Source organism: Manis javanica, chromosome 4, assembly GCF_040802235.1.
Source record: "Manis javanica isolate MJ-LG chromosome 4, MJ_LKY, whole genome shotgun sequence".
In the NCBI taxonomy this organism is placed as follows: Eukaryota; Metazoa; Chordata; class Mammalia; order Pholidota; family Manidae; genus Manis; species Manis javanica.
Genome location: NC_133159.1, coordinates 166,344,622 through 166,462,715, shown reverse-complemented (window position 1 = coordinate 166,462,715; position 118,094 = coordinate 166,344,622). Strand labels below are relative to the sequence as shown.

At 45.4% G+C, this 118,094-nt stretch overlaps 7 protein-coding genes across 16 annotated transcripts; 4 read left to right on the top strand and 3 right to left on the bottom strand.

Moving 5' to 3' along the window:
* The first annotated feature begins 3,400 nt into the window (after nucleotides 1-3,400).
* On the top strand, nucleotides 3,401-21,272 carry KIF18B (kinesin family member 18B). The gene is made up of 16 exons (XM_073235694.1): nucleotides 3,401-3,539; nucleotides 10,600-10,926; nucleotides 11,549-11,706; nucleotides 12,027-12,131; nucleotides 12,302-12,412; nucleotides 12,493-12,690; nucleotides 12,831-13,007; nucleotides 13,686-13,760; nucleotides 13,890-13,990; nucleotides 14,434-14,587; nucleotides 14,944-15,059; nucleotides 17,610-17,809; nucleotides 18,100-18,628; nucleotides 19,538-19,627; nucleotides 20,125-20,224; nucleotides 20,445-21,272. Exons 2-16 carry the CDS (start codon nucleotides 10,608-10,610, stop codon nucleotides 20,556-20,558), a joined length of 2,547 nt encoding a protein of 848 aa, XP_073091795.1. The 5' UTR covers nucleotides 3,401-3,539; nucleotides 10,600-10,607; the 3' UTR covers nucleotides 20,559-21,272.
* Nucleotides 21,273-28,134: 6,862 nt separating this feature from the next.
* On the top strand, nucleotides 28,135-37,282 carry GFAP (glial fibrillary acidic protein). Of its 3 annotated transcripts, XM_017670973.3 has the most exons (10): nucleotides 28,135-28,625; nucleotides 29,552-29,612; nucleotides 29,805-29,900; nucleotides 30,648-30,809; nucleotides 31,982-32,107; nucleotides 32,382-32,602; nucleotides 33,170-33,213; nucleotides 33,576-33,695; nucleotides 34,955-35,040; nucleotides 35,634-37,282. In XM_017670973.3, the coding sequence occupies exons 1-10, from the start codon at nucleotides 28,168-28,170 to the stop codon at nucleotides 35,673-35,675; spliced, it is 1,416 nt and encodes a 471-aa protein (XP_017526462.2). In that variant the 5' UTR covers nucleotides 28,135-28,167; the 3' UTR covers nucleotides 35,676-37,282. The 3 variants fall into 3 exon arrangements, with proteins under 3 accessions (XP_017526462.2, XP_073091793.1, XP_017526463.2); XM_017670974.3 differs by lacking the exon at nucleotides 33,576-33,695 and having other exon boundaries at nucleotides 28,136-28,625; XM_073235692.1 differs by lacking the exons at nucleotides 34,955-35,040; nucleotides 35,634-37,282 and having other exon boundaries at nucleotides 33,576-33,700.
* Nucleotides 37,283-37,435: 153 nt separating this feature from the next.
* On the bottom strand, nucleotides 37,436-40,443 carry FAM187A (family with sequence similarity 187 member A). Its single transcript, XM_017670975.3, has 2 exons — nucleotides 40,313-40,443; nucleotides 37,436-39,296 (listed from the first exon to the last, which is right to left on the bottom strand). Exon 2 carries the CDS (start codon nucleotides 39,292-39,294, stop codon nucleotides 38,050-38,052), a length of 1,245 nt encoding a protein of 414 aa, XP_017526464.1. The 5' UTR covers nucleotides 39,295-39,296; nucleotides 40,313-40,443; the 3' UTR covers nucleotides 37,436-38,049.
* On the bottom strand, nucleotides 39,163-43,265 carry DNAAF19 (dynein axonemal assembly factor 19). 5 transcript variants are annotated; one of them, XM_073235693.1, is made up of 5 exons: nucleotides 43,141-43,256; nucleotides 41,963-42,114; nucleotides 41,438-41,570; nucleotides 40,313-40,756; nucleotides 39,163-39,296 (listed from the first exon to the last, which is right to left on the bottom strand). In XM_073235693.1, exons 2-5 carry the CDS (start codon nucleotides 42,103-42,105, stop codon nucleotides 39,291-39,293), a joined length of 726 nt encoding a protein of 241 aa, XP_073091794.1. In that variant the 5' UTR covers nucleotides 42,106-42,114; nucleotides 43,141-43,256; the 3' UTR covers nucleotides 39,163-39,290. The 5 variants fall into 5 exon arrangements, with proteins under 5 accessions (XP_073091794.1, XP_017526470.1, XP_017526466.1 ...); XM_017670981.3 differs by having other exon boundaries at nucleotides 39,291-40,756; nucleotides 43,210-43,265; XM_017670977.3 differs by having other exon boundaries at nucleotides 39,291-40,756.
* Nucleotides 43,266-43,396: 131 nt separating this feature from the next.
* EFTUD2 (elongation factor Tu GTP binding domain containing 2) lies at nucleotides 43,397-77,670 on the top strand. Of its 2 annotated transcripts, none has more exons than XM_017670972.3 (28): nucleotides 43,397-43,573; nucleotides 46,547-46,652; nucleotides 53,568-53,733; nucleotides 54,334-54,412; nucleotides 55,619-55,694; nucleotides 56,187-56,252; nucleotides 57,011-57,046; nucleotides 58,140-58,230; nucleotides 59,145-59,227; nucleotides 61,330-61,496; nucleotides 63,268-63,392; nucleotides 65,806-65,869; nucleotides 66,249-66,339; nucleotides 67,710-67,845; nucleotides 69,068-69,195; nucleotides 70,103-70,296; nucleotides 71,235-71,346; nucleotides 71,752-71,892; nucleotides 72,532-72,633; nucleotides 73,614-73,696; nucleotides 74,227-74,313; nucleotides 74,553-74,679; nucleotides 74,880-74,967; nucleotides 75,543-75,661; nucleotides 75,797-75,891; nucleotides 76,356-76,509; nucleotides 76,690-76,797; nucleotides 77,213-77,670. In XM_017670972.3, exons 2-28 carry the CDS (start codon nucleotides 46,548-46,550, stop codon nucleotides 77,306-77,308), a joined length of 2,919 nt encoding a protein of 972 aa, XP_017526461.1. In that variant the 5' UTR covers nucleotides 43,397-43,573; nucleotide 46,547; the 3' UTR covers nucleotides 77,309-77,670. The 2 variants fall into 2 exon arrangements, with proteins under 2 accessions (XP_017526461.1, XP_017526460.1); XM_017670971.3 differs by having other exon boundaries at nucleotides 43,398-43,573; nucleotides 46,544-46,652.
* A 426-nt stretch (nucleotides 77,671-78,096) lies between these two features.
* Nucleotides 78,097-80,764, bottom strand: HIGD1B (HIG1 hypoxia inducible domain family member 1B). The gene is made up of 4 exons (XM_017670940.3): nucleotides 80,629-80,764; nucleotides 79,630-79,777; nucleotides 78,899-79,033; nucleotides 78,097-78,258 (listed from the first exon to the last, which is right to left on the bottom strand). The coding sequence occupies exons 2-4, from the start codon at nucleotides 79,727-79,729 to the stop codon at nucleotides 78,194-78,196; spliced, it is 300 nt and encodes a 99-aa protein (XP_017526429.1). The 5' UTR covers nucleotides 79,730-79,777; nucleotides 80,629-80,764; the 3' UTR covers nucleotides 78,097-78,193.
* Nucleotides 80,765-86,897: 6,133 nt separating this feature from the next.
* On the top strand, nucleotides 86,898-117,245 carry GJC1 (gap junction protein gamma 1). 3 transcript variants are annotated; one of them, XM_017670997.3, is made up of 3 exons: nucleotides 86,898-87,115; nucleotides 110,609-110,684; nucleotides 111,627-117,245. In XM_017670997.3, the coding sequence occupies exon 3, from the start codon at nucleotides 111,647-111,649 to the stop codon at nucleotides 112,832-112,834; it is 1,188 nt and encodes a 395-aa protein (XP_017526486.1). In that variant the 5' UTR covers nucleotides 86,898-87,115; nucleotides 110,609-110,684; nucleotides 111,627-111,646; the 3' UTR covers nucleotides 112,835-117,245. The 3 variants fall into 3 exon arrangements, with proteins under 3 accessions (XP_017526486.1, XP_017526487.1, XP_017526488.1); XM_017670998.3 differs by lacking the exon at nucleotides 86,898-87,115 and adding an exon at nucleotides 87,142-87,660; XM_017670999.3 differs by lacking the exon at nucleotides 86,898-87,115 and adding an exon at nucleotides 87,727-88,109.
* Nucleotides 117,246-118,094: the final 849 nt, after the last annotated feature.

Genomic DNA, 118,094 nt, shown 5'->3' with positions numbered 1-118,094 from the left:
ACATAGGAACCATTCTACCATAATAGCAGCTATTTCAAACATCTCTCACCCTCCTGAACTTCCACCTCCTGTGAGGGACACTAGGATGCCCTGCCCACATCTCCTCAAGGACTGAAGATCTATAACCCAGCTACTGGGCGTGCTGCCAGCAGATGCTCTGGGCTACCAGCTCTCTTCAGGGAATTGCCCCTGCTGATTTGCCCAATCCTGCCCCGCTTCTTGGGACAGCCTGTTTCCAATGTCTGATCAACATGGGGGGTTTAAAGGCCTGGTCTCTTTAAACTCAGGACAACTCTGAAGAACCCTGACAGTTTCACAGCTTCTTGTGCACCTTCTCCCTCCTCTTAATCCTGCCTCCTTCCCATCCCTTCCACAGGTGTTGATTCTAAGAGCACTGCCCAATAAACTTCCTGCACCCTCATCTCCTCAGAGCCTTCTCTCCAGAGTCTGCTCCACGGAGTGCCCCAACCCGGGGCCTCATTCATTCACTGATTTCTTCAATCAGTTTTATTGAACACCTATTATATGTCAGGCCTGGCAGCAAAAGCAGGACATGAAACATGAGGCTGACTATCCTTGGGTGAGCACATCTCCTACTTCTCAGAAAAGTCAGAAGTCACAAGAGGGAGACTCCATCAAATTCTGCCATAAAATCCACAAACTCCCCTGCAGCTGTGCCCCTCCTCTCCTACTTCTTTTTGCCTCCATGGAAGAGCTGTCTCCCATTTCAGGGTCCAGCCTGCCGCTGTACTTTGCATCCCATGCCCTCCCACCAGGGTGACCAGTCTGTCCTTGTTTGCCAAGGATTGTCCTGGCTTTAAAACTTAGCGTCCCACATTCTATTAAACCCCTCCATCTCAGCTGGGCAAACTGGGATGGATGATCACTGTACCTTCCACCTTCTTGGGGACTTCATTTAATTGATAATCACTGTACTCTATTAATCTTCAGTTACTCTATATTGGCTCTTTCCCATCATCATTTAAACCTCTCCTATCCTTAAAAATCCTCCCTTGACCCCACATCCGCTTTCAACTGCTCCTGCCAAGGCCACTGCTGACCTTCTTGTGGATAAACCAAGTGCACACTTTTCCATCTTCACTGTGCTAGGCCAGCCCTTGAAGTGTGGCTGGAGTTTAAGGAAGCAAGAATGATGCTTTAGACTTGGTTCAAGGATCTTTAAAAATTGATCTATATCTGAAGGAGCCAATGCCATGCCTCGGTGCAAAGGATGTGCTGTGACAAGGGTGCAGGGGAGAGGACATGGCTCCCCTCTGCCTTTGCGTAGGGTTGGTGCTCCTGGCAACTGCACAGTGAGATAGCCAAGCACCTCACAAAGCACATCCCAAACTTTACCATCCCAGAGACATCTTCTGCCACCACAAAAGGCAAAATTTCTACATCCAGCCCTCACATCTGGGATCTAGGCCTTGGAATTCTTGTGGGTTAGTACCAGGCAGATCCCCCTTATCAGCATCTGTGGTGTAGGGCCCCGGGGTTTTCCTTTTGTGTCCACTAAGGCTTGGCCAGGTCCTACCAAGGCTTCTCATCATCAGGAGCTTGGTTGACTCTCTAACCTTCAAAATTCTTTTCTCTTGGTTTCTGAGTTTCAAGGAACAGCTACCATTGCCAAACTGGCTCACTCCTCCCTAAGACCTCAGCATGTGTGTCACTTTCCCCTGAAGCCTCACATGTTCTCATAGCCTATACGTCACCTTATTTTTAGTACTTGTTTAATTGTCTAATTTCTCCCATAGATTGCAAGCTCCATGAGGGTAGGGGACAGGTGTTTATCATTCACCACCCTATCTTCTGAGCACACTTGCCTCATATCAATAAATATTTGTTGAATGAATGAATATGAGAACACCCACTATCATTTCATTGAATGTCTACAAGGTGCTTTACCTCAATATTTCTAACCTTTTTAACAATCCAAGTATTACTTTATCCTCTCTTTTATAACTGCAGAAACTGAGGCTCTAAGAGGCTAAGTGACTTGTCCAAAATTATCAAGCAAGTTAAGTGTCCTCTTCCTACTACCCCTTTGCCTCACCTTGGCTCACCTCACCTTCTCCAGCTAATTGCCTGAACCAGAATAGGACCAAGGCAAGAACTGGCTTCCAGGATATGAGAGGAACCTGTGAACAAGCCCTCCTCCACACCCCAAACCTCTGTTAAAAAGCACATCCCTGAAAGAGGACCCTGAAACTATAAGCCATTTTTTAACAGTTTTATTTTTCCTGGGTGGTGCAGATAGAAAGAATACCCTGGTTTTCTTGTAGCTTTACAAATGACAGCATCTTTGCATAATTTTCTCATTGTATTCTCACCAAGTCAGCAGTGCTCTCTCATTGAATAGAGAGCAGTGTAGGTCCTGGCAGGTGAATGAAGAGTTTGGACCCAATTAATCGGGTATTAATAGTGACTCTACTACCTTGATGGTATGTTCACTTAGGGAATTTTGCCTCTGGCTTTCCTGCATGCCTTAGGACCTACTTGTGGTTCCAGTGTGGGGACAGTTCAGGGTTAATGAAAGTGGTGAACAACTGGCTTCTGGCAGCCATCACCTGTTTGATTCTAATCAGGTTCATAGAAAGCTGTCCCTTTACATATGTCCAGGGTGTGGAGGGCTTTCACATGCTGTCCTAGGTGAGTAGGAAGGGCAGGAAACTAACACTCAGAGAACAGAAGTGACCTGCACAGTCTCAGCACTAATTAGTGATTCAGCCACTAGTGACTGGAATCAGGCCTCCCAATTACAGTGCAAGGCTCTCTCTTTGACTCCCACAACCTCCGCTGCTGGGGATCAGAATGAGGTTGGCCCCCCAGAATCCAAGCAGTGGGCAGCTGTGGAGGGTGGAGACAGTGCTGTCCAGATGCCCTGAAGAGACAACCCCCAAATCCAACAACCAGTCCATGACACCCCAGGCACTGCCAAAGCCAGGTGGGTGGAATTGCCATTTTCTGCTTCCGCTGGTTTTTCCACATCAAGGCTGCCCTCGAAGTTCATTCCTGGGATGGCGCAGAGCCAGAAGAGAGTCTGGGCGGTGGCTAAGAGTCCCTTCTTAGATAAGCTGATGCCAACTTAGCCCACAGAAAAAACAGGTTTGAAAGTGATGTCTGGTTGCTGCAATTGGTTATGAATCCAGTCGCAGGCACGGTAGAGAGGGGATCCTTACCCCCACCGCTGTACCCAACCCCACACTGGTTTCTGCGGGTCAGTATGGTGCGTCCAGCCTCTGGGACACTGACTCAAAACCTCCACCAGGCAGCAAGGGAAGTGCGCAAGCGCACTGTTGACCGCGGCTGGGCTTTGTTACTTAGGAAACAGCCAATCAGCGATCCTGGCGGGGACCAATGGGAAGCGCTGAAGAGCCGGCCCAGCTAGTTTGAACGCGCGACGCGGGGTGCAGGTTGGCGCGGTGGGGGAGGGTTAGGGTCAGGGTTAGGGCTCGCTCTCCGGTGGTCAGGGCTGCTGTCTGCGGTGGAGGGACCTGGGAGCAAGCTGCGACACCAGTGGCGGGAACCGACGAAGGGTAAGTTCTGTCCCACGGTGGAACCGGCCTCGCAGGCTTCTGCGCTTGTGTCTTACATGCGCTGACCCAGCTGCTCATGGAGGAAGCCCGAGCCCGGCTTCTTCCGTACCAGGCACCAACGTGCAGCGTGGAGACCGGGCATGTTGTGGGTGGTCCCCTCTAAACAGGGTTTGGGGCAGAGCAGGGCGGTTTCCTCTGTGTCTACACGGAGATCAGGACCTCTCTGCCCATTTGCTCAGGACCTAAACTGGGTCCACATATGTGCGCGGGGTTCCGGCCCTCTGTACACCCGCTCTCTGAAAGGTTCTCCTGCTCATCTGTAATGACGAATTGGGTCCTGCATGCTAGAACTGGAGCCCTGGGACCCCCTGAACATCTGTGTGGAGTAGCTAAGACCCTCTCCACACATCTATACAGAAGAACTAACCGCAGAGCTGTGCCAGCAGCTGTAACGTAATTATTGGGGCACTCAGTAACAATTTGATTGAACAGAGGAAGGAATGAAAGAAATATCTGTATGACAGAAAAACCATGTCTTCTGCTACTGCGTCTAGGATGCCTCTCCTCTTAGCTTTGACCTTTTAAGGTAGTGAAGTGACATGGAAAACATAAAGCTTGTTCTGTGCCACTGGAAATGTGGGGGATTTTACTAAAGACATTAGTTCTTCTGGCACTGTGGAAAAATGCTGTATGTCACATTAATTCTAGTAATAATGGATAACATTCACTGAGCACATACCAGGCACTTAATCCTCACAACCCTATGGTGTAGATACTAATATTATTTATATTTTACAGGTTGGAAAACACAGACAAGTTAAGCCTAGCTCAGAGGAGAACATCTACAAAATTTTTCTGAATCAGCTTTTCAATCTTATACTGATTTCTCCAATCTCCTCAATATTCTACTTTTTCTCCTATCACCACATCCCATTAAACTGCCAACGTATCCAGTTACTGAACTCCCCCACCCATAATTTGATAGTATAGTATCTCAATTTGTTGGCCTTTATATTACCCAACCCCAACTTCCTGTATATTTTTAAAAATATATTTTAGAGGTATTTATAAATATTTTCTATCTGGCTACAGAACAAATTGAAACAATTATCAGAGTACAGATCATATTCTCTTTCCACAAGGAAGTAGTTAAAAATACAAAAGAAAAAGAAATTAAACCTATGTTTGGATATTAAAAAAACAACCCACTTAACTCAGTCAAATATGATATCATAATTAAAAGATAACTTGCATGGAACAGTGATAATACTATGTATAAAACTTGTGGGATGCAGTTAAAGCAATAATTAGAGAATAATTTATAATCTTAATGCTTATGTTTGAGCTTTTTTAAAAAATCTGGACGTTATTGATGCAAATATCCAACTTTAATAAAATAGAGCAGTAGGATAAATGTGTAGAAAATAAAAAGAAGAGGTTAAGAGCAGAAATTAATGAAATAGAAATTTATTATATAATAGAGAAGGTTAATTTAGCCAAAAACTGTATCTTTGAAAAGACTAATAAAAAAACAAAATTCCTGGCAATATTGACTAAGAAATAAAGATAAGAAACACTGGAAAATGATCTTAGGAATAAAAATAGGGACATAACTTCAGTTACTGAGAGATTAAAAGAGAGAGACAAGAGACACTTAAATGGAACATCCTTTTTGTCAATGCTTTTGGACAAATTTGTAGGAAAAAACAACTTACCAAAGGTGACTCAAGGAGTTATGGAAATAGCAGACCCACAACCACTGAGGAAATTGAATTAGCTCAAAGTTTACCTTCATACCCATCAAAAATACCCTACCAGACTCCACCAGAAATTTACAAGCAATCTGAATAAGTCATTCTAATTTTATACAATCTCTCCCAAAAAAGATAACATTTCCAGTCTTTTGTGATACCAAAAATAAGACAAAGAAAATTACAAACCAATCTCTTTTATAAATGTAGTTGTAAAAATCTTAAATATTCAGAAACCAGCATTGTGTTAAAAAAATACATTATGATCAAGTGGGGTTTATCCCAGGAAGAGGAAAATTGTTTAACAACAGAAAATCTAATACAATTTATACATTTACAGATTAAAGGAAAAATAATGTCCCATTAAGCACAGAAGTAGAATTCAATAAAATTCAATACCCATTCATGGTTTTCTTAAATCTGATAAGATAGAAGTAAAGATAAGTTTTCTTAAACCAACAAAGAGTGAAATAATAGGAGCATTCCCCTCAAAATCAGGAAAGGTAAAATTTGGAACCAGGAAAGGACAAGGCACTTATTGTTGCCTCTATTCTATCCTAGCCAGAATTATGAGACAAGAGAAATAAAACTTAAAAAGGAATAAACAAAATTATCATCAGTTACAGCCTTGATTGTCTATCTAAAATACAAAAGTACACAGCTTCTTCCTCTGCACAACCACCTGTAGAAAGAAACAGGTCTTTGGATATTACTACGGTGAAGGGAGATAGGCGCTGCAGGAGCCCAGCGACAGGTCAGAATAGCCTAGGATGAAGAGTAATGCCTCTGGTGACAAAACAAGTTCAAGGTCTGGCCTTGCTACTTACCATCCAGTGACAAGCTCCTTCCTGAGCTTCAGTTTTCCTTTGTAGGGTAAGGATGTAGTAATTATATCAGTAACTACAGAATGAGATTATGGTAAAAGTTAAATGACACCATTTGTAAAGCACTTTACATAGTGCCAGATACATCATAAGTGCTCCATAAATGTTAGCTATAATAGTAATTATTTTCAGACTTAGATTCAGGCTCTGCTCTTCTCTGGCCTTTATTCATTCATAGGACAAATATTATGTAGCATCTACTGCATGCTAAATCTGGTGCCTCAGCATCTGGGGAGCACAGACTGTAACAAAGAGGGCCCTGCTCTCTTTGGAGCTTAAGGACAAGAAACGCAAGCGTGTGAGAGTTGTAAAGGAGCCACGAAGCAACTCCTGTAAAAAAAAAAAAAAAGAATGTCCTAGGGCCAAGCGCCTTTCCCACTCCCTGTGTCTGCAGGTGGATTCTCTCAAGTCCTTAGAAATTCTCCAGGAGCCTCTAAGGAGCTTGAGCTTCTTCGGCCTGTCCCTACAAGGATGGGAAGGGAAGACTACCCTGAAAACAGCTGAATCTTGGCTTTCCAGCCCAAGCTCAGCAGTGTTAGCCTCTGGGTTTTAATGAGCTGCCCTGGGTTAGAAACAGGACGTGACTGTGGCTGGCTCAGAACCCTGAAGATCTTATTAAAGAATCATCTCCCTTGTACTTTGGGCTGAAATGCTCTTTCCAACCAAAGATCAAAGCAAACTTGACAAACGTTCTCTCATTAATCTCCCATCCCCCAGGGGCGGGAGCATATTCGAGCTTTCTCTCTGGCTCTCAAAGGGGGAGCTGCTGCCACATGAACGTGATTTGCTGATGGCAAGATCTCCCCACCAGTTGGATACAGAGCAGACACCAGGACCCAGGCATCCTAGCTCCGGCTATGCCAAGTGTCACCCTATCCCACCACCCCATGCCCACAGCAGTGTCTCAGAAAGAAGGAAAACATCTCATTAGGCAAACAGTCTGCCTCACTGGCCCTCAGGAGGCGGAGACGCGAGAACTGTAAAGGTTAGGCGCACTTCGCTGCCAGTGCCCTTTTTAATTTCCTGCTTAGAATGTTAGGCTGCTCTGTGGCTCCTCCTAAGCTGAAATCCTCCCCATAGGGAGCTGGGACTGCCAATGAGGCAGCCCGTATAGACCCAGATGGTGGGGGCAGACACCCTCTGCCTTCACTTCCCTGGATACAAAAGTGGAGTTCCCTGGGGTGGGAATGAAAGGATGAGAGACTGAACTCTCCCTGAGTGTTGAAATTTAAGTACAGTTCATCTATCTGAAAGTGTTTTCAGATTACATAATGCAGCTACATAAAAGGGATTATAATTGTTACACAAACATAAGGGACTATTACAAAAAACATGATCGTGAGAGCATAATATATGATATCATTATAAGGCAGTATAACAGGCTCTGCAGACAGAGTAACTGGGTTGGAACCAGGCTCCATCACTTACTGGCATTGAGATCTTGGGCAAGTTGCTTAACCTTCTTGTCTCAATTTTCTCATTGAAAATGAGTGTGATAATAATATCCATCTCGTGCATTGGAGATGGAGATAAAAGATGATATGCATGAGGTGCTTAAATAGTCCCTGACATAGTGAGCACTTAGTAGTTATGCTTATTATTATGGCAGCCCGATTGCTGAGACAGGAAAAGAATGACAGATGTGTAAACATTTTGTTATTGGTTGGTATTTTCCCTTGCTTTGTGTGGGAAAGAAATTAAGAAGCTTGTGGGTGGGGACAGGAATCTCGTATTAACTCAATTCTGCCTCATTCCCAAGGAAAATGAGTTGTTTGCTGGAGTATTAGGTAGAAATCCTACTTTTCTTTGCAGAATGACCTTGCTCCCATCAGCTGAATCTACTCTTTCCTGAGAGCATTCATCCATTCATATCCTCCAGGAACAGCCCCTGTTAATATATCCCTAGAGTTGGGTTGAATTTTTCCAGGATAGCTGTAACTCCTGCATTCCAAAAATTTTGTCTCTACCCTTGGTAGGTTGGCATGAAGGAGAAATTTAAAAACCAAGGCAAGAGGTCAGAGGGGAATGCAAGAGGGAATAGGCAAGCAAGTGTCTGGAATTATTACAAGGTCAACATTAGGAAATCTGTCCCTGTCACCCTCTCCATTAACAGATTAAAGGAGAGACACTGTGTGATCATCTCAGCCAGTACCAAAAAAGCACTTGACAAAATTTAGTATCCATTCCCAGTGGGTAGTGGAGGGTGGAGAACTAAATATAGAAGAGCTAAAAATAGAAAGCAACTGTCATTATTTGCAAACTGTATCATCATTTAATTGTAAAACCTAAGAGAATCAATGACTATTGGAACTAATAAGGAAATTCATTAATGCCTCCAGTTGCAAGATCTGCATACAGAAATCAGTTGCTTTCCTATATTCTAGCAAACATGAATTAGAAAATGCAATTTTAAAAGGAGCTTATTCACAATATAATAAAGACTATACAATAACCAGTCATAACCCTATTAAAAAATATACAATACTCATGTGAGGAAAATTATGAAATTTTACTGAGGATTAGAAATTTATGAATAATTAAAAGAGATACTATGTTCCTACATGGGAAGACTTGATATTGTAAAGATGCCAATTCTCATATTAATCTACAAATTCAAAATAATCCCAGTTAAAATCTTGGCAGTATTTTTCATAGAACTCTGTAAGCAGATTCTAAGATCATATGCAAGTTGGATGCCCAAGAATAACCAAGAAAAAGAACAAGATAATGTACTATAGAACCACAGTAATTATGACAGCAAGTTATTGGAAAAGAAATTGGATATCAGTAGAGCAGAATGGGAAGTCCAGAGAAAAATTCATATTTATATGAGAATATAGTTATGTTAAATGTGGCATTTCAAATTAGTGGAGAAAGAATGTACTATTTAATAAATGATCTTGTGATAATTGCTTACATTGGAAAGAAACGATAGAAACCTCCTCGTAGCATTCACAAAACAAAATTCAATCTGGCTAAAGACCTAAATGTAAAAAAGAAAAAGTATTAGATGGAAATATAATAAAAGTGTTCATTACCTTGGGGATGGAATGTCTTCTTAAATGTGACATAACCATAAAAGAAAGCTTGACACATTTGACTATTTAAAAACTGTAAACTTCAGTATGCCAGGGTAGGATTTTTTTCAAGAATGCATGGTTGGTTTGATACCAGGACTATCAAATAATTTACCACATTAACAAAATAAAGAAGAAAAAATAAATATTAGGAGATGCTGAAAGAGCATTAGATGATTCTAGACATTCCTAATAACAACTCTAAGTAAAATAGGAGTAGAAGACATTACTAATAGAATCCTAGCTATTTGTCCAAAACCAATTTATGAATAGCAAAGCTCTAAAGCCATTTCCTTTAAGATCAAGAATAAGACAGGGTTACCCATTATCATGATTGTTATTTAACATTGTTTTGGAAGTTCTAGAGAATGCAGAGGACAATAAATGAAATTTGGTGTAAGTATGGAAAAAAAAAATTTTCCTGATATGTAATTAATCCAAAAACCCAATAAGCTCTAATAAAAAACAACTGAAATTGAATTTTATTGTTGTTAACAACCATTTGATCAATAAATATGAGAGATGCCCTCTCAAAAAACAAACAAAAAAAACAACAACTGAAATTAGAGAGTTTGAGGTTGGTAGATACAAGGTAAATATGTAAAAATCAATTGTGTTTCTACATACTAGCAATCACTACGTGGAAATGGAGATGGGGAAGGTGTTCCATTCAGAAGAGCAATTAAATCCATAAAATATTTTGGAATTCTATTAAAAGGATACTTGCAGAGCCTATGTGAAGAGAGAGAAAATTATAAAATCTTACTGAGGGACATAAAAAATATCTGAACAAATAGGCAATAGCTGTGTTCTTGCATGAAAAGGCTTACTAGAAAATAAATGTGTAAACTTAATACAATTCCAGTTATAATACCAATAGGGTTTTTTTGGAGGGGAATCAGGGGTCCTGGGTTCTGGGGATGGAATTGATAAAATTTCTTTCAAGTCAAATAGAACAATCAGTGCATGAAAATAGCCTAGAAAATCGTGAAAAGGAAGACTAGTTGGGAAGGGGGTGGGCTTGCCTAGCTAGATAAAAAGCATACTGTAAAGGAACGGAGCGGAAACCAGTGTTGGTACAGGAGTAGGCGGATTAGTAGAATGTAAAAGAAAACCCCATAATAAGCTTCTGACAAAAAAATAGTCATTTGAATATGACAAAGGTGGTGTTTCACGTGAGAAAGAAATATTAATAGTTGGAGCTGGCACCAATCTTAGTCCCTTGAGGTTCTATATGGAGCTCAGCTATTAGGGACGGGGTGGAAGAAGGCCCTTGAATGCTAGGCTGAGGGGCACTAGGTTGGGCCTGGAGTGACTTGGTCCTCATCTCCTGTGTGTCCCTGCCCAGGTGTTGCCATGGTGATGGCGGTGGAAGACAGCGTGGTGCAGGTGATGGTGCGGCTCCGGCCCCCAACCCCTCGGGAGTTGGAGAGTCAGCAGCGGCCTGTGGTTCAGGTGGTGGGTGAGCAGGTGCTGGTGTTCGACCCTGAGGAGCCCGATGGGTGCCTCCCGGGCCTGAAATGGGGTGGCACCCATGATGGCCCCAAGAAGAAGGGCAAGGACCTGACATTTGTCTTTGATCGAGTATTTGGTGAGGCGGCTACCCAACAGGACGTGTTCCAACACACCACCCACAGTGTCCTAGACAGCTTCCTCCAGGGCTACAACTGCTCAGGTGAGCCTGGGCAGCAAGGAAGAAGAGCCCTGGTTGGTGGCAGTCGTACCTACCCACTTCCTTCCAAGGGTGTGCATGTTGCATCTTCTGACATGTGCCCTCCTCCCCCTGGGCTGGGCCCTCGTGGAGAAGGGCTCTGGTGCTTTCATGCTTTGTGGGTTCCCAGAGTTGGGGGGGCACTCTGCTGAGCTCTAGGATACGTTAGCAGATCAAGTGGACATGGTTCCTGCCCTTATGCTTACAGTTTAGTGAGGGAAGACGCTAATCACAAGGTCACACCCACACGTGTGTGATTACAAACCTAGGCAAGCGTTACAGGGAAAAGAACTGTGGGCCTCCAGCAGAGGAAGCCACCTGGACTGGTAGAAGTCTCCCCAGAGGAAGAGATAAGTCCCCACCCATAGTGGAGACCCCTGTGTCCTCAAATCCACGGGCCTATAGGGGAGCCAGGCCATAGACATAGAACTCAAAGGCTGCAGTGCACATGTGGGACAGCGCTGGTGGGTGGGAGTGCATGGGAGGCTAAGGAAGGCCTTGAGGGAGGGGCTGAGCTGGGTGGAAATGCACAGGGGAGCCTCTGGAGAAGGCAGATCTGGCCCTGCTACCACCCTGTCCTCCATAGTGTTTGCCTATGGGGCCACCGGGGCTGGAAAGACACACACCATGCTGGGGAGAGAGGGGGAGCCGGGCATCATGTACCTGACCACCATGGAGCTGTACCGGCGGCTCGAGGCCCGCCAGGAGGAGAAGCGATTTGAGGTGCTCATCAGCTACCAGGAGGTACGGCTCTTTCTTCCCGGAACTGGGTGGCCCCATCCCTCATGCTTACAAGCCCTGAAGAATGAATGAACAGGTTGGGGAAAGGGTGGTAGGAAGTGGGCAGATGGAGGCCCAAAGAGCATAGACACACCTTGACCATGAACTTGGCCTGCTGGTCTTGTCCTTGCCATTTAATACCACCCACAAAATGCCACTCTTGGGGGTGGGAGTCCCATCATGCTTTCCCTGCCCAGTAACTCAGCCCTCGCCCAGCCTCCAGGGGAGAGGGTTCCTGCCAGGAACTGTCCCTCAGGTCTCTCCCTTGCTTCCCTTCTCCCCAGGTGTACAATGAGCAGATCCACGACCTTCTGGAGCCCAAGGGGCCCCTTGCCATCCGTGAGGACCCTGACAAGGGGGTGGTGGTACAAGGACTTTCCTTCCACCAGGTGTGGGATTGGGCTCAGGTGGCAAGAGCAGCCCCATTGGTCCTCCGGGGTTCTATCGGGGATGCCCCAGATCCTGTGGTGGTGACAGTAGCAAGGGGTTGGCATTGGTCCTGAGGGGAAGGTCCTGGTCAGGGAGACCACAGCCACCTGCCTGGGCATCTCCTCTGTAGCCAACCTCAGCTGAGCAGCTGCTGGAAATGCTGACCAGGGGGAACCGTAACCGCACACAGCACCCCACTGATGCCAATGCTACTTCCTCCCGCTCCCATGCCATCTTCCAGGTGAGAGGGGTCATGGGTCAGAGCCTGAAACCAGAGCCCCTGATGCCCAGCACCCCGTCACCCCTGCCATCTGTGCCCAGGTCTTTGTGAAGCAGCAGGACCGGGTCCCAGGTCTGACCCAGGCTCTTCAGGTGGCCAAAATGAGCCTGATTGACCTGGCTGGTTCAGAGCGGGCGTCCAGCACCCACGCGAAGGGAGAGCGGCTACGGGAGGGTGCCAACATCAACCGCTCGCTGCTGGCCCTCATCAATGTCCTTAATGCCCTGGCTGACGCAAAGGTAAAGCTGCACTGACCCAGGGTCCCTTCCAGAACAGCATCAAGTTCCCGAAGCCAAGGGTCCTTCCTTCTAGCCCTGGGCCCTAGCCTGGGTCTGTCTAGTCCAGCCACCTCCCTCCATACCCTCTCACTACCCTCCAGGGCCGCAAGTCCCATGTGCCCTACCGGGATAGCAAACTGACGCGTCTGCTCAAGGACTCCATCGGGGGCAACTGCCGCACTGTGATGATCGCTGCCATCAGCCCTTCCAGCCTGGCCTATGAGGACACGTACAACACCCTCAAGTATGCCGACCGGGCCAAGGAGATCAAACTCTCGGTGTGTGCCAGACAGGAATGGCCAGTCTGCCATGGGCAGAGCCCCCAGGATGGGAGGAGGAAGGGACAGGACCCACCCAGCTTCCTCCAGGACCTGGAGCAAGTATTCCCCCGAGGCAGAGGGAGCAGGTTCCCGAGCCTCTCTCTCCAGGGAAATTCTTTGTGGTGGAAGCGACACAATCCCCATCCTTGGCAAGACTGGCTGGGAGAGAGGCAGGACTGTCTCCAAGACTTGACGAGTAAAATATAAGACCTCTGGGACGACTGAGGCAGAGTCATCCAAGAGGGAGGCAACAGGAGGGGATGGTCAGGTGTCAGCCAGTAATCTTTTGCAGACTTGGTTCAGTAGCAGAGCCATATTTTCAGCAAAGCAGCATCAACACCAATAACACATAAAAGCAGAGTTGCTCTGGTTTCCTGCCTCCTCCAGGAAGCCCCAGAGCTCCTGGAGCTGCTGCTGAAAAGCCCCTGGCCTGGTGAGAGGAAGTGTGAGGGCTTAGGTTCAAAAGTACCCTCTACCCCTTGCCACGGTCTCAGGCAAGCCACCGACCTTCCCCACTGGTGAGGGTGGATCTCAGGTGTGAGTGAGGCACCAGGCGCAGTGCCTGGCCATCAGAAGTGGTTGCTAAAAGCTGCTTTGAATGAACAAACTAATCTCTCCTCTGTGCCCCCATCTCAGCTGAAGAGCAACGTGATTAGCCTGGACTGTCACATCAGCCAGTATGCCACCATCTGCCAGCAGCTCCAGGCTGAGGTGAGGAGCTTGGCTAGAAGGCTGGGCACCAGCTCAGGGTTGGGGAAGCAAGAGACCCGAGCACTGGGTGCCATCCTGGTCTCCTGCGCTCTCCTGGGGCTCTGAGGGACTGGATTGCTTTGGTTTTAGGTGGCCACCCTGAGAGAGAAGCTCCGAGTGTATGAGGTGGGAGCCCGGGCCCCACAACAGGACCTGCCCCAATCTCCCACACTGGGTCCTCCACAACTCCCGTGAGTTCTGCTGCCCGGACTTGCCCCCAGCCTTCCACTCAGTGGAAAAGCCCCCGCATCTCCTTGCTTCTGTTCTGACACCCAGCGTTAGGGTTCCCAGCCATGCCCAGCATGCTGGTTGTCACCTAGAACATTCTCTCTTACTTTACACAGATCATTCTAGACATTTCTGATAACAATGCTAAGTAAAATAAAAATAGAAGAAATGCTCTGTGTCAAATGAATAAGTGATGCTCCCAACCCATATAAGTAACATCTACTATTCAGAAAAAGATGAAGTTAAGGAGTGGATGAGGCTCCTTCTCCCACCCTCTGGTACTGCCCTCTTGCCACTGAAGCTCCATCCCTTAAGGGTTCTGTACCCCCCACCCCCCCGCCAGGGCTACAGAACTCCTGCCTGTTCTCTGCTTCCCACCTCTCAAACCCTCTCATTTCCCCTTTAGTCTTCCTAGCCAACCCTGCACCCTGGAGCTCCACCCAGGGTCTGCAGCCCTTCAAGAGGAGAGCCTGGGGTCAGAGGCTGAGGAAGGGAGAGTCATAGAAGGGAACTCTTCAGACCAGCCACAGTCCCCAGAGGACAAGGACCCGGCAGAGGAGGTAGGACTTAGAGCTGGTGGAAAGGTGGAAGCAATGCCACTCCCCCCCCACCCCCCCAGAGGGCCCCTTCAGTCCCAGGTTCCCCTACCTGGACATCCTACATCTCAGTCACTAGAGGCTTTCAGGTCCTGTGCGGGAAGGAGAACTCTCAGATTCTGTGTGTCTGGGAGTGAGAGCCTGTATTCCCAAAGGGGGAACAGGGAGGGAGGAGGGGGACTGGGAGGGAGAAAGCAGCTAGGACCCGGTTGTTCCAGAAACCATCGTTTCCACTCAGAGGATGGGAAGATTTTAGGAGCTGCTTATGGGAGTGAGGGAGGCCAGCCTGGTCCTCTAGCTGTGACTCCCCTCCTCCTTAGGTGCCAAACCAGGCCTTCAGACGCCCACTGCTAGCGGCCCCTGGCCTGACCCTGCAGCCCAAGCCAGACGTGGGAAGACCCTCACCACAGGCCCTGGGCAGGGACTGTTCCAAGCAGTAGGTGTCTTCTTGCTCTTCTCTGGGGCTGAAGGTGGGAAATGATAGTTTCAGCCTCTAGGGGTGGGAGTTGGTGTGAAGCAGTCCACAAAAGCCCTGGCTCTGCTCCAGTTAAAGCCGTATCTTCCTCAGCATTGTCCCTTATCTGCTTTCAACAATTTGAGATCATCTACTCTGTCTGCTCATCATGATCCCTATTTATTCCTCCACATAGCTGGCAGCCTGCCTGGAGAGGGAAGTGAAACACCACATACCATGCAGACAGCTGGCAAGCTCTGAGTTAGGCTGCCTGGGCTAGTGCTTTGCTTTCCAGTCTGAGGGCCCAGCTGCCCCTTTCTCAGCAAGGAGAGAACTGGGCAGCCAAGAGAAGCTGAGCAGCAGGCTAAGGAAGGGATGGCCTTCCTGAGTCAGGTGCTTGCTATTTGTCTTTACCAATAGACTGATATTGGCTATTTCTTCTCAGAAGTAAATACCCACCACTGCCCAGAGCCAGAGAGGAGTGGCTTTTGGACCATTCCTTCTGTGCTGAATAGAGAGGTACTGCTAGTATTTGTTTTCTTGGTCCCCAGAACATAAATCCCCTGCCACTTTTGCTGCTGCCAACCCCACACCTCCCTCCCCAGCATGCTTCATGCTAGGCAGTGTATTTAAAGCTTCTGGACAGAAGGGCCTGTTTAATTTTATTTCTTGTTGGGGAGTGTCTGTTCCCAACTCAGCAAAAATGCTGCAGCTTGAATAATCAGAGGCTCATTATCCATCTCCTGCTGCTGACTCCCCAGGGCCCTGGAGTGGCGGCTGCACTGGCAGGATGTCCCCTTTGCTCCCAGGGCTCCCAGTGATGACTCAGGGTCTCTCTGCTTTGTGTCCCCCATTGTGAGATGAGAGGACACTAGGGTTCTCATTTCTGTTTTGCCTCTGGTTTTGTGGTCTTTGACAAGTTGCTTCAACCTTAGCTGTGATTTGGGGATCATAGTCCTTATTTTCCATACTTCATAGAGCAATAATAAAATGTGACAGAAGACCCCACATATCAGGGACTGCAAAACATTCTAGATCATCTTCACACCTAGCAACACCCTAACAGCTGGATAATCGGAAATAATTTCACTTTGGCTTTAGACTCCTATACCATCAGGGCATTGAGTAGATCTGAGATTTTCCAGTTCAATGGTTTTTCAGAATTTTTTTAGCTGCAAAATCCTTTCTTCAAATGAAATCTTACACTGAAGTCCAGTATGTAAAATAGGTAAAGCATAGCTGCTCCATTTAAGATGTCCTCTGATGGGTTTTTTGAAACCTAATTTGAAAACCCCTGATATAGACCAACTCCCCATTTGTCCATGGGTTATCGAGGCATTTGCCTAGGGCCAGACCTGGGTCATCTGGCAGCCAGGCCAGTACACTTCTCCCCAGGCACCCTGTTTTCTCAATAGTCTAATTTTCTTATAACATGCAGCTCAGGTGGATACAGAATGAGTTTCTGCTATGTCTTTTTAATTTGTATCCTGCCTTCTTTCAAAAACACCTGGAGGCTGCTTTATAAAATGAGTTTGGGTTTCCTGAGCACACACTGAGGGCAGAGGAGGGGGCTCAGAGATGTCCAGGCAGGTTGTCTACCTGAGGATAAATTATTGGCTGTGAATAATCCCCACTGAGATAATTGTGTTCATTCTATTATCATAGGTGTGCCTTACAGAAAGGAAATTTGCTTTATTAGAATCTAAATTTACAACATCAATAATCTCATTACCCTCGTAATTCCTTTTAAATAGCCCCTCAGAGCATGGGAAGTATGCATTGATTCACAGAATTCAGGATCTTAGCCATTAGAAAGTGCCAACAGAATGAATTTTTGAGGGTCATCTCAGAACCAAGACCAACACAGCCTATCTTATTTAATCTCCTCTTGGCCTCACAAGACAGATGTTTTCCATTTTACAGAAAACAACAGTTAGCTAACCTTCTAGTGCTTAGTGTGTGCTAGGTACTCTTTAAACACTTTATATATAAAATAACTCACTTCATCTTCTCAACAACCTATGAGGTGGGTTCATTTGTTATTCCCATTTTAAGGATTTGGAGACTGAGGTTCAGCAGTACCTCTCAGAGCACACAGCCGGGAAGTGTTGGAGCTGGGATGTTAGCTGGCAGGCTGTCTTGAGCTTGACTCTTCCCTGCCCCCTTACCTTGCTCATCAGGGCAATGAACTTACTCAAGATCACAGCACTGGTAGGTGGCTGAGCTAAGAACCTCAAACCTTCTGAGTCCAAGGCCACATAACACTCCTTCCCTACTTAAAAGGTCACTGACTTTTTCTGGGGGCATGTTTGGCAGGTGAAGCCTCCCACCATTACCCGTGGCCATCTCTGCCAATCCGTGTTCATTGGCAAGGTGTGGCAGAGCAGGAGCCCCAGCTGGCAGTCTAGGGCAAGGCAGGAGGAACCAGAGGACCAGGACACATGGGTGCCTCACCACACCTGCAGCAATGGGGCTAGGTGCGCAGCCAGGCCAGGTCTGAGCAGGAGGGCGATGCCCTTCCCTCTGTTCCAGGTTGGCCCTGAAGGTGCTATGCATGGCCCAGCGGCAGTACTCCCTGCTCCGCGCAGCCAACCTCCTGACCCCCGACATGATCACAGAGTTTGAGACTCTGGAGCAGCTGGTGCAAGAAGAGAAAGCTGAGCCTGGAGCAAAGGCCCCAGGCCCTCATGGACCAGCCGGTGGGGCATCTCTGGAGCTGTGTTCAGAGTCAAGTGAGTCTCACCCCTGCTCTGGCTTGGCCTCGGCCTCTAGGTGCCACCTCCAAGGCCCAGCTGCTGCCAAGAGGTGGCCAGGACCTCAAATGATGGGTTCTACTGTGTTTGGCAGCTGGGCCCCTGGGATCATGGACTTCTGCATACAGAGAGGCCCTAGGAGTCACTGCAGACCTGAGGAGTTAGGGGCTCCTGCATGTCTCTAGTGTCTTTCTCCCCAAATTCTACAAATTCTTTTCCTTCTGGCCAGTCCCTGATCTCCCCTTGACACTCTACTTCTCTGTGCCCAGAGTCTCCAGGGTACTCTGGCCCTGTGACCCGGACCATGGCAAGGCAACTGAGTGGCCTCACGCACCCTCTGGGGGTACCACCTGGGCCTGACTGCACCCCTGCCCAGTCTTCCCGGCAGCCAGCAGAGAAGAGGAGGAGGAGGAGACTGAGCCCCTGGGAACCAGGCAGCCCTCCACCCCCAAAACCAGGGACCAAGCGCCAGCGCCAGTCCTTCTTGCCCTGCCTGAGGAGGGGGTCCCTGCCTGAGGCTCAGCCTTCCTTCCGGCCTACCACCCCCAAAGGGGGAAGGGCCTCCTCCCCCTGCCACTCCCCTCGCTTCTGCCCAGCCACAGTTATCAAAAGCCGGGTGCCCCTGGGCCCGTCTGCTGTGCAGAACTGCTCTACCCCACTAGCCCTGCCAACTCGGGGCCTCAACACCACCTTCGATCTCTCTGAGGGGCCCCCCTCAAAGATGGGTCTCCATGAGTGCCTCGGCTGGGACAATGTCCCCCAGGAGCTGACCAGACTGGATCAGCCCTTCATCCCCAGGTAAGCCTCCCTTCCAGCTGCCCTCCCAGCAGGGGTCAGGGGTCAGCAGGACAGAGATGCTGCCCCACGGAGGAGTGGGGGCTCCTTCCCTTCGGGCAGAGCAGTGTGACTCCCTGGGCCAGGACGGAGAGCATGCACTTCCCTCTCGGCCCTGCCTTGTCTGTCTGTACTTACGAGCTGCCAGCTCTGTTGGTTTGGGGTGTGCCCACGAGTTGCTAAGGGGACACCACCTGGGGAGGGTTGGCAGGGAGCAGGAACCAACGAGGGCAGCCAACCCTCTCTGCCCCTCTGCATCTCTGGGACCCTTCGGCCCGGTCTGAGTTCTGAGCCCCACTGGGAAATACCTGTTTCTATCACTTCCACACCAGATTTTGCCCTCCAGCCCAGCATCTGGGAACTGGGAAGGGCGTCCTCAGAAAACTTTATTCAGCATATTTTGGTGGGGAGATGAAGCTCTCACGGGCACCTTCTGCCCACAAGGCAGGGTAGGGGAACAGCAGCCAGCCCAGGACCGTCCGAGGCTAGGGACCGGTGGCAGACTGCCCTGGACTTGTGAGGCCCAGGGCGGCAAGCTGCCCACCACACGCCTGCCCCTCCTGCCGCCGGAGCCACCTCTCAGTAACAAGTTCAGAGCTGGGCAGGTGGAAGGGTGAAACTGTTTGAACTCCAGTTCCCCAGACGTGCGAGAAACTGACATCTGGATGTTCTCCCAGAACAGGCCTGTCACTCAGCTGTCAGCCCAGGCCGAGTGAGGCAGGGAGAGGAATCCACCTCTTAGTGGGAAGAAACCTTAGGGGTCATCTTGTCCAACCTCCCCGTCCCCCGCCAAGCTCGGGCCGGAGGGGGAAGCTCTGCGACCCTTCCCTGCTCCTCCCCTGATCTTCCTCCCCTCTCTCCCCCCTTCCCCAGAGGACCCGGGCCCCTGTTCACCATGAAGGGCCCCAAGCCAACATCTGCTTTCCCTGGGACCTCAGCCCGAAAGAAGAGGCGCATCGTGAGGTGAGGGTGGGAAGGGTTTGGGGAGAGAAAGAGCTTTTTCCAGGACAGGGATGCTGGGCCAACTACAGGCCCCGGCTAAGCCTCTGAACCCTTTGGCACCGATAGTGGGGGGTCTTGTGAGCAGGGCCAGCATCTGGTTCTCTGGCAGGTTCCCTCAGCCCTTGCTGTCACGGGATTATACTAGAGGTGAAGGGTACCTCCCTTCTTCAGTTGAAGGATGCAGGCGCCTCTCCACAAGGGAGACGTTCAGTGTTCACTGGTCTATCCGTGGAATGGACCACCCCCTCACCTCCATTTCCCTCCTGCATGCCACGAGTCTCCCCTTTTCCCCACTGCCTCCCAACCCCCCAGGTCTGGCCTGGCAGTTCTTGGTGCTCAGCCTCCCCCTGCTTTCAAAGCTTAGTATCAGCTTTACCCCTGACCCAACTTGTAGTGCCCTGTAGTCCAGAGAGAGGCACCGCTGGTACCTTCCCACCTTCCTTCCCTCCCTCCCTCAGTTCCTCAGTCTGCTCATTGGGAGTCGCCCGGGGCCGCAGCCGCATTGCCCGCCTCCCCAGCAGCACCTTGAAGAAGCCAGCTGGGCCCCTTGCAACCCAGGTGACTGGCACTGGGGACAGAGATGGTCTGGGCCACAGTGGCAGATGAAGACAGGAAGTAGGAGGGCACAGAGTGGGCCAAGACCCAGGGGAAAGGAGGGTCTAGGGTACTCCCAAGCATCTTGGGGTCCTTGATAAGAGGTGGGAGGTGGGCAGGGGAGGGTAGCAGGGAGACAGAGCCTCACTTTCCTCCCTCCTCCCTGTCTGTCCCCATCCAACAGCCCACAGAGCCCCCTTCCAGTCCCCACTGTCCTGGCAACCAGATGCACCAGAAGGAGCTGATGGGGGTCGGGGGAGCACTGTCAGCTGGGAGCTGCACCGCCAAGGTGTCTTGACCGCTGCCCCTCTTGGGCCCCGGAGCCACCTGCACCAGGAGCCCTGACCCGACTTCCTCAGCTCAGAGCAATTAATGGCAACACCCTCCCTTGTTAACACTCCTCCCCAGCCGTTCATTCTGCTACTCGCTCTCTTTATCAATCTCTTGATATGCCCAGCTTCTCAGCATGTATATATTCATCTGTGAGTGCTAACATGTTGCTATTTTAAAGGATGCCGCTATCATTCTCCCCTGGTTTATAATGCCCTCTGTGCGGGCAGGTGGCTGTTTGGGACCTTCTTACCCACCCCATGTCCGACACAAGGCGCCGCACAATTACGGCTGCTGCACAGTGGAAGAGGAATGAGGGTGGGATGGGGACGTGATGCGGGTCGCAGCTCTTCCTGACTGAGGCATCTTCAGCTTCATCCCGCAGGCCCGAGCAGGATCCATGGTCCTAGTGCTGATACAGATGATGGTGCCTGGATTCCCAAAGGAGCCTATTGTTTTTAACCTGTTGTAAACACAATACACACTCTGTGTAGAAGGAAGTGTAAAGAAGACAGGAAAATTCAGCCTTAATGCTACCACCTAGACCTGTTAATACTAGGGTTCATATCTTCTGAGCCTTGATTTCTGCATATACACACACACACACACACACACACACATATATGTGTGCATGCAGATACAGATATATTTTTATTATAATGATTAATAAACTATCTCCATACTTGGTGTGTGTTTCTCTCTGTACACCTAGGTAGCAGTTGCCTTCTCTTTCTCACCTTTCCTCTTCTCAAGACCTCAAGAAACTTCCTGAGTGTAGAAAACATTCTCCCCTGCCTCCTCCAGCAGGCAGGAGCCTGGGCCCAGGGGTGAACCCTGCTCCTTACTCGGTCTGCAGCCCCATCTTCCACCAGGAGCCTCTGATCCTGAGCCGGCAAAACAGCAATTATACCCAGAGGCCTGTCCTATCCTCCAACACCCTGCGTGAGGAGCGCATTTCAGAGGTCCCCAGGTCTTAGGGGAGGCTGCAGGCCACCCCAGTGGGTTAAACCTAGTGCAGGCTCCCTCCTGCCAGCTCCAGAAGCCCCACTCCCCACCCTGTGGTTTTCCTCTCCACTCATTTGGATTGTGACAGTTCAACACAAGTTTACCCGTCTCCGGGAAGACAAAGCTGGCTGAATGAATAAATAGTGTAAACAAAATCACGGGAGTCTGTGTTTAATTCGACTCTGAAAACAAACATGTTAAAGGTATTTAACACATTGTGAGTGGTGTGTAAACAATGCTGCTAATTTCAAATAAGCCCTCTACCCGGTGAGTCGCTCCCTGCTCAGTTTTGACTCCCTTTAGGAATGGAGAGGAGAGCATAAAGAGGGGCACTGAGTTCCTACCGGCTTCAAGCATCTCACAAAACTTGACGACTTATGAGGTATAATGAGGAAATCAACTCAAAATGCGTCCAGAGTTAGATGGAAAGTGGCAGCGCCAGGATTCAGACCAGGGTCCAGTTCTTTGCATGACACCAAGCTGCTTTCCTTTAAAACTGAACCGACATCATTTCTTACCGCGTGCCTGGGGTTCCCTCCTCTCCAATTAGTCTTAATGAGTTTCCCCCCTGTGGACCATGATTCCCACAGAAGCAGTCACAGCTTCACATCTGAGCCCCCAGCAGCCTGGCATGGTGCCTTGACCTCAGGAGGCCTTGCTGACTACTGGTTGGGTTCAAATTGAATAACTTTCCCCTTTCCTGGGGCCCTCACATGTATTATTTCATTTGATCGTCACCATCACCCCTGCAAGTGCAGAGGCAGCAGGCACAGGGCAAGGCAGCTGGTAACTAGGGCCAGGAGGGCAAGCTATGCACAACAGGGTCCATTGCATGAGGCAAAATTTGCTTGGGCTGGGGGCAGCTCAAAAGTGGAAGAGGTCGCTCTTGACAAGGATGTTCTGCAGCTGGCCTGTCGCTCAGCAAACATTTGTGGCTCCATGGTGCAAAATGTGCCCTCGGGTGACCCATTAAATGTACAAAGGCTCTGCCGGTGGAGTTAAGCACGTGTGGTTCCTGCCCTCAATCACAGGAGGTCGGGCTGAGAGTGCTTGCTGCATGGGGTCCCTGCTTGCCGGGAGGCAGCTTGGCTGGTCCCAGCTTAGCAGGGAGGTGGCAGGGGCTGAGGCAGCAGCGAGCTGACAGTCTGCTCCCAGCTGACCTCCGTGGGTGGCAATGAGGCTCTGAGATTGGCTTGTTCTTACATAAAGAGACTCATCCTCGAGACATGGCTATCCATGGCTCCCCCATCCACTTGGGCCAGCCTGATCTAAGGCCCCTCATCCTGTTCTCCCTGCCTCGTCCACCTCAGTAGCTTGCATGGAGCCCCTCACATGTAAGAGTTTAGAAGTGTTTTCTTCTCAGATGCTTTACACCCATCTTCTTACCCCAGGGCCTGCAGCTCATGTCTGGACCCTACCCTAGGGTACAAATTCCTGACTAGGTCAGAGTCCCAGGCTCAGTGTCAGGAGCTGCAGACACAGAGAACAAGACATAGTCCCTTTGCACAGGAAGTCAAGATGGAACCCGTCCCTCTCACCTGAGTGTAAATCAAAACCTCCAACAGTGTTTGGGACCTGTCAAGGGCAGGGGACAGGGCTTTCTCCTATGGGTCTCTCTCCCCCAGCCATCAGCTTGGCCGCACATTGTCAGTATGCAGAGAGCCTCTTTGGTGGCTGCTGACTCAGGAATCCTCCTCCCAGACCCCTGTTTTTCTGTCCCCTGAATATCCCTTTGTCTCTTGGCTACATTTGGGGAATCCTGGTTCCCAGACAGAATCTATCTTTTCCTCCTCCATGGTTCTTCCCTGAAGAGGGACCCAGGAGAGCTCGGGATGGAGGTTGGGGGTGGGGAGGAAGGGACCAGTTACACCCAGGAGCCCAGGGGCATGAAGACGGTGGCTGTGTTTTCCAGCTGAGCCCCTAGGGCTCCCTGCAGCTCACCCTCAGCCCTCCCACCCCTGTTCCCTGGCTCATCCTGTCCATTTGGAGGACCACTGGGTTGGAAATAACAGGCTGCCTGCCAGCCCTCTCCTCCTCTCAGGGACACTTCTGGTCCCCACCTCTCGCCCTCCCAGAGGAACTCAGGCAGGAGAGGAGGGGAGAGTAAGCAGAACACAGACTCGGGGAAGCAATTAAAAAGCCAGTCTCAGGGTTAGAGGCTGGGAGGTGGGGGGCAAGCTGCAGCGGGCCCTGGATGGGGCAGAGGTGGGGAGGAAAGAAAGGGCCTGAGCTTATTAACTCCAAAGCTACAGCCTGGCCTCTGGGTCTGTGAAGGTGAGTGAGCTGACACTCCAGTGATGTGCTGAGATGGGGCCAGGGAAGAGGAAGCGGAAAAAGCCTGGCATTTCAGCCAGGGACCCTCCTGCAGCCTCTGGAGTTGGGCACTTGTCACAAGCAGAGCCTGGCTTGGCACAGGCTGAAGATGGGGGAAGGAACTAATACTGGCCTTGGCTACCCTCCTACAGCTGAAGGGGAGACAGCCCCTGCCCTCAGGGAGCTCCCATGTGACAGTGAACCATGGGCTCTTGCATCAGGAAGCTCCCATGCAAGGGGAGGACAGCCCTGTCTGAAGGGGAGACAGCCCCTGCCCTCTGGGAGATCCCATTCTGAGCATCCCAGCATCAGGAAGTCCCATCTGTGGGGGTTCCTCTCCCTGAGAAGCCTCAGGCTGAGGTGCAGAAGAGACCCACAATCACAGGAGAGGCTGACACACCTGTGAGAGCTTCTCCAACCAGTGGAGTTGTGGGCCTCAAGTCTGGGGTTGGGGAAGAGCATGGATGGAGGGGCAGAACCCACAGGGGGAGTCAGGGAGGCTGGAAAGCAGACTGAGAATCAGCTTCTACTCCAAGTCTCATCTGAGGCAGTCAGAGATGACTCACACATGTCCCTGGGAGACCCAAAGCCCCAGCCAGTGGTCTGGGGGCAAATGGGGTTGACTCCAACCTCTCTTCACTGGCTGCTGCCCCCTGCATCCTGTCCATGCTACCAGCTAACTGTGCTAACATGTAAATAGGTAAAGCACCTACCTCATAGGTGTTATTAAATGGAAACTACAACTTGTTGAGCAACTGTTGTGTCTGACTTACGCTGATTTTATCCTCACAGCTACATTGGAAGTAAGTATGGTGAATTCCCATGTTACAGATATGGAACTGGAGTCCCACAGAAAGTTCCTAAAGTTGTCCAAGCTCAAAGAGCTATTGAATAGCCACAGCCTCGTGCTCCCCCAGAGGGCACTGCCAAAGCAGTCGGAAGCAACTCCAGAAAATAAAGGGAGTGACCCTGCTGGGTGCTACAAATTCGGTTTTAAAAAGCCTGCCTGTAGCTGTGAGACCAACCAGCTTTCTCTCTGCCTCGAAACTGGGTGGCCCTGCAGCCATTCGGCCCTGGGCAGCTGAGTACTGCCATCTAGTGGCCACCAGAGCCTAGCTGCCTTCCTCGGGATGGGTCACAGGCATGAATAGACTGGTCACCAAGCGGACCACCAGAGATCCACATTCTCTTCATCCCACCCATGCTTGCCAACCACTATGCTGTGCCAGGACTGGGAGAGGGGCAGGGCCACAAACGGAGCCAGTGGACAGCAGGCAAGTGGCTTGAATTAGAGGCTGGCAAATTTGGAAAACACTGGGCACCTGGTGTGTGGGTGGAGGCCAGGTGTGGTATTGGTCCGCCCCAGGAGGCATTTGGGCTCTGTAGGGAGGAGGGTATCCTGGCACATTCTGACTCAGGGGTGAGGCACAGTGGGTGGGAGGTCATCTTGTCCCCACCTTGCTTTAAAGCAGGGTATGGCTTGGCTGGAAGGCCTGTGGAGGGGTGCCCAGGCATCCTCTCCTTGTGGCCTACAGCCTTCAGCTGTCTAGTCCAGAAGTCAGTCTAGATATTGGCCTCAAGCTTTGGATGTTGAGGCCCTCAGACTGGGGAAGCAGAAGAGGAGGTGCCACATTGATGGGGCCTGAGCCAGGCCAGGAGCCTGGGGGTAATAGTGGAGGCCTAGAGCTGTGTCAGCCTGGGGCAACTGTATGACAGACAGAGGAAATAGAATGGTCCAAACAATGGGGCTTGGTTAAGTTATTACATACAGTGGAAAACCATGCAGCTGTTAAGATGATGTAGATATATATTTATTGATATGGGAAGATGTTCACAACATATTGTTGAGTAAAAAAAGAACAAATTACAAAATAATTTGTACAGCATGAGCCTACTTGTCAAAAAATGAATTTATATGTATGTGGGAAAAAATCTGGTAGTGTTTATCTCCAGGTGGCAAAATTATGGCTAATTAAGTTTTTTTGTTTTGTTTATTTGTATTTTCTGATTATTCTACAATGAATGTGTAATAAAAAATAATGAAAGTTTGGCAAACAGTCATGACCAAGTCTGCCTACCTTTTCAGTTGTTCTCGGTGTGGACATCTTTAGATAGGTAAGGGCTGAGGGTAGGGGTGAGTCTGAGAGGTGGATGGGTGTTGAAGATGGAGCAAGAATGCTGGGCCTGTGACAGGGGCTAAAGGGCGTGAAGGTGGGACCTCCACCTGCTGCTGGTGGAGCAGGCTTGTGTCTCCCATCCACAGGTACAATTCACTGAGCTGTACTGGCAAGCCCTTCCTGCTTTCCTTACATCTTATCCCTCCAGGACTGCTCTGTGCTCATTTCAACCAGATTTCACTTGAACTAAGAGAGGAGACTGCACACTGCGACTTGCCCAGCAAGCTGGAAGGACAGCCACTCCGACCCACAGAGAGGAGTCAGGGCAAGAGTTTGTGCTCAGTCTTGCTCTTCCTTTAGCATCTCCCCTTCCTCAGCTCCCCAATCCACAGCAGGATCATAAGTCACTGGGAACCCCCACCTCAAGATTCCCCTCCCCGTATTACTGCTCAGGCCCAGGGTTAAGCATGGCTAAAGACTTTGGGACTCTCGCCTCCCGCCTCCACTGGCAGTCACAGAGGGAACCTTGGCAAGCAGCCCATAACATGCCCAAATAAAGAGTATCTCCCCTGGTACAGGGCAGGGGGCATTGACTGGACAGGAGCTCAGGGGCCTGGCTCTGGAAGGTGGGGAGGGGGCGAGCAGCCAGGCCTTGTCTGCAGAGCTGGAGACCTGGCAGGGCTGGGCTGGCAACCCCCCCAGGGCCTTCCCTTCATGCCCACTGAATGACTCACCTTGGCACAGACACAATAGTCAGGGGTGGGCACAGAGTCTGCTTTGCGCTGTACCCCAGCCCCCTTCAGATGCTTTCCGAGAAGTTCTTTGAGCCAGGGGACTTGGGCTGCCCCCCACCTAATAGCCTGGCATTCTGAGATAAAACCAGCACAGCCCCCTGGAGGCTGCTCTGGCCTTGCGGAGCCCTCACCAGCAGTGGAAAACAAGGCTCCATTCAGCAAGTGCCCAGGAAAAGGGATCAGAGGCCCGGGCATGGGCATGGGCAGCAGAGGGGTGGGGAGAGGAAGGCTGCTGCTTCCCAGAAGCCTGAGGATGCACATAGGTGAGGGGCCTGGGCAGGGCTCTGACCCTGTTCGACCAGAGGAGAAGGGGTGGATGGATCTGAAGTCTCAGGCAATAGAGCCCAGGTGTGGGGCCCCTGGCTCAGACCCTGTGACTCCTGGTTCCCAAACCAACCCATCCCAAGAGGCCTTTCCCATCCTGTCCGCCTGATGTGTGGGAACTCAGAGGAGATAAATCTCCAGTGTGAGAGTGAGGTGAGGGGTGGCCAGGGCTGGAACAAAGATGGGAGCTGGGACAGCCAACTCATTCATAACCGCTTTGTGGAGCTGTCAAGGCCCAGGCTCTGGGAAGGGGTGCTGGGCAAGGGAGGGGTGAACTCAGTGGGACTGAGTCAGGGGCTTACAAGTGGCTGGGGAGAAGACCAGAGAGAGTAATGATGCCCCTTCTTGACCTATCAGGGCCCCCACGTTCCTTCTATCATTCCGCCATAGCCAGATAGAGGCCTCAATTGACCATCCAGACAAAGAGCTGGTGTCCAATTCCAGCCCACAATCCCAGAACTGCAGGGAATGGGAGAAAGCAGGAATGCGGGGTGCCTGTTTTCAGAGGGAAGGCCATCAGCAATCTGTTGGGAACAGGGCTGGGAGGAAACTAACATAGGTGTTCCTTGAGGGTGTGGAACAGGTTTGCCCTTCGTCCAGTTCCCAGCATCTATCAGGCACTGGACAGAGGAGGGCTGAGTGAGAGAAGGCCTGGATTATGGGATCTAACTGTTGGAAGGCAGGTCAGAAGTCATCTGGTCCAGTCCTTTACTGACTCGCCTTCCTAGAGAAAGGGTCTCCTTGTCTGGTGGTGAGGGCCCCACACCTGGCATCCAGCCCCACGCATTGCCCACTAGCACCTCTGTCCATAGCTGAGTGGGGGCTGGTGTGCCCAGGAGGCCCTGCCTCTGGGCACAGTGACCTCTGTGGGGTGAGAGGAGCTGTCCCCATGGCTGGGCTTTGGCCCAGCCCCACCCCCTCAGACTATGCCAGGGGCGTTGCCAGGGGCAGCCTGCACCATGCCAGGCCAGCCCACTCCTCCATAAAGCCCTCGAAGCCCAGGAGTGAGCAGAGCCAGGCCAGCATGGAGAGGAGACGCGTCACTTCAGCTGCTCGCCGCTCCTACGTCTCCTCTTTGGAGATGGTGGGGGGCTTGGGTCCTGGCCGCCGCCTGGGTCCTGGCACACGTCTCTCCCTGGCTCGAATGCCTCCTTCATTTCCAGCCCGGGTGGACTTCTCCCTGGCTGGGGCACTCAACACTGGCTTCAAGGAGACACGAGCCAGTGAGCGGGCTGAGATGATGGAGCTCAATGACCGCTTTGCCAGCTACATTGAGAAGGTGCGCTTTCTGGAACAGCAGAACAAGGCGCTGGCTGCTGAGCTGAACCAGCTGCGGTCCAAGGAGCCCACCAAACTGGCTGACGTCTACCAGGCTGAGCTACGTGAGCTACGACTGCAGCTCGATCAACTCACAGCCAACAGTTCCCGGCTTGAGGTCGAGAGGGACAATCTGGCACAGGACCTGGGCACCCTGAGGCAGAAGTGAGGAGGGGACCAGGGAGGGGGGCCTCATGAACAGGGAGGGCTCAGACGGAGTGCCTGCAGGCCTGCAGCATCTCGCGCAGGGGGCTCTGCCTCACTGCTCCCGTTTCCCCACCTCTGGGAGGGGAGGGCACTATTACTTCCAATAAGTACTTATTATTATTATTGCTACTATTACTATTATTACTCCCAATAAGATGATGAGAAGGACGGGGAGGAGGCCCTGGATCTCAGAGATCTGCTTCCCAAAGGCCTTCATCCAGGGAGCAGTAGTTCTCTTGGCACCTCTTGCCCCTGCTGCCACGGGAAAGCTATGCGGGAGCAATCAGGGACCCCAGCTGGCAGAGCCTTGAGACCTATTCTGAGCCCCGCCCTGTGTGAAGGAGGAATCGAAACGGGAAGCTCAGTGTGCAGTAGGAGGGCTGGCTCCAGGGTAAAGGAAGTGGGGGAAGAGCCAGGAGGCCTGGCTTCAGAACACAGGTGACTGCCATCACCAGCTTATGACCCTAGTCAAGGCACGTCAGCTTGCACAGCTGTGAAGTGGGAATCTTTATAAAACCCATTTCAAAAGGTCAGAGGAAATTCCAAGGGCACGGGGCTTTGCTGAGCTGGGAGGGCATGTGTGTGAGCCCTGAGTACTGGAGAGGCGTTTGTGCATGCAGCGGTGAGAGCATGTTGGTGGAAGCACCAGTGTGAGTAGGAGCAGGGTACTAACCCTGATAAGGCACCTCAGTACTGAGTTCCAGCAAGGGCCCTCGTCTGCTCACCCGCCCGGCCACATTCTGTGTAGGACCCCTCCATCCCTCACTGCTCCTGCCGCTCCACTGGTCCTAGGGGGTCTCTCTGGCAGCCGCCTCCAGGGAGACTGGGGCAGGGCTCCAAGAATCAGAAGAGCCTGGACCCAGGAATGTGTCCCCCTACCCCAGGCTCCAGGATGAAACCAACCTGAGGCTGGAGGCTGAGAACAACCTGGCAGCCTATCGACAGGTCAGGAGGGTGGCAGGGTAGGGCAAGGGAGGGGGGAAGTGTTGATGGCAGCTCACCCAAACACAGCCTCCAAGCCCAGTCCTCCAGAGCAATGTGCTGCTCCCCCGAGTCACAGAAGGAGGGGTCAGACAAGGCTAGGGAGCTGCGCCTGAGTTTGGGGTCAGAGTGGCCCTTTGCCCCTCTCTACTCCAGGAGGCAGATGAAGCCACCCTGGCCCGTCTGGATCTAGAACGGAAGACTGAGTCTCTGGAAGAAGAAATCCGGTTCTTGAGGAAGGTCCATGAGGAGGTAAAGCCAGGGCAGAGGGAGGAGAGACCAACACAGAGATACAGCTGACAGAAAGAGAGACAGATACAGGAAGGCTGAGACTGAGATACTCAGAGACAGAGAAAGAAACAGAGATTGACAGAGAGAGAAAGAAAATAAGAGAAAGAGAGAGAGATACAGAGAGACCCTGAGGGAGGTAAGCATAGACAGGAGAGCCCCAAGCCCTGGTAAAATGCACACAGACACACCACCCACTTACTGAGAATTATAACAGGCCTTGTTGCCTGGTTTTTTCCTTCACGACAGACCTGTACAATAGGAACCCTTCCAGTATTATCTCCTTTTCACAGAGGAGGATACTGAAGCCCACAGAGGTTAAAACTTGCCAAGGTCACACAGTGGCCTCTCTGATTCCACCCCCTCTGCCATGTGTCTCCATTTAAATGAAAGCCATTCATCAAAAAATTACCCCACTGAGCTCTGACCTCAGATTATGGATTCAGAACTCAGTCATGCTTCTATGAGGCCACAGGCACTCTTTCAGTGTTTCTGCCTGTCCAAGTTTGGGAGGAGGATATCATGAGTCCCCCAAGCTACCCCCTGCCTCTCCTAGCCTGGGCCGTGCCACTTCCTCCAACTAGGACTGCCCCATTTCCCTTAGCCAATATCTGTGTCTGAGGGCAGGCAGAAGACAGCATGACGCTGTGAGGAAATTCCAGTGGCAGCCTGGGCCCCAAGCCCTAGCATCCCTTCTCTCACCCCCACCAGGAGGTGCGGGAGCTCCAGGAGCAGCTGGCCCGGCAGCAGGTCCATGTGGAGCTGGATGTAGCCAAGCCAGACCTCACAGCAGCCCTGAGAGAGATCCGCACACAGTACGAGGCAGTGGCATCCAGCAACATGCAGGAGGCGGAGGAGTGGTACCGGTCTAAGGTAGCCTTCACTGTGGGCCAACCTGCCTCCTATAGGCAGCCCTCCTGGCTCCATACAAGAGAATTGGGGAAAGAGGGTGGAGGAGGCTGGAAGATGATCTTCTCTGAGTGACTGACCTTCACCAGAGAAGTGAGGTATTTTACTCAGGTTCACACAGGCAGTATTACCTCCAATAAGTATTTACTATTATTATTATTGTTGTTGTTGCTACTGGTGCTATTATTATTAGCCAACATTGTTGTGTGTCAGACCCTGCGCTTTGCATGGATTATTTACTATGAAGTAGGTACTGTTCTTTGATAGATGAGAGAACTGAAGTCCAGAGAAATTAACTAATTTGCCCAAGTCACACAGCAACACAGCAGTAGAGCTGGATTTCCAACCCTAGCCATCTCACCCAGGAGCCTGCATTCTTGATGTCTCTGCTGTCTGTGTCCTGGGTTACTGAGCATCCACTGCATGCCAGGCACTGCCCGGGATACAGAGACATGCTGACCAGGGAGATGTGATCTGCACCCAAATATGGCATCTGAAGAAAACACTGCAGGCAGAATTTATATGCAATGTGGGGGGAGGAGATTATAGTGAGGAAGCTATGAACGTGAAGAGAAGAGGGAAGGTACATTTCTTGTGCAGAACAGAACCTGTGTAGAGGCTTGGAGTCAGAAAAACACAGAGAGACCAGGGCTTGGAGATGGTGGCCCAGGGAGCTGTGATGAGGAGTGTGAGTAGCAGAAGCCAGAATGGCTCTGGGCAAGCCAAGGCCTGATGGAGTCGTGAGAGCTTCACGGCAAGCTGCGGGAGAGAGGGCCATCAGAACCTAGGGCTCTGTTCACCAGAACCCACTGTCTAGGGTGGTTAAGGACAGGGTTCAGGCCCATGGATGGGGCTGCAGCACAGGAGATTCTGGATTCTGTGACAAACCATTCATTCATTCCCTGACCGGGCACTGTTTTAGGTGCTAGGGACATAGGAGAGTCTGTCCATGGGTCACAGTTGCTGGAAATAATCCCGCCCAGGGCCAGTGTCACAGGATGACCTGGACGACAACCCTGGGGTCCTGCCCAGCTCTCTGATTTTCCAGAGACCTGCCAACCCACCGGCGCGCACAGCTCCAGCCATATGCGGCCCCAGCCCGCGCGCGGCTCACCGTCGGGCCCTCTCCCTTCTAGTTTGCGGACCTGACAGACGCCGCTGCCCGCAACGCGGAGATGCTCCGCCAGGCCAAGCACGAGGCCAACGACTACCGGCGCCAGCTGCAGTCCCTGACCTGTGACCTGGAGTCCTTGCGCGGCACGGTGAGCGCCGGCAGGGCCGGAGGCGGGGAGGGGTCGGCGAGCTGAGGCTGGCGAAGCGGAGGAGGGACCTGCCATCCTAGCAGATGATGGAGAGCGGCCAGGGGCGGGGAGCAGGCCTGAGGACGGGGCTCGGAAAAATAACTCCGGGGCCCAGAGGCGAGTCGGCCGGGCTCAGGGCGGGCGGGGCCTCGGAGTCTCTCGGAGTCGAGTTGTTCGGTCCGAGGGAAGCGCGCCGAGAAGGTACCTCGAGAGACCGGCTGGCTCCTCCGCACAGAACGAGTCCCTGGAGAGGCAGATGCGGGAGCAGGAGGAGCGCCACGCGCGCGAGGCGGCCAGTTACCAGGAGGCGCTGGCCCGACTGGAGGAGGAGGGGCAGAGCCTCAAGGACGAGATGGCCCGCCACCTGCAGGAGTACCAAGACCTGCTCAACGTCAAGCTGGCCCTGGACATCGAGATCGCCACCTACCGAAAGCTGCTGGAGGGCGAGGAGAACCGGTGAGCCCTGGGAATCCTGCCTGCCGCTCCTCCCTAGAGTTGCCTTGCTCCCTTCAGGGGACGCTTATTCAGCCCCCTCCTATCCCAGTGCCCAGCACAGGGCTTACCTAACACACAGTAGGTACTCAATAAATGTTTGATGAATAAATGAATGAATGGACTCAATTCAACCAATGTTGATTAGGTCACAGGATGAGGACTTGGGTCATCCCCCCAAACTAAGAGGCTCACTCCCTACCCTCCCAACAAAGATTGGACTTCTCTTCTGACCCATCTCTTCTGCCTCCCTAGAAATTTCTTTATCGCTTTCCCCTCCCCTCTGCCATCCTTCAAGCCTCCACTCTCCTTGGAATAGAGATATTCCCCTCACAGATAATACTCAAGGCCCTTGCAGACTCTTGGAGCTCCAGGGAGCATGTGGACTGCTGGGGAGAGCTAGGAGATGGGGTCAACCTTTCCTGGAAAGGAGAAGGGCCTCAAGGCTGTCACAATAACCCTAGACCAGGACCAACCGGCCTGAGGATGTCCTTGGCAGCATGGTCAGCCCCTCCCTCTGGTGTCTTTCAGCATCACCATTCCTGTGCAGACCTTCTCCAACCTGCAGATCCGAGGTCAGTAGAGCTGGGCCTTGTGGCCATGGTGTTGGATTCCTGCCCCCTCCTCCAGGCCTGTGGGCTGCTACTCTGGCCTAGGTTGGAAGACTAGGGCAAAGGGCCTGGGGCTCTCCTTGGGGGCCTTCCCAATTCACTGAAGAACTTCTGGCCAGAACACACCATCCCAGAGCATTCCAGGTGGAGCTTGCAGCCGCCCCTGTCCTGCTCTGTCCTGTGTCCCACCCTCCTACCCCTGCACCCCATTCTACTGCAGAACTGGCTGAGGGTCTTAACCTCTGTCCTGTCCAAAGATCCCTAAGCAAGCTCTGCCCATCTCAGTGTTTTATGTGTTTTATTTTTTTAACTGCTTGTCACTACAGGGGGCAAAAGCACCAAAGAAGGGGAAAGTCACAAGGTCACAAGACATCTCAAAAGCCTCACAATACAAGTTATACCAATACAGACTCACCAGATTGTAAATGGAGCCCCGCCGGCTCTCGGTTAGCTGCCTGCCTCTCAGACACCTTATTTTTCTCAGCGTGACTAGGGAGTAAGGCCCACCAATCCCATTTTCCCCATCCTCTTAAGGCTCCTTCCTCCCAGGCTTCCCTTTAGGAGTTCCCTTTGTTTTCCTAGCAACAGTGCCCAGCCCAGGACTGGGCACAGGGTAAATGTAGGTTTAACTAGCAGAGCTGGCTGATGTTCAGGGTGATATGTCCTTGGGTGCTCAGATGAGATGCTCTGGGGCCCCCGGGCCAATGCCAGCCTCTGCCTCACCTCTTCCCCGTGAATGGGAGGGCCCCTAGGGTTTCACTGCCCAGTGGCCAGGCCCTCTGTTTAATTTGTCTGTCCCCAAGGCTCTGTGGCTCAGCTCAGTGCTGATTCAGCCCAGAGGATTATTTCCCCCTGGACTGCTGCTCTTGTAGTGAATAAAGTTTTATGCTCTCTGCTCTTAATTTTAAATATTAGTAAATGTGACATGTTATGATTTTCTTTCTGATGGGGAGAAAACTAAATTACTTCTTACATGTACGTGGCCCTTAACTGATTCTTAGCTAAGGGGAAAAAAGTCTTCTTGTTCAGGGCTAGAAATTTAGGAACACTAGATTTGTATGTCCAAGGGCTTAGTTCAGCAGCCCAAAGGTTAACCAGGCAGACCAGGTAGAGGTAATACTCCAAGTGCCAGTCAGTAAGGGGTTACTAGGGCCCATAGAAGTGGCAGAAAAAAGTAGGAAAGGGGATGGGGGACAGGAAAGGGACCTACATGTATTGAGCAATAGTATGTGCTAGTTGTTTAACATACATTTCAGTTAACTGACTCCTCACTCCCACCTAGAGAAATAGACACCATCATCCCCATTTTGCAGATGAGGAAACTGAGGCTTAAGGAGGTAAATTTACTTGCCCATAGTCATGTGGCTGAACTGGAACTCCAGCTCTCCCTGATTGCAAAGCCCAAGTGCTCCTTCCTCAGCACAGTGCTCGGTCGTCAGAAAGCCAGGTGCCAGGTGAAGGCTTGCAGAGGGGCTGAAATACAGCCTGGCCAGGACAGCAAGCAGGGCACTGGAGTGGCCAGCACTTCCCTGCACTGTGGGGACTCAGGGCCACCAGCTCCTTTGGAAGAGCCTAGACCCCCCCACCACCTGGTTAAATAGGCTTTCACATGCATGACCAGGGGGTTCATGGAAAAGCCGGGGGTGGGAGAGGAGGTCCAGTATCCCACCAGCCCACATGAGGCCTCCTCTCCTCACGCCTGCAGAAACCAGCCTGGACACCAAGTCTGTGTCAGAAGGCCACCTCAAGAGGAACATTGTGGTGAAGACTGTGGAGATGAGGGATGGAGAGGTGAGGAGGTGGACCTGAGATACAGGCCCTATCAAGGCTGTGGCTGCTCTCAGGAATTCCTGAGGCCAGGCACTGGAGAAAGCCTGGACTGGCACACTGAAGGTTCTCCATCACTCACGAGAGCTCCCTGAGGGGCTCTGGGAGAGGGGTAGGAACAGTAGAAGGGCCCCTGGCCCAGGCTTTCTCCTTGCTCACCCTTAGACTCAGGTGTTCCCAGCACAGTGATAAGGGACAGAGAAAGAAAATTAGAGCTAATAGCCTTCACTCCCCAACTTTCAATTTCCAGCTTGGTAAAAGGAACCTGTCAGAGGAATAGGAAAAGGGGATCTGGCATAATCCCTTCCCCATCACACCAGCAACCGTACTAGCTCATCTTACAGGGTCAGTTCATCCTGTGCCAGGCATGGTGCCAAATCTGACAAGTGTTACCCCATTTCTCCAATTGCTGCCAGGGGAGTTCCAGCTACTATCAGAAAAAGAAAGAGCCCGGAAGGCTGGGGACTTGCCCAGGGTCACATTGCCTAGCAGAGGTGGACCTGGGATCTGTGTGACCTCCTAACTGTTGAACTTTGTACCTCCTCTGTCCCCTGCAGGTCATTAAGGAATCCAAGCAGGAGCATAAGGATGTGATGTGAGGTGGGACCCACCTGGTGGTCCCAACCCCACAGCATGAAGGGCCTGCAGCAAGAGAAGAGATAGTTGCCACTCCTCTAATAGCTAATTTCCCCAGACCTGAGTTCTCACTCATTCCGGCTGCTCCTCCTTCCATTTCTGTGCCAGCTTGCTGCCCTGGGCTCTGTCCGCATTAGGCCTGTCAGACAGCAACCCGCCCCCACTCCGCCCCAGCAACTCCAACTAACAGAACACTCACCCCAAGGGGCAGCCTGGAGGGGTGTGGCCAGCAGCTTGGGTTAGAATTGGGAGGGAAGAGAAGTCGGGGAGGGAAGGGGGACCTAATAAATCACCCTCCGTATCCCTAATCCCTGTTGTCATGGCAACTGTTGCAGAGCTGGAGGTCTCCAGGGGGGTATCTGGGAGCTGGGCCTCTGAGTTTCCTCAGGCCGCTGGAGGAAAACTGAGGCTCTGAGACAGGAAGGGGAAATCCCCACGGGCCAGGCAGGCCTGGCCAGGAGCTTATTCTTCTAGACTTACCCTGACCAGTCTGAGAGTGGGTGGGGACATCCTGCCACCTGGAATGTTCATCAGACAGAATTCCTGGTCTGTCCAGATCCCAGAGGGGCCTCCTGAATGACGTATCAAGTCTCAGCCCCACTAAGCTGCCATGTGGGCACCCTGTTGCCATGTGGGCACGCTGTTGGCATGTGGGAGCTTAATTCTCAGCACTTGGGGGATCTATAGTGTAAGTGGAGAGGGAAGGGGTGCTGGGAGGGAGTAGAGGGGTCTGCCTGGCCCCTGGGTGTGGGTACAGAGAGGCCAAGCCCAGGAGTGCTCCCCGCATACAGGCTGGAGGGAGGCAGGTAGAGTTGGTGGAGGAAGCAGTTGGGATGATGCCAGACATCAGGGTTGGGGGGTGGGGGTGACCAAGTACACTTGGCCTCTGGGTCATGCAAATCAAGGAAGTGACCCTTCCTCTTGAAGGTGCTGAAACAGGAGGGGGGCTGCGGTCCACAGGGGCAGAGAACACTTTGTCCCAGTCCTGAAGGCCCCTCCTTGCTGTGTAATCCCTGCTCACCCAGGCCTCCTAGCCACAGCAGCTGCTGCCTCCCGACCCCAGCAAATGCTGCTGGGTGGCGCCACCCCCGTACATCTAACCCTCTCCAACCCACAGTGACCTGCTTTTCCCTAAGCCAAGGGCCCCTCTGGGCCCCTCTTACTGAAGTATAAAATGTACTCTCATATTTTAGGTAGCACCGTATTTTAAGATTCAGGAAATCGAGGCACAAGCACAGTGAAGACACTGGTTTGTGTTCCTAGAGCCTGGAGTCAGGGCAGTTCAGGGCAGACGACTTTCACCCAGAGCAGCTGCTCTGCTTTCCACAGGAAGGCTAGGGGGCGGCACAGGGTCACCTGTGCCCAGAGGTAGGGCTGAAAGGGCCCACCCCATGGTGCCCCTCTCCCCTCTAAGGCCAGAGGGAGAGAGAAGTGGAAGTCCCTCCCCCTTTCTAAGACTTGGTGCCCCCCCCCCCCCACTCCCTCTTGCTACCCGCTGCTGCTAACCTCCAGGGCACTGCTGCTGGCTTCGTCCCTGAGGTAAATAAAGACAACTGCTGTGGTCTTCCCAGAGTGGACTGATCTGTTCAGGAGCGGCTGGGGCTGCGGGAGGGGGCAGCAGGTAGCCTGGGAAAAGACGCAACTTGCTTCCTGTCACCAATCATCTCAGGACCCCAAGCCCAGCCTGCAGCAGGCACGTGACAAATCCCACCTCCAACCCTGCTCTGCCTTGGCTTCCCTGGGTCCCCAGCCTCTGCTTTTGGCTCCCAGCCCCTCTTCTCACCTCCAGGCAGTTTTGTAGGAAAGCCCTGAATTTGACCTCCACTCTCCTCAATTCCCCTTTACTTTTATTCCCAAACCCACCATTTCAACCTTCTAGTCCCAGGATGAGGCTGGGGAGGAAACAAAGAGGACATACACTAGGCCCCCCCTCTCTTTTCTTCCTCTCCCTGCTACCCCAATTCAACCAGTGCCCACTCAGCAATCTTTGCAGATGAGAAAATTAAGCACCTCAAATACTGTTCAATGCCAAATAGGCCATTTGATAAATATCAGGCTCACTTCTTCCTTCTCTGAGTGTGAAGTCAGAGGGTATGTATGCCCTGGCTCTTCCATCTTGGCCTCAGTCCCCAGCTTCCGCCTGCCTCAGGCTTCCTTCCTTCCCAGATCAGGTCCCAGGTGTGTGCCCACGAAAATGCAGAGCAGGTTGTAACTAAGAGATGGGTCCACACCCCCTTGCCACACATCCCAGCCCAGGATGCCCACCCAGAGGCATCTGGTATCATTTCACAAACACATTTAAACACACCTGGTTTTCAGAGCTGGGGAAGGGAGAGCCTAGGGGGAGAAGTTGGGACCACAGTGAAATAAGTGACAGCAGCAGCGACAGAGATGAATGGTGACGAACACTGCTGTGATGAGCAGGTAGCCTATCAGAGTGAGCTCCACAGCAGAGCGAGTCTCAGGATCTGAGAAGGAGACTGGGTAGAAGCCTCGAGATATGACGCCCAGTCGGAATCCAGCGATCTGCACCCCCTGCCGCCAGCAATAGTAAATTCCCCGGTCACCTAGCTGGGTGAAGCGGATGTGGAGATGGTTGCCATGGTCAATGAACACCCTCATGGACCTGTTGACGCCTCTCAGGTACTGTGTGCGGTAGAGGTACTGGTGGTCCTTGTCCCAGGCCACAGCATGCTCTGGCCGGGCCCCAGGGCAGGAGATGATGAGTCCATGGCCTAGCCTCTGCTGGTGGAACTGAATGGGCACCTGAGGCATCCAGGGCCGGCTGCCCACTTTGGACACATAGTTGAAGATGGCCATCACACCCTCCTGGATCTTCTTGCTCTTCTCACAGGGCACCATGCAGCTCCGAACCAGGAGCTCAGGTGTACGATCCCTGACCTTGGCCCGGAGCTTCCTGGGCACAGCCTGAGAACCGCAGGACACCACGTCAGGCTGTGCCCTGCGGTAACGTGGGGAGAGATCTGGGCTCTGCAGATAGCAGAGGCCGATGCGCCACTGCTCCCCACGCACCCCACAGCGGTCACAGGGAGTCCACTCCCAGAAGGTGGTGAAGACACGGAGGCTCCCATGGTGCTCATCTGCAATAGGCTCCTGGCCCTGGTCCTTGAAGGTGGCCACCATCCCCTCACTGCTCTGAATGTCCACATCATAGGCATAAAAGTAGTCCCCCTTGCGGGTGCCACAGAAATACAAGCCTGAGTCCTCAGGCTGGGCCTGGAAAACCAACAGGCTGAACATGCGGATGCTGAAGCGGACCAGCATGTCGCTGCCCACACGCAGGTGGGCCGCCTCAGTCAGCACTCGCCCATCGAAGTCTGTCAGCACCTTGGTGTGGCTGCTACCTAGTTGCTTTTGATAGTACCAGACGACAGCAGACACCTCCTCGGGCTTGCAGTGGCAGGGAAGCTCAAAGCTCATGTCGGCCAGGTAGGCTGCGTTGTCAAACATCAGGAAAGCTGGGCAGGGGGTCCTCTGAAAAATATTCTCTTTCTCCACAATTTCAAAGGCCTGGAGACTCCCCCAAGTGCACAGGAGCAGAGTGGTGTGGGCCAGGTTCATGCCTGCAGCAGGGAAGGGTTGGGGTCGGGGGAAACGGCAAAACCAGGGCAAAAAAGGCCTGTGTGGCTGATAGAAATCTCTGCCGGGAGGAGAGAAAGGTCAAGCAGCCAGGAGGAGGAGCCACAGTCTGAGAGTGGCCCAAGGCAAGGCCGTTTATTCCCAGCTGAAGTATACTGAAGGGCCCCTCCTAATGTTCCAGACAGATCTTGAGGGAAAACCATTCTAGAACCTGGCTCTCTCTCCCCCTTCTAGAACACTGGCACCCACCCAAGAATAGGTCAGGGGAAACCAGAATGAGAAGCAAGGACCCAGCTGTCAGGACAGGGAAATCTCTGCCTCCCTGCTCCAAGCCCTCACCCGCCTGCTGGGTGGAAAGATGTTCCCTTTGGTTAGTCTGGGAATTGAAGGAACCATGTCAGCTTGCATATCTAGCTATCTGAAGAAGCCCGGGGGGCTGGCCATACCTGAGCTGATGGGTTGGGGCTTTCCCAGGTCCAACTGGCACAAGAATTCAGCCCCTGGGGAAAAATGCTGCACCTCAAATGAGGTAGCATTTGCCCACTCATTGATTAAATGTCCATTCGCTGGTTTAGTGTATAAATATTCCCATTAAGAGCTATGGAGATCAGTATTTTTTCACCATGAAAGATGAACGATTTTGCTTTTTCCATTTCTTTTGAGTGGAGGCTCTAAGTGGTGTAGCCAGCGCTTGGCTGGGTGCACACTTACCTCTTAGGGCCATGGGCTAGAGGCTTGGTGGACTACAGGTGGGAAGCAAAATTCTTTCAACTTCTTGGGCCCTTGACTATCCTATGGATCTATAGTTCAAAATACTACGCCACTAAGGGGCTAGAGAATTGAGATTCAATTCCTACTTTTACTCTGAAAATTCCAAATTGAGAAGAGAATTAGATGTGGGCTTCTCATCACAGTCCTGCAGAGCCCCCAGGACAACAACAACAAAATGTCTCCAATGACCACTGGGAGCCTCTGAGGGTAACTAGTCCTATCAGTTCACCTGGTATAGACCTAGCAGCTCCTGCAGGAGCCCTTCCTCCTCCTGAAGCCCACCAGGCTGTTCCTCCAGACCTTGATCCTCCTGCCTCAGCCCCTCTTTTGTGGATCTGGGAGTGCCCATGGCCTTCAGCTTCTGAAACAAGTCTCTGCAGCTCTCTTTTTCTGCATGGCTCAGCAGACTGAGGTTCAGGGTGAAGCGCCCAGTGCTGGCCAGGCTGTGCAGGATCTCCAGCACCACCAACTGGTCGGCTGGCTTCACGTGATTGGCTAGTGCCACCAGCAGCTCCCCTAGAAGTCCAAACCCCACGTCCGTCTGGAAGAGGTGGCCCAGCCTTGGACCCCCGAGCTGCAGCAGGGCCTGGTAGCGCTCTGGCCCACTCCGCAAGTATCGCCGCCAGTCACGGTAGAACTCAGCTGAGGTCTCAGGCTGGAGGAGTACTTTCTCCTGGATTGCAAAGGAAGGAAGGGAGGCCAGAGCTCTTCCAGCTGTGACAGGGAGGGGAGCCTGTGGGTTTTTACCTTAGTTCTGTTACTGCTCTCTGAGCACTGAAAAGGCTGTGGTCCCTGGGGACCTCATTTTCAGATGCGGGAACTGGGAATGGGACAGGGAGGGAGGATCCCAAGGAACCCAGACCAAGATCTGATATTCTCAGTTGTACTAGGATTAGTACAACTAATGTACTGATGAATGAGGACATAGCTCTGCTCTATGAGAGCTAGTCAGGATTTACTCCGAGCAGGGCAAGGGGATGACTGGAAACCTCGGGAACAGAGAAAGAAATTCAAGGTGAGTGTGAAGATTCTGACAGGTGGGGCCTCCCTCCCAATGCTGCCACAGGATCTTTATACAATATACCATATAACCCAGAGGCAGAGCAAATCTGATCTGGGAGTGCAACTCAGAGGACTGCCTGCAGGGGATCTGCCTAGCCCCCCTTTCTGACTTGTTCTGCCCAGTTTAACTCACCCTAACCATCTGCTGGTTGCTTTTCCTTCTGGACTTAGAGGCAGAAAACTGCCTCTGTTAATAATGAGAAATAAGAAAGAGGTATGTGTTGTAAGAAGACAGGATTGGTGATTTAGGGCAGAGTATCCTGGTGGGATGAAGAGGCTGGGCTTCACCTACCTGGAAGATTTCAGTGGTCTCATCCTGGGAGGTCCTTCCCTGAGTAGTGTGACAATTCCAGGACACAGTCCTCTTTCCTCCTATCTTGTCCTTATGCTCCAGTGGCTTCAGATGCGACGCAAGGACAATACTCCTGTGGGCAAAGGACAGAGATTGGAGGCTGGACTTAATGCTGTCTCTGGGTGTGAGGTGGCTGGGCTTTGCATGACTTGAACCTGTTGGTAGGCTAGTATCACAATAATAATAACAGCAGCGACCGTAGCTGACAGCTTTTGAGCTCTTCCTGTGCACCTGACGTGCTCAGAATCGTACATGTAATAGATCGTTTAATTATAACAATGTTTACTCTCTTGTACAGATAAGGAAGAGAGGCTCAGAGAGGTTAAATAGCTTGCACAAGATCACACAGGGAGCACAGGGTAGGACCAGGACTGAGCTCAGAATTGTCTGACTCCAAAGCACATGCTTTTACTCACTATAATCCACCGTAACTGGAGGGTTTGAGAAAAACGGCAGTAAGCCAACCTGAACTCCTCATAGGAAGCCACCCTCTGTTCCACTGCCCGTAACTTGGCAGCATTCTCCCGTTTGTACTTCTCATCAGCACTGAGTGCAGCCTGTAGCTCTTTCTCCAAAGCCTTGAAGTCAATGATGTCATTCCTTTCCATGGTCAGTGCCTGGGAAGGCAAAGGGAACAGAAGTCAGCAGCGTCCATATCAAGGAAGAGGGTGTGTCTGGATTCTTTGCCAGCCCACAAAATGACCCCAAAGCTCTCTGGATATCCTGTCACTTATCTCGGGGAGTGTTACAAAAATCTAGTTCTCTTCTTTACAGAGGGGGGTTGAGTTGCACACTGAGGACTTGCTTAAGAATTGTTGCCAATGAAAATTGAATAGAGTATTCTGACTTTCAGTTTGGAGTCCCGTCTTAATTTTGTTCTCTGCCTCTAAAAACTTTTTATTTTGTTGCTTTGGCTGAAGAGGCATTTGGAGCGCTGAAGAGGCATTTGGAGCTCATAATTCAGTCCTTTCTTCCACATGGGCTCACTCTATAGCCGGCTGTTATAGAGGAACTCCCACAAAAGCAGAATTGTTGTTATCTACTCTTGAGTCCAGGGACAATATTTCACTCATCATTAAATGTTCTTAATGGGAAACCATATTATTCACCCAAACCAAATGCAATGCTGAGCAGGAAATTCAGGAGAAGTGGTAGAGGAAGGGGCTCACTGATCCCCACACCCGAATTCCTCTGTCCATCGCAGGGCTGGAGCACAGGTCGCTAGGTACTTAAACAACCTATTTAGTTCTGCCGCTGTACTTCGGCAGCCTGCGCACATCTGCGGCTGATTGACCCGTTGTACAGGGAGATCATCTATATGGGTTCTAGTCTTGACTTTGGCATTTACTTGCCATGAAACCACTTTGAACCTCAGACTCCTGGTACGCTGAGCTAGATTTTGTGGCGGAGTCATCATCAAAAGCCCTAGGGCAGGGAAGCAGGAGGTCTGCAACCAACTCCATAGCCCTCCCTTCCCCTCAACGCAGGTAAGCTGAACACCAAGAAGGGGCAGGGCTAGCCAGGAACTCAGGTGTCCTTGCTCTTACCCACTTTGAGCCCTCCCAGTCCTTGAATAAAAAAGAACTAATTCTTCTGCCCCCCACTACCCACCCAACCCGGACCTTCACCCCAGGAGCCCTGGCCTTGTGTCCCTTGCTTTCTTTGGGAATCCCCAGATAAACGCCAGAAATGGAGGATAATTCAGCGCAGACCAAGCACAGCAGCTTTGGTTGCCCAGCAACTGCTCCAACAGCCTGCCCACGTGATCTTCCCCAAGGTCCCCTTCAGGGTGGTTCCGAGGCGCCTGATCAGATTCTTGCCTCCTCAGGCCTCACTCTCTTTGGAGCAGCGTACACCTCTGTTTTGGGGCCCACGACTCCACCTCGCCGGTTTGTGTGTCCGCGGCCGGTATTCCTCCGAGCTGGTTCTCAGGCAGGGGGCTGTCTTCCGCGGCAGAAACGCGTCCGCGGCGTCTGCGGGGTCCTTCCTGACGGTGGGCGCAGGCGGTGCAGTGGCGTGGAGCGGAAGCGCGGTCTCCAGCGGCGGACTTGGAGCTTTTGGCTGAGCAGGTGGCAGGTGAGCGGGCGTGGGTCAATGGCATGGGAGGGTTGCTTCGGGTGGGATGGGATATTAAATAATGTCAGGTCTGGAAGAGATGTTAGAGGTTTTCTGCCCCTTTCACTTTATAGATGGGTAAATTAAGGCGTGCAGCGGGAAAGGGAATGAAAGACCCCCCCCACACACCTCTGTCTGATTCCGGGGTTCCCTCAATATTGACCATCTGTAATATCTCTGGGCAGGGGTCCTACTCTCACTGTCTGGTCCCCTCTCACTCCTTCCATCTTTTCTGTCTTCACGCTTTCTCCACTAGGCTCGCTCCTTCCTTATTCTGTATGTGAGAACTGCATTGTAGCGGGAAGCTGCTAGGAGGTTTGGTAGAGCAAGGCACGAATTTTATGCAACAGTGGGCAAGTCAGCGATCTTATTTGTGTCTTGCTGGAGTCATTCATCCATTCAGCAAATACTTACTGATGTCCTGTTTTGTGCCAGGCACAATTCTAAGTGAAAAAAAAAAAAAAAAGTCCGTGCTTAAATTGTAGTTGAAGAGATTACAGCAAACACATGAATAGATATGTCAGCTCTCAATAAATGTTAACTAATAAAACAGTGGAAGTGGAGGTTGGAGAGTGCGTGTAGGAGAGGCTTTTTTAGAGTGACAAAGGAAGGTTTCTCAGAGAAAGTAACAGTAAGTAGAGATCTGAGTGAAATGAAGGAATAGGGCATAAATACGCAAGGGAAGAGCATTTCAAAGAGTGCGGTGGCTATGAAGCAGACATGAGCTTGATGTGTTCCATAAACAGCTTTCAGTAAAAATTTCTGCAGTCACTTCATGGATCTTAGGAGAATGAAATGAGCACAGATATGATAGCTCTTTAAAAGTCAAAAGAATCTCTGTGCATATGAAAATTTCTGTAATAATTTACATTGAATTACTAGTCCTTGGAGCTCTTAATTCTGTATCTACAATCAGCACTTAACAGGTGGCATTGGAGGGATTAGCTTAGTGCAAGAAACATCAGTATCTTAAAATTAAAACATTCCATTCAGTTCCTACTTATGCAAGATGCTGTCCTGGGCATTGGCAGGTGAGTATAAGGGATGCAGGGTTACTATATTTAAAAATGGCCAAAAAGTAATGCTAGCTATCATTTATTAAGTGTGGGACTGTGATAAGTTGTTTACACAGACTATTTTGTTTAATTCTCATAACCTTAGGCAATGGGGATTGCTCATCATTTTTCAGTTGAATAAATAGATTTGGGGAGGTGAAGTAATTTACGTAAAGTTACATAATTACTAAGTGACAAAGTTAAGATTCAAATCTAGGTCTTCTGACTTCAGAGCCCTTAATCCATGCTCTGGTCTGTTGTTTATTGTAAGTTACAGAGTTATTGGTGAGGGTAATTAGTACAGGGAACTGCCCTTCAAGACAGAATTAATATATACCTTTTGTATATATTAATTATGTATATATAATTTATGTGTATATATATATATACACACACACATACACACACACACACAGACACTCCAAAAGGTATATATCAGAATAGAGGAATGAGAAATTGAGGATTTAGGAAACTTGTAAGAGGTGACATTTGAACTCTTACTTGGAATAGAGTTTCAATAATTGAGGTGGAGAAAACTCAAGAAATACTTACTAATTATAAAGAGAAAACAAGTAACTTTACAAAGGAAAAGCCTGGTAGACATCACCATAATCAAGTGATTAACTTAACATCACCACTAACGGGGCAAATTAAAATCATTTACCACCTGATAGGAGATACACTGAGAAACAAGAGCATCACTTGTGTTATACTCTTGCCAAAAATTTAGATTTCCTCTAAATTTAATCATGAGGAAACATGAAGACAAACCCAAATTAAGGGACATTCTACAAAACTCAATAACCTGTAATCTCCAAAAGTGTCAAGTCATTAATGTCAAGACTGAGGACCTGTTCCAGACCGAAGGAGACTAAAGACATGACAGTTAAATGCAGACATGATCCTGGATCTGATCCTTTGCTGTACAAGGCATTGTTGAAACAGTTTGCAAAAGAGGAATGGAGGTCTATGAATTAGGTGGGAGTAATGTGTCAATATTAATTTTCTGATTTTAAAAACAAAGAAATAGACCCATAAATACAGCATAGAATGTACACTATGTTGTACATTTGACACCAGTACAATACTGTATGTCAACTATATTCCAATAAAAAATTTTTAAATTTTTTCTGATTTTGATGGTTATAGTGTGGTTATGTAGGAGAATATCCTTGTTTGTAGGACTCAAACACACTATAGCAGGAGTCAGCAAACCTTTTCTGTTAAGGGCCAGATAGTGAATATTTTAGGCTTTGTGGGCCATATGGTGTCAGTTGCAACTACGCAACTCTGCTGTTACAGTGTGAAAGCCACAGACAATATAAATGAATGAGCATGGCTGTGTTCCAATAAAGCTGTTTTTGTAGACACTGAAATTTGAATTTCATATAACTGATTTTCATGTTTCATGAAATATTATTATTTTTACTTTTTTTTTACTATTTAAAAGTGTAAAAGGCATTCTCAGCTTAGGATCTATATGAAAACAGGCGGCAGGCCAGAGCGGGCCACAGGTCATAGTTTGCCAACTCCTGCACTAAAGTAGTAGGGGGTGATGAGGAACTGTGTCAGCACTTACAAATAACTTAGGGAAGAAACAGGTGTACTATTTTTGCAACTTTCTGGTATTAGGTTATTTTAAATTTTCTTTAGTATTAAAAAGAAGTGAAAAGATAATGTAAACAGAGACAACAAGTAAGAACAGGAAAGAGGGGAGAGTAAGAGAGATTTGGGGGCAGCAGTCAGTCCACTGGTACAACCAGAAAGGAGATGTGTGAAGGGATATAGTCAACCACAAGGCCAGAAGGATAGGGCCCTGCCTTGGAGGCCTTGGTTGCCTTGCCGGAATCTAACTCCTCTTCTCCTTAAATCTTAGCAGCATGGATACTGACTTGTATGATGAGTTTGGGAATTATATTGGACCAGAACTTGATTCTGATGAAGATGATGATGAATTGGGCAGAGAGACCAAAGATCTTGATGAGGTAAAACAAATATATTGCTTTTTTCATCTCTCTTTTTAGAAAGCAATAAAGTACTGAATTCTCTGTGTTCCCATAATGGTCTGTGCACATCTTTAACATTGCTTTTTTTTTTTTAAATATGATTTATTGGGGTCTTACGCTGCCCCTCAAAACTTAGCTTCTGATGTTCCAAGGGGGTGTATAAAGTAATTTGATGGGTGGGGATGGTTTTATTATAATTTGAACTCTAGGTCATCTAAGTAGCTCTTCTTGCATTTGCTTGAGGTGCCTTTTGACAATCTTGGCAGTAAACTTTTCCAAGGGCAGCTGTACTGGGAACTCCCTTATAAGCTCAGATTTTGTAAGAGGAATAAAAGCAGTAGAAAAGGAAGGTACAGATTCCTGTGACTCCCCTTCAGGAAAGCTATGGAGGAGAAGTCTGGTGTGATCTGAGGCTTGCAGAAAACACCAAAGGTGGCTTTTATATTTTAGCAATGTCCAGAATAAGGTGAACAAGTAGATAGGTCCACTGCTTATCAATGAAGGTGTGTTATGACGGGACAGTGGGAAAGCAGAACAAAAGTCCTGGCTGCTCTCTGTCTTCTCCATCAGGGAAAATGCCCTTCAAACTGGAAAAGTAAAATAAACACTGGAAAAAGAAAACTGAAGCCATCTAGGTGAGGTGAAAAAAGAGCATCTTGCAGCTTTAGGAGCATTCAAGTCTCTAGGCCGAGATGAATTATTTCCTGGGTTGAGGTAGTGGGGAGACCTTTAAGAGGTAAGCTGAGAGCCACTGTGGTCATCTTTAAGAAACTGGAGAGAGGCTGTGGTGTTAGAAAGTGATTCAGGCAACTTGTCCTACTTTTCAAAGATAGATAAGCTGCTGCATTTCAGAAACTACTGACCAGTATGTGTGATGTGCATCCATGCTAAAAAATGATGGAGGGAATCTTAAAACAGATGACTGTTGAACTCTTAGGAAGCTTGTATGAGTTTTATAAAAATAATTTTCCCTTGATATGACTGCTAGATTGAGGTACAGGTCAGGGGTACTCTGTGGATAGTATGCATCTTAATTTGGGCAAGGCATTTGAAGTCTTACTTTTTTATAAACCAGTTTTTTTCTTTTTAAAAATATTATTTTAAAGAGATATTTTTCATTATACAAGTAATTCATGGATACATTCTGATTCAAACCAAATAGATTGGAGTCTTCTTGGTCCATGTCACTCCCCTTCCCGAGGTAATCACTGTAACTCATGAGGTCCTTGTGGAAAGAATATAGGCTGGGTCATGATACAGTTGGGAGACGTCACAGCTGATGGAACAGTGGGGTTGAAGAGTGTTAATTAATGGGTCACCCCCAACGATGACATGCCTTAGGCATCTGTGCTCAGTCCCATCCTTTTCACCATCTCTGCTCTCCAGGAGCCTACTGCTTTCAAAGGGAGATGAGGCACAAAAATATTTATGATATGAAGCAGGGAGGGACAAGTGCCATGTAAATAATTTTTACTTAGTACCATAGTAATAGTGTATGAGGAGGTGTGTTATGGGCTGGGATGACCAAGAAAGTTATCTGAGGAAGTGATCAGAATGGGGCCAAAGACTGTGTAGGGTCTCTGTAGAGTTAGAAAGTAGAGTGAGTAGTGGTTGCCTTAGGTTGGGAGGGTGATGGCTAAAGGTACTAGGTTTCTTTTGGGGGTAATAAAAATGATCTAAAATTGTGGGCATGGTTGCACAACTCTGAATATACTAAAAACCATCGGATTGTGCATTTAAAATGGATGAATTCTGTGGAATGTTGATTATCTCTTGATAAAGTTGTTAACCAAAAAACAAAACAAAACAAAAAGACTGTTTAGGCGAAGTGTGACTGTTTTTGCCTCCATGCAGAGGGTTAAGCTAATCATACAGTAATTCATGCTCCTCAGTATTATTGCTTGTGCAAGGTTCCGCTCTTATTTTATTAAGTTTATTAATTCCTTCTTATCTCATTCTCAGGCCTGTTACACTAGTGACCATTCTAACGTGTGTATGTTTTGTTTGAGTTGCAAAATGTGGAGATTTGCATTATATGCCTGTATTTTTAATTTAATTGAATGATTTTGTGTTACCTGCATGTTTCTGTTTCTTTTTGCCACTCAGTGTTGTGATGAGTGATGTATTTTAGGATCTATCTCTGGTGCTGTGTATACATTCAGTCTGGTGTCTGACTGCTGCTGAGTAATCCCTGGTGTGCATCACTGAGTGATGGGCACTCAGGTTACCAACCACCAGTCTTCCCTCACTACAAATAATAACTGCAGTAGATTTTCTCAGCCATGTCCCTTTATGCACCATGTAAAAATTTCCTTGGGGTATGTTCCCAAAAGCCAGATCATCTATATACTTAAAGTGTTTATAGTAAGTACAGTTAGATTGCTCTTTAGCATGCCTGCATTAATCCATACTCCATACAAAGATCCTGTAGCCACTTAGGCTGCATGTGATGCATAGATTTTTTAAAAACACTTTTTATTGAGGTATATAACAGTAAAGAGATGCATTTTGATAATGGAAAGAGGAAAGTAGGAAGGACATTCTAGAGAGTAGTGCAGTGAGCAGGGGCCCAGAGGTTGTATGTTAAGAGGACATGATTTCGCCTTGCAGTTGCCAAAGCACAGTCCCAGAAGGGTGGCTATGGAGGTGAAGCGGAGGAGGGACCAGACTCTAAAAGGCCTTGAATGGAGAATTGGGAGCAAAGGGTGACGTGATCAAAGTAAGATGCTGGGACCCTTCTTTTAGTGAAGGAAGGGTCAGGAGGCTTGGAGACAAGCGAGGAGTTCATCACAGTGGAAGTATGCAGAGCAGAGTCGGGCCACCATGTGAATGTCAGGAAAAAGAGAATGAGGGGGAGTTGGAATGCCTAGAGGAGCACTGGTTGTTAACAGACAAAAGGAAACGCTAAAAAGATGCTTGTTTAGCTCTATTTTAGACTTGTCGACTTTGAGCTACTGTCAGGATACTCAGGTAGTAATAATTACAGGGAGTTGGAAATTATTATATAAAATCCTACAGTTAGATTCAAAATGCAGCAGTATGGGGCAGGAGGAAACTGGTTTGATAGCTGTTTGAGAGCCACCAACAGTAGGATATATATGGCTACCAAAAGAGCTAATGTAATCTCAGGCCACATTCATAGTAGCAGAGTGTAAAGATGTAGGAGGTAGCCAGTCGGCTCACCCCTGGAGGGTTTTGTGTTCTTTTTGAGAAGGATGTTGATATGCTGGAATTTGTGTAAAGGAAAACAAGCTCCCACCACTGCCTCTTCCCACCTCCCTGCATCTGAGCCATATGCCTCCCCTCCTGTTCTTCTGGATGATGTGTTCATGTTTTTATCTGCTAGACACTAGATCCCATCCGTTCTCACCTTCTCCAGACATTCCCCAGCCATTCGGCCCTCTCTCCAGCTTTACCAGTTTCCTCTCCTCTCTATGGGATCCTCTCCATCAGCATACAGGCAGGCTGATGTTTCATCTTAAGATCCTCTCCCCTCCATCTCCTCCTTCGGTTACCTCCCATTTCCCTGCTTCCCAGTGCAGCGCATCTCAGAAAAGTTGTTGATACTTGTGTCTCCAAATCCTCTCTTCACATTTTCACCCACTTCTATCCTCTTGCCCGTCCCATTCCAATGAGACCGCTCTTGTCAAAATCACCAGTGACCTCTGCCCCAGACCCAGTCCTCCTCATCTTACTGACCTGTCTTCAGATCTGACCCAGTGGATTACTCCTTCCTTAAAACACCTTCTTCCCTTGGCTTCCAGGGAACCCCCTGGGTTTCCTTTCCGGTGGCCATTTCTTCTCAGTCTTTGCTACTTGTTCCTCCTCATCTCCTTGACCTCTAAACATCAACAGACTCAAGGCTCCATTCCTTACGCCTCCTCTCTGTCTGCACTTACTCCCTGATACTGTTCATCCCGTCCATCAAATACCTTCTGTTCACTGAGGACACAAATTTTTTCTCTCCAGCTTGGACCTCTCTCAAACTTCAGATTTGTATGTCCAGCTTCCTACTTGGCATTTCTACTCGATGTCTATCTAATAGTTCATTTCAGTTTCAGCATATCTAAGACCTAAAGCCTGAGCTTCTCTCTGCCCCCTGCTTCCACCCGCAACCTGCTCGTACAGTCTATTTCATCTCAGTAAAGACAGTGCCATTCCCCAGTAGCTTAGGTCAAAACTTTGCCTCTTTTCTTTTCTTTTCACACCTACTTTCAGTTCATTAGAATACATGTTTTAGTCCACCCTCAGAATATGTCCAGAATCAAACCTCTCCTTTCCACCTTCACAGCTGCCACTCTGGTCCAAGCCACCACCACTGTCATCTCTTTCCTGAATGACTTCAGTAGCTTCCTAACTAATCTCCCTCCTTCCAGTATATTCTCAGCATGGGACCCAGAGTGATTCTTTTAAAACAGAAGGCTGATCATATCACTCCTCTGCTCAGAACCACTGGAGCAGGATTTCTCAACCTCAGCACCATTGACATTTGGGGCCAGATAATTCTTTGTTGTGGGGCCTATCCTCTGCTTTAGCAGCATCCCTGGCTTCTACTCACTAGATCCCACATGCTCATACCCAGTTGCCGCAATCAAAAATGTCATCAGCTGTTGCAAATAATCCCTGGGAGGCAAAATTGCCCCTGGTTGAGAACCACTGCCCTAGAGTAAAAGTGAAGTCAGATTACTCAGAATGATCCAGAATATCCTACATGATCCCCTCCTGTGTAATCTCAGCTTCTACTGTTCTCTCCATTGTTTACGTACTCTCACTGTACTGGCATCCTTGCTCATCCCCTTGGCTCAGGGCCTTTGCATTTGCTGTTGCAGCAACTAGAATGCCCTCTCCCAGCTACTTGTAGAGCTTTCTCCCTTCCTTCAGAGTTTTGCTCAAATGTCATCACCTCTTTTTTTCATTACTATATTATCAATACTTAGAACAGTGCCTGGCATATAGTAAGTGCTTAAAAAGTATTTATTGAGCGAATGAATAAACCAGGATGTTTTTTTAAATAAAGGGTAGTAGCCACTTTTAATTATTTGAAGGACTTTTTGCAAAAAGGGGCATAGCTTTGTTCAGTGTTTAGGACCATGGGTTCATTTACAGGAGGTGGATCTAAAGTCATTCACCAAGACCAGCTTTCTAGCTGTGTTTTCCCTTCAGGGAAATGGGCCCTCTTGTGAGTGAGTGCCGTGTCTTGGATGTATTGGCAGGACATGCCGAAAGAATTCATCCATTTGACAGGGTCTGCTGTATGACAGGCACCATGCTGGGCACCGAGGACACAAAGATGGATAGCACTTAAAGAACTCCCATCTGGTGGGATTCCTAGTGTGTGAGACGTTGTAGGAGAGAGAGTGTCCAGAAAAGTGTTTGGCACGTGGTAGGTGCTCATTAACTATCTGTTGACTTGACAGTAAGGTCACATGACCTTTGTGCAACTCCAGAATGTGTTGTGCTCTCATGTGCTACCCATGTGAGTGGGTAGCAGTAATACGTACCAAAACCTTGAAGTATGCATACTTTTTTGGCTCAGCAATTTGGATTCTGGAATCTATCCTAAAGCAATAGTGATATTCACAAGGATGGGTATGCAATAAGGTTTACTGCGGTGATGTTTATAGTGCCAGAAATTAGAAACCATCTGTATGTTAGAAAATAGGGATTGGTCAAATAAGTTGTGGTATGTGGTAGACCAGAAAGTCATCAAAATTATAGGATATAAATATATGCATTGTTGATTTTTTTTTGTTTTATGTTTTCTAATCTGTGTATTCAAGAAAAGCAGGTTACAAAGTTATTTTTACCAGTTTTGAGATATAATTCACATGCCATACAATCCACCCATTTAACATGTACATTTCACAGGGATATTCACAGAGTTGTGCAACTGTCAGCACAATCAATTTTAGAATATTTTCATCATTCCAGAAAGAAGCCCCATACCCCTTAACCATCACCTCCCAATTCTCCCATCCACCCCTAGCCCTAAGCAACCACTAGTCTACTTTCTGCCTGTATACATTTGTCTATTCTGGACATTTCATATAAATGGAATTGTACAATATGTGACCTTTTGCATCTGGTTTCTTTCACTCAGCATGTCTTCAAGGTTTATCTATTTTGGCGCATGTAAAAGTATTTCATTTCTTTTTATTGCCAAATAATATTCCATTGTGTGGATGTACTATATTTTATTTATCCAGTCATCAGCTGATTGACATTGGGGTTGTTTCCACTTTTTAACCATTATGAATAATGTTGCTATGAATATTTATTTTACAGTTTTTTTGTGTGAACCTAAGTTTTCATTTGCCTTGGGTTATACGTTGCAGTGGACTTGCTGAGTTATATGGTAACTCTGTATTTAGCATTTTGAGGAATTACCAAACTGTTTTGCAAAGCGGTCACACCATTTTACATTCCCACCACCAGAAACCGAGGGAGCCAGTTTCCCCCACATCCTCACCAACACCTGTTATGTATCAGTCACAAAGGTATTTTTCAAAAACAATTTTGTGACTTTAAGTAAAAATTTTAAAGGTATGGACTTGCTCCCAGTTTCTACCTCTGCTTCCTGGTTTGTGCCCTTGGAGGAGGTTATTTTTTCTCTTAAAAGAGTGTATTGTGTGAAGCCATTTGTTTTCTCCAGTCTCAATCCACTTGTGACCTCTGGCCCACATTTAGAAAGGGGTTAGTTTGAATCAGGAGAGCTGTTCATAGCCATGGCTTATAGTCTTCTCTTTGTGAAGGATCACACGAGAGTAGAAACTGCCCTGCTGACTCTTCAGCCCAGAGCTCAAGAAGCTGTTGAGCATATGAAGTCATTGCTCTTAGCTTGTGTAAGTAGTCTTGTGCGCGTGCCTCTCATGACCTTCCCTCTCTTGCTTTTAGATGGATGACGATGATGATGACGAAGATGTAGGAGATCATGATGAAGATCACCCTGGGATGGAGGTGGTGCTGCATGAGGACAAGAAGTATTACCCCACAGCTGAGGAGGTGTATGGTCCTGAGGTGGAGACCATAGTTCAGGAGGAAGATACCCAGCCTCTCACAGGTAAGATAGGAGAGGTGAAATTGACACTGGAAAACTTCATCTCGTAGCCGTCAGCAAATCTTGAAAGTTCAGTGAATGAATAGATTAGTTTTCTTTACTACTTTCAGGTACTATACTGTTTCTAAATTGAGATTCAGTTAGCCTTGTTTCAGTACTCAGTAAAACTTGTAGCTTGTTACTAAGCAAATGAATTACTTCTTTATCTAATATCTGTTTAGGTGCTTGAATACTTTTTAAGTTCTGCTGGTCTGTTATGTTTTTCCACCCAAATAATTCCAATTCCTTTAACCAGTCCTCACAATGCTTACTTTTCACTAGTCTTCCAAAAAGAGATTTTGGGTTGACATTGACCTCAACTTAAATTAGTCCCTGTCCCTTCCCCCCACAAAATCAAATCCAAACTCCTCAGTCCACAATTCAAGATCCTTCACTGTCTCGTGCCAACAGCATTTCCAGATCTTTCTCAACATGAGTGATCCTTGAGAATAACAAAAATTGATGTCATCTATCATACATTCTGAGAGCTCAGTCTAATGGAATAGGGCTCTGTATTTTTATGTTTTATGCCTACTTGCACATCACTACATTTTTTCTTCCTAGAACCCATTATTAAGCCAGTGAAAACCAAGAAATTCACTTTGATGGAGCAGACATTACCTGTCACGGTGTATGAAATGGAGTAAGTTATAAGGTCTCTCAGCCTCTGCATGAATAGTGTGGGTTCATTTTTGTCATGAAGCTTGTGATTGAAATAGGCAGTGAATTGTGAAAGCAAAAATTGCTGGGATATTTAGGCTCAATCTTAACTTTTCTCTTGGTTCTCATCCAGATCTTAGCTGTTTTCTATTCCAGACCTTCAGTCTGGAATTGAAAGCTAGCCGTTGAGACAGAATTGGATATTGTAATCGTCAGCGTAGGGGCTACCAGAGCCTATAATTTTTGACTTGGGTAAGGTTGCTAAGTGTTCTGGGATAAAAAAACCCTTTACTTTGAAAAGGAAGGCACAAATAGGTAGATATATGTGGAGAATACTTTAGACTCCTCATACTGAGAATTGTTTTTTAAAATATTTTAATTGATTAAATGCACTTGTAAGGCCCTCATATACTGAAGTGCTTATGATTCATTATTAGATAATGAAACTGTTTTGTTTTGTTTTAAATACTATTTAAACATAATCTTGTATGCCCAAAAGAGTACAGCCCCTTCTGAAATGGTCAGGTCATCTGCTAGCCATTCAGGGATTTTTTAAACAACTTTTCAGTTGTCTTCAGAACTTGCTTCATATTCCTTTGTGTTTTCAGTGGTGATTTTTTTAAATCTCCAGTCTTTGAAAGTGGACTTGATTTTTTGAAGCCAGAATCATCTGTAGGCTCCTTGTTACAAGTAATATGGGTAATAAGCAAGCAGTGCTGATTTCAAGATGGACCTTCTCTGCTCAATGACACTAATGGGTAGAGTTTTCTTAGAAGCTTTGTTAACAAGCTCTGACAGCAATTTTAAAAGAGAAGCTCCCAAAGTCACTTTAAGTCCCCTTGGCATCAGTGGAATAAATGTATAGCTTCTAGCGTGAAGATTTTGAAATGGACAGTACTCATGGTGTGTGTTAGTTCCAGTGTTTGGTTCTGTTTTTCTCCTCGATTTTGAAATCTCACTATTTTACTGTGGAAAATGACATTTCACGGGTTGTGTCACCTCATGGATAAGTCTGCTCCATTCCCAAAGCCAGATCTGTGTAGACGTAGAAATTCACGTCTGCCTCTGAACATTCTCCAGTTGGTCTGAAAGTTGTTCCTGACCAAAAAATACCTAACCTTCCTTTGTGCCACTCCCCATTTGAAAGCTTCTGCCAAAGTCTCTTCTCTCCTTTCCTTTCTCCTTTCAGTTTCTTGGCAGATCTGATGGATAACTCAGAGCTCATCAGAAATGTGACCCTTTGTGGTCATCTCCACCATGGCAAGGTGAGAGTGAGAGAACTTTCAGCGACTTGGAACAGGATTTCTCTTAGTTCCTGCTCATTTTTCAGTTCTCAGAGTCACAGGTTGGGGTTTTGAAGCTGTAAGGCTGCACCTCCTGACTCTGGGGGGCCTCTGTGCCTATTATGAAACCAGGTCGTGAAATTCTAGCTCTGCCTGAGTAACGGATGGAGCCTGTTCCTAAGCTACTTGCATGTCTGAGCCTTGTGTCTACATCTGGAAGAAGAGGGGAAATTGAGCCTTACTCTGATTTTATAAGTTTTTATTTCCTGGGGGATGATTGTCCAAGAAAAATATCATCTTTCATTTGAAAATAATCCTGTGGCTTCAGTGTTAATCCTTTACTGTCCCATAATCCTCCTTGCTTTCCCCTTCCTCTCCTTATTCCTAAATTACATGGTTTATTGGGAGCAGGGGGGAGGGTAGAGTAGATTTTCCTCTGTGGTTGGCATATCTTAACCTTCTTTTCCCCTTCAGACATGTTTTGTAGATTGCTTAATAGAGCAGACTCATCCAGAAATCAGAAAGCGCTATGATCAAGATGTAAGTGGAAATTCTGTAGAGGGTTTAGAATGAACCATTCAGAATATACAAGGGTGTCTCTCTCCTTCCCCTTCCTTTAACCTTCCCATTCTTACTATAAATAATGATGCCTACAAAGTGCTGCTTTATAATTATATCTATTCATAGCCTTTAAGAAAACAATTTCAACTTTCTCAGGAGCATAGAGGATATTAACCTGCAGTATTTTTGGATGATCCGTTCTGCACTTGGGATCCCTGTCTGTTCTGATATATCCCAACATTTACAGCCTGTTCTTTTCTGTTATAGTATTAATAGCCGACTCTATAAATATAATACAATTGGATTTTGTTTTCATGATGAATTTAAATGCCTGTGAATGAGGATAAGTGTAGTTGCAAGTCTCAGTGCAATAAATATTCAATTCAGCCAGATTGACTGTTTTGATGTACAGGGGATCCATGAAGGCTAGTTGTGTCTTCCTTTACCACGCTAAGAATTAAGTGCTTTTGATAGAATTTAGCTCTCCAGCTGTGCCTGGTCTCAAGCGACCGTTCCCACTCCCTACCTCCCACCCTAGAGAACACACTTCCAGGAACATTTTCTATCTGGGAGGGCACTGGTCTCATTGTCTGGAATTTCTGTAGGGACATCCTGCTGTGTTCCATCTATTCTCCTGAGGCAGAAACCCTTGAGTTGGGAGGTGGTGAGGGGAAGTGATTGATGGTTTGTGTGGGTGAGGAGCCTGAATTCAGGTGGTAATAGTTTGTTTCTTTCAGCTGTGCTATACTGACATCCTCTTCACAGAGCAGGAGGTAAGTCGACCTTGAGAAATCCGATTATTGCTCACACCAGCCCCAACAGTAGTTTTGTAGGGAATGTAAGGGAGTCTTCAGGGTAACGCTTTGGCCTGTACCACACCCCCACCTTCCTCCCACCGCACACCTCTGTATCTGCCTGCTTCTTCAGTCATCCAGTGATCTGTTATTTGAAAGAGAGCTGGGTAGGCAAGCTGTCAGGTAGGAGGGGGTCCCTCCTATCCTTGACTGAATTAATTTGACCTAATAGGGCAAATACTAAGAGGTGGTGTCTACATTTATACTGTATGCTATGCAGAAGCCAACATGATTTTTAAAATGACCTCCTCCTTAAAATCTATTAGATGATTCTGTCTATATGATAAACTCTTTCTAGGAATAGCTTCTCTTTGAGAATGTGTTCATCTATCTGTCTTTGTGCTATTTTTTGTGTATACAGGAGTGAGCATACGTCTCTGTCTTTCCTCTTCCAAATGGTGGTTCTTTTTTCTTGCCACCTGGATCTTTATCCCTCTAACCCCTGCTCTTTCCCCCTCTCCTTTATTTCTGTCTCTTTTTCTTGCATGACCACATGGAAAGCTCCAGTATTAAAGGATGGTTAACTAAAGGAACTTTGAACAGTGTTGGCATATGATAGGCAATCAACAAATGTTAGCTGCTGTTGTTTTTTAATATATTTGACTAGAATTTTTAAAATATATTTTTCTGTTATTGCCTTTTTAATGTTTTTCTTTTTAAACTCCTAAAATGTCCCAGGTTGTTTCTTTTTTATTTATATAATGCTTAGTTATTTTTTTGTTTCCAGTGTATGATTTCAGGACCCTTGATTGTCTGATAAGGTTTAATACTGCTTTGCTTGCTTGTTCCTTTTTATTTTTACTTTTTTATATTTGAACCAAACCCTCCCCAAAATGCTGTTTAACACCAAGATATTTAATCTACAAGGTCATTCTGGTTATTGGCCTATATAAAAACCACACCCAGTGAGAGGCGTCAGTGTAATTTCCTAGCAGCTGGCAAGCCCCAAGAGCAGCATGAGCCCCTCTTGCATAGGAAGAAGCATTGATCACTCTCTCTTTGTGACTTTCAGAGAGGTGTTGGCATCAAAAGCACTCCTGTGACAGTGGTCTTGCCAGACACCAAAGGAAAATCTTACCTCTTCAATATCATGGACACTCCAGGTAGGACGTTCCCTGCCCTTTTTCTAGCAGAACCTTGTACGGTTTGTTTTTGTGCTCCCACTCTTCCCAGAACAGAACAGAGCATTGCATTTTTTTCACATTCCCTTCACTTCTCCCTTCATTGATAGCATTTTCATTTTTAACTATCTCCTTTGCTTCTGACTAGTAATTGGCAGGCATGCTTCTCCAGGCCTTCTCTTTTGCACCTCTCTTTACTCCACTCTGGAGAATTTAAACTACGGAATCTTACTCATGTATTCATTCCAGCCCGTGTCACCCCCTATGCTAGGCATTGGGGTCACTGAGGTGAGTCAGACACGGTCCCTGGCCTAAGGCACTCTCAGTCTTTAAAAGAAGAGTCTGGGGGTTGACACTCTAGCTGCTGGTGGACACAGGTTACAGGGGAGCAGCAGACCTTGCCCTGTGTCTGCGTGTCTTACAGAAGGGACCAATTCAGGGCAGAGTTTTCAGTAGGAAAATCTGGGCTTTGACAGATGGGCCTTGTTTGCTGTCGGCTGCCCAGTGCCCTCACACCTCTAAGCTCCTGCCTCCCCCCAGCAGCACTTTTCCCATGCTCCGGGCCCTCCTCTGCCCTTTCTCCTGCCTCCAGATTGTTCTGTGTCATACAGACCTCTGCTTACTGCTGATTAGACTAAGCTGATGTGTGACTGTGAATATATTTGCCCTCCTCAGTAGAGCATTTCCTTCTTTTGGTTGAGGGCCTCCTGTATGAAAATTTTAACCAAGAATCTGACTCTAAATGGTGGGATTTTACACGCTACAGGGAGCTGTGGGGAGAAGGGAAAGGGGATGTTTAGTTCACATACTTTGCAGTGCCCCTCAGACCACCTACAAATCAGTTGTGCTTTATCCTGCCACCACCCAATGGTGATTTGCTGGTATTTACTTTACAGGACATGTGAATTTTTCTGATGAAGTCACGGCTGGCTTGCGCATCTCAGATGGAGTGGTCCTTTTCATCGATGCTGCTGAGGGCGTGAGTCTGATTTGAATCCCTTAGGACTTCCCCTCCCTGTTAGCTTTGCCCCACAGCGCACTGAGCGAGCTGGGAGCCAGAGAACATGAAAGTCTCTAGGATTAAGGTTTACATTTGCTCTTAAATTAGGCCAGCAAATGAAGCTCAAAATTAGTTCTCAGTATGACTCCCTGCCCAGTGAAGCTCAAAATGAAAGGACCCATTGTCATTCAGGAGACACAAGGATAAAATGGAAGATGTACAGAAAAGGGAGGGAGGAGAGTATACTCATATAAATGGATTTTAAATGTTAATGAGTTTTCCTAAACTGGAGAGAGATTGGAGTTAAAAGACCCAGGGTGTGTGTCTTTTATATTCTAAATGGAAAGAGCAGGTAGGTAATTTGGCAACCTCCTTCATGTTGCAACTGGCAAGATAGCCAGCAGAGGGACCCAGAGTTGCGGGACCCCCCACTTTTTTTTTTAAGTTAACTTCATTTTGGAATAATTTCAAACTTACCAGAAATTTCCAAGAATAGCACAAAGAACTTACTCTCATTTGCTTTGTAATTCTCTCTGTACATCTACACATGCACTCACATGTGTGCCTGTATTTTGTTCTCGAACTGCCTGAAAGTAAAATACTTCAGAATGTATTTCCTAATGACAAAGATATTTCTAGTTGTCACACAGTTAACCAAATCAGTGAATTCAGTATCAATACAATATTGTTGTGCAGATCTCTTTCTACAGACCTTATTCAGTTTCACTAGTTACCTCATGATGTCCTTTGTAGACCTTTTCCCTCTAATCGAGAATGCCACTTGGCATTTAGTCTTCACGTCTCTTTGGGCTCTCTTAATTGGAGCTGTTCTTTAGCTTTTCTTGGTCTTTTATGACACTGGCATTTTTGAAGAGTATAAGCCACTTATTTTGTAGATTGTGTCTCAGTCTGGGTTTGTCTAATGTTTCTGTGTGGTTACCCTCAGGTTGTCTTTGGCAGGAATACTCCACAAGTATAGTTGCGTTCTTTTTAGCCCATCAGTCACATCAGGAGGTCCATGATGTCCCCTTATCCCATCACTGGTGATCTTAACTTTGATCATTCAGCTAAGGTGGGCTTGCCAGGTTTATCCAGTGTGAAGTGACTATTTTCCCCTTTGTAATAAATAATCTGGGGGGAGATAACCTTGAGTCTATAATACATTCCATTCCTTGACAAACTTTAGTTTAATCATCCATTGATCATTCCTAGCTTATTTCTGTTGCAAACAGTGATTTTCCAATTCTTATTCCTCTGTATTCATTCTTTGGAATTCTATTGTGAGGAAAAGCTTCCCCTTCTCCCCACTTGCTTTATTTTCAGTATAGATATATGGATTTTTACTTAACTGGCAGGTTTTTGTTTTACTCAGTGGTTTATAATCCACTACTCTCCTTAGTATTGTGGTACTCTAGTTTTCCCAGTTTTGGGTAGGGAAAGCTCCTTCAGGCTGGGTCCATTATCTTTTTGACATGTCCCAGGGTTTTTTTGAGTAATTCCTTACTTTTAGGTACAGAAAGATGACGTAGACTCCTTGTACTTTCCCTGTCCCAATCCTGGAACCAGCCATTTCTCTGAGGAACTCTGGCTCCTTTTAGTGGGCGCTGGTATTCAGAAACAAGGAACAGAATGTGTTCGTTGCTACTGAGGTGTGTTGCTTGTAGGTCCTTTCTCTGAACACAGATAATATACACCCACACATATCTCTGTTTCTATACATGTATATTAAAGTGGTTAACATAATAAAAAAGGAAGAAAATCTTTAGTTCATGCTAATATTCACAATTCCAATTCAGCACCGAGATTCTTCCTAAGCCTTCCTCTGTTCCTTCTCTAGCCCAGAGAAACCTGGCTCCCAAAACCATCAGTGTATTTATTCATTTCTCAGTCCTGCAAGACACCCTCTTAAAGTTCCTGAATCTGCCCTTGGGCAAGATATCCTCTGCTTCCACCCAACAATGTATTTCCCAGGTCCTCTTTTCCTCATATTTCATGTTTTAAAATAGTGCCCTTTTTGGCTTTGCTCGGTCTTTTCTGCCCTCCGGCTCTTTTCACTACCTTCTGAGTCTTGTGTCTCTCAGGTGATGCTGAACACAGAGCGACTGATCAAGCATGCAGTGCAAGAAAGGCTGGCCGTCACCGTGTGCATCAACAAGATTGACCGGCTGATCCTGGAGCTGAAGCTGCCCCCGACAGATGCTTATTACAAGCTGCGCCACATTGTAGATGAGGTCAATGGATTGATAAGGTATAGGACCGGACCCCACAGGTGGATTTCCTGTCCTGAGGGGGTCTGGTTTTTATAAATCTTCACCTTGAACACCCTTCAGGGGCAAGTCTCATTTTTTTTTAGCCTGTGTTGTTGAGCTGTTTAGACAAAGCTGGAGGCACATCTACAGGGATTGACTCCATAGCTTTGGACTCATTAACTCTGTGCCTTAATCAGTGCTGCAGCCTAATACACCTCATCAGTTTAGTGTCATGGTGGGTGCCTGAGATCTGGAGTCAGTCTTGTCTCATCTTCACCCCATGCCAACCATGTAAAGCTGGGCAAATTAAGTTTGTAGAGTCTCAGCTTTGTTTCTGTGAAAAGGGAAGAATACTAATATTTACGTTATGGGATATCACAAAAAAATAGTTATTTGTTGTAATACACTTAGCACAGTGCTTAGGATACAGTAACTGATTGGAGAATAATGTTTGCTGTTATTTTCTTAGCACAGATTCAGTAAATGAAAGAACTGTTGGCTCTTGTTTTGTGGAAATAGCTGCTTTTCAACAAGATGGATTTCGGGCTCACATTAATAAGTATGAATGATGGTCGGGAGACCTTAGAGTACAATATCAAGGTGACTTTGAAAAACAGGTTAAATATATCTTCAAGACAGTCTTATCTGCAGGCTGATTCATTGTACGGGATGACTTCCTGAGGCCCCTCAAAGGGCCAGAATGAGGCTGTCCTGCTGAGAGAACACCTCTCCAGTTAAGGATTGGCGGCAGTGCCTCCATGGCCAGAGACAGATTCACCTTCCAGAGACTCCCAGTTTGTAGCGCTGATCCTCAACAGAGATATATCTTCTCCCTGCCTATGAGAATGACCAGAGCCCAACATAACATCAGGAGTCCAAAAGACAAAATAATAAACTTCTTTAAAGGGAGGTCATGGAGATAGGATAGGGTTAAGTCCTGATCTACCAAAACAGGAAGTCCAGAAGTCCTAGCCCAGCCTCTAAACAAGAAATAGCACCATTAACATATTATTTAGAAATATAGGGGTACATGCTCTAAAAGCAGCTTTAAAAGATTTGAAAGCAGTTGCCCCTGGGGAGCATAACTTGGGAGTGGGGTTGAGTTGAGTGAGGTAGGGGACTGCTGTATATAAGCCAATACTTTCATTTCTAAATTTATAAATTCCATAAACCTGTGTCAATAAGGCTAGGGTTGTAGACTTGATCCCTGAGCACAACTGGTTTTCTTTTAAATGTTAACTTGGGATGCTGTGGTTTCTCCATGGCTTTTAAGACTCAAAAGTTTTGTCACAAATTTTAAAAGAAGGCCAAACAAAACAGAATAGAGTAGGCCAGTGACAGAATAGAGTAGGCCAGTGAGCGTGGGGAGCAGAGTTGCCTTTTTTCTTCCATTTACTCATTTATACTGATGTTTATGTCTATTGCATTTGTGAAATTGAGATTTCTCTGAAAGGTAGACTTGTCTTACACATTCATTTCCTGTGTTCCAAGATCTTTGTCTCTGTCCTTCAAGTTTTTCCTTGCCCATCCAGTACAGTTAACTTCTCCAAGATCATGCAGAATCTTCCCAGCTTTGGGAAGTCAGCTTGTTACTGGAAGTTAGGGAACAACAGCTTCGGGTCCCTTTTTTGGACTAGGCTGCGGCAAGGCTGAGTGTATTATGCAAGCCCCTTCTGAGGGTCAGGGCTGGAGCGAGAGACTTCATATGCAGTCCCTGCCCTTCACCCAGGCATTGTTGCTGCTCTGTGCTCATGACGGCCTCTGTTTCAGCATGTATTCTACTGATGAGAACCTGATCCTTTCCCCACTCCTGGGCAACGTCTGCTTCTCCAGCTCCCAGTACAGCATCTGCTTCACGCTGGGCTCCTTTGCCAAGATCTATGCTGACACCTTTGGTAAGCTCCGGCTGGCAGTCTGTCTCGCCAGCTTTCCCAGAGTCATGTTGCCTTTCCTATGGAATGGTTTAGAAATTGGCTTGCCAGAGTGCCCCAGGTGGGGGCACATTTTATCAACTGTTATTGTCACATTGGGGGTCTTTGTGGCCCCTACACCCTTTCTTTAGGCTAAGTGGTTTCTAAACAATAGAAAAATAAAGATGATTAGGAAGAAATGGGTGAAGAAGGAGCTCATTTTAAGACTAGGAATCTCTCCTAGGGACAGATTTTGTCAGAAAGCAAGTATCTGTACCCACAGAGGCCTCTCAGGTGGGACTCTCTCTTGGTAGTAGTGCTTCTAGCTGCCTTTCCAGCCATATCTATACACATAGATATTTTGTAGGCCTACTTGAGAGCTCATTTTGGATCAGACAGGGATGCCCAGTTGAATGATTTTATTGGTCCCTGGAACCTCCATACCAGAGCCCTGGAACCAGCATCTCACTCAAGAAGCTCTTGCGCTTTCCACCTCTTTGCCTCCCCAGTTCTCTCAGATTCCAGTAGGAACCATGTCCTGTCATGTGTGTCAAATACTGTACTTCTTTAGAGGGGTCATTATCACCCATATTTAGACCTGAGGAGACAACAGACTGGGAGAGGTCTCGCAGCTGACAGGCGCTGCAGCATTGTGTTTCTCTTCTCACCAGCTAGTTGTCCTATTGCACTTAGTGTGGATACATTTGCTTTTGTGAAAAAAGGGGCAAATAAAACTTGGTTTTAGTTTGTACGCATTTACTGCATTCTCACTGTAGAAAATTGGAAAGTACAGTAAAACCTAGTCAAGAAATCAGAATTCACCCCCTAACCTCATTACCATAACCATTGCCTTTTGTTATAGTTCCTCTTTTCTCTGTTTAGTGTTTTACATAAGTGAGTAAAATACATAAAAACACAGGATATTCACTTAGCATTAGATCACAAGAATTTACCTATTTCAGTAAAGTTTATGGGGCTGAGACAAGTGGAGGGTAGTGAGCCAGGAATTCCAGAATCATAGTGCTGAGAGAGGAGGCAGGAGGCAGGCAGTCCGATCAGTAACCACGGACTGTTTCACCAAGCAAAAGAGTTCAGGTCAAACTTCTGGCAGGGTGGGTTGGGACCACATTGAGGAGGGTTCGGAATGCCAGGTTAAGGAATTTAGACTTTCTCCTTTAGTCAGTTTGGAGCTCTTAAGTATTGGGGTGGGGTGGAGTGATGTGTGCAAAACTGATGGAAACAGACCAGAGGAGAGGATGTAGAACGAATACCTGTTCAGACATTTTGCCAATATTCAGATACAGGGTGGCAAATACTGGATTAATGTTATCTGTGAGATTGAAAAGGAGGGAATGGATTAGAGAGATGTTCGATCATTCTTTCAGTAAGTGTTTATTAAACTTCTGTTGTGCACTAGGCCTAGTTCTTGTGCGTAATCAAGCAGCTCAGTCCACTGATTATAGCACAACATATATTTAGTGCAGTGGTAGAGATATGTAAAAGTCAGAATGATTCACAGAGGAGAGAGAATTTCAGAACTAGTAACATGGGAAAGCAGGGAAGAATTTGGTGATGAACAAAGTGGGGAAGGAAAAGATTCTAGGCTTAGATGAAATGCCACTGGTAGCCCCACTGAAAGAAAAGTCTGAAGGGGAATGTGGCTTTAGGAAAAAGGTGATGAATTCACTTTATACCATCTTGAGAGAGAGAACAGTCTGACATCTGGGTAGAAATATCCACGAGAGTCGGTGATACCAGTGACTTAACTGAATGTTACAGGAGCTCTTAACTCAGAAGATCTTGAATTTTAAAAGCCACAATTGCTTGGTTCAGTCTAACCCAGATTAGCAGCTGCGGTCAAACTAAAATATTAATAGGTAAAAGAGGAGACAAAGGTTGGCTTTGGTGTTTTCTCTCCCGAGGGCTAGGTGCTGCCTTCTAGAGGTTAGGGCTAGCGTGACTCTGCAGCGGAGAGGCTGACCATGCTGGTTGCACAGCAGAGCTTCTGTGGATTGAGATAGAGTGAGGGAACCATTAAGCACCACTTCCAGAAGGGACAGGGCTTAGGTGCAGACAGGACAGCAAATAGACAGTTGAGCTGGTTCTGTCAAAGGAAAAAGTACATATCGTACCCTTGTCCATAGCTTAGTCCTATGCTTGCTGGAGATGTAGCTACCTGAGTGCTCATCTGGGCTCCAGCATAGCCTTGTCAGCTTTGGACCAGTCCTTTCCTTTGTGCCTCAGTGTCCTTGTGTGCCTGTCTTGGTGGAAGGAATTTTCTGGACCTTGGAAAGGAGTGTGTTAGAACTCCTCAGCTACAGACTACTTGGGGCACATGAAACAGAATTCCAAACAGTACTTGGCTAGATAGATTATAATTGTATGGCTTCTCTTATAGGTGACATTAACTACCAGGAATTTGCTAAAAGACTATGGGGTGACATCTACTTCAACCCCAAGACGTAAGTAGAGTTTGGGAAGTGACTCTAGAGGGGTGGTCCATTTTCCCAGTGAGGACAAGGAGAGAAAGAGTTCCTAAGATGAAAACCTACTTTTTTATTATACATGAACTACTATCTTTCCTCCTGTAAGTGACTTGTCCTCATGAGCTCTAATAGGGTGCAAGGCTATTTCTCCTGAGGTCTTCATAGCTGAGCTCAGACCTGCATAAGAGTCCTAACCATATGCCCTCTCAGGAACTTCTCTTTGGAAATGTTAAGATCACATACACATTCCTTCCCTTTGGCCCTGCTCAGGTTCAGAATTTAGGATATTATACCCTTGGAGTTAGTGACACTGCCTTCTCCTTCCTGGATCACCCATGACTTTTTACCTCTTTAGGCGAAAGTTCACAAAAAAGGCCCCTACCAGCAGCTCCCAGAGGAGCTTCGTGGAGTTCATTTTGGAGCCCCTTTATAAGATCCTCGCTCAGGTGGGTGTGTTGGGCTACCTGGCTCAGATCTGTGCATTTAGGCACAAGGTGGAAAGACTGGTGAACTCCGACTTCCCCCTGCCCCTAAAGTTGCTCAGTTTTGCCTTACTAAGTAGCAGGATGGTTATCACCAGTGTCCAGGATCCCAAATACTACAGTCTTCTCAGTTCTGTTGCATATCAGAGTAAAAGCGGAAGGTATAACAGGAGGAAAAGGCACAACCTAGAGAAACTGTGGGCAAAGGTTTGAACTATTCAAAAGAATGTGACACTTGAGAATGAATAATTTCAGGTATAGGAATTTAATTTACAGATTAAATTGAGAGTCCTCCAGATTGCTCCATCTGTAGATACACATATATGTATGTATATTTGTGTGTGCGTGTGTGTGTGTGTGTGTGTGTATGCCATTTGTTACAGCATTATTTACAACACCAGAGGGAAAAAAAAACTGGAGACAAGTTGAATATTCATCAAAGACAATCTGATTAATTAAATCATGGTATATCCCATAAAATGGAGTATTTTGCAGCCATTAAAAGAATGGCTGTATGAACTTGGTTTTAATGACTATCTGGGCATATATGTATATGATGTTTGTCAGATTGTAAAGGATGCATCAGACAGTGGTGACGATGTAATTTAACATGTGGGATGCTCCAAAGAAAATAGCATCTTTGTTCATATGAATTTGTGCTACCTAAAAGGCAGACCCAAAAGGGTAACAATGTTGTACAGGGATTTACGTGCAGTCTCAAGACAGTCATAAAGTATGCAAGTGTTCATAAGCACTGTGCACAGTGAACACAGGCATATACACAATGTGTGTGGCCTTCCAACCAACAAAAACAGTAAAACATAGCAACAAGACAAAAATAACAGGATTCAAATTTATTAGTACTGAAGAATACTTAGTATCTTGTGTCAGACTGGAATGGTTTATAGACTCTGTCTCTTGAGAGACCTTGAGTGGGTCGAGGATGACTTAGCTGGGCCCTGAGGGTGGGCTGTGCGGTGACCTTTTTTGGGTCTTTCCAGTGCAGTGATCCTCTGAATCTCAGAAGTGAGAGATAGGGAAAGTAAGTGATTTCCTGAGTGGGCTGAGATGCTGCTTCTCAGACACCAGGGGGCAGCACTGACAGTCCATCTGAGAGCACCAGGTTTATGGGTGTGGGGGTTTAACCAAGTCGGCTTTGCCCAGTGTTGGTTTGAAGGCTAGGTACCAAAGATTTCCCTGAAACGAAATTGCTGTCCTTGCCTAAAGCTCTGCTGTTTCAGTGACTCAAACTGTTCTTTGGCCTTCCCTGTCCACCTCTGTATTTCCCCACATCCCCTGTCACTTTGCTGATATGGTGTCTGGTACCATCACAGGTTGTGGGTGACGTGGACACCAGCCTCCCAAGGACCTTGGACGAGCTCGGCATCCACCTGACCAAGGAGGAGCTGAAGCTCAACATCCGCCCCCTGCTCAGGCTGGTCTGCAAAAAATTCTTTGGCGAGTTTACAGGTAATAAAGAGCTCATGGACCCCTTAATATCACTATCACCATGTCCTGCCACAGGCATTGTGGGGAACTTTCCCTCACCTCACGTGGTGTTCGGAGATCTGAGGCTCTTGTAAATAAATTGCAGGTCAGGTTACAGAACATGTGGGTTTTCTTCCTTGCTGCGTTCTTTAATGGGTGGTCCCAAGAACTCTTTATCTTGGCAAACAGAAGTAACTACATTTCCTTACCAGGAGCAGCATGCAAGTAAAGGAGATGAAGTAGCAGATTCTGGGGTTCTGGGGTTTTTGTTAGGGGGCAGTCATGAAGGTGGACTCATGGGTCATGTGAAATAGTGGGAAAGGCACCAGGCTAGAACTGGGAGGCAAGTTGTAGACTCAAATCTCTCTTTCCCTTGAACTCCTCTCCTATATGTTAGTTACGCAGAAGGCAGGTGATGGAGTAGAATGAACCCCAGTCTGGATGAGAAAAGACTAGAGTTTTGATCCTTTTCTAGCCCTTGCCCTTTCATGGGGTGACCCTGAGCCAGCCATTCAGTTCTTCTGTGACTCTAATTCCTCATCTATAAAATAAGGGAGGTGGAAAGGTGATGGCTAAGAGCCCTCTCAACAATCTCTTGATTCTGAGTCTGGTGGGAATTAGGTGGCTGAATCCCCAAAGTGCATAATTTCATAATATTGTTTGGGCTGGCCCTCAGTCAGACCAGCAGGTACCAGCTGAAGGCAGACATGCCGACCCCAGGGTGCCGATGGAAGTTCTCTCTTGTGTGGCTTATTGGCTGCTAAAGAAAAACAGGATAACTTACTAAGCAGAAACTTATACAGTGGTTTCCAAAAGGGAAGAGCCAATTTGGGGGTTGTTCTAAGCAGATCTAAGAAAGAAGAGATGGGGTGTTTATTTGGTGTAAGTGCTCAGTAAGTGCTTAGATTCAATAAAAGGTCATGGCCTGATAGAGATCCTTTAAATTTTTTTGTCAGCTGAGTTCCACGGAACCACTGAGACCTGCTTCTTGCTCTTCTGTGGTATCAGTGTGACTCCAGATTTCTTAGCAGCACACTCCCAGGAATCAGGGTGTTGCTTCCCCTAGAATCATAGCACCATAGCTTTTAGAACAGAATCCAGCTCCCTCACTTGTAGCTTTCTGGCCATCGTGAATGTATCAGTAACTCACTGCTCATTTCCCCCTGTAAGAGTATAGTAATAACCTCCTCTTCTCCCTCCACAGGCTTCGTGGACATGTGTGTGCAGCATATCCCCTCTCCAAAGGTGGGCGCCAAGCCCAAGATCGAGCACACCTACACTGGCGGTGTGGACTCTGACCTCGGCGAGGCTATGAGTGACTGTGACCCTGATGTAAGAAAACGTGGCCCTCGGTTCTCTGACTTTTACCCCTCCTGTATGGGGATACTGTGTTTTGGTCATGGAAGTAATGCCTTCTCACCCATCCTTGTCCCTTCCCATGTGCATAGTCAGACCTGAACTCAAAGTCATATGTTACCATGACTTTCACTAGTCGTAAGATCTTGGGAACGTTATTCTGTCTTCCTAAGGGTCTTTTCTATAAGAGAAGGATAATAGTATGTGGTTGTTATGAGCATTAAATTGATTCAGAAGTGTTTTGGCTGTGTTAGACCTATGCCTGATAGTAAAGAAATAATGAATGGTAGCTAATCTTACCAGTCTTGGCCTTTAAAAAAAATTTTTTCCCAGCCCTTCTTTAGGCATTCTTCTTTTTTTTTTTCATTAAGGTATTTTTGATATACACTCTTATGAAGGTTTCATATGAAAAAACAATGTGGTTACTACATACTACATTTACCCATATTATCAAGTCCCCACCCATACCCTAATGCAGTCACTGTCCATCAGTGTAGTAAGATGCTTAGATATTCTTCTTTCTTGGCATAAACATACAGCCAATTAAGACTTTGAGTTACATCTTCAGAGGAAATTTTGGGCAAGTTAGTCTTGTAATCTTGCAAATTAACACTTCCAGTGTGCCCCCTAAACCTATTTCTCTTTCTCATTGCCCTCACCCCCTAGAAAAAAGGAAAAGAGTTTTAGTGCTATGCCTATGACATCTGTTAACTAAACAGGGCGTAGGGCAGGGTTTGGAATTTCTCAGGAAACCACCACATCTTCCTCTGGGTCTGGGCTGCTTCCTCATAGAGTTCAAGTCATTGCTGTCAAGGGAAGCGGAAACAGTGGTACTTCCCCAGAGAGAATGTGTGGTTGAGGCTGTACCTGTCCCCACCTCCAGGGTCCCCTGATGTGCCACACTACCAAGATGTACAGCACAGATGATGGAGTTCAGTTTCATGCCTTTGGCCGGGTGCTCAGCGGCACCATCCATGCTGGGCAGCCCGTGAAGGTGCTGGGGGAGAACTACACCCTGGAGGATGAGGAGGACTCCCAGATCTGCACTGTGGGCCGCCTGTGGATCTCTGTGGCCAGGTACTGCAACCAGAGCCTAAAGGCCTGTGCATCGGCCACACACGGGGACTGCCCCAAGCTGCTGGATGGGGTGGTGGTCCTTGGAAAGAAAGTAGCTGCCTGGCTCCCTACAGTAGGGGGTAAGATGACCCTCCCTCAGCAGATCTATTGACTTCTAATTCTTACTACTTAGGGTTGCTAGAGGTAAAAGGCAGTTACTATTGGGATAATGCCAAGAGCCTTGCCTTTGCGTTTTGGATAGCTTGTATAAACTTTTGTAGCAGGGTTTCTATTTTTACTCATCTTAATCCTCTCTTCCTCTTCTGTGTTCCTTCAGTCATAACCTTTATGTTTCTTTCCAAAAGAAATTATTTCCCACCCTCACTGAGTATTCTTTGACCAAGGTAACAGACTTTGCTGCATCCCTTGTAGCATGCCCATCTGTAGAATCAGGCCTAGCTGGGGACTCTGGGCTACTTGGCAGTTCCTAAGCCTGGCATCCCAGCCAGGAAGTAGAACCAGGGCAGCCCTGTTCCTATCACGCCTGCTGCGCCTTGCCAACAGTCCCTTTTCCCCCCTCCAAACCCACCCATTCTCTAGGAGGCAGAAGAAAATTGAGCTAGGAGAATTGCATTATCTTCTGGGGTGCTTTTGGCATCTCCTTTCATACTACCTCTGGGACATTGGCTTGCTTACCACCAACATCCAAGTGGAATTAAGTTTTCCTGTTTTGTCCTCTTAAAATACTTTGCATTTTTCTTTCACAGCACCCATGAGTTTAGAACTACATGTGTGTGTGGCCCTATGACTGTTGATTGCATCCCTGCCCTGATGGAATATATCTGTTTGACTCCCCCCTGTCCTGGCTCAGAGCCTGCTACATAGCAGGTGCTGAGTAACTTTTGCAGGATGAATGCTCTGTCCAAACTCCATTGCTGCTTTCTCGGGTGTTGCTCTAGGTACCACATCGAAGTGAACCGCGTTCCTGCTGGCAATTGGGTTCTGATTGAAGGTGTTGATCAACCAATTGTGAAGACAGCAACTATAACTGAACCCCGAGGCAATGAGGAGGTAGAGTTTCTGAAGAGGCAGCTGGATTGGCTTAAGCTAGAGGGTCGCAAGGAACCATGACATACATGCTTAACAAGCAGCCAGCTCACGGGGGTGGGGGCTGACCCGGAGTTACTGCCACTGCCTTGTTCAGGCCCCAGCACAAGCTCAGCCTGCTAAGTCTGCCCCTGCTGGATTCTTCTGTAGTTAGCTCAGGTGCTGGGAATTAGAGGGGAGTTCCTTTTAGTCTTTCCTTTCTCTTTGTTCTGCCAAAATACACGGGAATATTGGCCCTTGAGGTCGCCTCCCACAGCATCATGGGTTCTGGCAGGAAATAGTCTGTTCCTCAGAAGCTCCTCAGCACCTCTCTGGCCTCCGCACCTATTCAGGCCAGGTGCCCTCACTCCTCTGCATTTTGGATCTCAGGCTCAGATTTTCCGGCCCTTGAAGTTCAACACCACATCCGTCATCAAGATTGCTGTGGAACCGGTCAACCCCTCAGAGCTGCCCAAGATGCTGGATGGTCTACGCAAGGTCAACAAGAGCTATCCGTCCCTCACCACCAAGGTATGCCCAAAGCCTGCAGCATCTGCCAAGCCCTCCTTGCCCCAGCTCACTGGCCTCTGCCACATCCATCAGGCATCTCTGACCTGCTTCTTCCAGCAGCCTGCATCAGGACAGTCCCTGTCACTAGAAGGCAGGATGATACCCATGTTTGTATGTGGCTGTGGCATGCACACACAGGCATGTCAATCTTCCAAAACTCTTCAGATAGGAAAGAGATGGTCCTTGGAGAGTACGGTTTCAGCTGATTTTCCAGAAAGTATAGAGGGAAAAATTAGTTACTCCAATCCTTCTATACTCTTGAGCTTGCCAACATACCTTACTGTGTAGCTGGCCAGGGCTAAAGGGTCAGCTTATATCCACGACATAGGGCAGGGTTTTCCCTAACTGGCTAAGATGGAAATTAGATCACTGACCTTACAACCTGTAGCACTGTACTGAGTGGTCCAGATGTGAGGACTGATTCATAGGTCGCTGTTGCCACTGATCCTTCTTAAAGAGACTGGAACTAATGCCTAACACAGGCTGTTTCTGATAATGGGTTCAGGCCCATCCTCCTGGGTTCTAGCCTTGATTCTGTTTCTATCTACTGTTGCTGACATCAGGGTCCAGTCTCTGACCACCAGGACTGTTGTGTTTCAGGTAGAAGAATCTGGTGAGCATGTGATTCTGGGTACTGGGGAGCTCTACCTAGACTGCGTGATGCACGATTTGCGGAAGATGTACTCGGAGATAGACATCAAGGTGAAGCAGCAGCCCTTTTCTTCAGTGGCTGCCTGGCCAAGAGCTTGGCTTACAGCTCCAAACTGATTGTATAAGCAACCAGACCCCGGATTCCCCCTGGGAAGTCCAAGGGAAGAGAGGTGCACAGCGGGGAGAGATCTGTTTGGGAAAAGAATGATCTGTTGCTCCCCTTACGGGAATATCTTTGAGATATGGTTTGCCCCCTTCTGTGGAGTTATTCTCAATAGTCTCAAAGTCTTATGTTTAAAGTCAAGGCTCCCAAGCCAAAGTTATTCTTGGTCTTTTGCTAAGAAAATAGTTGCACAATTAACTCATCTGTGGTAATTAGGGCTCAGAAGTAGATGGTTTCAAGGAGAGACTGGAGACTGGCTCTCCTCGATCCATTTTCTCCTGGGTCCATTGTAACCCCTTAGTTAAACTGCCCAGTGCATGGCCCCAGTCTCCCAGTTGACACACTCATTTTCTTCAAGGCCTGCGGTGGGAATGAGTACCCTCAAGTATCCCTGTTAAGCTTTTCCACCAATGGCCAGGACTAGTGCTGTAGAGGGCACTGGATTTCCTAGTAGTAGGCCACATGGGAGCCTCTGGGAGGAGCTGTGCTCTCCAGATGCCAGGGGTTGAGAGTGGAATGGGTGCCTTCTACTCAGTCTCTGGTGGCAGCTCTGGCAGGCCCACAGGAGTTGTTCAGTGGTGGTGGCGAAATAGCTGAACACGTGTTGAAAGATACTTTGGAGGTCTATAATTTAGGCCCAAAGTCGATCCCTTTACACTTGCCTCCGGAACACAAATTCTACCCTGCACTAAATTGTCTCAGGCTTCTTAGTGATAGTACGGACTTTGAGTCTGCTACTGTACGTGTCACTGATGCTAAGATGGGGGTTCTCACAGAGGTATTGTTAAGGGACCCTCAGAATTCCCTTTGGCAGAAGGTTGTCCTTCCAACAATTATACCTTGCCTAACAATTAATTTTGTCTCCCAGGTGGCAGACCCTGTTGTCACATTTTGTGAGACAGTGGTGGAAACATCCTCCCTCAAGTGCTTTGCTGAAACACCCAATAAGAAGTAAGCTGGTGGTCATAGTGACCCTGGGACTGACAGGGGGCACTCTCCCCTCTCCAAGGTCCCCTCCAGTCACAAACATTGTGGAACAAGCAACCCCCTAAGCTTGGGATGGGGTGCTTAGGGTGCTCGAGTTTTATCCCAGCCCCTTCATCCCTTCTGCCTTTGGTCACAACACTGTGGAGTTCTTCACCTTAGGTCCTTCTAGGATGTTTCATAATTGCCACTTCTCTCTATAACATGTGACCATCTTAAAGTTCTGCCCCAGCAACAACTCTGCTGTTTTACTGCCTAATATACTAATACTATTTAAGGCTTAGAAAAACAATTTTTTTTGCCCTAAAGCTTACTTTTTAAGAGATTGGTAGATTCAAATGAAAGAAGACGGAAGAGGAGCCCTGTTTGCTCTGCTCTGCCCCTGTGACTTTCATGATGTCACTGCCTTAGCTGATCTCTTTGTCACCGTTTTCTTAGGAATGCCCCTTCTGCTAGCCCTGCTGACCCTTTTCATGACACATTTCCTTTCTAACTAGGAACAAGATCACCATGATCGCTGAGCCTCTTGAGAAGGGCCTTGCTGAGGACATAGAGAACGAGGTGGTCCAGATCACCTGGAATAGGTGAGATCATGGCTCTGACTCCAAGCTCGGGGGAGACAGGGCACCACCACTTACCTATTGGGTCTCTACTACGACACGACACGTCCTTCTAAGAGGCAGTTTTGTCTCCCTGCCTTTGCTAAGGTGTTGGGCACATTGTGAACAGGCCAAGGTGACTGTCCTCCAGAGACGGGACCCGTGGCCCCAGGAGCCAACAATCACAGAGTTGTCTGCACCTCTGTTTTTCCTCCTTCCCCCAGGAAGAAGTTGGGAGAGTTCTTCCAGACCAAGTATGATTGGGATCTGCTGGCTGCCCGCTCCATCTGGGCTTTTGGCCCTGACGCCACTGGCCCCAACATCCTGGTGGATGATACCTTGCCATCTGAGGTACAGCAAAGCTGACAGGAGCTATGCGGCGGTCTTTTAGCTCTTCAGTGGAAGAAATTGCAAAATGTTCTTTTCCTGAAAGTATTTTGTGCCTTCTGGTAAAGGCGAATATTCTCTTATCTCTTAAATCTACCTTCTCCTCCTTCTAAACTCTGACTGTTTCCAGGATCACTGCTAAGGGGCCCTCATGTTTTGTGCAGGTAGACAAGGCTCTTCTTGGCTCAGTGAAGGACAGCATTGTTCAAGGTTTCCAGTGGGGAACAAGGGAGGGGCCCCTCTGTGATGAATGTAAGTCTGCCAGCGCCTCTGCCTCCCCTACCCCAGTCCTCTAGGGTCCTTTCCTCCAGTGAATGAGGAAGCAGCTTGGGGCACAGGGTCATCCATGTCCTGGACCAGCTTCATCTCTTCTCCTCCCTCTGTCCTGTTGCTACTGCTTAGTACATCCTGGAAATGAAGTCATTTCTAGACTGACATTTTCTCCTCATTCCTGAGAAGGCACATGTTTGAGGAGCGGTATCAAGAGGAGGTTGGGCTGGGGCGGTTCATAGATCAAGATCGGTCTTAGTAGGAACAAATGTGCAATTCCAAGAACTTATTCAACATCCAAAAATAATTAAATACCTGAAAAAGAGGCACATAAACTCCTGAGGAAGTTTTATGATGTCTGAGCATGGCCTGAAATATAAAAATAAGATTGTATGCTTAACTTCTGCCCCTTGCTGTGCTACAGGGTGATTTCATATGATAGCTTTTGTGGCCACAAGACAGTTACAGTGCTGTGAGAGGCTCTCAGCTGCTCTACCCACAGGCCGTTGACTAGCACCATCTCCACTCCTTGGTCAGCTCCCCCATCTCCTTTTCAGTGATTCGAAATGTCAAGTTTAAGATCCTGGATGCAGTGGTTGCTCAGGAGCCCCTGCACCGGGGCGGGGGCCAAATCATCCCCACAGCCAGGAGAGTCGTCTATTCTGCCTTCCTCATGGTAAGTGAGGGGGCTGTCCAGCTCCAGAGCATTAGGTGGAGGTCCACGTTTTAGGCCCCAACGCCTTTCCTTTATCCAGGTTCCCAGGCCTCAGCCCTCCCCGAGCTGAGGAACCCTTTCTTCCTGCTGTTGCAGGCCACTCCTCGTCTGATGGAGCCCTACTACTTCGTGGAGGTCCAGGCCCCTGCAGATTGTGTCTCTGCCGTTTATACTGTCCTGGCCAGACGCAGGTGAGCCACCCTGGATGTTAGGGAGAGTGTGAAGAGCAAAAGCAAAGCAAGAAGTAACGGCTGCTGTTGGGGAAGGAGAGATTCGCCACCCCCACCCTCTCCACTCCTGAAACCTGAGCTGATTTTTTGAAAGGAATGAGGCAATCCCCAGCTTTACTGCAGATTAAAATTTGGATTCCTTCTTGGGCCCCCTCCTCAGAGAACTCTTGGAGAAGGTACTGAAGCATGTCAGTGGTGGGAATGTCCACAGGACCTGTCCCATCACTGTTCCCACTCTTTCCCAGAGGCCACTGCCCCTCTGAATTCCATAGGGAATTATGGTGAGAGCCCTAAGCCTTTTCTGCCCTCTGTAGCATGTTTGTGGTTATTTGATGGTAACTCTGGGATAGGGTACATTTGGGGACAGTTCCTTTGCTTTTGGCCTCAGTAGAACTAGGGACTCAGCCTTTGTTTTTCTGTCTTAGGGGGCATGTGACTCAGGATGCACCCATCCCAGGCTCTCCTCTCTATACCATCAAAGCTTTCATCCCAGCCATCGACTCTTTTGGCTTTGAGACTGATCTGCGGACTCACACCCAAGGGCAGGCCTTTTCCTTGTCTGTCTTCCACCATTGGCAGGTGAGAAACTGGTACAGGCTGGCCAGTGTGGCCTCCACCTCTACAAGGCCAATCCCTTCTGACCTGTTCCCCTTCCAGGCCCAGAGTGGGAGTTCCAGCAGCCTAGAGATGAGTTCTGCTCCTCAGCCTGAATGCCCTGGGAGGTCTGCCTGAGCCATCTGAAACCGTGTTGCCTTTCAGATTGTACCCGGTGATCCTTTGGACAAGAGCATTGTCATCCGCCCCTTGGAGCCACAGCCAGCTCCCCACCTGGCTCGAGAATTCATGATCAAAACCCGCCGTAGGAAGGTACGTGTCCCTCAGGCCCATTGCCATCCATCAACTCCCAGGGGTCTCAGCAGGAGTTGAAGGTACGTGTCCCTCAGGCCCATTGCCATCCATCAACTCCCAGGGGTCTCAGCAGGAGTTGATCCAGGAGTTGGATCTCTCTTCTTCATTTTGGACCCTTCTCCCAAAGACTAAGAGCAGTTTACTGCACACAGCAGAGATACGATCTGTACAGGCTGCGCCAGACCTGGGCGCAGTCTGGCTGGGAAAGGAGAGCCCTCTCCTCCCCTGTGATGATTCCCTAAGGTAGGGCTCTTGAAACAGCTCAGCCGCCACTCCACCCCCACCAGCTCCCACGCAGAACCAGCTGTCTGCGGCTTCCAGCTCAGTCAGCCGCCGCACAGGGCTCCTTCCTGCATTTGCCCCCACTCCACAGGGCCTGAGCGAAGACGTCAGCATCAGCAAGTTCTTCGATGACCCTATGCTGCTGGAGCTCGCCAAGCAGGATGTCGTGCTCAATTACCCCATGTGAGGGCCGGGATTCCTGGCAGCTCCTGCTCCCTGCACTGGTCGCATCATGGATTTGAGGCTGGGACCTGGGATGACTTGGACTCCATGTTGTCAAGTGTTTCTGGGAGCCATGGGCCGTCTTTAACGACCCCAGAGGCTCCAATCCCGAGCCCCAGTGAGGGGGGAACATTCGGCCTCCTGATTCTTTCTGTAGCCTCTGCTTGGCTCCATTCCCAGGGAACAGAGGAACTTGCATTCAGGGAAGAAGGGATTGAAAGTGTTTAACCCCAAGGGGCCCTGTTTTCAGGATTTACATGGAATTTTTTTTTTTAACAGTATGACCTTAAACATGGTTTTTAAGTGAACAAAACATTCTGACCTCTGCATTACTCTGTTCCTTTCATCCCCACCCTCCGCCCAGCCTAGGCCTGGCACTCGGGTTCTGGATGTATGTTGTCCCCAGAGGCTTCAGTGTCTCTGCTCCCAGCTGCAGCCTTCCTGCAGAGTCCCCAGGGCAGCAGCCTGTGGTGGGAGGGGCACCCTGCTCTTAATCCGCTGTTCCCAAGAGCAGGGAGGCCTCTTTACTGCCCCACCTTCTCACTCCCACTCCGGGCAGCCTGTCCTCCCAACTGTGCTTCTGGGTGGGACTGGGGGTGCCTTGGCAGTGGTTGGGTTCCTGAGATCAATGGTCTGCTACTCCTCCTCTGCCCATGAGGAGTCTCCCTTCCCCTGGAGTTGGGGGCTGGAACTCTGATTTCTGGCCCTCTGAGTCCTCCCACCAGCCACTACCAATCCATTACTGTTCTCCCCCATGTAAAGAAAAGACTCTTTCTTCAAAACAACTTTATTAGGTGTGTATCAGGGGTTGATCTAAGAGGGTCTGCCTGCCCCAGGCCCTATAGGAATCTTACTTCTCCCCAGCATCCTGGGCTGTTCTCTTGATGTAGTCTCTGTACATTGTGTACACAGCACCTGTGTGAAGGGGGAGGAAAAACGCCCCATGATATCGAACGCCCCACCCACCCTCCTGCTCTCCCAGGTGTCCCAGAGAGGACTAACAACTGCACAGCCCCAGGAGTCTGGCTCCCCTGCACATCTTTCTGCCCTTGGTCTCAGCAGCTGCTGCAAGCGGCCTACCACGGGGCCTGCGAAAGCAACCTGCTGACAGTTCACAGAGCACCTTCACATACATTACCTGTCAGAACCTCACAGCAACCTGTGAGGTAGGCAAGCCAGGGCAGTTATCATCACACTACACGTGGGGAAACAGGCTTATAGAAAGGGATTTGTCCACTGTCTCACAGCTGGTATGTAGCTGTTCACCTTTTGATCCTGAGAGGAAGGGAAACTTCGCATATGTTTGCTGTGTGATTTTCTCATGTCTAGGACAAATGGTCATGAAACAGACTGCGCCATCCTCACAGGCTGGGACCCGATGTTAAAAGAAGGAACCCCACAAATGTCTTGGTCTGAGGACTTTACCAAGGACTTAATGTGGAATCTGTTACAGAGAACAGGGAGTGAAATAATGTTCCCTGAACTGTCAGGACTCAGCCAGATTTTGCCTTATCAATTTTGCCCCTGTTCTTCTGGGACGCCACCAGCCACTCACCCAGCATGACTGCACCCACAGCACAGGCCTGCGCTGCCACTCGGGTGTGAATCAGGTGTATGGACAGCTTGGTGGGACCACGAGCCTTCAGTCGGTAAATCCTGTAAGCTGCCACTACCAGGCAGCCTCCTAAGCCTGTAGGCAGAGAACATGACCGCTGGGTCTAAGTCACCAAGCACATTGCTCATCTGATGAGAGAGGACACCTCACTAGGCAGGCTGGTCTGGGTAAATGGTTGCTTTCCTGCTGCATAGGCAGGGAGAGGGGGGAGGGGCATCACTAGATAGTTTTTGGTGGCATTTTCAAAGTGGCTGCCTCCTTCCAGTGATGCCCCTCCTCTCGTATACAGATAGCCATCATGACTTCTCTACCCCCGTGAGCTCCACTCCAGGCCCTTCTCCAACTACTGCTGGCTCCTGCGCCTGTGTTCCTACTCTCCCAGGGCCTTGAAGGAAGCCCTGGGGGACCCTAACCTGCTGCATCTCATCCTGACCCTGGTTTTGGTGCCCAAGTTTCCCATATCCCGTGCACTCAGCTGCCACTTCAACCCACCCAGACCACCTCATTTCCCTGTCAGGGTGTATCCCTTGGCACCTTTGCTGTTGGTTCACTCCTAGCTGTTGACTGGTAAGTAGGATCCCTTGAGTTCTCTGCTTCATTCTTTGAAAGGACTAGGAGGAGATATGTTCTCTGATAGAAGGCCCCCACTGCCCCCTTCCTTTTTCACTTACCTATAGGCATCAGTGGAGACTCCCTGGTCTTCCTCAGGAACTTCTCAGACACACTGTCTTCACTCTCAGGTGGTACCCACCAGCCTTTGTTAGCAGACATCCTGCCCCTGGATGCTAGCAGCTGAGGCTCCTAGGCTTCAGTCCAGCCCTAGAAGGAGGCAGTCAGCAATAAGAACTGTGGTTCTCAGTCTGGGGTAGGAGGGAGGGAGTTGCCTGCTAAGACACCCTCTCTTTCCATGCCAAACACAGTTGCTACTTGAAAAGATGTCCTAGGTGACTTGTCTCAGATGGCTGGACCAATAGTGCCATTTTTTTCCATCTCCTTCCTAACATCTGCCTCTTCCCCAGCTCATTTTGACTCCACTGTTTTCTCTGCTTCCCCTGTTCCATCTGCATCCCTATGGGTCTGATCCTTGGGCCAAGAAAAACAGCTGGACAAATCCACAGATGAGGGTGGGAGGAACAGGCCTTGAGCCTTGGGACCCCACTGGCCTTGAGTCTGTGACAGTGTCCCTGAGGGAGCTACACAGAAGGATCTGGCCCCAGAAAGCCAGAGCTATCCCAGATAGTGTTACAGCACTGGTTACCAAATCACCAGATCCAGAGATTAAAATGATTGGATGTTGGTTTGGGTATAATTTAGCATAGATTTTAGTCATAAATGCTAACTGAACAAAGTCTGGTCCCTGAGCTGCTCGCCCCCACTTGCAGGTCCATCTCTTGCCAGGTTCTTTGCAGTTGCCAACCCCCTGCCTCCATCCCTGGCTGGCAACCCCTATTGCTGTACTTGTGAACCCCTGTAAATGTCTGCTCTAAGCACCAACTAGATGGAGTCCCAGAGTTCTGGTCCTTAGACCAGGGGTTCTGTTGTGGGGGCCTTCTAAATCTAGCCATTGGACAAACTCTCCACTTGAGGTGACTTCTGTTCCTCGTTGCCTCTCCCCTCCTGGAGGAGCAAAGACTGTTGGTCCCACAGGTCCTCAACATGCTGTTACTTACCCTAGGAGACAGCTAGAAAGTGGAGTGCAGGCAGCCCGGCCAGGACTGAGCGTCTGTTGTTTTGAACCAATCAAGAGCTGATGATGGAGCTGCCACTATGGGATCAGGGAAGCAGGCTTTATGGAGACTGTGAAGTCAGGAGTGAAGAGGGGAGGAGATAGGGACAGGGCATCAGTCTTAACCCCCCATCTGCTGAGCTCCAGGCCAGAGTTCCAAGTGCTGGGATGTAATGGAAGACCAAATGGAGGGGACCCTTAACTAGATTGTCTATTAATTCCCATGGACATAAGTGACTGGATCTGAGATGGATTTGGTATGGAGAACTGAGAAGGGAATATAGAGGCAAGGATGGATAGAGATCCTGCATTCTTCCCCAAGTTAGATTGCCTCTAGTGCTCTTAAGAACACTGGATCTAAGTAAAATGCCCCAACTGTAGGAGACAGGCTCTATGGTCTTGGTCTTGAGCCCTTCAAGGATGTTTTCTGGACAAGAAGAGTTGTCCTTGAGTTTGAAACCACTGGGACTTCCCTCACATCTCCAGAGCTCTTCATACTGCCTGTGGGGTTGAGGCTCTCAGGTCACAGAAATAACAATGACCAGCATCAGTGTCTATTCTGTTCAAGGTATTTACATTTCAGACCTCACAGCTATTCTGTACAGTAAGCAGTTTGGTTATAGGGAACTGAGCTTCTGAGAGGCTAAATGACTTACCAGGGGGTAACAGGCAGTAAATGGCAGTGTCAAGATCTGAATCATAGGGTAGCCTGGCTCCAAAGTTTGTACTTCTTGCCTGCTTCCCAGGGAGTTGGCCAAATTGAAACCCTCTTAGACTGAAGCCTAGGAATCTGAACTGTGGCACCCTTCATAGGAGAAGAAAAAGAATGTACCCTCTTGCTAACAAATGGAGAAAGATCAGGATGCACTAAGGAATCCCAATCCATCCCAGGCCTTTGTTCCTTCCCTAGACTACTCAGCCCTGTTCATCTATCCAAAAGGGGCTTTTCAGCACTGGAAATTTGTCCAGCAGCTGATTCTCTTTTCTCTCCCTAGCACTCCCTGATCTAGGAGGAGACCCAGGGTCACAATAACTCCCCAGGGCCCTCACATATCCCCAGCGTCCATGGGAACTCTCCTCCCAGTCATTCACATACACTCCACTGTGCTGCCCTTCCCAGTCCCAGCAGTGGCTGAATTCTCAAGAGATGGATGGTGTAGGCCAGAGGTGGGGAAATGGAAATGTCTGGTTGAGACAGAACAAGAATCAGAATCAACTCCAAGCCTTTTAAGAACAGGCCAAGCTGCGGAAGTGAACTTTAACTTCTCCCTGTTGAGACAATGTTGATGTTCCCACAGCATCTCAGCCCAAAACAGAATACTAATACATGTAGTTGCCATGACTTACTGAGCACCTGTGGGGCAAGAAGTGTGCTGATCACTTTAAGTACATTATTTTATTTGATCCTCATAACTGTGATATAGGTGGTATATGAAAAACTGAAGATTGTGTAAAATGTCTTATTCAAGGTCCCAGTGACAGAAAAAAGGACCAGACTTCTAACTATTCCTAAAATCAAATCTCACTATTCTAGACTAATGGCAGAATGACTTTAAAGTGGAAGAAAGTCTTGAAATAGAAGAAAAAAAACCCTGCTTTTTATTTCAAAACCTCTAAGGACACACAGTAACTAATAGTTGAAGGAACAGATTTATGTAGAGTCCTATTTTAGTGAACAGATAAGATAAAATAATGACATTTTTAATAGCATGCCAAGTCTAATAATTATTTAGAGTTAAGCATTTCTGCATTAGCAATTTGTTTAATAAATCTCTCTCTTCCAAATCAGGTCATACTAATAAATTCTAACTTACAGGGGTCTACATGAATGACGCAGACTGACAATGAATCCAGAGTGTGGGCCAGAATCAGACATGGGGTCAGCTTCTGGACTGACCACTCTCTAAATACTTGGTCTTAGGCCATTCAGCCTTTTTTGAGCCTATGTCATTGTCTATAAAATGGAGGTGGCATCTATCCACAGGATCATTATAAGGGTTAAATAAGATGATTTAGAATTCCTCTGCACACTGCCTGCTTCTCTTCCCCAAGAATGAGCAAGTGGTAGGGAATGGCTGTCAGGCTTGGAGACAAGTGGGAAGTCCCTGCCAACATGAGGGAAGATTACCATGTTCTGGGTGGTCTCAGATTCACACAGCATACCCTTTCTAGCCCCTCTCCAACCCCTTCCTCCTGGCTGGGTTCTCTGTATTGTACTGGGGAGGAGACGGTGGGGGGGGTGGGGGTGGCAGACAGGACTTGATGCCCTACACAATCTAAGGCACCACTGTGCTATATATAGCCCAAGGGAGCTGAATGACCAGACAGGGAAGGGAGAGACGTGCAGCTTTTGCCTTGAGCTGAGGAGTGCTGTGAGTGAGCAGATGCTGAATAAAAAACCAGACCAGCAGAGGACACTGGAGTTGGGGTTGGAATGGGAAGGACTCAGGCTAAAGGGCTGGGGGGAATCACCAGGGAGAAAGTCTTAGTGCATATAGTAGTGTCTCTGGGACTCAAGGGGGAAGGAGAATAACTGGATTAAAGGTGGCTGGCAAGGTGGGTAGAGGAGAAAAGGCAGGGCAGTGGAAGTTTCCAGATGACATGAAGAGGCTGAGGCAGCCTCTAGAAGATGTCTGGGGGTTGGGGGGTGGGACATCCCTCTCCTAAAAATGGGCACTGGGTTTCAACGACCTTGCAGCATTTGTCCAAGGACAACCCCAAGAGCCACAGGCTTGGGGCCAGGAAAGTGCCCACTAATCTTTCTGGGGAGACTACTCACATACTTACAAAGGTTCTAAGAGGGTTTGGATAATGGTGATTGGAAGGCTGAATTAGACTGTAATGATGCAAACACAGAATTGTGTCTCATTGAGGGAACGATTCAGAGCTGTAGAAGATATCAGTAGGGATCCCAGTCAGATGATGAGTGGGTGCTCCAGAGATTCGAAGTATTTTGCTGAAGTCCTTGTTTTGGGTGCTTTTGAATACCCAAATTGCCCAGCTTCCTCTGAAGCACACACCACAAAGTTTAGGCACTTTACATATTTTATTTGATCTCGACAACAACCTCAACAGGTAGATCTCATCCCCATTTTACAGATGAGGGAAACCAAGGCTCAGAGAGGTTCAATAACAGCCAGACCACACAGCAGGTAAATGGCTGAGCTATCCAACCAATAACCACTGTAGACCACTCTGTAATAGAAAATTAATAACATACTAACCATAATAATATGGTTTCATGTACATTTCACCATCACATTCTCACACGATCTTAGAAATAGAGGTAAATGAGGGCAAACAGTTGGGCAGAGCAAACCCAGAGCTTCCCGATACTCTCAGACCATGCCCCAACCCCACTGCTCCTCCCCAAAGCAGGGTAAGTCCTGAGTCAGCGCACTGTGTTCTGGGCGTGTCCAAAAGTCCTTGGCTGGTGGGTGGTACCAGAGAAGGACACTGCATCTCCCAGACCCTTCTCCCCACCCCCAACTCGTGACCAAACTTCACCTACCTCTCATTTGCAAGTAAATCGACCTTAATTTAAAATCCAGCATTTATACACAGGAAACTGCTAACCAGGTTCCGGGGAACACTGGTGGAGGCTCATCTTACTTTACTGTTTCTCCTGTGCAACTTGTATTACCTACTCAAAAAAGTTTTAACAGAAAAATCGGCTTCAGTCATCATCTCTGGGGTAGGAAGGAGTATAATGTGTCCCACAGGTTAACCGAAACTGCTGGGGATTATGGGGAGAGGGGGTTGTGCTACTAATATCCCCTCCCATTAACATTTGTAATCAGAGCTTCTTTAACAATTCTACTTTATCTGGCCAGTCTGGGGCAGGCAAGATTTCCTGTTGCCAGATCCTACCTCTCTGAAGCTCAGCTCCCATCCCCCAGGACATAAGAATCTGCTCTGAGTTTACCAGCCAACTGGGGACCCTGGAAAATGTGTAATGGAAATAGTGACACACTGCAGTCTTCAAGTTGACCCTACAGTTCCCAAACCACAGAGCCCCAGGGTGATTCTCAAGTTTTCAAACAGGGTTTTGATCCTTTCCTGCCTGGGCCCCATGTGAATAAAAAGTGATGTGGTTCTCACAGCACCCAGCTCCACCATTCCCTGCCAGAGGCTGGAAATCAGACCCATTTCCCTGTTTAACATGTGGGGCTTTCTTCTTCCTTCCCTCCAGCAACCTGTCTTTGTGCTACTAATGGTGAGCCTTCCTTCACTCATTCACTCTCCATATACTTGTTCAGCACCTACTGTGTGCTGGGCTCTGCTCTGGGAGCTGGGATGCAGCAGCCCTGCCTTTAGGGAGCTCACTATTCTAGTGGTTCCCTGGTGAATACCAGGACCAGAGATCCTCTGGCTTAGGTTGCTTAGGTGTTTCCCCACCCATAACTGGATTAAAGGTGGCTGGCAAGGTGGGCAGAGGAGAAAAAGAAGAGCCCTGACTAGGAGTTAAGAGACTTTGGTTATATTTTTGTCTTTTTTTAGCTATCTGATGGTAAAACTTAGCTTCCTTGGGTTTCATTATTTTCATCTTTGAAAGGATGTTCTGCCAGAAGAGAGATGGGGCTGCAGGCTTGGTAGTAGGGTAACAAATACAGAAAGTGTGTTATTCCCAATCTCATGAAGCACTGGGCAGTGCTAAAAGATGGGAAGCCTTCCCTGGCAGGTTCATCCATGAATTTAGAGGAAAATAATACCTAGTGAACATTTGACTATATATATTATTTTTATATATTACATATTATATAATACATATTTGTTTACATATTATTTATGTATTATACATACATATATAATCAAGTATTTTAATACAGTTTAAAATTTTTAACTGAAGTCTTAATGCCACACTTAAGTGCCCTATCAAAAGTGTCCAGCTCAGATGTGGCAACTGAACACATACATCTGTGTATTCAGCATCAGGGTCAAGAATAAAACGGGTCCAGCCCCCCAGAAGACCCCTTATGCTCCCTTCCAGTAACTGTTCTTCCTCCAAGATAACCAACCACTACCCTTCTAACAGCACAGATTAGTTTCCCTGTTTATGAGCTTATGTAAATGCAGTTTTGTGAGATTCTCCTAGATTGTGTGTAATTTTAGAGTGCTCATTCCCGTTGCTGCATAATATACCATTTTTGTGTGTGAATTAATTTTGTGAATATAGCATTTTATCTACTCTTTCTATGGTTAATGGGTATTTTAGGTAGTTACCAATTTTTTGGCTATCACAAATAGTGCTGCTATGAATACTCTAGTATATGTATTTTGGTGAACATTTGTACACATTTCTGTGGAATAAGAGTCCATTGCATTTATAGGCTCAGCTTTAGTAGATATTGCCAGTTTTCCAAAGTGATTTGTACCAGTTTACACGTGCACTAGCAGGATGTTAGTTTTAATATTTTAACTAGCATGTACAATGATGCTGTCTCCTGTGTTATTTTAGTTGACGTGTTCTTTACTCATTTTCATATATGTACAGGGTTTTCACACTTGTTATTTTAAACTCATTAGTAGACAGGTAATGCGATAGTGGGCTGGGAGGGACTGGGGCATGGTAAGTATTGGGGAAGGAGAATAAACACAGAAGCCAAGCAGATAATGAAAATGATTCAAACAGGCTGAGGTGGGACAGTGCCTGCCCTGGATGAGCAAACGTTACTGAGAAGTAAGCTGCCATGTGAAAATAATGACTCAAAGCGAGCAAGTATTTTTACTTTTTTGAGAGAAGCTAAATATGGATTTTTTAAATTCAGCAATCAATTCTCATTTTTGGAGAATGTTGTATTGGCCAAACAAAACCTTGTCAGTGGTCTAGAAGCCCAGTCCTCAAGTCTTTAACCTCTGAACTGGCCTGTTAGGGCCTGGCTTTCCAGGCGGAGGTGTTTGACCTGTAGCTAGTCACCTCACTTGTTAGAGATTAATTTCCTCTCTGGTCAAAAGGGTAAAATAAAAGTCCATCCTTCTGCAGAGTGATGGTCAAATGAAATAATTGAGTACAGGAGTTGTTACTCTTCAAAGCACACTCCCATCTCCTCAGCGCGCCCTCGTTGTTATGCATGGACTCACCCTACCTCAAGTATTTGTGGACTTTTCAGATTCCAAGAGGCAGACTGGAGAGTCCATGCATATAAATTTTGAGGAAGTCCTTTGAATGGGATCCTACTGGGATGCAAGGGGTTAAGAGGAAACGGCCAATTAGGGTCTTGCTAATCCGAGAAGCCCAGGACCTCAAAAGTATCTAGAACGTCACTTCATACGACAACTCAAAGGACCTAGGATGGTTAACCGAACGAGGGCCAGTAGGATCCTCGAGTAACTGTTGGGCATCAGCATCCTTAGCTTACTTTGTACCAAGGCCTTGGCCGAGTGCACAGAAGACAGCTCCCCGGCTCGCTGGACCAACCCAGGATACCCAGGTAAGGCGTGTCCTCACGGCGTCGTTAGCAGTCAGCTCAAAGTGAAGCACTCCCGCGGAAGACGCCTGTCCCGAGAGTCAAGTTGGAGGAATGAATTGTTCCGGAGGCGAGGTCTGCGCCCACGCCGGCCCGGACTCCACGCGGGTGGGTCCGACACGCGTCACCCCTCCGCAGCGTCCAGGACCTCTCGGCAGCGCGCGCGATCCCTACCGCGGAAAGTTGGACGCTCGCGCGCTCCGAGGCGCCCCCTCCCAACGCAGCGCCACGTGCCGCGCGCCCGCTGCTCCCAGGCCGCGGCGGGACCCCCCGCCCCCACCGCGGCGCGTAGTGCGCACGCGCCTCCCCGCGGGTCCGGGCGGCGGGAGCGGCGGGCGGCGGCGGCGGGAGCTGCTTCGGCCTGTGCTGGAGACTGAAGCGAAGGCTGTGGCGGCGAAAAAGGAGCGGCGAGGGCGAAGGCGATGGCGACACGGGGCACATGAGGCGGCGGCCGGCGGGACGGGCTGAGGCCCGGCGGAGGAGGCGGCTCCGGGGCAACACGCCGCCGGGTGAGGGGCGGCGCAGGGCTGGCTGGGGAGAAGCGGGCAAGGGGAGGGGCCGAGGGGCAACGAGAGAACTTGTGCGGAGGCCCGAGAGGGGCCCGGGAGCCCGGGGAAGAGTGCGGCCAGGCGCCGGCGGAAGGGAGAGGGACCTGCCGAGGGTTCCCGCCGAGCCCCGAGGGACGTCGCAATCCCGCTGCCCACGGCGCGACCTCCCCCATTGTCCCCAGGCGCGCGGTTCCCAAATTGGGAGGGAAACGGCCCGCGGGTGGACCCGGGCCGCAGCGGCCGCGCCGTGCGGGCGGGGAGCCCGTAGGTCCGTGGGCGCGTCTTCGGCGGTGCTCCCCACTCCTCCGGGCGGTTAGGGGCGCAGGGCCGCCCCTCGCTGCCGGGGCGCTTCGCGGGCTCGTCTTTGTCTCCCGATGCCCGGCGCCTGACATCTCTCCGGACGGCGAGCGGTTGGTTTGACTTCTTCTAACCTCGCTGCCAGGACTCCTGCCTCCCGTCGATGTTTCAGAGATTTAGTTCAAGGGCTGGAAGCGTGGACGAGGAAATGAGATTAGTCGTCTCATGATTAACACGTTTTCTTCACTTAAAGTGATTTTTTTTCCACTTAGTGAAATTTAGAACTGTTGTTTTGTTTTGATCTTTTGTTTTTCTTCTTAAATCTCCAGATTCGAAATTCAAAGAAGGCGCTAACGCTGTGATTTTGTAGCCAGTTGTGTGGTTGGTGGCTGCGTTTGGAGCTTTGAGTTGAAAAGATTTGCGTGACTGTGGTTTGGAATTTGGGTTTTGTTTTGGAGTTTTTCTTTGCTATTTCTAAGATTGGGATTACTTTTTCTTTGCAAATGGGAGAGTCTGGTTTTATCATTTAAAGGAATTTTTGTTCATTGAGAACCTGCAGTGGCACAGTTTGCACGCCTTATTCTGTTGGCCTCAAGGTTGCACTTTGTGGAGTTGTTAGGTTAGAGTGAGTTCTGGATAAGCGTTATCTTCTATGCCTTGTTAATCTAAAATTATTATACGTTCGTGTTGTATATATTTCAAGTGAGTATCAAGGAAAGCGCTGTAAAAATCAAGCTGTATAAATGAAAGGGATTTTAATTCCTTATACATGGAGAGCAGCATTTCTCAAATACGTCAATATTTGTAGAAAAAGAGACTAATAATGTAATTTCGGGATCAGATCCTTTACCTCCTAAGGAGGGTTTAGGTATTATTCAGAATAAGATGCAGAAAAATAAACTTAATTCCAGAGCTTCTGACCTTTGCTGTGGGGTTTGGGGGATGTTTTGTTCTTTGTTTTTTATTTATTTAGCATAGAGTTGTATATCGCAGTTGCTTTGGATTTGAGTGCTTTAAAATGGCATAACTGAAGAAACATGAACTGTTTTGGGTAAAAGGTAAAAGCTTTGGAAAATTAATCTGTCTTAGTGTTTGCTAGATCTTTATGAGGAGAGTATTGCAGACAGGACATTTTGAGAGAATACATAGAAGTTATGTGGATATGGAAGTTCTCCTATAATTTATCCCGATCTGTAATGGTTTAATATTACTACTTTAAGTTGTTGGGCACTTTTCCAAAGCATTTCAAACATCATTTCAAAAGTTAACACTTTCAGCGTCTTTTTAGTTTGTGTGACTTTAAAATTGGTTTTCTGCTTGTAAGGTAGCCGCCATGATGCTCTTAAAAAGGAGCAAAGGACCCAATAACTTTCGATGTGTTAGTAATTCATAAAGGTAGAATTGAATTTAAGCCTTTAATCGGAAGGATTTAACCTTACCATGATAGGATAGGAAGTTAACCTATCATCAGCTTTTTCCCTTAATAAGAATTTTTTATTCCTATTTCACAGTTATATAAAGTAGCCTAAGGGAAGGGATACAGGGTCTGTCTCTGATTAGCTGCACCCCACCAAACCCCACTCCAGCTCCAGCTCATCAATTCAGTAATTGGGATCCTAGAATACAAATATATAATTAAAATCCAGAGCATCATTCTCTACACATAGTTTGTTCCATGCTGATAGCAAAATGAGAAGTTCCACAAAGCTGTGGTTTTTTAATTTGAAGCTCCACATTTCAAAATAAATTAATATTCCTTAAAAAAATTTAATTTGGATAGTTAAGTGCAACTGGGGGTATAATAACTTCTGAACTAGTGCTTTTCTTGTAGCATAGAAATGTGTGACTCCTATCTAAAATATCAGACAGAAATTTAGGCAAAGAAAAATGGAATTACTTTTCAATTTTTTTGCTTTTATAGACCATTTTCTTTGAGAATATTATACATATAAAACAGATTTTAGCTGACATCATTATCCTGAAAATTATACAGAGAATATAATTCTTAACTGTTAATACAGCTAAATGCCAACAGTTGTTTTTCAGACTGGTGAGTTTAGTTTTTGTGGAAGTAAGGACCTATTCTGTTAAATCTGAGCATTGCTATTCTACAACTCTCAAGAATCGATGACTAGACATTCAGCACTGGCTGGTGTACATACTTGAGTTTTGCAAACACTGCAGTGGCTGACAGCACTCGGGTTTATCATTCAGATCTGTGGAATGTGTTGCCCAAAGGATTTTCCCCTTAAGGATGAGATCTCTTTGCAGATAGCATTTTATTTCTAAAGGAAGTAAGTGTTCTGTGGAATGAGAAGAGCCCTCAGTTAAAGCTTGTTCTGAAAAAACTGCTGTGGTAGCAGCACAATTTGCACAAAAGTGTTCTGGTGCCATTCTTTCATTCAGTGATTTTTTTTTTTGGTCAGGTACTTAATGTTGGGCACGGAACTAGATGCTAAAGATTCAAAGATAAATACTCTGGTTTTTGCTCTTAGAATACTTATAGTTTAACATGCTTAAAAAGGTTTAGCAATCTAGAAATTATCTAAAATCTTTAAAACAAAAGAAATGTATAAGATTTCCCAGTAAGTTTTTGTTTTTTTACTATAGAAACTGAATAAACTTCATACATCACTGATTTCTAAACTGTGTTCAAGTCTCATAGTTACAAAGATTGTTTTCATCTACATCTTGTAGGATTTATCAGTTTTAACTGAATTTATTGTTACTTAACTGAGTTACAACATTTATTTTGGGAATATTCAGTGTAAAGTGGATCTGGACTCTATTTGGGGGGAATTCCCTTTGACTAATTCTTGGACCTCTAAGTCCTAATGCCCATCCAGAATGGCTGTTCCTTCAGGTTCCCCCCCTCCCCCTCCCCCGCTTCCTCCAACTCCTCTGGTAGACCAGATCTTTAACTGATGGTCTGTTCTAAGTCTTGGTCCTTAGTCTTCTTCCTTTCAGCTCACTCTAATGTTATCCATTCTGTGGCTTCAGTTAACCATATACATTTTGAATATTCCCAAATTTTTGTCTGTGGTTGAAAGGAAAGGAGCGACACATAGCAGCAATTCACCGGAGAGTTCCGCTTTATTAGGGAAAGGTGCTGGGTTATATAGGAGGGGGCATGAATTGATTGAGGTGTCACTTCTACGGGGCTGGTGGCTGTTGGCTAGGTGCTGGGATTGGGAGGGGGGCGAGAGGTGATTGGGCTTCAGGTGGCGCCGGCGGGAACTGAGGACCCCGAAGAGAAGCCGTAAGTTTGCCATCTTACTGGTGGGGACCCTTCATTCACTACTCTTCGTTACAGCTCATTCAGGACACCACCATCTTTCTCAACCACACCCTTAACACAGCCAGTTGTTTCTTGTGCGCATCACTACAGCGCCCACTGCTGGCTGCCGTGCCCCTTAATATTTCCAACTACTCCTTCCATGCAGAAAGACAACCCCTCTGCCCCCTGGCAGACATACCCCTATGGGAACCAGAATACGCAGATAATCTCACCATCCACCACTGTGTAAGCCCAACTCCACCCCCCCTCCAGTGCACTTCACTGCCTCTCTATCTACACCCCTACCTCCAGCTCTAAGACTTTTACGCAACCGGGACACTTCTTTTAGTGTAATAGCAGTCTTTTCAACTCACTGCCTCTCAACTCCGATACACCCTGCATTCTCGTCACCCTAATCCCACAGTTAACACTTTACAGCATGGCAGAATTTCTTGAGCTCCAACCTCCCTTGCCCTCGCGCACAAAAAGAGCTGCTTTCCTTCCCATCATGGTCAGTAGCTCTTTGATCACCTCAGCCATTGGGGCAGGGTTTTCGGGAGAAGCCTTGGGTCACTCTCTATAGGCAGTTAGAGATCTCAACGCCAAACTTGAGGGAGCCCTGACATCCACTGCCGATTCTCTAGCCTCTCTCCAAAGACAGGTCACTTCGCTAGCTAAAGTCACCCTTCAAAACCGGCGGGCCCTAGATCTGCTTACAGCCGAGAAGGGCGGCACCTGCGTCTTCCTCTGGGAAGAGTGCTGCTATTACATCAACGAATCTGGCATTGTAGAAACTGACATTACCAAACTCACCGACCTTGCCTCCAGTCTCCACTCTGCTTCCAATTCCAACCCATTCTCGTCAATACTAACAAACCCCCTCCTCACCTGGCTCTGGCCCATTGCAGGCCCCATAATAATCATTCTTCTCGCCTGTCTCTTCTTACCCTGTATAATAAAGTTCATCAAATCCCAAGTCGGAAAAATCTCTAATCAAGCTTTCTACCAGCTTTTACTCAGGAACTACCAGCTTCTGGCCACAGAAGATCCCTCACCCTCACGTGACCTCCTCACCACACGCTGAGATGGACCCCTCTCTCCACTGGAAACTGTTCCTGGAAACAATAGCCGCAGACGCCTGGCTCCTGACACCCATATCCTCTTGGCCAACCTATGGTTACAGGGAACCTTCATTGATTTCCAAACCTGAAGAAGTCCACATCTACTCGTCCTTACTGTGGGGAGTCCTATCAACCCTTTCCTCCCAATCCTCAAGCCCTCACTCCCTTCTCCGCCCCTGTTCAGCAGGAAGCAGCCAGAGAGAAAGCAACGTCCACAAACCCATAGAGGAGAAAGGGGGGAATGAAGGGTCCCCACCAGTAAGATGGCAAACTTCCGGCTTCTCTTCGGGGTCCTCAGTTCCCGCAGGCGCCACCTGAAGCCCAATCACCTCTCGCCCCCCTCCCAATCCCAGCACCTAGCCAACAGCCACCAGCCCCGTAGAAGTGACACCTCAATCAATTCATGCCCCCTCCTATATAACCCAGCACCTTTCCCTAATAAAGGGGAACTCTCCGGTGAATTGCTATGTGTTGCTCCTTTCCTTTCAGTGGTTAAGACACCTTTTCTGTTTCCATCTGCCTGCTCAATTTAGATAGTTCTTTAAATTGAATTGCCCAGACCAAACTCTTGATCTTGGCTCCAAACTTAGACCTTCACTGTACCATTTCATTTAAGTAGTTCTATCAACAATTTACTGAAGCCAGACTTTTGCAGTTTTCTCCACCTCTACTCTTCTCATCCTAGTCAGGCCACCTTTTCCTAAGTCCTCCTTACCAGAGGTAACCACCAACTTGAATTTATTGTGTGTTGCTTTTGTGTTAATTGGTCTTACATGACAGTATAGTACTAGGTCCTTAGTAAATATTTACTGATGTGAACTTACTAATAGCCATGGCCTAATCAGTCTTATGTCGTTCGAATAGACCAGATATACAGTGTTCACCTATGGTATAGTATGCACATGGTATAGTGTACAAAATTCTTACCTCTCAGGAAAGTAATGGCAGCTAGGCTTATTTGGGCAAGCTATCAGATGGAATAGAGAAATTAAGATAAGGTTTTTTCTTTCATATATTGTACTTAGGAATTTTAATTCCTTCACATTTGCTGAGCGAATGGTCAGTATAATTAATGTCCCAAGAAACTTAAACAGTTAAACATTAACACTGGTGTTGACAGTTTTATACTTGAGTGTTTCACTTTGTTGACTTTTTAAAACAATTGTTTGGAGTAGGTAATATATTAAGTAGTACAAAATCCTAAAGTATATAAAAGAGTATACAGTGAAAAGAAGTCTTCATTTATTCTCTTCTCTCACTTAAGTCACTAGTTTTTTTCTGCCAGAGCAACCATATACCACCATTTTTTGTGAATTCTGTAGATATCCATACACTCCATATTATCCCAGACACATACATAAGTAGTAGCATGCTATACACACAGTTCTACAGTCTTCATTTTCCACTAACACATCTTAGTTTGTTTCATATCATTACAGATAAAACTGTCTCATTCTTCTTGGTTACTATATCTGCTGTAAGACCTTTACTTGTCCTTTACCCAGTCCTTTACTGGTATACTTCTAAATTGTTTCCAGCCCATTATCAACAGTGCTGCAGTTAATGTTCTTGCACATTCTTTTGTATGTGAGCATATTTGTTAGATATTGGGAATGAGGATTGCTAGGTCAAAAGGCATGTGCATTTTCTATTTTATTGGGTATTCCTGTATGTCTCTTAAAGACGTTGTGCCAGTTTATCCCCCATCACTTCTTAATCTTTTCCAATTGAAAAGAATTACAAATGAAAGGTAGTATATTAATTTAATTTTAATTTTTAAGGTTTTAATCACATGGTATTGAATATCTTCTCACATTATATTTTTCTTCATGTCCATTTGTACATTTTTTACTTGGTGGTCTTTTTATTCTTGATCTTAGAGCTCTTTATAAATTAGCTATTTCTAAGAATTGCAAATAATTTTATCGTTTAGTGTCTCTTTTGAGTTGTATACAATTTTGTTTTGGGTTTTCTTTTGCTTTCCAGAAATTGTATCTTCTAGGATTGAATTTGTTGTTTCTTTCATTTGTCCTCTAGTTTCGTGTCATTTTAGAAACGTCTTTTCTGCTCAGATTAAGAAGAAAAGTCCATGTTTTCATCTTTTATTGTTTTATTTTTAATTTTAAATCTTAGATCCATATGGTTTAAAGATCCAACTTATTTTTAATTTTTTTCCAGATAGGTACCTATAGTAGTTCATTCATTGAATATTCCCTTTTTTTCCCATTGATTTAAAATGCCAACCCATCATACATTAAATTTCCATATGTATTTAGATCTTCTTGCCTTTCTATTCTGTTCCATTCTGTTCATCTTGTTGCCAATTTTATATTTTAAAATTATTATAGCTTTATAATGTATATCTAGAGAGCTTGTATGCTCTTGTTACTCTTCAGAAATTTCCCATTCTTACTATTTATTATTTCACATTAAATTTAGAATCAGTTTGGTCCCAAAGAAATCTTTTTGGCATTTTCAGAAATCAAATTTCATTACATTTTAGATTAGCTTAGGGATAACTAGTATCTTATAATGGCTTTTATATCCAAGAACATGGAATTATTTAAATCTTTGAAGTATTTTAATTCTTTCATGTTCTTTCATAAAGTATTTTTAAGTATTCTTCATTTAAATCTTGTATGTTTCTTGTTAGGCTTATTCCTAAGTATTTTGTCTACTTACTGCTATTTTAAATGGGACCTTTTCTTCAGTTATATTGCTATCAACTTTTTCAGTGACTTTCTGTGTGGTCATAAAATAAAATTAAATACCAAACATAATATAGTAAAAAGGTCATTAGGTCTAAGTTGTGTTACAACTAGTTGTGTGATCTTAAGCAAATCACCATGATTTTCAGTAAAATAAGGATACTAGCTTCATACTGTGGTGTCAAACAATGGGCCACTGCAGAATAGTTGAAAGTTAACCTGCGTATCTATTCAAGTAGTATCTGTAAACTGTATAAGTAATGTCTTAACAAATATGTTTGACCTTTTCAAATTTTTATGAGGATGATGTTATGATAAACTACTGATTTATTTTTAAGCTTTACTAGTTTATGGTAGAGTCTTATCATTATGTGTTTTTTTCCAAAGACAGATAATAAATGCACAGCCACTATTATTTAAGGCTCCAGGAAATCTTTTGCTATTTATAAAGGTCCTCAGACTCTAAAAATTGGAGACTACCAACCTACTCCCAATCTCTTAACATTTCTTTTACCGTAGTGTATGCACCTTTGAACTAACTGTGTTATATGGAAGATTTGGATGATAAAGGTGTTTGGTTTTTTTTTCTTAAGATAATGATTTTTTAAGCTTATAATGTCAGTACAGCAGTGTTAGTTCTTGGGATCTATTTTTAAAAGACCTAGATTCGTATAGAAAATGCTTTAGTGACTATATAGTGTTTTCTGAAAGGGAATCTGTTGTTTGTGTGTCCAACTCAAATAGCTTGCTTTGACCTCACATTCCAATTCAGTTGTAGATGTTCATATTATTCAGAGTGAAAGCTTTGTATTTATTACAGATTGAGCAATTCAAGCAGATGTGCACTTCTCAGATTCACTTGGAAAGGACAGCTTTTTTTCTGAGTTTGGAAAAATTATTAGAAATTTGGGAGTGTGTCTGTTCTATTATACTTGAACTCAGGAGAAAAGAGAATGGAAAAATGTTTATGATTTGAGGTATATTCTGAGAGGGAAATTATATGTACATAGCTTATAAAGCATTCTGTGGGAAAGATTTACTTTGGTTACCCGTTATTTATGGTTATTAGTTCAATGAAAATTTAAAGCAACCTTACCATTTGGAACCCCAGATAAAAAGTTCTTAAGAGTAGCTTTATTTCCTACCACCTTTAATTTATTTTGCCTCAGAAACTTTTTTGCCTTTGTGTTTGAAATTATGTACATATCGACATAGTTTCTTGATATAGGCAAATGGTGATAAGATCAGTGTTTAGAATAGTGGTTTTAGATTCCTAGTTTAGCTAATCTAAAAAAATCTTAAAGTAACATATTTTGGTTTAAAAAAATCCATTTAGGGCAATATGTTAACATTTAGCATTTTCTGTCTGGGATGTAATATCTTTTGGGTTTGGATTGAATCTCATGGGCATATTCTTATCCCAGCAGAAGAACCCTTGATATGAAGGACAGAAAATGAAGTGGAGTGGTTAGGGGTTAGGATAGGAAGTAGGAGTTTGTAACATTTTCACATGTCAGATACACATTTAATAGAATTCACTTACAATGGAAACTGGTAAGTTTTTGGTGGCTCTTTTAATAATCATTTTCTCAAATAAAGATAACTCCTTCCAAATACTCAATATCAGATATTCAATAACCAGCAGGTATCAGTAGCAAGTATGTATTCCAGGGAATATTCGGTATGTTTTCATTTACTGTGTTGCCTGTGGGCCACTTTATAGTGAGTCTCTAAAGGAATGAGGACAGCATTATGATATTGAGCTGCTATAGAAGACATCACATCAGAGTGCTACTATCTTTTGATGTATTCTTACAAATTAAAAATTACCCTCTAGACTCACCATCCTGTATTTTACTCTGGAGTGGAATTTTATGTAAGTTCTTATTGCAAGGGGGTATAATAATTGTACCAAAGGTTCCATGAAATAGTTGTGCTTTTGTGGTATATCCATTAATTAGTTCTTTATGAATATGTGCAAGTATTATGAAATTTGTACCCCGACCTGCTTTATAAATTTCTCTTGGGGCTTTTGTTGCATAGGAAAGCTTTGCCAACTCCATCATTACATGTTTATTATAGGAAATACTGAAAGGCAAATACAACAGAAATTATCCATAGGCTACTGTTAATGTTGGTGTATTTCCACTCAGCCATATTATGTTGTGGGCTTTTTTGTTTGTTTCGTCTTTTTACTGTATATGAGCATTTTCCCACATAATGAAGTATTCTTTTAAAACAGGTCACAAATTGGCAGGTTTTGTTCAGTCAACAAAATATCTGGCTCAATATTATTTATGTTTTTTTCTTTTAGTTGCCAACATGAAAAAGAAAAAGGAGACAGGTAGGAGTATAGATTGATACAATCCCCTTTGGAAAAGTAGTGATCTACTAAAGCTGACACATGTGAACCCTATGACTAGCACTTCTGCTTGTAGGTATTCAATAGAAATGCATACATATATTTACCAGAAGATTTATATGGACTTTTCATAGTAGCATTATTCATGATAGCCTCAAACTGGAAACTACTCAAATGCCCATCAGCCATAGAATGGTTAGATTGTTGTATATTCACACAATGGCAATATAATAAAGCAAAAAGAATGAGGAGAGTAGAGAGCTAAATGTGTCAACATTGGTGACTCTCAAAAGATGTTTAACAAAAGAAGGCAGACACAAAAGAGTATATTCTTTATGATTCTAATACAAGAAAGTCCATTCTATATGATTCCATCAATACAAAGTTCAAGAATAGGTTAAACCAGTGTGTCCCAATGTGTATGATATTGTTCCCCAAGGAGCATTTGGCAATGTCTGGAGACATCTTTGGTTGTCACAACTGGAAGAGGCCAGGGATGCTGCAGAACAGCCTACAGTGCACAGGACAGTCTTCCACAACAAAGAATTATCCAGGATGTCAGTAGTGCCAAAGCTGGTACTGGGCTAGACTAATCTATGCTGTTGGAGGTAAGGCTGGTGGTTTCCATTGGGTAGGAAGGGGTATGATGGTAGCTCTGGGTGGCTGGTAATGTTTTGTTCTGTTTTCATTTCAGTGCTGATTACATGGGTGTGTTTGGTTTGAAAAGTCATTGAGTTGCACACTTACATTTGTGCACCTTGCTATAGGTATTTTATACTTAGATAAAATTTAATTTAAAAAATCAGACTTCACATAAAAATCCAAGTTGAAGGCTACTTTTGAAAGATATGTCAGGCTGCTAATTCTCACAGTTGTAAGTACTAAGCAGTAGTCCCCCTTTTGTTACTGTGTATTCTGCAAGCCCCATTTTTGTGTTTCAGTTACTTGTACCACCTCACTGGTATCTAGACATTTAAAAAATGTCTTCAACAGCTTTATTGAATTATAATTCACACAAATACAGTTCATCTATTTAAAGTATACAGTTCAGTGTTTTTATATATTCCCAGGGTTCTGTAGCCATCACCACCATTTAATTTTAGGTCCTATATTTTCATTCCCCCAGAAAGAAACCCCATACCTATTAGCAGTCACTCCCTATTCTCCCCTAGTCCTTTCAGGACTCCCCTAGTGCCTTTCAGGACTAGGCAACCACTAATCTTTTTGTCTCTATAATTGTACCTTTGAATTTTGTGATCTCTGTTCTAAACAAAATTTATAATGATTTCATTATAGAGGTTATATAATAAATTATGTAAAGTGCTCTTATTGGGCATTTAAGATAAATTACTAGATGTGGAATTACTGCTCAGATGGCAAAAACATTTTAAAGTTCCTGATAAATATTACCACAGTGCCTTCCAGAAAGGTTATACAAGATCACCCTCATCTTCATGTATGATAAGTTTTTTTGCAAATTTTGTATTGTGAATCTAGTCATACTGGAAATGTTATAAATTGATTTTTATTTTGACTTAGACATGTTCATTCTCCTGGATTGACCATTGTTCAGACAGTTGATTTGACTTAATCTCAGGCTGTTTTGGACAAGTGTACCAGTATTGTCCTTTTTTACACGAAAATGGTACCACTTAAGATGCATTGTAAATGAATGCATTATCCCAGGTTCCCTATACTTCTCCAGCTGGTTCCAAAAGGTTCTAACATTCAAAGAGAATGGCTTTCTGCCAGCACAAATTGACACTTGGACCCATAATGGTGTATTTTGTTTCCTTGTTGGTTAATAGAGCCAATATTTCAAACTACTTTCTCTCCATTAGGTTTTATAATTTCATTCACAACAAATTATATTTGGTGTTTCTCAAATATTGTCCATAACCAAGAGTTCTTTTGAAAGCAAGTTGTTTTCATGTTTGTAATACATAGATTACTGTTTGCTATTTAGCTACCATAATGCTTTTGCTTAGAAATTGTCACTAGCTAGTTATTAAACATCTATTATCACTCATGCAGAATTAATTTCCACTTAAAACGTTCCAGTTAAACAAATCTTCATTGTAAACCCTTTAATTGATTCCTTGTTTCTGCACATAAAGCAGTCTCATTCAGGAGTGTGAGTCACTAGCATGATTCTTAGTGGATTGCTCAGTTCATAATGCCCAGATAGTTAATACTTCAGAATCATGGTGAGTCAATATTGAAATTTTTTAGTTTAGTTTAATCACAAGTTTTCTAAGATGACTGTTTGGGAAATGTCTTTGAAAATTGGGCATCTTAACCATTGTTTAATTTCACTGCTCCTACTTTGCTTCTTTCCTTTTCCTAGAAGGTCTTATTCTACCTAATTTGTTGGTTGTTTTATAAATTTTGCTCCAGCTGAGGTAGTTTTCATGAAATGTTAAGAGAAGGGTTAGACCTTAGAAATCATCTGATAGTTGCCACAAATGAAAAAATAGAAATGCTTATTTCTGAAGCACCTTTTAAAATATCTTGGCCCCTAGATTAGTGCTTGCTCTGTCTTAGTAGATTAAAACTCAGCTCTGATCCGTTTGGACTTGGTTGTTGTATTTGCAAACCATTTATAATAGCACTACTTATTTTAAATTTTTTAATTTCCTGTTTTTTTTAGCTTAGTAAGCATTAAAAATTGACAAGGGACAGGTTATGGGTTTTTTTAGTTGATCTAAAACTGTTGCGAGTTTTTTTTTCATGAGTCTATTATTAGAGTTTTCCAAAGACATCTATGAAAGCTATATTTTTGGATTAACAGTGTTTCTGTGGCCAACATTATAGTAAAGAGATTGTAATGGAAAAAATTAATTAGATAAACTGGAAACTAAGGCATTTCACTGGTAAGTCACTGTATTATAAAATATGCTTATACTTTAACAGATGACTCAGTGCCTTTCTCTTGTCTTCCATTGCATAGGATATATAACTATACATTAAATGCCTCTTGATACAACTACAGTTTTTTAAAAGTGTTTGTAAATTTCCTTTAAACTACTGTATTGCAAACTTCTTGATGGTAGGTAAATACTAATTACATGAAATTATTTTAGTCCAAAATTTTTTTACTTTTTTATTATGATAAAATATACATTAAAAAATCACCATTCTAACCGTTTTTAAAACATATAGTTCTGTGGCATTAAGTACATTTATGGTGTTGTGCAGCCATCATCACCATCCATTTCCAGAGCTTTCTTATTTTCCCAGCTGAAGCTCTGTCCCCATTACACAGGCTCTCCACTCCTCCTAGCCCCTGGCAGTCACCATTTTACTTTCTGTATATATTAATTTGACTACTTAGGTACCTCATATAAGTGGAATCATATCATATTTGTCCTTTTGTGACTGACTTCTTTCACTTAGCATAATGTCTTCAAGGTTCATCCATGTAGTATGTCAGAATTTCCTTCCTCTTAAGGCTGAATAATATTCCATTGTATGTATATACCATATTTTGTTTATTCATCTGTCAGTGGACATACTTGGGTTGCTTCTACCTTTTGGCTATTTTGAATAATTCTACTATAAACATAGTTGTGCAAATATCTGTTTATGTCCCTACTTTCATTTCTTTTGAATATATATCCAGAAGTATAATTGCTGGATTATACGGTCATTCTGTGTTTAACATTTTGAGGAAATTGTACAGACCGTTTTCTGCAGCGGCTGCAACATTTTGTATTCTCACCAGCAGTGCACAACAAGGACCGTTTCTCCATAGCATTGTCAGCATTTGTTAGTTTCTTTCTTTCTTTATTTCTTTCTTTCTTCCTTTATTTCTTTTTTTTGCAATAACCATCCTGATGGGTAGGAGGTTGTATCTCATTGTTTTTTAGTTGCATTTCCCTAATAATTAGTGATAATCTAAAACTTCTTACAGTTTAAACTCAGAATCTAACTCAAGCCTTGTTTTTTAAAAAGGTATTAAAAGCCATTGAGAGAGTGAGGAAACGAGCATTCTCATACTCTTCACAATCATACAACTGTTGACCCAGAAGTTTTAGGAATTTATCCTAAGTCTATAAATGGGGATGTACATGAAGTTACAAGTATAACAAACTATTATAAACAACTTAAATGACTAATCATAGAAGATCAGCTAAATTCTGATTCAGTAGCCCTGGGAGTGGGAGTTGGATAAGTAGGACCCAGGAATGGGCATTTTCAACATGCGCTCTGGATAATTCTGGTGAAAGTGGTCTGTGGACTATATCTGTACAACATTTACTCATCATTACTTCACAGGCTTTAATTTCAGGGTCCATGGTGTGCTAAGGCCCTCAGCAAACTGGTCTTAGGCTTTCCTGTTCAGCCCTCCCTACAACTAGTTCCAAACATCCTCCATCATGTTACAGTCTCAGAGCGTTCTTGTGCAACTTTTCACTCTGTTTTCTCCATCTCCCTTGCCTCTACTTTCTGCCCCAGCTCAGCCTGGTGAAGCTATCCTTCAGAACCATCCTTCAGAGACCCACTTGTCTTCTGCAGTAAGATTATACTCCCTCCCTCCCCAGCTTTATTGAGGTATAATTGACAGTTTATACTTCTTAATTCATAGGAATTAGTGTCTTTCTCTTCTCTGAGTATTTTCATATTTTGTACTTTTATACCAGTCATTGTATTATGTCCTAAAATACGACTATTAGTGAGTATGTTTTATATTTTCTCCTTCCTACAGTTCATTCATACCTTCTGTTTAATATAGCACATGTTCATTGAGTGCTTGTGTTCGGAGCAACATACTGGGTGCTTAGGGGCTCAAAATTTAAAAAACACAGACTTTCCCCTTAAGAAACTCACATTCCAGCATCAGAAACCATTACCACTAATGATGAGTTAATAGATTAAGTCCTGATATTGGTAGAATGAAAATTATTAGGGGGCTTCTGGGGAGAAGATTACTTGAGATCAATGAAACTTGAAGTGACCTTTCATCTAGATTTTAAAGGATGGAAATTTTTCCAGGTATGAAATTGTGGAAAGGCAATGTAAATTGGAGGCAAGTCAATGAGCAGAGATTCAAGTTCACTAAATCACTCAGTGAATAGAAGTATTTCTCAGAAACTCTCAGTATTTCTCAGAAGTATTTCAGTGGGAGGAGTGATCAGTCAAAAGGCTGAGTAAGAAAACTGACCATTGCATTTGGCAGTGTAGAAGTTTCCAGTGGCAAGAGCAGTTTTGGTAGATAGGTGGTATGAAGAGGCTTTTGGTATGTAAAATGTTCTCCCATGTGGATATTACCTTAATTGATTCACAACTCATCATCATCATTAGCCATTAAGGTAGTTTTCAATTCTGTTTTAGATACCCAGATTCAGATGTACATGGTGTATTTGAGAGCATCATGAGATAATAATTCATAGGTTGGTGGCTTACTAGATATTGGAATTAAGAAAATACAGCATAGTCAAAAAAGAAAAAAAGACTGGCATTAAACTAATCTGTTGGACCAACTTATGCCAGTTTGCTAGACCAGAGTAACTAAATGTTCTGTGCCCTTGAAAAAAAAAATGAGTTCTTTTGCTGTTGGGTGGAGTATACTCTAAATAGTTGACAATATTGTCTATCCTTTACATGTTTACTTATTTTTTCTGTATTTGTTCTATGAACTGTTGAATGAGGGGTGTTGAAACCTCCAGCTATTGTTAATTTGTCTGTTGCTCCTCTTCGTTGTGTCTTTTTTGAAGTGCTGTTCATGTGTGTGTGTGTATAAAGGGATTTTATGTTCTATTGATTAATTGACCCCTTTATCATCATGAAAGGACCTTCTTTAATTCAGGTAATATTCCTTGCTCTGAAATCCACTTTATCTGATATTAATATGTAGTTATTCCTGTTTTCTTATGATTACTGTTAGTATGTTACATCATTGTCCATAGTTTTGCTTTTAATTGCTTTGTGGCTTTGTATTTAAAGTGTGTTTCTTACGGACAGCAAGTATAGTTGGATCTTGTTTATTTAAGCCAGAGGTCTGACAATCTCTGCCTTTTAACTGGAATATTTAGGCCATTCACATTTATTATGATTAATGTGGTTGGATTTAAGTCTACTGTCTTTGTTTTCTCTTTGTCTCATCTATTTTCTGTGATTCCTTGTTTTCTACTTTGTTGGCTTATTAGATATACCATTTTTTGTTATTTTAGTAGTGCATTTTGGGTTTACTGTATCCATTTTTAACTTATGGTGTGTATTCCAGTAATATTAAACCACTTCTTGTCTAATAATAACCTTACAACAGCATATTTCCGTTTCCTTTCCCTCAGCCTTTTGTGGTTTTGTTTTCATACTTTTACCTCTGTGTAAAAAGAAGGATGTATAAAAAATATAAATCCCACAAGAACTTGTTACCATTTTTGCTTTAAACAGCTCTTTGTCTTTTTTAAAGATTTTTTAAAATAAGAAAAGTTGTCAGATGTCTTATATTTATGTGTTCTTTATTGCTTTGTGTATATTAAATTTCCATCTGAAGTCATTTTTCTTTTGCGTGAAAGACTTAAACACTCCCTATAGTGCTGGCTTGCTGAGGATGACTTCTTAAAACTTGTATATCTGAAAAAGTATTTATTTTATCTTATTTTTTAGCAGCTTTATTGAAATAATAATTGACATAACAAGTTACACATACCTAAGGTGACAGTTTAGTGGGTTTCGACGTATGTATGTACTTGTAAAGCCATCACTACAATCAAGAGAATGAACATAGCCATCTTACCCAAAAATTTCCTCCTGCTACTCCTTTGTAATCTTCTCTTCCCTCCCTGCACCCCAGCTCATACCAAGGCAACTACTGATCTGCTTTCTGTCATTATATAGAGTAGTTTGCATTTCCTAGGATTTTATATAGAAGGAATCCTACAGTATGTGCTCCTTTTGCCTGAGTTCTTCCATTCAGCCTAATTAAGATTCATTCATGCTGTACCTATTATTGCTGAATAATACTCCATTGTATCAGTATACCACAATCCTTTTATTCGTAAACCTGCTGATGGTCATTTGTGTTGTTTCCCGGTTTGGGCTATTACAAATTGTTAAGAACATTTATGTGCAAGTGAGTTTATAGTCATATGGTTTCACTTCTAGAGTAAATGCCTAGGAGCAGAATGGCTGGATCATATAGTAGGTATGTGTTTAAGTTGTAAGAAACTGACAAACGGTTTTCCAAAGTGGTTATACTATTTTATGTTCCGCCATCGGTAGTGTATGAGAGTACCAGTTTCTCTACCTCCTTGTCAATACTAGGTATGGTCAGTCTTTTTAACTTTAGCTGTGGTAAATACGTTGCTTATAGTATTTATTTTTTGTTTTCTTTTTCCTGCTTTCCTATAGGTTACTTGAACATTTTTTAGAATTCCATTTTGATCTTAGCTGCAGTGTGGTTTTTTTTAGCATATCTTTTTTTTAAAGGTATCATTGATATATACTCTCTGAAGGTTTCACAAGAAAAACAATGTGGTTATTACATTCATCTTTATTATTGAGTCGCCCCCATACCCCATTGCAGTCACTGTCCATCAGTATAGTAAGATGCCACAGAATCTCTATTTGTCTTCTCTGAGCTACACTGTCTTCCCCATGACCCCACACACACCATGTAGCATATCTCTTTTACAGCTTTTTTAGTGCTTGTTCTAGGTTATTATATTGTATATACATAATGTATTACAATCTACCGGTGTCATCGTTTTACGGATTTGAGTGAAGTGTAGAAACCTTGCCTTCCTTTATGTCCATTTACCCTCCTCCATTTATAATTTAAATATTTCTTCTACTGATACATGGAGAACCACATCAGATAGTGTTACAGCTTCTGTTTTAGTCATCGAATGTAATTTAGAAAACTCAAGGAGAAGGAAAGTCAATTGTATGTACCATACTTTTAAACTTATTTTTCTTTCCTGATGTTCTGAAATTCCTTAGCAGCAAATTCTCTTAGTTTTCCTTCACCTGAGATTATTTTGGCTTCTCCCTAATTCCTGAAGGATATTTTCACTGTATATAGAATTCTGGATTGACAGTTCTTTTCCCAAATCCCTTGGAAAATGTACCACTACTTTCTAGCCTCCATGGTTTCTGATGAGAAATCTGTCATTCAAAATGGTTTTCTGTATTGGTAAAATGTTGTTTCTCCTTCACTTCCTTCAAGATTTTTTCTGTCTTTAGTTTTCATAAGTTGTCTTGGTGTGAATTTTTTTAGGTTTATCCTGTTTGGGGTTTGCTCACTTCTTGAATCTGTAGGTTTGGGTCTTTTTGCCAAATTTTCAGCCATTATTTTTTTAAATGTTCTTTTAACCTCATCTTTCTGTTCTGTAATTCTGATGACATGAATGTTAGCTCTGTTGAGAGTCCTACAGAACCCTGAGGCTGTTCCTTTTCTTCCTCTAGTTGGTTTTCTTTCTGTTTTTCATACTGGGTAATTGCTACTGTTAAGACTTCAGGTTCACCGATTCTTACTGTCCTCTCCCTTCTAGTGTCAAACCCATCCACTGAGTTTTTTATTTTGATGGATGGGGATTGCTCACTAAAGCATTTTATGAAGGCTGTTTATTCCTTGTGTAATTATAACATCTGTGTCAGTGTCATCTTGGTACTGTTGTCTGTTCAAGTTAAGATTTTCCTGGTTCTTGGTATTATGTGTGACTTTTGATTAAAACTTGGACATGTTGGTTGTTAGAGATTCTAGATCTTAAAACTTCTGTATTAGCAAGTCTTCTCTGACACCACTCCAACGGGAAACGGAGGTGCTGCCTCATTACCACCAGCTAGGGGTTCTCCACTTGGCTCCCATGACACTGAGGGATGATGATGGGCTCTCTGTTACTGCTGGGTGGCTGTGGGAGTTGAGTCTTCCACTGGACTGGCTGTGAGGTGGAGAGGAGCATCATTACTGCTGCTCATGTGACCTCCACTGACACTATCAGGAGGTAGCCTCATTACCACTGGACAGCCCCGACCTCCATCAGGCCTCCTCTGACACCGCTCCAGAGGGAAGAAGGATCATCTTCATTTTTGAAAGGTCATAAAAAGACTAGGTATAGATTATTGTTTTTTCATTCAGTACTGTGTTGCTCTGCTATTTTCTGGCTTACACTGTGAATCTGCTGTCATTCTTTGTTCTTTAAAGCGTCTTTTTTATTCTTATGCTTGGGATTTGTGGAGTTTCCTGATCTATGGATTTAGTTTTCATCAAATATGAAAAATTTTGGCCATTATTTCTGCAAACATTTATTCTGTCCCCTCCTTTTTTCTGGGACTGTAACATATATTAGAACACTTATACAGCTTACTGTGCTGTTCATTTTCTTTTTTCTCTCTGTTTTATTCTAGATAGTTTCTGTTGCTGTGCTATCACATCTTTAAATCTTACTTATTGTCTCATCTCATGTAATTTTTATCTCTTAAACTGCAGTTTGAGTCTTTAAAAATCTGTTTCTCTTTCTCATGTGTAGGCTTTCTTCTACCTTCTTGAACACATGGAATATGTTTATAACAGCTGTTTTAATGTCCTGTCTACTAGTTCTAGAATGTCATTTTTGGGTCTGTCTCTGTTGATTTTTTTCCCTTTTGGATCATATTTTCCTGTATGCCTGGTAATTTTTTATTGGATGGCAAACATTGTGAATTTTATGTTGTTGGGTTCTGATTTTGGTGTTCCTTTAAGTATTTTAGAGCTTTGCTCTGGACTCATTTAAGTTCTGAAAACAGTTTTGATTCTTTGAGCCTTGCTTTTAAACCTTGTTGGGGCAAGAGTAGTAGAACAACCTTTAGTGTAGAACTAATTTGGCTGCTTTCTGAGGGAGCATCTTTTTGAATGCTCTGTTTGATGCTCCATGTATTAGGATGTCTTTCCACACTGGCTAGGAGGAACACAAATTATTCCTAGCCTTTTGTGGTTCTGAGGGTTTTTTTTGCATGTTCCTTTCTAGTTCTTGTCTCTTTTTTGAGTAAATCCTCACATGGTACTGACTGATCAGTACTCAGTGGAAGACTGAAGGGACCGGGACCCTCTAGATCTCTAGAGCTTGTTCTCTGCAGTTCTCTCCTCTCCAAATTCTGTACTGTCTCCTCAATTCAGTGAGTATGCCAGGCCCTGTTTGGGTTCCTCCCTCTTCCACAGCCTGGAAACATTCTCTGTGTAATAAGCTTGGCTAATCAGGGGTCTCACCTGTTAGCTCTCCTTCTCTCAGGGATCCCTGTCTTGTTCTATTATCTAATGCCTGTTAACTTTTTTTTCCAGTATATTTTGTCTGGTTTTTAAATAGGAAGAGAAGAAAGTTGAGAGCATTTCCATCTGTTGGCATTTATTTTTCCCAGTGAAAAATATTAACAGCATCTGAAAATTTAGAATTGGGTTAAGATTAGGGATTTAAGGTACAGTATAAACTGAAGAGAAAAACGGGGAAATGGGAAAGGGAGACAACTAGGGAAAAATAAGTAAATGGCTTCCTGAAAGTTGTTGAACTGAGATTAGAAACTAAAATTACAGTATTCGTGATTTAAAAAGCTGTCATAGAATAATTTTTCTACCTTTTAATTTATTCAAGAAATTGACATGACTATATAGAAGTAATAGAATTTGAAGGAAGAGAAACTAAAGTGTTTCTATTAAATGTCAAATGGTTAATGTCTGCACTACATTAAGAAAACATTCTACATATAAATGGGCAAAAGGATAAAATAGTTCACAAAGAGGGGTAAATGTAGCCTCCTGTGTTAAAAACATACAAATTGATATAATTTTGAAAAACTATTTTGCATCTGGTAAAGTAGCATAACAGACAGTGCTGATGCATTTGGGGTGAAGTTGTAATGATTCATTGCCAAGCATTGTAAGTTGCTAGAACTTTTTTAGAAAGTCACATGACAGTGCAAAGCATGAACCATGCAGATTTATATTCCCTATGACCTAATAGTACTTCCTAGAATTATCTATAGATAAACTCAGTGAAGCATAAAGAATATATTTACTCAAGATATTAGATATAAAAGGACATATAAATTAATTGGGGCTTTCCTAATTAACAAACACATTCAAGTGTTTAGCATACCCCCACCTCTCACAACCACTCCTCACATGCTCTGCTCCCATGTCATTTTCCATTCATAGGTGGATTATGGAAATGAATCTTAATTTTTTCATGAGAGCCATTCACAGGTAATTGCAAGCTTGTATTCCCTGATGTATAATCAAATCTGTTTACCAAAGCAGGGAAGTCAGAAAAGACTCTGTCCTGAATGTGAGGCTTCTGATAGCAAAGCGGGAAAAAAAATGGTTCAGAAGTAAGGGGAACTTAAGTGGAGCAAGAACTCAATGAGACCGCACTTGACAGTGACGCATTCCTCTTAGAAATGTCAGTTCCAGAACCCACCACTCTCATTCTGTTTTTCTTCTCTCTCTCCTCTCACCCTACAACCACCACCACTGGAGTAGTATACTCTGTGATGTGTAAGTCATTCACTCTCTTAATGCCTGCAATGAGAGGAAAAGGATTTGGAGAAGGAAGAGTATCAGAAACCTGCTGGATTCCTCAGTAGATCAAAACAGTGGTGATATTGCCATTCATTTTAGGAAACCCTTGGTTATTTTAGAAATAAAATTGCTTGTCACCCATTTTATGAGATGCTGAAGTAAAGCCACTAAACAAGTCATTTGTGCTCAAAGTACGAGTGTATGGTCCTATAGCTCTTACAAATGCCCATGGAAAACCAGGCTCTAAAGGTTCAGCATTTTATAGGCCTACATCTTCACTAGTCTACAGTGCATACTTCTGAATGTGTTAAAATGGCTGCTTTAAAACTTAAATAAGCTTTAAAGGGTATATCACCAATTCTTACTCCTCCCAATCACACAATAGGTTATTGTATGAAATGCTGAACTGTTGAGAAATGTTTTCCTAGCAGTAATTATTTAAAAGATACCCATTTGTCTTTGGTATGGATGGGGGTATAAAGGATGAGTTTTCCAACTAATTAACAATTTCACTTTCATGACTTCGGCTTTTGGAACAAATAGAATTTCAGGCTTGAGGGGGAATGCTTTAGATGTGGCATTTGTGGGAAATACGAGTCCGAATTTTATGGATGTGAATCATGGAGTTCTGTGTTGGAAACCTGGATTGTATCACCAGTTTAAAGATTGCATATTATTCACTTCTTGTTTTGTGGTTTTATAACTTGTACATTAGTGAGAAAAGTGGTGAGCCTACTGGACATCAAGGCTGAAATGGTAGTTTTACTTGACGTTTTATGGTGAGATCCTTGTGTGATCAGATTCTGTTTGTAAATCTAGATACTTGTTATGTAGATGCCTGCATGTCTTTTTTTTTCTTCTTCATTGACCTTTTGGAAATTTCCAGGTTTTTTTCTGTATCTTAACCAGAAAAATTTTTTTTATTAATTACTATGAACACATAATATGCAAGGATTGTTTTAAATGTATTTAATGGCGTAGATGAACAAAGTTGGCAGCTTATGGATGACTCTTGGCCATAGCTGTTCAGAGTTGGCAGAACTTTATAATGAGCAATAATTTGCTCTGCATTTGTTTTTTTAATCATATTACAGATGCAGGTGTTTTCTTTTCTGTAAGCAGTTTCTGTGAATCTGTAAATCACCTCCTGTGTATTCTGCTGTCCCAGTGACTGAAAGCCAGCTGTTAGGTGTTTCAACAAAACAGCTTGCTCCTAGTTGACTGTTCAAATCCCATTGAAAGGTATTGGCTGCTCCAGGGAGCGAACCAGGAATAGAGCATGCAAGGTGAAGATTTTCACAAGGCCTTTAGTGACCCAGTTCAATTTTCTTGAGATTTTTCTGCTTTGGCTTTTTCCTATAGGTGCCAGATTTCGTCTGCTTCAGATTTTCACAAATGACTCATCTTCCTGTTGTATTTTCTTAGACTACAATGACTTAATCTTAGGGTCACTGTTAAATGTAGTTTCTCTGACTCCATGTATTGAGAGGAGCACATAGTGGTATCAATTGCTAGTGTGTTTCCATCTCATGCTGGTTGATTGCTGTGATACATAGAAAACTTTGTTTCTTCCTGAAAATGGCATTTTAGTGATTCATTGTTTTCTGTGGGTGGAAGCTTATGAGCACTTTTCTTCTTCCCTTCCAGAGGGAATCTGGAAAAGTTTTGAGCAAAACATCATTTCTCTAAGAAAATTTTGGATAACAGAAGTTCTGGATAACAGGTAATGTGTGTTTATACTTCTTTGATGTGCTGACAGTTATCTCAATCTGCAGCAGTAAACTGGGAGAGGGAAGAAAAGGAAGAGAAAAGCCAAGTGTGCTTGTGTCTGGAGTTGCAGTAGGGATTTTACACACGTTACCTTCTTTAGAGTCTGAACATAGAGCTCAAAGTCTCAGTATAAAACTATCCTTCAAAATGATATTTTAAATGGATTTGCCTATTGACTGGATTTAATGCCCCCACAATTCAATTTGTTAACATTTTTAACATCTGCCATAAACAAAATACAGAAATTAATAATACAAAATCCTAGAATCTGCTGTGCTATGTAGCCTATGTAAGGAGTGTCTTCCTAGGTCCTTTCTGTCATTTGTTTCAGTTCTTGATCACTGCCAGTTATTTACAGCTGTGCCATCTCCTTAATTCTTTTTAATAACTTGTCAGCAGGTCCAAAATTTGACTTTCCTAATAGGTACCTCTTCAACAGTGGAGTCCAGCCAAGTATCCCCATTATATTCTTAGTGGTAGTCTTACTGTGACTGGACAAAATAGCTACACCTCTGCACTGTGTTCTTACTTGTATCTCACAAAGTTCTGAAGGTCTTATGGAATGACAGTATATGTAGAGAATCCTGTATACTGTGTCTGAGAAATCTGTCTCAAATGAGAGGCACAATTTTACCTTGTAAAAAAGGGAAGACATGAAAGCAAACTGTACTCCTAGGAACCATGGAGGACCAAACACGTGCTCATAGACTGAGATGAATTGTCCTACTTGATGGAAAGTAGGAAGTGAGATGCTGTTTATTCTTAGCAGTCATTCCAGTATGGGCTTAAAGTTAGATTTCAAGTATATAAAGAAGTCATTTCTAAAAATATCAGTAAATAAACTAAGATTTTAATATTACTTGATTTTCCTTTGGTGTTTTCCCATTTTTATCAGGGCAAACCACCTCAGTCACCATGAGTTGGAGCTTCCTGACTCGCCTACTAGAGGAGATCCACAACCATTCAACGTTTGTGGGGAAGATCTGGCTCACTGTACTGATTGTCTTCCGGATTGTCCTTACAGCTGTAGGAGGAGAATCCATCTATTACGACGAGCAAAGCAAATTTGTGTGCAACACAGAGCAGCCAGGCTGCGAGAATGTGTGCTATGATGCCTTTGCACCCCTCTCCCATGTGCGCTTCTGGGTGTTTCAGATCATCTTGGTGGCGACCCCCTCAGTGATGTACCTGGGCTATGCCATTCATAAAATTGCCAAGAGGGAGCATGGTGAAACTGACAAGAAGGCGGCTCAGAGCAAGCCTTATGCAATGCGCTGGAAACAGCACCGGGCTCTGGAAGAAACAGAAGAGGATCATGAAGAGGATCCCATGATGTATCCAGAGATGGAATTAGAAAGTGAAAAAGAAAATAAAGAGCAGAACCAACCTAAACCCAAGCATGATGGCCGACAGCGGATTCGGGAGGATGGACTCATGAAAATCTATGTGCTGCAGTTGCTGGCAAGGACCGTGTTTGAGGTGGGCTTTCTAATAGGGCAGTATTTTCTGTATGGTTTCCAAGTCCACCCATTTTATGTGTGCAGCAGACTGCCTTGCCCTCATAAGATAGACTGCTTTATTTCTAGACCCACTGAAAAGACCATCTTCCTTCTGATAATGTATGGTGTTACAGGCGTCTGCCTAGTGCTTAACATTTGGGAGATGCTTCATTTAGGCTTTGGGACAATTCGAGACTCACTGAATAGTAAAAGGAGGGAAGTGGAAGATCCGGGTGCTTATAATTATCCTTTCACTTGGAATACACCATCTGCTCCCCCTGGCTATAACATTGCTGTCAAACCAGATCAAATCCAGTATACTGAACTGTCCAATGCTAAGATTGCCTACAAGCAAAACAAGGCCAACATCGCTCAGGAACAGCAGTATGGCAGCCGTGAGGAGAACCTCCCAGCTGACCTGGAGACTCTGCAGCGGGAGATCAGGATGGCTCAGGAGCACTTGGATATAGTAATCCAGACCTACAGCCACCAAAACAACCCACCTGGTCCCCGGGGGAAAACCAAAGTGGGGTCCAAAGCTGGGTCCAACAAAAGCAGTGCTAGTAGCAAATCGGGGGATGGGAAGACCTCTGTCTGGATTTAATCTTGACTGGGCTTAAAACTTGTGCTCTTCATAGTCTGTGGTAAGCAGCGGCTCACTGAATAATGACTTCCATTGAGCAAACATTTGGCTCTGGTTATCTTCAGGGATGCTGTTGGCTCAGGATCCAAGCTCAGGGGACTCTGAAGGCGGGGCTGAGACTGGGGGAGAGAGGGAAACACAGTGTTCCTGGGCACATGTTCCAGCAGTAATACAGTTGCAGAACTTTACATTTGTGTCTTCCAGATCTGGAAAGAACATATATTTAAATCATTCTTGTTGAACAGTTTTTGTATGTACAGTATTATGGTACATTTTTTTAGTATGAAAACTTTTGTATTTGTACATTGGACTGCGTAGTTATACTTTTATATTAAAGGGGAAAAAATCCTTAAGGTAATACCTATTAGGCTAGTGTGATTACTTTGTTCAGCAATTCTACCGTGGGTTTGAAGTTTTAATAGATGCTACACCTAATAAAAGTGCCTCTGGTATTACAGGGAAGATTTCAGATGTGTAAGGAACTTGAGGAGGAATCAGTTTTCAGTCTTGGAAAGAAAATCTATAGTAGAAGGAGGTTGAGATCTTCTTTTCTTGAGAAATCTTTGACTCTCATTCATGTGGCCACAGTATCCAGTCTTTGAAAACCTATTTGTATTTTCAGTGGAGATAAATGACTCACTGCAGGATTCCTGTAAGTATCCAGCATTGCCAGTATGTTTTGATACGCTGTCATACAATTTAAGTTCTTTCAAGAGGCTGATACCCATCCAGTAGCAGTGTGGAGACACTGGCTAGAATTGTCACTAAGATTCCTCAGTCACAAAGCAAAGCCACCCCTGGAAAATGAGCCCTAATAGGACCTGTTTGATTTGCCTTAACTCTATCCAGAAACCTGCCTCTCTGGTTTCTTAAGAAGCCAGTGATGGATATTTTCTTCATATGTTAATATCAGAAATAACAAAAATTCCTTTGTAGGCTAAGAATACTCAAAGCTACTTGTACTGCTTATGGCAGAAGGCCTAAGTCCAAATTCCTTACTTTTTTTATAATTTACCATGGAACTTTTGTAATTTACATACCTCTGCCAACATAAATTTCTGCCTGGAAGACCAGTCAGACCTGGGATTCTATCTGTAAATAAACGTAATGAGAATTTCAGTATTTATTCTCTATAGACATATCTGTCAGTGACAAGCATTAATGTTCACATAACACTCACAATTTGCAGTATTTTATTACCATTCTCAACCTTATATATGTTGGAGAACTTTGCTTTCTCACCATGTTCACATTATCTTATAGTTGATGAGCTGAGTAAAGCTTGGTAATGATTTAAAGGAAGCAGCCTTTGCTTCTCCAGGGAGTATTTCCTTTTGGGTATCTCACTCTTTTCTAATAGAAATCTATTACAAAACATCTCTGACTTTGAAATTCCAAAAGTATTATTTTTTATGTCTCATTTTTAAAATACCAGTTCTCTGTTACTTAGGAGAATCATAAAGCAGCACCCTTTGTGCAATTTTTTTGTTGTTGTTTTCCACTGCATTTCTTCCCACTCCCCCCAAAAATGAAACTTGGTAGAAAAGTTACACTTATCTTCTAGCCATGCATTTATCCTTATTTTGCCTTTTTTTCCCTCCCAAATCTATAAATTTAGCCTAGAGAAGCTCCTCGGGATCTCTAAACATCTTAAGCAATAAGTAAACTTGGGTAAGGCTGATGGGGAAATTGCAGAAAATTATATCCTGAAAAACTTTAGAGACATGCACAGTTTCCTTCAAATTTCATTTGAAGGAATTAACAAGGAAATTCAAATATTCTAAGAGAACAGGCAAACCTTTTTAAACACCCAAGTTTAGCTAAGATAAAGAACCACCAGTCAATTCTTATGTCACTAGAGCTTCAAGGAGATTTTTTAATTGAAGGACAGAAAATACATATACACTCACATCCATCTATTCAGTGCCCGAAGGAGAACAGTGGCTTTGCCAGCAGAAAGGTTGTGGATTTGCAAATGATGGAGAGGGAAGGAGTCAGGCAGAAATGCCAGGCTAAGACATTCGGCGCCAGAAGCATCCATTTAGCTTCTGCAAACACTGCCCCTGGTGTTTCAGCTCGGCTTGTCCCGAGGAGAATGTGATCTTTTGTGTCTAGATAATTCTTCAACTTCTTACAGTATATAAAAAAGATAATTCTAAGTCACTTCACATGTGCGCACACTTTTAAAAATCGATTTTCATTCTCTCACTAAAGTTTTAATTACATGATTTCCCAATTCTCACCACTTTCTTAATATATTTATTTCTGCCTTTGAACAAAGTTTGCAAAGCCATTTTTCCCTTATGGTATGTTATGGGCCTGCATTAACAAAGTGGCCCTGTCACTGTCTAGCTTAACCCATTGATTGGGCCTACATTGAATCTAAAAATACTGTTCTGAGTATTGTTCTAGAACTTGCAGATATTTATATAAAAAGCCTGATAGTTTTTTTCCTATCAAAATCATATTCTTTTGAATTGCCATGTAAGATATGCTCTGTCATGACATTTACTTCTCTAAAGAGAAGTTAAATGCTTACTCCTTCACATACTAGAATCAGGATGCAGTCAACAGCATGTTTATTTCTTGACATATTGGATTTATTCAGATGTGGTATGTCCTTTGCTCATCTTTGCTAAAATTATTCAGAAGAGATTTATAAAACAAACAGGCTTTTTTCTTAGTTCATATTGGAGGGGAGAATTAGATGCCATTTTCCCTTAAGAAATGTTAGTGTTCATTTTGTGGCTTCATCTTTGCTGTATGACTTAATTAATTTTGTCTGTTTCTGTATTTGTTCATTTAAAATCACAAGCATGTTACTTCATTTGAAGTCAGTTTTTCTGGGGCTATTCCTTGACTAATGTCTATAGCATTATTTTTGATAAAAATGAACTTTGCCATCTAAAATGGCTCTTACAGGTTAGGACTCCCACATATCTATCTTTTAGAAGGACACCTCTATCTTTGAAGAAAAAAATTGTCATTGGGTACCTAACTCTGTTATTTCTTTGTGGTATGAAATGAGATAGTTCACGTTACTTTTCCAAGTTGCAGGAACTGCTTACCTCTCAGTAGTGTTAAGGAGTAGAGAGAGCCTCTAATGAAAAGTAGTATAAGATCAACTATGATTATTGGTCATTTGTCTGAACTTGGAGCATCAAAAAAAAAAAAAGTTGAGAGAACTGTGTGATGGTAGTAAAATGACCTTCAGTGTTCTTTATCACAGGAGGACTCAGTGATGGTTTAAAACATTTAAATGGTTTAAGCAGTTTATGCCAAGAATGGGCTTAAATATTACTCCTATTAGTCATACCTATGCTTTACCATTAAGCCAATAAATGACCGTGCTTTATGCTTTTTGTCTCATTCAAGAGACAATAACACTTCTAAAAATAACATCTATAGTTTATGATAAATTTTTGCTAGCCAGCTTTCAGTAAAAGGCAAGAATGCCTTTTTATTAAGGGAAGGTCTTTCCCAACTGTGAAGAAAAATGTGTGAACTTGCTGGTAATTTCAATTGGAAGGTTCCAGGTATTAGATTAATTTTGTCTTTATAAAATCATGTAATCTCATGAAGAGTCTTACCACCTGAAGATGATAAATCCCCTGCACCTATATAGTGCGGAGTTTGGAAATAAAATTTCAGTTCACCTATATATCATAAATCATATAGTCACCATCAGACTTTTGAATCTTGTCACTCTTTCTGGCCACACATCATGGAGAATTTAAAAGAGTTTATTTGTCGTCCCTAATGAAGTTGTGTTCTTTTGTTGTTTTTAATAATGATGTTAAGTGAGTTTGGTTCATGCACATTCCATATTAATAATCATACTTTTTAAGGACGTTATCCCTAGTATTCTAAAAGCCAGGAGTCCACACCAAAGGAAGTCCTATTCCTGTGCAAAATCTCTACAGAAATAAAAGAAGTAAGAGTTCGGCATTTCGGGGTTGGCTTGTTGAATCAGCAAAGGCACTTGGTTATGTGCTTTTCCAAGATTGGAAATGTTTTTCTCTATTATACTTTGAATCGTTTTTACTTAATAAATCTTCTTTGCAAGTCTTTACCTCAGGCACTAAGTGTTAGATAGGGTTAGCATATTGGTACTGAAAAACTTGGCTAAGAGTTCCAACTTTTTAAGGTAATTTAAATGTAAAATTCAACTATTAACCAACAGTCTAATGTCATATGGTATGCAGTTGGGTATTGTGTGAACAGCTAAGGAATTACCCATTCTAGTGCCAAAGATCACTGGTTGCTAATTTCTGTACATTGATGTGAAACTTTGTGGTGGGGACAGACTCTGTGCTGAGGGCCTTGTCTCTAGGAAAATTTTGTCAGTTCCAAATACAGTTTAGAAGATTCATTTGTGGTCTGTGTATCTTTTCACAAACTTGAAAACTCAGCTGCCAAAAAATGTCATATTGAGGATTGTACCCCATTCTTCATTTAAAATAGTACCCAAGAGCTTAATGGTTTACACAGAAAACCTGATATGAAAATCTCTTCTAGTACTTTCACCTGTAAGTTGATATCAGTGGGAATGCATGAGCAGGAAAATTTCCAAGTAGAGGTTTGAGTTAAAAAAATAGGCCTTTTTTCATAGCTGGGTTAGAACTCCTTTGGGATTGCTGTGGCTAAGTGTATTGGTGTATTTCTGGCATCAGTCTGGGAAGGGTGGGTGACCTTGTAGGGGAGGGAAAAGCTGAGGTCTAAGCATAGAAACTGGTAACACACCCTGTCTCTGGCTTCCTTTGGTTCTCAAGGCCTTGTCTCCAAGAGGAGTACCTCCAGGAGGGTTGCTCCCCACAGACCAATCTTGGTATGGCTAATCTACCTTCTAAGAAGAGAAGGGTGTAGAATAAGGCTGAGGAAACAATAGCATTAATTGCAACAATACCCTGTTCCCCCAGACAAGAGACTAAATGGTGGCTAGGTCATGCATAGCCCCCGCTCAGCAGCCCAGATTGTAAACTGGTCAGCCCAACCATATTTGGTAATAAACTTGTGAGCTGTTTGGAAGCTGTTGGAACCGTCAAGTCACTGTTAGTTTTGAAAGTGGATTCTTCGGCAGATTTGCTGTCTGAACAGATTAATACCTGGAGAAGGTGTCAGCATCAGTTAAAATCTGTTTTCTTTATGGAGAGTTGAAAACTACTTCTAAATTTTAAGGGCCTACATTAATCTTCCTGTACAGGGTTTCCCTCCTTTAGTT

Bases quoted from the DNA above. Each gene is read 5' to 3' on its own strand.
- GJC1 (XM_017670997.3), top strand. From the start codon at position 111,647: ATGAGTTGGAGCTTCCTGACTCGCCTACTAGAGGAGATCCACAACCAT.
- FAM187A (XM_017670975.3), bottom strand. From the start codon at position 39,294: ATGAACCTGGCCCACACCACTCTGCTCCTGTGCACTTGGGGGAGTCTC.
- HIGD1B (XM_017670940.3), bottom strand. From the start codon at position 79,729: ATGTCTGCTAACAAAGGCTGGTGGGTACCACCTGAGAGTGAAGACAGT. The intron at 79,034-79,629 runs GTAAGTGAAAAA...CTCTGCCTACAG, and splicing joins GTCTCCACTGATGCCTATAG to GCTTAGGAGGCTGCCTGGTA. The intron at 78,259-78,898 runs GTGAGTGGCTGG...CCCTTCACACAG, and splicing joins TGTGGGTGCAGTCATGCTGG to GTGCTGTGTACACAATGTAC.
- GFAP (XM_017670973.3), top strand. From the start codon at position 28,168: ATGGAGAGGAGACGCGTCACTTCAGCTGCTCGCCGCTCCTACGTCTCC. The intron at 32,108-32,381 runs GTGAGCGCCGGC...TCCTCCGCACAG, and splicing joins TGGAGTCCTTGCGCGGCACG to AACGAGTCCCTGGAGAGGCA. The intron at 33,696-34,954 runs GTTAGCTGCCTG...TCACGCCTGCAG, and splicing joins TGGAGCCCCGCCGGCTCTCG to AAACCAGCCTGGACACCAAG.
- KIF18B (XM_073235694.1), top strand. From the start codon at position 10,608: ATGGTGATGGCGGTGGAAGACAGCGTGGTGCAGGTGATGGTGCGGCTC. The intron at 13,991-14,433 runs GTGAGTTCTGCT...TTTCCCCTTTAG, and splicing joins CTGGGTCCTCCACAACTCCC to TCTTCCTAGCCAACCCTGCA. The intron at 18,629-19,537 runs GTAAGCCTCCCT...CCCCTTCCCCAG, and splicing joins GATCAGCCCTTCATCCCCAG to AGGACCCGGGCCCCTGTTCA.
- DNAAF19 (XM_017670981.3), bottom strand. From the start codon at position 42,105: ATGGAAAGGAATGACATCATTGACTTCAAGGCTTTGGAGAAAGAGCTA. The intron at 41,571-41,962 runs GTTGGCTTACTG...CTTTGCCCACAG, and splicing joins GCTTCCTATGAGGAGTTCAG to GAGTATTGTCCTTGCGTCGC. The intron at 40,757-41,437 runs GTAGGTGAAGCC...TTTGCAATCCAG, and splicing joins AGACCACTGAAATCTTCCAG to GAGAAAGTACTCCTCCAGCC.
- EFTUD2 (XM_017670972.3), top strand. From the start codon at position 46,548: ATGGATACTGACTTGTATGATGAGTTTGGGAATTATATTGGACCAGAA. The intron at 72,634-73,613 runs GTGAAGCAGCAG...TTTGTCTCCCAG, and splicing joins ACTCGGAGATAGACATCAAG to GTGGCAGACCCTGTTGTCAC. The intron at 74,680-74,879 runs GTACAGCAAAGC...TGTTTTGTGCAG, and splicing joins ATGATACCTTGCCATCTGAG to GTAGACAAGGCTCTTCTTGG.